At 37.4% G+C, this 144,179-nt stretch overlaps 5 protein-coding genes and 1 pseudogene across 7 annotated transcripts; 2 read left to right on the top strand and 4 right to left on the bottom strand.

Annotated features, from left to right (window-relative positions):
• Positions 1-5,111: 5,111 nt before the first annotated feature.
• LOC114293672 (putative pumilio homolog 7, chloroplastic) lies at positions 5,112-13,709 on the bottom strand. Its single transcript, XM_082914315.1, has 5 exons — positions 11,603-13,709; positions 11,360-11,522; positions 7,612-7,775; positions 6,493-6,751; positions 5,112-5,695 (listed from the first exon to the last, which is right to left on the bottom strand). The coding sequence occupies exons 1-5, from the start codon at positions 13,300-13,302 to the stop codon at positions 5,588-5,590; spliced, it is 2,394 nt and encodes a 797-aa protein (XP_082770441.1). The 5' UTR covers positions 13,303-13,709; the 3' UTR covers positions 5,112-5,587.
• A 35,651-nt stretch (positions 13,710-49,360) lies between these two features.
• On the top strand, positions 49,361-63,269 carry LOC114293673 (CD2-binding protein-like protein). 3 transcript variants are annotated; one of them, XM_028237783.2, is made up of 10 exons: positions 49,361-49,599; positions 50,448-50,667; positions 52,460-52,585; positions 52,663-52,815; positions 55,050-55,179; positions 55,416-55,457; positions 56,654-56,920; positions 56,997-57,039; positions 58,542-58,619; positions 63,024-63,269. In XM_028237783.2, exons 1-10 carry the CDS (start codon positions 49,526-49,528, stop codon positions 63,094-63,096), a joined length of 1,206 nt encoding a protein of 401 aa, XP_028093584.2. In that variant the 5' UTR covers positions 49,361-49,525; the 3' UTR covers positions 63,097-63,269. The 3 variants fall into 3 exon arrangements, 2 of the variants coding, with proteins under 2 accessions (XP_028093584.2, XP_028093585.2); XR_014360923.1 differs by having other exon boundaries at positions 49,388-49,599; positions 58,542-59,200; positions 62,620-63,269; XM_028237784.2 differs by having other exon boundaries at positions 49,388-49,599; positions 56,654-56,905.
• Positions 63,270-66,192: 2,923 nt separating this feature from the next.
• LOC114293690 (potassium transporter 7) lies at positions 66,193-80,229 on the top strand. Its single transcript, XM_028237804.2, has 10 exons — positions 66,193-66,766; positions 68,761-68,989; positions 71,067-71,315; positions 71,511-71,561; positions 76,308-76,568; positions 76,722-76,774; positions 76,917-77,031; positions 77,299-77,553; positions 78,332-78,857; positions 79,198-80,229. Exons 1-10 carry the CDS (start codon positions 66,506-66,508, stop codon positions 79,733-79,735), a joined length of 2,538 nt encoding a protein of 845 aa, XP_028093605.2. The 5' UTR covers positions 66,193-66,505; the 3' UTR covers positions 79,736-80,229.
• A 261-nt stretch (positions 80,230-80,490) lies between these two features.
• Positions 80,491-122,473, bottom strand: PAA1 (P-type ATP-ase 1). The gene is made up of 17 exons (XM_082914314.1): positions 121,803-122,473; positions 121,488-121,541; positions 120,362-120,515; positions 113,336-113,410; positions 112,895-113,172; positions 110,971-111,204; positions 110,572-110,670; positions 109,176-109,325; positions 107,770-107,916; positions 107,475-107,525; positions 107,204-107,376; positions 94,063-94,195; positions 85,688-85,785; positions 85,211-85,451; positions 84,248-84,451; positions 82,263-82,343; positions 80,491-81,112 (listed from the first exon to the last, which is right to left on the bottom strand). Exons 1-17 carry the CDS (start codon positions 122,238-122,240, stop codon positions 80,885-80,887), a joined length of 2,838 nt encoding a protein of 945 aa, XP_082770440.1. The 5' UTR covers positions 122,241-122,473; the 3' UTR covers positions 80,491-80,884.
• On the bottom strand, positions 114,082-120,200 carry LOC145820715 (uncharacterized; annotated as a pseudogene).
• A 9,811-nt stretch (positions 122,474-132,284) lies between the features above and the next one.
• LOC114293671 (ubiquinol oxidase, mitochondrial) lies at positions 132,285-138,896 on the bottom strand. The gene is made up of 4 exons (XM_028237781.2): positions 138,365-138,896; positions 135,510-135,638; positions 134,270-134,758; positions 132,285-132,606 (listed from the first exon to the last, which is right to left on the bottom strand). The coding sequence occupies exons 1-4, from the start codon at positions 138,713-138,715 to the stop codon at positions 132,547-132,549; spliced, it is 1,029 nt and encodes a 342-aa protein (XP_028093582.2). The 5' UTR covers positions 138,716-138,896; the 3' UTR covers positions 132,285-132,546.
• Between the last annotated feature and the right edge of the window lie 5,283 nt (positions 138,897-144,179).

Genomic DNA, 144,179 nt, shown 5'->3' with positions numbered 1-144,179 from the left:
AATAATTCATCAAACCACCGCTCCTTACTTACCTCGGCATAATGAAATTGCTGAAAGAAAAAATAAGACTTTAAAAGAAATGATAAATGTCATGTTAATAAGTTCTGGATTACCTCAGAACTTATGGCGAGAAGCAATACTTTCTACTAATTATATACTTAATAAAGTACCACAAAAGAAAGTGAATCAAACACCCTATGAAATATGGCATGAGAGAGTACCATCTTACAAATACTTTAAAGTGTGGGGGTATTTGGCTAAAGTGGCTATTCCTAGTCCTAAAAAGACTGAGATATGTCCTAAAACTGTTGATTGCATTTCATTGATTATGCCAAGAATAGTAATGCATATCGGTTTTTGATTTATAAATCAGAACATTCCGAAATGCATGTAAATACTATTATTGAATCTCGAAATGCGTCTTTCTTTGAACATGTATTCTCAAATAAAACTGGAGAAGAGACTAGTAATAATAAAAGATTTTTTGATGCTATTTCTAGTTATGATCAAGAACAAGAGCAAGAGCAAAAGCAAGAGATAGGTCAAATTGATGAAGATGAACCTAAGCATAGTAAACGTGCTAAAACCTCAAAATCTTTTGGTTCAGATTTTCTAACATTTCTGTTAGAAAATGAGCCTTTAACTTTTAAATAAGCTATGTCCAGTCTTGAGACTCCTTTATGGAAAGAAGCTGTAAACAGCAAAATTGAATCCATCCTGCAAAATCACACTTGGGAATTGGTGGATTTGCCACCAGGTTGTAAACCTCTTAGGTACAAGTGGATTTTCAAAAAAAAAAATGAAAGTAGATGGATCAATTGACAAATACAAGGCAAGACTTATGGTCAAAAGTTTTAGACAAAAAGAAGGTCTTGATTACTTTGACACATACTCACTGGTTACTAGAATAATATCCATTAGAATACTAATTGCTATTGCATCGTTGTACAATCTAGAAATTCATCAAATGGATATAAAAATCACTTTCTTAAATGGTGAGTTAGATGAAAAAATTTACATAGAACAACCAGAAAGATTTTCTGTTCTAGGAAAAGAAAAGAAAGTGTACAAATTGGTTAAATCATTATATGGTTTAAAACAAGCGCCAAAGAAATGACATGAGAAATTTGACAAAGCAATGATGTCAAATGGATTTAAAATTAATGAATGTGACAAATGTGTTTACATTAAAAACATAAACAAAGGTTATGTGATTGTATATCTTTATGTTGATGGTATGCTCATCATATGTAGTAATAATGACATGATTAAAACTACCAAGAAAATGTTGAATAAATATTTTGACATGAAGGACATGGGAATTGTTGATGTAATTCTTGGTATGAAAATTACCAAAACATCAGAAGGTTATGCTTTGTCACAATCACATTACATTGAGAAAATACTTGACAAATTTAGTAAAGATGATAATCATCTTGCTAAAACACCTGTGGATGTTAATTTGTTTCTTTCTAAAAATGTACCGGAAAGTGTTTCTCAATTAGAGTATACCCAAATTATTGTAAGCTTAATGTACTTGATGAACTACACTCGCCCAAATATAGCTTATGCAGTAAGTGAATTAAGTAGATATACGAGTAATCCAGAAGTAGAACACTGGAAAGCTATTGTAAGGATTCTAAGATATCTCTGATTTACTCGTAACATTGGGCTGAATTATACTAAATATCCAACAGTATTTAAAGGATACTGTGATGCAAACTGGATATCAGATACTAGAGACTCAAAATCCACCAATGGATATGTCTTTACTCTTGGTGGGGCAGCTGTATCTTGGAAATCTTCCAAACAGACTTACATTGCTAGGTCCACTATGGAATCAGAATTCATACCCTTAGATAAAGCTGGGAAAGAGACAGAATGGCTTTGCCACTTCCTTGAAGATATTCCAATGTGGCCAAAATCGGTGTCTGCTATATGCATACATTGTGATAGTCAATTAACAATAGGTAGAGCACAAAGTCATATGTATAACAGTAAGTCACGACACATTCGTCGTCAACATAATACCGTGAGATAACTACTCTCTGATGGAATTATTTCCATTGAATATGTGAAGTCTAAAGACAACATAGCGGATCTACTAACCAAAAGGTTAGCAAGAGAGTTAGTTGAGAATTCATAGAGGGGAATGGGACTTAAGCCTATTAAATAAGAGTTACCACAACGGCAACCCAACCTAGTTAACTGGAGATCCCAAGATTTAGGTTCAAAGAGACAATCGAGTTGTGTATGACTCAAAAGGATCGCTGGGGAGTCAAGCTCCTACCCATTTCTATGATGAAATAGTGACGCCTGCAGCGATTTAGGTTAAGTAATACTTTTAATGATTCTTATATCTAGGAATACCTAGTGGAGTATGGCAGAATACTCTTCGTAAGAATCACCTATATGAGTGTAAACTGGACCGATTCTATGAGATTTGTGAAGGGCTAGAAGTCTTTAGAGCACTCATGAAAGATCAGGTTGTTCAGGGCCAAAATGAACACAATAGTGAGAACTAAATTGTATTTGGTAATATACTGTGTGAGTTCTATTGTCTTGGTTTACACAAACGGCTGAACAATTGAAGACATCATGTTCACTGGTTAGCTAATAAATCCAATAGTGTCTCACAAAAGAAGGTTCAAAGCCGATAGCTACCTATCATTTGCAGTATATTTTCAATTTTTGTACTCTCTGTAATTAGATTACGTTGCTGCATTTTCTCTCCGTCAAATTTCATTCATGTGGGGGATTGTTGAAAATTTGATTTTTATAGGCTTATTTTGGGCCAACTTTGAGCCCAATTTTGAGTGGGGTCTACACATCTTTTGAGGTGGGTCCAAAGAGGTGATGTGTTCTTTGTCGCGTGGCAAATTACACGATGAAGACGGTTCGTCAAAACCATTTATGAGTGAATGGAAACTTAACATCATTTTTGGGTTCGTGGAATGGACAATTAAAGAATTAAATATGGGTTTTCTTGAAATGGGTTGTCCCACATTGAAACTTTAAGAGAGTTTTTGTGAGTATATAAGCTATTGGTATACTAACTTGGGTTGGGCCCCAAGGGACACCTTAAGTTTGTAGAGTGAAGGAGTTATGGACAAAGCGAACCTTAGCCCAAACCACTACACAAGCCCGTGCCCGCCGCCGCCAGCTAGCCGGGCCATGTCGTGCTAGGTGCGGGTGTGGATTGTGGGTCGGGTCAGTTCTAACATTAATTTTTTAGACAAAATTTAATTGAATTTCAGAACGAAATTAATTTAATTTTGCGCCAAAAATTTTTTAGTCCAAACAAACCTCCACCGGTCCAATCTCAACTGGTTCAAACTGTTCAAACAGTTCAGGAAAACTGCCCAGCGATTTTTTATCTGCTGCAATTAACAGATTTGTTCAAAATTCGAAACTATCTATTCAATTTCATAACTGTACATGTTCGGCAGTTTGCATACCTATTCAGAATTTTTGAATAGCCACCATTGGCCCTATAAATACCATGGCATTCTAACAGATTTGGAAGATCCGAAAATACATTACTTTCCTTCTAGTTTTGCTCTCTTGCATAATATATTCATCATATTAGTTTAGAAAAAAAATTAAAGAGAGCATAGAACACAAGGTTTTTTGTTCACCGTATAAATTGTTTAGAGTGCTACTATAATTTGTAAAGATCATTGTATCCTGGGAGATAGACGTCATTTTTCTGTAAGTACCGTAACGGGACGAATCTATATTAAGGACAGAGTGTCACACACTCGACTTGATCTTTTAAATTTTTATTTGGTTTGGTAAAATAATTTGTAAGTTATTTATTTTATTTGTTTGATTTAGTTTCAATTTATTTATTTTACACAAAAGATTGTCTCAACATACTATTCTATCATTTAATTACAAGTTTAAGCTCTCTTTTTTTATTTCCTTATAACCAAAGCTAGTAATAATATTTACATGAAAAATATACCCAATGAAGGGCCACAACGATAGCAGCTGATACTGCATACAAATTAGGAAAAATATCAAATCAATGGTATTTCGTAAAAATAATTATAAAGCAGCGATAAACTTTATAAATATCAATAATTAAAATTATAAATTTATTCCACTAGACTGTAACTACTCCTATAAATTATGAACCACCACTTGCTTGAGCAAGGAGACAATAGACACACCACTGCAGAAAAGATCAACATGCTGAAACTTAAAGACTACAGCATGAATCCAAAAATAAAAAACAAAAGAGAGAGAGAGAGAGAGAGAGAGAGAGAGAGAGAGAGAGAGGAGAAGGAGGAGGAGGAGGATGGGAAACTTAAGTGAGAGTGGGAAGGTTAGGATGTAACAAAACAGGATGAGATGTGTGTGAAGGAAGAGAAAAAACTGTACTGTGGAGAATTGAGAGTTTGTGCCAAACTGTTTGATGCGATTTCTACATACAACAAAAAAATTTAAATAAATTGAAAAAAAATGATTATATTGAGATTAAGGGAGGGGTAGAGGTGCTTTTGGATGCTACTTTTAGATTATTAACTTACAAAAAGCTGCACCAAACAAGAATAGGAACCACATCCTTATCATGCTCAAACACAATCAAGTTTCTTGATTTCCAAATGGGGACTAGAGAAGAAACACTAGCTTGATCAATAGTGAACTTATTAGAATATGTTGGAGGAAAATTACTAACTCGGAAACCTAACCCAAAAAAAAGAGAGTAAAACTGAAAAGGGAGCATACAGACCAATACTAGAACCGAACCAAACCAAACCAAATACGATCAACAAATCACATAACCAAAAAACATGAAAGCTAGTTTCTAAGTGCTTATACAGGAAGGATTTTGACCACAACTCTCCTCCTACAATGGCAACCTATCTCCCTGGATTTTCTATGCCTACTATCTAGCTCAGTCTTCTCATATTTGCAAGATTTCTTTCTTCTGTCAAAGGCTAAAGGTTTTGCATCCTTCGCAGCTTCTTCCGAGTTCCATCTGTTAGTTCTGCCCTTTTTTTTTCTTTTTTCTTTTTTTTCTTTGGTTCCCCTTTTTATGTTATGTCTACCTTTCTCTTTGAACTCAATTGTCACAACAAGAAGAGATATAGAACATGCATCTCTTACAATAACTTAATAAGCATTGCCAAAGAATCTATAGCACATGACAAACGTTATTTTCAGATAGCATCCACATTGCAATTGTGCAGTAAGAAAGAAAACCCTAATTAATCTATACACTGTACAATAGCATACAGTGAAAAATCCAAAGAACAGAGATAATAGTAGCTAGAAGATACAAAACAACAAAATAATACATTGCATGTCCGGAATTAGGCAACAGGAAGCGACATCAGGTATTTTGTTTTTGTTTTTTTAACACTCTCTGGAGATCGCAGAAGCCATTTCCGCATAAGCACAACTAGTCAAAACTTGTAGAAGCAAAATTGTAAACAGATCGGATCACACCAGATCATTAGAGCATGCATTATTGTTAAATAACCAGTTTTCCATAGATAGTAATGGCAGTGGAAGAGAAAACAACATCATCAATTCTTACCAAAAGGTGAGAATCTTTTGGTAAGAATGAATCTGCATATCACTTCTTCAAAAGCTTCTGGGAGAAAATCCTCTTGGAATACGGGTTGTTCCGCGAGATTGCTTTTCGAGACTCAATTGCATCAACCAACAAATTGTGAAGAGAGCCCTGTTTTTAAAAACAAGATTAGAACATTGAGCTGGATATGTATGTATATATGCGCCAAGCCCATGCATCAAAGTACTCTAATTCTCGTATATGTAGCATACAATTAGAAAATCGAGACCCGAAATGTTGGGTCCCGCATTATTTGGGCTCTATTTGGTAATAGCTAAAAGAGCCACATTTTTTCCCAAGCATTGTCTTTAGTGAAAAATTTTTACATTTGTGTCGACAAATTTCACTTTTCAAGTCCTAGTCTAGAAGGCTCTTTTAAAAAAATGCACATAATAGTGAATTCTAAAAATTGAAGTTCTCAACTTCTTAATCTTTTTTGTCTTTAGTGAACTTTTTCAAAATATTTATTTACTTTACTTTTCAGGTCCATCTAGTCTAGTAGAATTTAAAAGTGTTTTTAAACCAAAAAAAATTCAAAAAAATCACTAAAAAAAACCAACAAAAAAGCAATTGCCAAATCCCAGGAGTTGGTTTTCACCACTGTTTAAGATAACAAATTTGTTATTACTGGGAAAAAAAAAAAAAAACAAAAGCAAAACAACAGGCAGAAAATCCAAAGGTCCAATTTATCTATGCATATCAATATTGGCATCATTAACCAGTTAAAGGTGTGGTTTTTATATGCCACCAATGATGGTCAAATCATGTGTCTTCAGTTAAAAATGCTTCAAAACCCATCCTTCCAAGAAAAGCCGAAACTCAAAAACATAGGAAATGTCATGGAGAACATAAAATGGAATTTGCAAAAAATTAACAAATGAGCCAGAAAAGGCGATTGATTCCCATACCTCTGAAACTCGAAGAGCGGTTTGAACAACATAGTTTGCATGTGGATCTTGCAGCAACTGCTCAAAGTGAGATGCAGATAGCAACTCATGGATGATTTTTGGGCGCGTTTCATCATCAAGCATCAGAAGACATTTTTCAACCACATGGCTGCTGAACTTCTGTGTCGAGAGGTGCACATAGTTCCCTTCAAATTGAGAAATCAAGCTGGATGTAGCCGACGGAATCTTTAGCTCCAAGATAAACTGAACAACATAATTTCTGCCAAATAGAATAAATATCTCCATCATCAGAAAATAAACTATAAATAAATATAAATGATCATCATCTTTCCAAGTTCTTGGAAAGTGAAAAAAAAAAATGATAACAGTGATACATTTACTAATGTAAATGGCTTGGAAAGAACTATGACTGAAAGCGACTGATAAAATAATCTAATGATGTCTATGTAGACTTCAAAAACAAGCTTTCACTATTACATCATTCTCCAATGGGAATGATTTGAAAGATCCAAAACCAAAGGTATATGCTAGCAACAACATAATAGAAGCAATCGATCAGTATAGATTGACCGAAATCTGATTCAAATCCTATATGGCACCTATGGGTACATAAGAAAGCAACTTCGAATATGGACTTCAAAGAGATCAAATAGGAAAGGATACTTTGAATCACACAACCCATTTATCGAATATGAAAGAGAGTTAGGAGAAATGGTTCGATCCTCTATTTTTATTTCTCGACTCTCTTCAAAAGCATTGTTGCATTACTAAAGGCCATTTTACTAAAATGCTTCCATCAAATGCCAATGTCTTTTTATCATTGTCAAACAACAGTCACTGGGTACATGTATCAAAGCTAAAATATGAAAACAAAGTTCAATGTGGTCCCTCAAGTCCTCAGGGGAAGAAAAGAGAATATTTAATTCCACAAAGACAGAAATCATCAACAAATCTTACCAACTTGAAGACTGAAAGCTCTTATGTATTTTTCTTATTTTATTGCCTTAGACTTTTCATTTGTTTTTAAAATTATAATAAGGTGTCGTTCCAACGTATATTATAAAGAGAAAATCAATAGTAAACCATGAGCCATAAATATAATCTCCTTCACTTAATTACCCAAATGCATCTTGTGCAAGTAGAAGTCCATTTGCAGAAATTTCGGTAACCAAGTTGTCCAGATGCTCCCCGGTGGAATGATTGATGCATCGTTGCAAAACACAACATCCATGCTGATGAGTCGCAATGTCAACACAATACTTTGCAGCAGCAACAAAAATGAACTGCCAATTGTTTACCAAAGGAGAAATATAAGTCAAATTTGTAAATGAGGAAATCATTGAAGATATGCAGCAACAGTTGTGATGAAATATAAGCATGTATCTCATACACATGACGAGCATTAACTACAACAAAGATTTAAATTGCTCCTCCAAAATAATGGGAATTCAAAAGAATACATGCTGGCAAAGGTTTGGTTAACCTAAATGAAAATGGGCGTTTCTAAGCTTATCAACCAAAATCCACTTAGAGTAAGCAATATGAATTTTATTAGTTTTCTTCCACTGTTTATTAGGAGATTTATATTTAAAAAAAGGGAGGAAGATTCATCACTTTACACTCAAGCTCTTTCCACAAAACCAAAGAACAAATGTAAAATGACTATATGACCAGTCGATGATAATCGATAACTAGATTTGAACGAAGTACAGTTATATTTCTCTCCAATTTTGACAGATAATGAAACATTTTTCGTGGTTCTTTTTTAAGAGACCAGAATGGCAGTATGATAAAGTATCTATCCCCTTTAAACAAAAACTACTGCTCACGTACTCCTCACACACCCACACTCCCTTCCTCCAAAAGAATATATATATATATATATATATATATAAATTAATTAAAAACAAATGAGGAACTTTATTTGGCATCATTTGGTCCATCTACTGCTATTAGCCAGGCCCATTCTATAACTGCCGGAGTTCAGTTGGTGTTGGTACCAACATAATACTTCAAGTTGAGGAAACCATTTAACATTCTGAAGTTCAGTTTTCCTTTATGTACTATTTAGTCACTGATAAAACAGAAATTTCAAATATATATATTCAAATGATCTTAATACAGCTTTAGAAAAGATAACAGAATGTGATCATGGAAATTCATGCAGAAAATCATAAAATAAAAGGAAAACCTCAGATTAGAGATAGCAGGGGCAATCTGAAACATAAACACATGCCCAATACACATTTCCATCCTTACATGTGTGTTTGTGTGTTTACAACATGTACCTTAGAGTTTTGCTAACATATCCATATTAAGGGTAGTTAGCAATGTCATTAAACCTACTGGCTAGGGGGGAAGAAAAAGGCCCTTTTATTTGTTTCTTTGAGCATCACAGCAATTTTAGTTTTTTGTAGCCTACCTCCACCAACCACCCCACCCTCCTCTTCCCTCCACATTTGATGAGATAACTGGTGTGTATGGTAAGCATACCTTCAACTCTAGGTTATGTAGACTTCAATATAATGCACTTTCCTGTAATTCTTACATGATAATGCCATATCTAGTGTCAGCAAATATATGCACGCATCCACTCATACAGATGTATACACATAAACATATATGTTGATGCTTGATAAAGATAGTTGATCACTAGAGGTTAACCAGGTGGTTGAACATGATAGGAGGCAATTCCTACCATGTACAACAACAATTGTTATTTAGCCACATTTTACTTTGGTAACACAATTGGAGCACCAGTTTAGTAAGCAGGCAGGTCTTGGGTTAACCTATCAGTGAAAGCAATTCTTCAAGGCATGCCTCACCAAGATTTGATGGATATATCAACAAAACTTCACTTTGATAAAGATTGGAATAAATTTGTTTCAAACTGTTGTAGATGTCAGCAGATTTATAATAGGCCACCATTTTTATTTTTATTCTTTTGAGCGTTTTAACAAACAAACAAACAAAAAAAACGAGAGAGAGAGAAAGAGAGAGCGAGATTACAATGAGCCCCAAAACGCATACCCCCGAAGGTATACACAACTCCGAGGGGCACACATACCTCTTCAAGAAAGAATCACGTAGAGAAGTGAAGACTAGAATAATATCCTCTCATAGCCCAAGATGCTATGCACAGAAAAAAATAAAAGTAAAATATAGAAAGCTAGCACTGAAATATTACGCTGGAAAGCAGCAACCAACAGTTCACTGCCACATGGCATAAATAAGAAAAGTCTAGCAGTTGAAAATATACAAAGAGCACTACATGCATATGCTACTCCACTATACCATCCTCATGAAAATCTCATTCCAGCCAACAAGACTGGACCCATTTTGGTTACAAGAGAAAAGTTAGGTACACATAATTCAATGAAGGCACCATTGGTTTGACACTCAAGGCCAATAAAGTTTAGATTTTCATAAAGGATTATGGCATAGTTAAGCAATTATCGTTAAACATGCTACACAGATTTTCTGCACCGTTAAACAACAGGCACAATATGATACAAATAAGATGTATACAACTAGCACCCTCCCCAGAAGGCAACCTCTTGAAGTAAAATGGCATGAATATTCATTCCTTACAAAAAACAAAATGGTAAGAGAATATTACCTTTGGAAAAAATTTCTAAGCCGGTGTTAATAGTCATGCCCCCCAATGTTGGTGGCTTTAGTCTTGTTTGGACAATGAGATTAGACAACATGACTCTTCGTTTGACCAAAAACAATTGAAAGTCATCAAGCTCTTTGTCATGTATTAAAAACACTTTCTCCATGCTAGTGTTACCATGATTTCAACCCAATCAAATGAATGATAGGGCTATAAGTCATCATGTCTAATGAATTCACCCATCAATTGGGGTCACATAACTGATCTCAACAGAGACCGGTTGTGAAAGAACAAAGTTTATCCCCTGGTATGTATAGTCTTAACCACAACTGTAGCATATGTCATAATTTTAAACGAAGTGTATTGTAAATGAGACAGTGACTATGATACGTTTAGGATTGCACCATCATATTTGTGAGAACTGTAAATGGAAGCAAGAGGAGTGATAGAGGGAAGGAAGAATAGAAGACAAAGATGCATAAACTTGCCAGTTACATTTTAGCTCTTATTAACTAAGCAGTAGGACAAGAAAATTAAATTACAATGTAGAAGCAAATACTTAAAATAATTAACAGTATATCCATCAATATCGCAATTGAGAAACACAAGGCAAGTGATTATCAGCACGACACCAAATCTCATGACCACAATTTCTTTAATTAGGACCAACCACACCAAAAGCTAGAAAAACTAAGAGAAAACTATAACATACCAACAATTTTGGTAAAGAGCCAACTAATGTCCTATCTCCTTCCTCAAATAAAAATAGAAGAAAGCCCAATGACATGCAACATACCATCCGAGAAAGCAAAAAATAATATGAAAAAAGGCCATTGATGTGCAACATCTCAAAACTTTGGTTTGTTAAAGAAGAATGGACACCAAATATAATCATTGGTAAAGAAAAATAGCAAATAAATGAGAATTGCTTGTAATTGTCAAGACCATCAGTAGCAATTGTTGTACACAAATTGCTACACCCCTATTCAAACCATTCCATTGCAATACTAATTGCATTTAAAGGAGGTAAATGATCATTCAAAGTGATGTAAAATAAAGACAAGAAGACCAATGTAAATCTTGTATGGTTCTTGTATACAATTCCAGTTCAGGCATGATGATTAACAGTCATGTAAAAATCCAAATAGTTGACCATAAAATTGACAAATTATGCAATACAAAATCAACTTATAAAAGTCAAAATTGACATATCTGATCGTGGTCAGTGAACTTTGACAAGAGAACTTATACCTTATTATCCTTGTCACTAAGGCATTGCAAGCACCGCTGCACAACATGATTACCATTCAGATCCTTGATAAGAGCAAGAAATCCTGGTTCAAGGGCTGAAATGACTAGTGAAATTTGCTGCCTGGTTTTGAGGGTTTCAATCAACTTCTGTACCACACGGGTGCTGATACAACAGCAATAAAGTTAATTCAACATGAACAAAATCAAATGGACAAAGCAATTTGTAGTTTGTATATGACTTACCCATGCGTGTTTAAAGAGATTCTAACAAGCTGGCCAGGTTCTTCAGTTATCACAAGCAGAATCTGCATGACTTGTTCTTCATTGCACACTATCAACAGCTTTTGCATAAGGTAATTCCCAAAAGGATTCATCATAAGCTCAACTACATGATCAATGATCTCATTAAATATAATCTGCACATCTTGTGGGGTTCCCTCATCAAACATCCTCTGCAAAAACCGACAGCCATGCTGATCCTTGGCCATCAAGTATATATAAGCTCGAGCTTCTGCCAAAGAGTTACACTTTGGTGGCAGAGCAAAAGAGCAATACAGCCTCCCACTCCGACCATTTTCACAAATGCCTGGAAATTGCTGGCCATGTAGCTGTGACATCTTTTGTTGAGGCTTTTCCACACCAATCACATGTGAGGAAACCTTACTATTACGTCCCCTTGGACGCCCAAATCCCGTGTTCATAACAAAATTTAAACCTTCATCTTGAATAATCAAGCTATCCTCACTTGTAAAACCACCTTGAGGGATTCTAATATTTGAAGGTGCTCTGGTCCTCCCATTTAGCATTGGGGGGCTACAATCTAACATAGTTTCCACTCCCAAATGAGGCCATGGATGAGTGGTATGAGGCATATTTACTGAACCCCTTTCTTCATTCAAATTCACCCCATTTTGCTGAGGATAGAATTGCTGGGGATAGAATAAAGCATCAGCAACAGAAGGTCGAGTTGCAGAACCGACCAAGTTTGATGAGGGAAATCCCATCGGGTAATAATTGTTTGCTTGCTTCATTCCGTGACACGGAAAACTAAGTGGGCTATTATTAGAACAATTCGGTTGAGAAAACAAACCATTATCTCGGCCACTAGGATACTGAAACCCCATTAAATTATCCGATCTATAATCACACTGCAATCCTGACAATGCTGAATTCATCTCCCCATCAAAACACATGGGGTTTCTTGGAACAGAGGAATGAGGTCCTCCATAACCAGAAAAACCTCTCATGTAATTATCAGGAGCCCCATATTTCCCCAAACCAGTTCGATTATTTGCACGTATAGAATGATCAAAAAGCCTAACCCCATTGGGGTCTACAGAGAAATTCTCTTGTTCACCACTAATATACATTCTACCAAATTTTCTTGACAAATTCAGTTCATCAATGAAGTTCTCATTGCCTGTCTTACCGATAGGCGAATCAGGTACTTTGAAATCCATCAATAATCCATTTGGGTGATGAGAATTACCATAAGGGAACTGGGGTTTGAGCTCTTCTAATGGAGGTGGAGTGGGTGATCCATTGTCAGAAGATGAATGCCCACCTGATAACAAGCCTGAGGAAGAGCCATCAGATTGAAGAGAGAAACCACTAACAGGAGAGGGACATGAATACTTGTAATAACTTGATGGGTCATCATCATATTTACCATAGATCATGCCATTCATTGGAGGTTTTACAAAACCATGAACATGATGAGCATTGCTTTGTGGATGATGAAGATTGAGTGATGTTGCATGAGGGATCTCACCCAACAACATTTCAAGCTCCTCATCATCCTTCATGTCCTCTCTAATTTTCTGATCAATCCCAACTCTCTCAAACATCAACAATAACAACAACAATAGCGAAAGAAACAGTTTCCCAACAACAACACAAACAAGAAAAACAAGAACAACAACAAAAGAAGGATTCAAAAGCATCAATAATCAAACACCAAACGCCAAATTCAAAAAGACCCACATCAGATACTGATTCAAAGAGGCTAAATATCAAATACCCACAAGAGATTACCACTTTTTGTCATCTGGGTTTTTGTCTCGGATATAAAACAATCCGATTGAGGTATGAAAAGGTGTGAAATTCAATTGCATTTCATTTCAAAATCATCTCATTTGGGTTTGGGCTTTCTTTAGAAAGAGTTGGTGAAGCATGCAAAGATGAGGGATTGTATACGGTTACGAATACCGTAGGAATACATACACACTGGTACAGTCCCACGCCATTAAAGCGGAAAAAAGGAGCAGACTCTCTCTCTCTCTCTACATGTATATATGAACACTCAAGAGAGCAGAGAGATATACAAAACAACACTACTTTGCGTAAAAACACTCTTTTTAAATGGTGGTAATCTGTATTTAAAAAAAAAAAAAAACATTTTTGACTATTTTTTTTATAATTTTGTGAAAATTAAAATATATTCAGGCAAATTATATTAAATCTCCTCAAATTATCAATCATTTACACTTCACTCTCTAATATTTTAAACCCAACAATTAACTTTTCAAACTATTTGAATTTGAACTAGTCTTTCTGCTAATCATCTATTAGATATTTAGATGAAAAATTGTCAAGTGTTGTGCTTATGATAATTATATAAATTTTTATAAAAGATAAAAATAGGAGAATTTAGGGGTTGTTTGGGATGACCTAAATAAGTGTACTTTTTGTCTTTTTATGAAAAGATATGCAGAAAAGTAGAGAGTTGATGTGATGTGATGAAAAAAAGATAAAAAAATGGATTATTTTTGAGTTACCAAACTTGGCCTTAGTCATAAAATATATAATTATCATGTGCACAATACTTGACAATTTTCATTCAAATATCTGACAAATGACTAATAAAAAGAATTTTAATGTTCAAATCTAAATAGTTTGGGGGTTGGTTTGGGAAGTGGGTTGACTTTTTGACTTTTTGACTTTTTTTTGCTATTTTAGTCTGAGCTAAAAAGCTTGGTTTGGGAATGATTTTTTGGCTTTTTAGTTTTTTTGACATTTTTTGTGAGAGAAGAGTGTAATGATTATTGGTTGGATGTGATGTTTTGTTTTTTATGACTAAAATAGTCTATTTTGTCTTTTGTGGCTAAAATAACTAAAAAAACCTCATATTCTTCTTCCCAAACGGTGCCTGAGAGGATAATTGTTAAGCTTAAAACATTGACGGATAAAGTGTAAATAATCAATAATTTGAAGGGGTTTAATGTAATTTGCCCTTCATAAAATTAAGAAATCTCGCTATACAGATCTTTTTCAACAGATTGTTGTTTGATTTTTTCTATTAGGTGAATCAACAACCCTTATTTGTTTCCGATTTTTGAGGGTTGAAGATATTTTTTAGGATTTTGATTTTATCTAAAACCTCCATCTTTATTTTTTTTATTTGAAAACATATTCACTATATAATGTAAAATTAAAAGAATTCAAAAAAAAAAATTGAATATATTTATATACATATACAACTAAAAAAAACCAAAAACAAAAAAGTGTTGCAGTGATAGTATAGTTTAACTCATCTTAAAAGGCAAAGAAAATATTTTTTAAGAAAATTAAAGAAAAGAGAGTAATGAATGGTTTTGAATGAATCCAAATGAATTTTAATAAAGAGAGGTAAAGGTTCAAAACTTGATATTTTGAATTCAAGAAGTTAAAATTAGAATTACTTATAATTTTGAGAAGAAGAAAAGAAACAAAAAAGAAAAACACATGGGGAATAAAGAATAAAGATATAAATATAAAGAATGAGTGATAAGAGTTAAAAATATATACGCTAATAGTTACGTGTTATAATTTTATTATATTTAATAAAATAAATTTTATATATGTACAATAATGTTTAAATAATATAATCGAATCATAATGAGATAAAATTGAATAAGGGAAAGCTTGTATAATATTACCGCGACATGTCAAGGTAAGACAAATTATGAGAGATGGTGAGAAAAGTATTTTCACCAAATTTATGTTTTGTTTTTTATCAAAAGTGATGAAAATTAGTTAGAAAGAAATAGCGTTTAATGAAAGTTTTTTAAAATATCAAAATTACTCTTATGAAAAAATATGACTTATTAATATGAAATGTTATTTTGGTAAAATAAAATACAACATTTCTCTTTCTTTTCCCTTATTTATTCAAATAATGCTATAAGCATCAATTAATGTATTAACTAGTGTACTAACAGATGATGTTACATAATTTTAGAGGTTTTGAATATTTATAATTTGTATAATAAGTTGAGTCAATAATAATATCATAATACTAGTTTATATACTAGTTAATACACTAATTGATACATGTAGCACTACCGTGTTTACTCTATCCAACAAGATAATGAAAAATCACATTCTCTTCTTTTTTATTTATCCAAACATAATGGTGAGAAACTATAATAATTTATTTTCTTTTTTCACCTAGGTGAAAGAACCCACAATTATTTCTTTTCTCATCTCACCTCTCGACACAAACAGAGTATAAATAGAGGTAAAGCTAGCGTAATATTAAAATTTCATGTGAATAGCAAAAATAAAAAAAATAACTAACAAGGTATAAATGAAAACAGTTTAATAGATTACTTAAATTTTACCCTAAAATATTATTAAAAAATTAATTCCCTATTTTAAGAATCACTTTTTCATCTACTTTAGACTCCTTATTCTTTCTATGTTCTATTAACAAACTTCTTATTTTTTCTCTATTTTATTAAAATATAATTTTTAATTATAAATTTTAAAAAAATGAAAATCATAAATGTGTACTGCAGTTCCTAAACAAAGCAAAGCAAAGCAAAATATATATATATAGGAAGCGATAGTAACTCCTTACAAATAAGAAGTCATTGTAGTAAAAACTAGTTTAGGAAATTATTTAAGAAAGTAAATGGAGATATATAAAGAAATTTCAACTCCTTAAAATAGGTAAAGGTGGATTTAGAAAGACCGCTAGAGATGCTCTTTCGGTGTCAAAACTCGAATTCAGTTATATAGATAGTAAGAAAATACCTTAGGATGTCCACTTAATTCTGAAATTCAAACTTTCATTGAGTGTTTTTTGAAGTTACCAAAACCCTCTTGAATATACATCAAAATATATAATTATTTATGGATACCTTTTATTAACATTGAAGATGAAAAAATATGCTATTTATGTTGTTGGATTTTATTAACGGGGGTTTTAAGAGTATTTATTAAATAAATAAAAAGAGGATTTGTAAGTATTTTGTAAACAAAATTTTAAACTCTATTCATTTTATCATTGCTTTTTACTAACATATACCCAAAGTGACGGCACACGTGATTAGTGCATCCATGATCGTTTATTTTAGAAAAAATAAGATTATAAACTGTATGATTGAATTTTCGTAAAGAAAATTATTTGATTGAATTTTAAAATTAAAAATTAAAATAAATTTAGAAAACTTTGAAGTTGAGAAATTTGAAAGGAAAAGAAAAAAAGAAAAAAAGCCCAACAAAATTAAGGTATAAGTGTTCATATAACTACTATAGAGATGTCCCTTGGAAGACATCCGAGAAAATTGATATAGGATATTTTGAATTTATTATAAAAATGGGACGTTAATACCACCTCTAACATCCGCATATATAATAGTACTACAGGCTGCTACACGCGATACTTGTACAATTTAAATAAATAAAAATAAAATTAAACACTTATCATATATTGTGTGCTAGTTAAGTGGTAAGAGTCTTATTCATTTGACATAAGTCTACGGTTCAAATCCCCTCCTCTCATCTATCTAATTTTTTTTTTATTTCAAATAAAAAAGTAGACACGTGGCAGCATAAGAAACAAAGGATTCAAAACACCATCAGATTTGTTAATCTATTCTGTATGTTAATCTGCTTCATCTGAGCTGCTCTGTTAGTCTGCTTCATCTGGGTTTTTTTTTTTCTTATTTCAAATAAAAAAGTAGACGAGTGGCAGTATAAGAAACAAAGGCTTCAAGACACCATCGGATTTGTTAATCTATTCTGTATGTTAATCTGCTTCATCTGAGCTGCTCCGTTAGTCTGCTTCATCTGAGCTGCTCCGTTAGTCTGCTTCATCTGAGCTGCTCCGTTAGTCTGCTTCATCTGGTCTGTTAATCCTAGTCTGCTCTGTTATTCTGTCTTGTTCATTCTGGTCTGTTAATCCTAGTCTGCTCTGTTATTCTGTCTTGTTCATTCTGGTAGAAGCTGGTATATTCAAGTCCCATGCAGAACAGAAGAATGTATTCAATGGTTTGATTGCTATCTAGATGTCTTGTTTTTTATTGTTCTATGGCTTCTCTGCTCTCAAAGGTTTTTGGGCTACGTAATCTGGTTTGATCTGTGATTGCTGTGTCATTGCTGTGTGAATGATCAGAGATGATGCTGATTGATAATGTTAATACCTGCAGTATTAATACTGCTGTTTGAATAGAGGTGATGCTGGAAGCTTGTTTCAGCTCCATAGTTGTCTTCGGGGCTGCATAGTCTTGGCTTCTGGTTTTGTTCTGTTGTTTTTTTTTCTTTGTTTGTTGGTTTCTCACCAACTAGGAGATTGGAGCTTATTCTAGCTCCAAGCTCCTCTTTATTGATGTCTTCCATTGTACTTTGTACGTGTATCATCAATAAAGTTTTCTTTGCTGATCAAAAAAAAAATAAGGGGTGTTCACTTTATAATAGTACTAGCGGTTGCCACATGCGATGCGTGTGCAATTCAAATAAATAAAAATAAAATAAAATATTTATCATATATTACGTGCTAGTAAAACGGTAGGAGTCTTATTCATTTGACATAAGTCTAAAGTTCAAATCCCTTCCTCTCATTTATCTAATTCTTTTTTTATTTCAAATAAAAAAGTAGACACATGGCAGCATAAGAAACAAAGGCTTCAAGACACCATAAGCGGTGTTCACTTTATAATAGTATAGATAGATAGATAGATAGTAGGCTAAAATTTTTGTATTTGGGAAGATGATTGGATTTTTTTGTGATTGAATGTGATGTTTGTGAGAGAAAAAGTGAAATGATTATGGGTTTGATATGATATTTTGTCTTATTAGCTATTTTAGCCTATTTTATCTTTTTGTAATTTTTAGCCTAAATTAGGCTATTTTTTTTTCTTCCCAAACGCCCCATTATTTTTTTAATTTTCCTTAATTGTAAAACATATACATCTCTTTATTTCCAAAGTTGATTACATTACAAGGACCAGTTATGAAATTGTATTTCATTTCAAGGACTTTTCAATAAATATATATAAATTCCATGAACAAGTGCAAATTTATTAGCAGTTCCTTAGCCACAAAGGGAGCATACATTTGGGCCCTCACTTGATACTCATAATATATGTCAGATATTTTTTAAATACTTTCAGCCAATCAATGACAGCCACGTGGAAATCAATGTACCTTCTATGCTAAGCTGACTGCGACATCATCGTAACATATGCTTTTTGATTTTGGGGTTGTGAATACAAATCACTAATTTTGATTTTTTAATTTTTTAAAATTTTTATTGGATATTTTTTAATATTTTAAGTATTTTTTTTTTATTTTTAAATACACTTAATATAAACAAAAAAGTATAACATTTATAAAAATATTTTTTAAAATTTCACTAAATATTAAATAAATAAAAATTCAGTACACTTTTCATATTTTTGTATATTTATTAATTTAAAAATATTTTTTTATAAATATTTTATTTTTTAGATACATCTAAGTAAGATTCATTTAACAAAAGTAAAAAAATTGCTTAAGATTTTTAAAATATTCACTAAAAACAAAAATACATGAAAAATAAAAAATTCAATTTTTAGAAAATTAAATTTAGAAAATTGAAATCAAATACACTTAATGGAATTACCATTCTATGTTTTTGCAAAAAAAATTAAAAAGTGGTGTTGTTTTCACTCTCTCTCTATATATATTTTTAAATGACATGTATCATAAATTTTTATTTTAAAATCTAAGATATATGGTTTAAATTTTAAAATTAGTGAGGTATGGGTCATAAGCACAATGAATGTAGTCAATTAATTTATTTTTCTGAGTAAATTTTTAAATATATAGTATTGTTATTTTTTTATTTGCCCAATATAGTGTTTGGCATTTTATCCCAACTAGTTTTCATGTATATATATAATCACAAATATAATGAGATTGTTGCTGGGCAAAAATCCTAGGGTATTCTCAAGAAAGAGTTGGGAATGTAATGTTCAATTATTATTGGTATCCTTCTTAATATTTGAGGTATCCTTCTTAATATTTGAATCCATAAATGGGACAAGTTTTAACCAACTGAGACCACCCAAAATCAAGTCCAAGATTGAATTGGCCCAAACTAGGAGACAAGGTAAGAGAAGGCTTAAATCCCATGAGAGTCTAGAATATGTTTGACTAGACCTCCTAACATGTTCATAATGACTTTTAGTCTTGATGTTCATGTTGTTTTGATAAAAAACTTGGCATAGTTGTAGCAATTAAATGACCTTGACTTGAGAAAAATAACCTAACGAAATTTAAAGAAATAATCAATGACAACATATATGTACTGACAAAGCCATGTGACACTACATGTAAATATTATTAATAATGCTTGAGACTATTAAAAGTGATGCTCTAAAAGTACCATTAGTGATGTGGCAGTGAACGGGACTTACTACTTGTGTCTTGTGTTTTTTTTTTTTTTTAGTTAAAGTGATTGTCAATTCATTAGTGGTGTTTTAGAGCACCACTTTTAGTGGAATATATCATTACCCAAATATTATAATCAAATCTTAAATATAAGAGATATCACCACGTGTAAATGTGTTGATCGTGTAATTTTTTTAGGGACCCGATCATCACGTGTGATGAGCACCTTATATAAATAAATGTGCTATGAAAACAGAAGATAAGTAATTCGCTCTAAAACCCTAAATCCTATATTGAGATTGTTTTATTCTCCTAATTTACTAACTTGAACGATAAATATCATTTGTCAACACCACTCCAGTGACCATTAAATGTTGGAAAAATGGATTTTTAGTGATTTTAATTAAATATTAAAGTGAGTCTCAACCATCTATTATGTTAGGTCCACGTGGATCTAAATACTTTGTAATGAAATTTTTACACCACAAAAAGAATGGCCAAAAACCATTGAGAATTGAATGAGAAAATTGTCTCATGAAATTAGCCTCATGAAAGAGGTAGTGGGATTAGTGTGTATAATATGTTTGTAACTCCTGCAATATTGCAAAGGATAATGGTGCACTAGTGACCAACCATGTATAATTGAGACCCTCCTATCTAGTCTCAAAACAGAAATTTTTGCTTCCATTTTACAAGTTAGTTTGCTAGAAAGTTCCTACAGTGAGAGAATGCTGTCACTGTTGTTGTTTGCTAAGCTAGACAGAGAGTGCTTCTGCCGTAGCTGGTTTTTTACTATCGTATCTTGGAAGACAGATGTCAGAATTTCTCAAGTACTCGACTTGTGAGGCGGCAAAAATCTGTTTTAAGGAAACTGCTACCATGCAGGCTTCAGTTTGCTTTCTTTACCATTTTAATCTATTGGGTATTTCTGTTGTAATTTAGTTATAATTCTCAGCATGTATTCTTAGTATATAATTTTGATTTATTCGTGAATCTATTTATTTAATTTCACAATTTGGACAACAAGCTTAAACAAATTTTTATACTTTCCCATGAAAGTGGCCGAATAGATTCACATGATAGATGTATCCAGTTTAATCATAATTAATATTTATGCTTGCTGCTGTGTTATTGTCAGTGTGTTTCAATTTCTTTCAATTCATATATTTAGTGTGCCAAACATATTATTGATTGAACATGTTGCCATGTTTTTCTTCCTTGAGGGTCAAATTTAGTCTACTACATAAGTTGGTGTACCCATGGTTTATATTGAAAACAAATAGAAAATATTTTTATGTACCCACTTTACATATTTTCAGTATCGACAATTTTTGGAAAATTAGTCCATTGTTTTTTTTCCTTTCCGGGATTACTAGATGTTACATTGACATTTGCACAGTTGTGTATTGATTATAGAAATAAGCTTACTGTTGGTTTGTAGAAAATAGATAAGCCCACTGTTTTCATGATTAGTTTTGTTTTGGTCTATTTTTATAAATCACATGTTTCCCTATATTAGAATAAACCATGGCCACAATTTTGGTTTGGTGTCTGTGTATTGGAAGATATATGGAACTTGTCCACTATTTGCATTTGAATTCATTTTCCTTCACACCTTTTTTTTCTGAGGCATGCCTACAATATTGAAAATAAAATAAAATAAAAAAATGAGGAATTACACGCTGCTAGTTATTGTTGCATATATGATTACATACTAGATTAATTCACATGTTTTATTTTCTAGATTTAAATCAATTTTTCATGCTTCTTATTCTAGAATTATTTACATGTTAATTACTATAGACTTATTTGCATATTAATTGCTAGAATAATTTACAAGTTTATTACATGTTTATTGTGATTTAAATTCTATGTAACTCTAACCTATTAACTTTTAATTTAAGGTTTTGGAATTATAGAGTTTTGTAACTTGTTAAATTTATGTACATGACTATTGTGTAATTTAATTGGGTGAATTAAATTTATTTATTTAGAGTTATGACTAATAAATTTTATTTTAAAATTGTAATTTAATTTGGAGTACAGATTTTATTTTAAAGTTCAATTTAATTTTGAAATTTTAGTTTTATTTTGTAACTCTTGCATATTAATTTAGTTTATTTATTTAGAGTTATAAGATTACATGATTATTGTTTTGTATAAATTGATATGTAACTCTTGAATATTAATTTAATTTATTAATTATTGTCAATTAAATTGATATGTAACTCATATGTAGACGTTTAATTATTTAAGAGGCATAAGGTTTTGTCACCTTTGTAATCATTTTATTTTTGTAGCTCGTCTAGCATGTTAATTGATTAGTTAATTTTTTTATTAATTAGTTTGCTAGATGGTTCAATTAATTTATTATATTTACTTTCTACCTAGATTATTTGGTTTGTATTTTTGTTTTGGTTTTTTTGCTAACTTTTTTACAGGAATACCTAAGCGTAGAAAAGAATTATTTGGACTATATTATTTAAGCAATTTTGCTTGAGATTTAGTAGTGGTTACTTACTAATTTTTTTTAAGCAAGGTTGTTTACTTGGCATATTAGAAGCTTTTTTTTTTTTTTTGCTTATCTTTGTTGTAACAATTTTTTATATTGCTTGTAATTGTTAACAATTTTATTTTAATTGTTTGTAAGTTTGGAACTTGATTGTTTTAACCTAGTTCATTCTTTGAAAAATTTAATTCTTAAAATTGTTTATCACGGACTAAGAGTCAACATTCTCTTGAAAGCTTTGTCAAAAGGTTAACTGGGTTTTAAGTGAGACCGGTGTGACCCCTTCAGTCTTCCTGGCAATATTTTTGACCATGTTCGATTCTAGGTTAAGTTGTGAGACTAGTTTTTGAATTAAATTTTTAACTGTGGGATTTTCTAAGGGTTAAATTTAATTTCTGGAAACACAAAGAGTAATATTTTGTTGTATTTTTCAGAAATGACAACTGTCACCAATGCTGCTGCTACTGCTAATGTTGTGGGGATTTGAACCTCGGGGCAACTAACTTGCCAACCCCAACTATGACTTCTGTAGTCAACCCTGGTGTTACTTCGGCTATTTCAGGAGAATCACTCAATCGCCATAAGCGCCTAGAGAAATTTGCTGGGGTGAACTTCAAGAGATTGCAGCAAAAGATATTGTTCTACTTGACCACGCTAAACCTTGCAAAGGTTTTGAACGAGGATCCTCCAGCCGTAGCAGAGAATGAACTAGACAGGCAGAAAGTCATGGCACTTGACACATGGAAGCAGACAGGCTATCTTTGCCGAAACTACGTGTTCAACAACTTGGCAGACTCACTTTACAGTGTGTTTTGTGCCTAGAGCTCAGCAAAAGAGTAATGGGAATCTCTAGACAAAAAGTACAGGACTGAGGTGTAACGCCCTCAAAATAATACATAAAATCCATCACTTTAGACATGCATTGATATAAAAGAAACCAACCATTTCTATTCATCAGAGTAGTTCTTACAACAGTATTATATGTTAACAACAAAAGCAAATGCCCTATGAGCTTACAGCTTTCCAAGTCAACACCTGATTACACAAAAGAATAGTACTAACTCTATACAAAATAAGCTCTTGGCTTGATGTACATGTAATACAAACAAAATAAACAAAAAGAGTCTTCAACTCTCATCATATCCAAGCTATGTCCTTGGAGGTGGCATACTAACTGTACTTGAAAATAATGTCCCATATAGGGTGAGCCAACGCCCAGTAGAGATATGCTAAACACAGTATGAGCAGTAACTAAGACATTAGCAATTGATAAATGTTCAATTTCCATAAATCAATTCATAACCCATTTCCATTTCATGACCACTGTGTTCATATTTCATTTCATTTTCCATTTTTTATCAATTTCACAATTTGGATCAACGGCTCAGAACCTGGCCAACTACTTATATGAGACAGTGACTCATATTAAACATTTCCCATTTTACAATAGATAAACATACTAGTTGTATTAACATCTCAACAGATAAGTATACAAGTTGTATCCACATTTCAACAGATAAGCATATTAGCTATATCAACGCTTCCAAAAATAAGCATAAGAACTGTATCAACACTTTCATAGATAAACATATAAGCTATATCAACACGTTAACTGACAAGCATATGAGCTGTATCAGTGGAGTCCATCCCCTATCTCCTCCTAAACAACATCCGATTTAGAGGTCCATCCCCTATCTTCCCCTAAACCGTGGAGTACATCCCCTATCTCCTCCCATACACACAACGTACATACACATAGGTCATATACACAATCAATCAATACATAACGTTAATGTATTCTATCAACCGTCATACTCTATGACATATCCAATTGATTAGTTTTAGTTTGCCTAATCATCATGCATTGTCTACAACAATCAAAACTACCCTCCACCGGTAACCCAAGCAATTATTTCTAAACAGATAATAAAAGCTCCAACAGATAAAATATCAATGTTTTCAAAAGTGAGCGATTAATAAATCCAACTCCACTATTCTACTATATAATGAGCCAATTTCATTATTTCCAACACAATTTCATATAACCACAATTTTTTCAAATTAATCATACTAATTAATTTATACAACCAATTAGGGTTTTCTACCTAATTTCCCAATATTGACCCAATGGTGTATATATCAACAACTAACAACAATTTCGTTATTTTGAAACCCAAAATACACATTTTAGAATCAAAATAGCAAAATCCCCTTTCAACATTTTCAAACCCTAACTTTCCAAAATCAACCATTTAACAAAATGTCCAAAAATCTAGGTTAAAACCCATAGTAGTGAGTATGAATCCCTAGCTCAAAAGTTGACACCCAACGAAGAAGACGAAGAAAATGGAAATGCTCCAAATCCCAAGATTCTTGGATCAAAAGATAGCCCTCGACGATCAACAACTTTTTTGTAAAGGCCAAAGGTGAGGAAACAACTCTTACTAGATCAATACCTAGAGAGAGGGCAAGGTTCTAGAGAGAGAGGCTCTCAAAAACGTTTTTGGGAAAGTAAGAGAAAGAGAGAGAGAGTAGAAAATGATTCAAAAATGCCCAACTGCCCTCTGTTATACGACATTCTCGCTCGAGCGGAAAACACAACGCTCGAGAGTCGAGAACAAAAAACTAGGTCCGCTCGAGCGCAAGAAGCCCCGCTCGAGCGCCAAGACCCAAGAATAAAGTACATTTGTTCGAGCGCGAAAACCAGTCCGCTCGAGCATATATTTTCATCTCCCAGAACTTTTCAGAAAAAGAACTACCCGCTCGAGCTCCAACAAGCCCGCTCGAGCGCGACCCGTTCGAGCGCAGTAAACCTGCTCGAGTGTAGAAAACACACCTGCAGAAGTTTTTGCAGGGACACGAAATACTGGAAGGGTGTAAACCATGCTCGAGCGCAGAATGACCCGCTCGAGCGGACCATACAAAAACTGGGCAACAACAATGGGAGCCAAAGCTCTACCAACCTGTAACAACCAAGCTCAACACAACCTATAACTCAAACAAATGGAATCAAAGGACGACAACAAGGTAGATACAACTACCAACTCCACAGAACCAAAGTCTGGAATACAACGGATACAGAAAGGGAGAACCGGGATCGCTATAACCCCGAGGCAAAGAAATTTGTGGTTGGTCGGTTCCTAGACTTTAAAATGATAGATTCAAATACTGTGATAAGCCAAGTCTAGGATTTCCAAGTGATCTTGCATGAAATTCATACTGAGGAGATGCATTTGAATGAGTCATTTCAAGTTGCTGTGATCATTAAGAAACTTCCTAATGGTTGGAAAGACTTCAAGAACTACTTGAAGCACAAGCATAAGGAAATATTAGTTGAAGACCTGATTGTTCGACTCTGAATTAAGGAGGATAATAGAAAGAAATGAGGGAGTACCTCATCAGTAAAGGCCAATGTCATTGAGCATGGCATATCTTTTGGGCTGAGGAATAAGCCCTATGTGGACAAGGGCTCAAAGCTAGGGCCAAGGAATGGTGTTGCAAAGAAGCCGGCATACAAGACGCAGGAACCTGGTTATCGGTTCTTAGGGAAGTGCTATAACTATGATAGCGAAAGGCATCGGGCTAGTGACTGCCACAAGCAGAAGAAGCCATACAAGACCAAACCTCGCGCTCACATGGCAGATATGCAAGAGCACTCCCATGATGAGGATGGCATGCACTTGTCTGCCATTGTTTCTGAGGTGAATTTGGTGGGTTCAAACCCAAGAGAATGGTGGATTAATACTGGAGCTACACGCCTCATCTGCTCCGAGAAGAAGCTGTTTACAACTTTCGAGCCGGTTACAAACGGTGATAAGTTATTTATGGAAAACTTTACTACCTCCATTGTTGAGGGGAAATGAAATGTGGTCCTGAAGTTGACCTCAAGAAATAAGCTAACCTTTAACAAAGTCCTGTATGTTCCGGACATTCGCAAGAATTTTGTCTCGGGGTCTCTTCTTAGTAAACATGGTTTTCGCATGGCCTTCGAATCCGACAAGGTCGTTCTGACCAAGAACGGAGTATATGTGGGTAAGGGATATATGTTAGGGGTAATGTTCAAACTCAATGTAATGACTATTGTCCCAAAGATGAATAAAATTGCATCTTCTTCTACTTACATGCTTAAGTCTTCCAATTTGTGGTATAGTAAACTAGGACATGTGAACTTTGAATCTTTACGTAGATTAATCAAGTTAAATCACATACCATCTTTTAAGAATAATCCAAAACACAAGTGTGAAACTTATGTTGAAACGAAGTTGACAAGATCTTCGTTTTATTCTATTGAAAGAAGTTCAGAGCCATTGGACTTAGTGCATAGTGATGTGTGTGACTTAAAAGTTTATATAATCACGTGGTGGCAATAAGTACTTCATCAATTTTTTTGATAAGTATTGTTAGGTCTATTTGCTCAAAAGCAAAGATGAGGCTATTGACAAATTTGTTCTTTATAAGAATGAAGTTAAGAATTAATTAGGCCGTAAGATTAAGGCTTTAAGAAGTGATCGTGGTGGTGAGAATGAATCATCGTTTATTGAGATTTGTGCTCAATCCGGAATTATTCACCAAACCACAACGCCTTATTCTCCTCAATCAAATGTGATTGCTAAACAGAAGAATATGATGCTAAAAGAAATGATGAATGCAATATTGATAAGTTCTGGATTGCCATAGAACATGTGGGAGGAAGCAATTCTCTCTACGAATTACATTTTGAATAAAATACCCCAAAAAAATGTGGGCAAGACCCCATATGAGTTATGGAAATGCGTTAAGCCTTCTTATAAATTCTTATGAATGTAGGGGTGTCTTGTAAAAGTGGCAATACTTACACCCAAACGGGTTAGGATAGGCCTGAAATCTGTAGATTGTATATTCATTGGTTATGCATATAATAGTAGTGCATATCGGGTTTTTATACATAAGTCTGAAATTTCAAACATACACAGGAATACCATCATGGAGTCAAAGAATGCATGTTTTTTTAAATACATTTTTCCTTGCCGAACCCAATAAGGGATTTTGAGTAATTTGATGAGCTTGTTAGTGATGATGATCATTTTGATGATCACAATCAAGGTGATGATCAAATTAAGGTTTTAGATGAGCTTAAAATGAGTAAAAGGGCTAGGATGTCCAAATCTTTTGGTCTAGATTTCTTGACTTATATGGTTGAGAACGAACTTTAAACTTTCCACGAAGTTGTTACTTCTCCTGAGAGTCCTTTGTGAAAAGAAGCGATTAAAAATGAGATTAATTCCGTCTTACAGAACCACACCTGGGAGTTGGTAGATTTACCTCTAGGTGGTAAGCCTTTAGGCTATAAGTGGATTTTTAAAAGAAAAATGAAAGTCAATGGGTCAATTGATAAGTATAAGGCTAGGCTTGTTATCAAAGGGTACAGGCAATGAGAAGGCTTTGATTACTTTGATACGTACTCACTTGTAACTAGGATATCATCCATTCACGTGGTGATTGCGAAAGCAGCTTTGCGCAATTTGAAGATACACCAGATGGATGTAAAGACAGCTTTCTTAAATGGGGATTTGAATGAAGAAATCTACATGGAGCAACTTGTAGGGTTTTTAGCTTTGGGGTAAAGCAAGAAAGTCTGTAAACTTGTCAAATCATTGTATGGTTTGAAGCAAGCGCCTAAATAATGGCTTGAGAAGTTTGACAACGTAATGTTGTCAAGTGGGTTTAGAATCAAGGAATGTGATAAGTGTGTTTATGTCTAAGACACTGACAGAGGTTATGTCCTTTTGTGTCTATATATTAATGATATGCTCATTATAGGTAGTAATGATGAAATGATCAAAACTACCAAGAAGTTGATAAACTCTAAGTTTGACATGAAAGATATGGGCGTTACAGATGTTATTATGGGAATTAACATTACCAGAACATCTGGCGGAATTGTACTTTCTCAGTCTCATTATGTTGATAAGATACTTAAGAAGTTTAGTAGATCAGATACAAGTGTATCACTGACACCTGTAGACTTAAGTCTACATTTTACTAAGAATAATAAAGAAAGTGTCTCTTATAATATTCTCGGGTAATTAGAAGTTTGATGTATCTGATGAGTTATACTAGGCCGAATATAGCCTACTCAGTTAGTAGGCTTAGTAGACACATGAGTAATTCCGATGCTACTCATTAGAAGGGCATTGTGCGGGTATTAAGGTATTTACGCTACACTCGGGATTATGGGCTGCATTATACTCGATATCCAGTGGTGTTAGAAGGCTATAGTGATGCAAATTGGATATTAGATATAAAGGACTCAAAGTCCATTAATGGATACGTGTTCACTCTTGGTGGGGGCAGCCGTGCCTTGGAAATCTTTCAAGCAAACGTGTATCTAGATCAACGATGGAATCAGAGTTTGTTACTTTAGATAAAACAACGGAAGAAGCTGAATGGCTTTGCCATTTCATTGAAGATATCCCACGTTGGTCTAAACATATGCCAACTATTTGTATTCATTGTGATAGTCAATCTGCAATTAGTAGGGCACAAAGTAATATGTATAATGAAAAGTCTAGACATATCCGTCGTAGATATAATTTCATGCGGCAACTACTCTCAAATGGAGTTGTTTCTATAGACTATGTAAAGTCTAAGGACAACATTATGGATCCATTAACCAAAGGGTTAAATTGAGTGTTAGTCGAGATGTCATCAAAAAGAATGAGGTTGAGGCCTTTGAAAGTTACCGGAATAGAAACCCAACATGATTGACTAGAGATCCCAATATCTAGGTTCAATGGGACAACCTAATTGTGTGTAGCAATGGTATGTCACTATGGGGGTAAAACCCTCCAGTCATTTTTTAAGCAGTGATACCTGAGGAGGTGAAGGTTAAGTAAGGCCTTTAATGACTCCTATGTGTTGAGGATTCAAACAGGGTATAACATGATACTTTAAGGAGTCATCTATGTGAATGTGAAGTGGGGTCGCTTCTAGAAAAATTGGGAAGGCCAAAATTCTTTGAAACCAATCGCTGAACCAGGCTAGTGCTCAAGGCCATACAAGGCACACCAATGAGAACAGAATAGTGGTAGTAGTAATTCCCATGTGAGATCTATTGTCTCAGTTTACATAAACGACAGAGCAGTTTGAGATGTCATATTCACTGATCAGCCAGTAAACTTGATAGGTTTTCACTGTGAGAGGTTCAAAGCCAAAAGTTACCTTTCTCTAATGTTGGGGTTAGTCCCTTGTACTCTCTCTCCTAGTCATTATTGTTGAACGGTGTCCGTTTGTTGAGTCATTTGATCAATTTTTATTCATATGGGGGATTGTTAGAAAAATTTTATTTTTTGTGACTTTAATTAAATATTAAAGTTCACCCCAATCATCTATTGTGTTGGGTCTAAGTAGGTCTAGATACTTTGCAATGAAATATTTACACCACAAAAAGAATGGCCAAAAACTATTAAGGATTGAATGAGAAATTGTCTTATGAAGTTAACTTCATGAAAGAGGTAGTGAGATTAGTGTGTATAACATGTTTGCAACTCCTGCAATATTGCAGAGGTTGATGGTGCATTAGTGATCAACCATAAAGACAGGTTAATGGTGCATTAGTGACCAGCCATAAAGGCTTGAGGCTCCTTATTTCTTCCCTTATACATGTATAAATTGAAACCCTCTTATCTAGTCTCAAAACAGAAATTTTTGCTTCCATTTTATAAGTCAGTTTGCTAGAAAGTTCCTACAGTAAGAGAGTGCTGCCATGGTTTTTGTTCGCTAAGTTAGACAGAGAGTGCTTCTGTCGTAGCTGGTTTTTGATCATTGTATCCTGAGAGACAGACATCGGAATTCCTCAAGCACTCGACCCGTGAGGCAACGAAAATCTATTTTAAGGAAACTGCTACCGTGTAGGCTTCGGTCTGCTTTCTTTACCATTTTATTGTATTTGGTATTTCTGTTGTAATTTAGTTGTAATTCTCAGCATGTGTTCTTAGTATATAATTTTGATTTATTCGTAAATCTATTTATTTAATTTCACAATTTGGACAACAGTAAAAACCCATATCATTTCTCTCATTACAAATCAATTAAAGCAAATGGAGTGTCATCTAATTCCTAACACCATTAACCATCATAGAGTTGCAATTTGAATAAGTTTAGTTGGGTCAATGGCCTATCCAATATCATTTTGAAAAGGGGCTATTTGTATGGAGATAGGGTTGTAGATGGTAGTTGGAGAAGAAAAAATGACGTGTTGGTGGTAAGTTTGGGTGTTGCAATGAAGGGTGGTGACGATGACAAATGTATTGGTGTCGATAGTGGGACGAGAAGCAAATTGTTAGGAGAGAATGTATGGATGGAAATTTTTTTTAAGATTTGTGTAGTTTTTGATAATTTTAAGTAAAAATATAACTATAATAAAAAAATACAAAATGATAAGGGTAATGCAATGTATTTTAATGTAATATATAGAATCACTCATTACAATTAATCTTACTTAGATTATGTTTGAAAATTGACTATTTTAGTTGATTTTTTTTATTTTATAAGAAGATATATAAAAATAAATAAAAATAAATGATACAATAATTTATAAAAAAAAATTGATTAAAATTGCAAGTCCCCAAACTGCCCCTTAATATAATTTTAGGTTTGTTTTGGCAACTTGATTAAAAGCAAATTTTTTAATTTTTTAATTTTTTTAGATCATTTCACGTCTTTATTTATTTTATATGTATTTAAATAAAATAGAATAAAAAACTTTTAACATACTTTCCAAAATAAACTTAAAACCTCTTTTGAAATGAAAAAAAAATCAACTTATTAACTTATTTGAGTGATATTGCTTCTTTACATTTTACAAATTTTTTCGTAATAAATTAAAAACATAACCCTAAGGTCTCGTTTGTTTGGAGAGTTAGAAGGGGGATTGCGATTGGTAGTTGAGAGGGTAATTTTTGGAAAAATTGGACCGAGCTGTGAGATGGACTTTATGGCCCAAAGTGTGAAGGACTCAGTAAAAGGCCGCAATGATATTCCGGTCCAGAAGAAGCATAGTTACTCCGGCCCAGGAGAGGTATGGTTACTCCGGCCTAGGAGAAGTGTAATTGCTTCGGCCCTAGATGGTATAAAGCTACTCCGGTCTGGAGGTAACTTGATGTTAGTCCGGCCTCACGGTTAGTTCCTAACTAGAGTTAGTCCGGTCTCGGAGTTAATCCGGTCGCGGTGTATTGTGGTCAGATCGGCCAGAGCTTGCTACTCAGAAGCTTGGTCTAAACGCATCATGGTTGAATGGGGGAAAGCCAAGATAAGGAGTTGGAGGAGAAAACCGAGCTAAGGATAGTTCGGTCTTCTCTGTGGCTCAGCATAGCCAGTGTTACTTCGGTCAAATGGTAATTCGGCCATGGAGAAAACCATCCCACTTGGTTTAAGCAGTGGGGGAGGGTGTAAAAGGATAAGCATTATCCTTAGGAGTATGAATCCTAGGAGGACTCTGCATGGAGAAATACAAGTCCTACTAGGATTGTGCCATGGGAAACTTATAAAAGCTCACAAACATCACCTTGGATGAGGTAATTGAACACAACCTTTCTGAAAACTTAGAACTTTGTCTACTTGTCAAGTTCTCTGACTTAGGCATCGGAGAGGTTTCCGGCACACACCCGCCGGCTAGCTCACGTTTGTGTTTTCAGGTGACAAAGCGACGTCGTACGGAGGAGCGTGGACTTGGTCAACAGGATTATACGAGGAGAATTATTTCCTCCCCGTACAATTGGCGCCGTCTGTGGGAAAAACAGACAAGAACAAAAACCTCTTGACTAAGCTTCTCCTTTTCTCAAATCAATGGCACACATTGAAGAACTACCGCAGTCCGCCGTCGACGGGCTAACTCCAGACGGGGGTGCAAGGCGAGAAGGATTACCCTCTGTCCCTCCTATGGCAGATCTGGAGCCCCGACAACATAACTCCAGGAGGAGTGGCAGGGGAAGGCGGAATAGCAGCCCTCGTCACTCTCAAAGTCCTGACAGGCAAAAGAGGAGGATTGATCCTCAAGCCTTGGAAGATCGCGTGAAGGAACAAGATGAACTAATTCGGAAGATGGCGGCGGACATGGAAGCATTAAAACACCAGATGAAGACTAAAGACGTGGCGACAGGGGAGGGCGCAAGCACAAGACGCCCCCTCGCCACTCAGAGAATCGTAGTAGGAATACTACACCCTCCCAAGGAGAGAGCAGAAGCCTCAGGACAGGCGACACTCATTCCTTATCTTCCAGAACTCGTCACTCCAGGTCTGAGAGGACGAGATCCGAAAGATCATACACTGAAGAAAGCACGTATTGGCCTTCACATTCACACCAAACCAGATCTAGACAAACAGAGCTGCCCAGGTCATCCGACTTACGAACCGTGCTCGAAGAAAAAGCACGTTACAAGGAGGATGCCAGGGCAAGGGATCCACACCGAGTCTCGGCCTTACAACGGTTGGCTCCTCGGACGCATGGAAGCGTCGAGGTTGGAATGCCAATACCGCAACCGGCCTACGAACCAACGGACAAAGCATTGGCAAGACTACAGACTTCGCCGTTTGTTCCCGCAATTAAAAACGCGCCCCTACCATCAGGCTTCCTTCAGCCGAAATTCACTACATATGAAGGGAAGACGGACCCGTACTCACACTTGAGTCACTTTTGCCAAGTCATGGCTGTGTACAGGCGAAACGAGGCCTTGATGTGTATACTCTTCCCGTCAAGCCTTGGCGACCTAGGCTTGACTTGGTTCGAAAAGCTCCCAGAGGGCAGCATAGCCTCCTGGGCCCAATTGGCAGAAGCGTTCGTAACAAGGTTTCGAACAAACACAAAAACACCGGTGGAGATAGACCAGTTACTCTCCATCGACATGGGTGAAAAAGAGACCCTCAGATCTTACAACAGTCGCTACTGGGAGACATTCAACTAGATTGGAGACTGCCCCACCAATCTAGCCATTGCACAATATAAAAGAGGCCCACCAGTAGGGAACAGACTAAGGGATTCGATTACCATGACGCCACCTCTCACCATGGAGGCCCTGATGGAAAGAGTGCATCAGCACATCAGGGTAGAAGAGGATGGCGCACGTGCAAAAGCAAAATCTAGTGCAACCACAGTACCAGAAAAGAAGACCTCAGCAAAGGTCAATACAGTAGATCGGCAGAATAAAAACGGGCGTGGCAGACGAGATAACGGAGAAGACCCAGACAAAAGATGGTTGAGAATCCGCACTGCCATAACAACGGTGTTCAAAAAACCAATATATCGGATTCTGAGCGAAATAAAAGATGAGCCTTTTGTCAAGTGGCCAGCCAAGCTAGGGGAAGCTCAGAAAAATTACGACGATAGATCACGGTGCACCTTCCACAAAGAAAAGGGGCACCGAACTGAGAATTGCACGCCACTGAGACAGCACTTGGAAGAATTGGTGGCAGCAGGCCACTTGGACAAATACATTGAAGGAGGGACGCAACCGGCCCCCCAAGATCATAATGACCATCCCAACAGAATGACAATCGATGCACCGCCTCAGGGTATCATCAATGTAATACATGGAGTCTTCGAACCTGAGCGTGTATGCGAGCTCAGGGGATCAATCAAGAAGGCTGAGCACTTTAGGGAAGTGTTAAGTACCCAACCTGCTACCAAGAAGGGGAAAACAGAGGCAACAAATGTCATGTCCTTTTCGGATAAGGACTTGGATCGAATATACTGTCCTCACAATGATGCGCTGGTCGTCACTCTCCGAGTCAAGGATTTTGACGTCAAGCGGATTCTGATTGACCAGGGTAGTTCATGTGAGATCATGTACTACGACACATTCAAGCAACTGAAGCTGCAAGACAAAGACTTGGCGCCTGCAGTTTCTCCCCTGATTGGATTCAACTCCATGCCAGAGTGGCCTGTCGGCAAAATAATCCTTCCAGTCAGAGCAGGGAGTGTAACAAAACAAGTGGAGTTCTGGGTATTGAAGGTCCCCTCCACATACAACATCATCTTGGGCAGAACATGGCTGCATGCCATGCGTTCGGTAGCGTCGTCTTACCATCAGGTAATGCGGTTCCCCAACGACACCGGCATAATTGAAGAAGTCTATGGTGATCAGATCATGTCAAAACAATGCTTCGCCACAGCGAATGGAAGCCGAGCTGCCAAAGGATACGTTCATTCGGTGGAAGAACCAGAAAGTAATGAACTATTCGCGGACGTCGGCAAAGAGGCTGATCAGAAAGCGGTGGAGGACTTGGTGGAGGTAAAAATAGATGAGAAGAACCCGGATAAGTTCTTCTTGCTTGGCTCATCATTGTCCAGCACTGAGAGATTAGAGGTCTTGGAATTCTTGACCTCTAATATCGAAGTGTTTGCCTGGACACCCTACGACATGCCAGGTATTGACCCAAACTTCATCAGTCACCAACTCAATGTCCACCCATCCGCCAGACCAGTCATTCAACGCACACGCAGATCGGCACTCCACCACGCCGAAATAGTGGCAGAAGAGGTAGGCAACCTGCTAGAGGCAGGACCAATAAGAGAAGTGCACTACCCAAGATGGATCTCCAACACAGTTGTAGTGCCAAAGAAGAATGGTAAATGGCGTGTCTGCGTCGACTACAAAACAGTCAACAAGGCGTGCCCTAAAGATAGCTTTCCTCTACCAAGGATAGATCAACTGGTGGACCTAACGGCAGGGCATAACCGACTTAGCTTTCTGGATGCATACAGAGGCTACCACCAGATCGCCATGCATGAACCAGACCAGGAGGTCACATCCTTCACGACACCAAGGGGATTATATTGCTACAGGGTCATGCCCTTTGGCCTAAAGAACGCAGGGGCGACATTCCAACGGATGGTCACCAAGATGTTTGAACCGTTGTTAGGCAGAACAATGGAGGCTTACATCGACGACATGGTGGTCAAAAGCAAGGATGAGAATGACCATCTTAAAGATCTAGACGAGATGTTCCAGATCCTGAAGAAACACAAGTTGCGCCTCAATGCGTCCAAATGCGCATTTGGAGTTGGATCTGGAAAATTCTTGGGCTTCCTGGTAACCAACCGAGGTATAGAAGCAGACCCATCTCAGATTAAAGCAATCCAGGAATTGGAGAGACCAAACTCAGTCAAAGAAGTCCAGCATCTCACTGGTATGGCAGCTGCGCTCAACCGGTTCATAAGCAGGTCATCAGACAGACTACGACCATTCTTCCAAGCTTTAAAAGCCAAGTTTGAATGGGATGAAGAATGCGACCGAGCTCTGGAAAGCTTGAAGGAGTACATGTCTTCCCCACCACTACTTGTTACTCCAGTACCTGGTGAAGAACTCTTTTTGTACCTGGCAGTCTCTCAGCACGCAGTCAGCGTAGTGTTGGTTCGTACAGAAGGAATACAACACTTGCCCATCTTTTATGTCAGCAAGACATTGTTGGGAGCCGAAACAAGATACTTGCCCTTGGAGAAACTAGCATTAGCATTAATGATGGCCTCCAGGAAATTGGCGCACTACTTTCATGCCCACACCATAGTCGTCCTCACAGCCTTTCCACTAAAAGCTCTGTTTGAAAGAGCAAACTTTAGTGGGTGAATTTTGAAGTGGGCAGTAGAGTTGGGACAATTCGACATCAAGTTCCAACCCAAGACCGCAATAAAAGCCCAGTCTTTGGCAGACTTCGTCGCAGAGTTTACTCCTGGAAGTCATCATATCTGCCCAGTCGACCTAACCGACACAACCGAACTAGGGACGGAAGTTGACGCTGGAATAGCGCAACCCCTAGTAGAAGGTAGTCAATCAAGCACCAAGGCAGACCATACTAAGGACAACAAGGAAGAGACAAACAAAGGCTCACCAACAGTTTAAACAGAGGACGAAGGGCAGACAGCCAACGTGGACCTTGAAGAAAACACCATTCTAGACCCCACGACATCATCTGATCCTTCCACTTGCTGGAAGTTATTCGTTGGAGAAATGTGGAAGCTCTTTGTCGATGGAGCATCCAACCGACATGGTGCAGGGCTTGGCATAGTCCTCATATCTCCAGACGGCCTGGTTGTAGAGCAAGCAATCAACCTTGGCTTCCCAGCATCCAACAATGAAGCGGAGTATGAGGTGCTTCTCGCAGGACTCAAGTCGGCATACTACATGAAGGCCACCGAACTAATGGTATACAGTGACTATCTGCTGGTGGTAAACCAAATTTCTGGCGAATACGAAGCAAAGGATGACAGAATGGCCAAGTACCAAGAGTTAGTCAGAACAGAGATCAAGAAGTTTGATGTAGTAAGAATAGAACAAATTGGCAGGGAGGAAAACAGCCGAGCGGACGAACTAGCAGGCCTTGCCTCAATGGCAGATACATCAATCCCTCATCCATTACTCATCGACTTCTTACCAAGACCAAGCATAGAAGACCCCGAAGCAGAAGAAGTATGTTGCGCAGAATTAGGCCCTTCTTGGACGGATCCCATCATCCTGTTCCTGAAAGACGGCATCCTACCAGAAGAGAAAAAAGAAGCCAACAAAATAAGGGCAAAGTCGCAGCGATTTTGGCTATCTCCATCTTTGGCATTATACAAGAAGTCATTCTCTGGACCTTACCTCAAGTGCGTTCATCCCAGCAAAGTAGAAGCATTCTTGTTCGAAATACACGAAGGGGTGTGTGGAAGTCATCAAGGGGGAAGGTCGCTCGCTTACAGAGCTATTTCGCAAGGATATTGGTGGCCATATATGCAAGCAGACTCAGAAAAATATGTGAAAAAGTGTGAGAAATGCCAAAAATTCGCGCACCAAATACGTCAACCAGCAAGAGAACTCCTATCATTAACTAGCCCATGACCTTTCGCAATGTGGGGCTTAGACATAGTAGGACCACTTCCAACAGCGCCCGGGGGCAGAAAATTCTTTCTCGCAGCAACAAACTACTTCACAAAGTGGGTGGAAGCAGAAGCATTGGCGTCAATCAAAGAAAAAGACGTGAAGAAGTTTGTTTGGCAGAATATCATCACTCGGTTTGGTATACCAAAAGCACTGATCTCAGACAATGAACTCAGTTCGACGGCAGAATCTTTAGAAGCTTTTGTGAAGAATACAAGATAGAGTTCTACAATTCTACACCGGCATATCCTCAAGCAAATGGGCAGGCTGAGGCATCAAATAAAGTCGTCTTGGATGGACTAAAGAAAAGGCTAGAGAAAGCAAAAGGCAAGTGGGCAGACGAACTTCCTCACGTCTTATGGGCTTACCGCACTACGCCTCGGCGATCAACTGGAGAAACACCATTCTCCTTGGCCTATGGAATAGAAGCAGTGATCCCACTAGAAGTCGGCCTCCTCACAATTCGAAGCGAAAATTTTGATCCAGACTTAAATGGAGAAACCATAGCCTTAGAACTCGACCTTGCAGAAGAAAGAAGAGAAAGAGCACTAGTCCACATCGCCTCATACCAACGAGAGTTAATCAGAAAATACAGCAAAAAGGTGCATCCAAGACAATTCAAGATTGGGGATTGGGTACTATGCAAAGTAATGGGAAACACCTTGATCCTAGGAGAAGGCAAGTTAGGCCCAAATTGGGAAGGTCCTTATAAGGTGGTTGGGTTAGCAGGCAAAGGGGCATACCACCTAGAAGACGAGGATGGCAAGGCAATCCCTAGGCCATGGAATACGGCCAATCTCAAGTTATTTTACTTTTAGCTTTTCTTTTTCAAACATATGTAATTTTTTCTTCCTTCAATAAAATAAGAAATTCTTTTAGCACAAGTTGTTCCTTGTAAAAGTTAGCTTTAGTAAAGATTAAGTATATTGCAAGCATTCTATTCTAAGTTAGCTGGAAAAACTAACTTAGAGGTTGGCGGGATTAAACCAACACCCTTCCTAAGCCCAGGATAAGGATCCAGGCTGCAGGACGTTTTGGTCGGAATAACCAAACATTGTTCTAAGTTAGCCGGAAAAACTAACTTAGAGGTTGGCTGGAATAAACCAACTCTTTTTTCTCTTCAGCCGAAGTAAGGGTATGGCTAAAGAGTGGTTGGCTGGAATAAACCAACACCCTTCCTAAGCCCAGGATAAGGATCCAGGCTGCAGGACATTTGGTCGGAATAACCAAATACTATAAGTTAGCTGAAAAAACTAACTTCAATGGTTGGCTGGAATAAACCAACACTTGTTACTCTTCAGCCGAAGTAAGTGCAAGGCTGAAGAGTGGTTGGCTGGAATAAACCAACACACTTTACTCTTCAGCCGAAGTAAGTGCATGGCTGAAGAGTGGTTGGCTGGAATAAACCAACACTTGTTACTCTTCAGCCGAAGTAAGTGCAAGGCTGAAGAGTGGTTGGCTGGAATAAACCAACACACTTTACTCTTCAGCCGAAGTAAGTGCATGGCTGAAGAGTGGTTGGCTGGAATAAACCGACTCTTGTTACTCTTCAGCCGAAGTAAGTGCAAGGCTGAAGAGTGGTTGGCTGGAATAAACCAACTCTTGTTACTCTTCAGCCATAGTAAGGGTATGGCTGAAATTGGATTGGCTGGATTAAACACTTTGTACTCCTCAGCCGAAGTGATTGTATCGGCTAAGGAGTGGTTGGCTAGTAAGCATAGTTTAACCAGATAAAACTGAAATAAAAGTTGGAGTAAATAGAAGACATTACAAATGCAGACATACATATCAGAACCGGAACAAGAGTTGAAGCAAAATTTTTCATTCATTGAAACTATTACAAAGGAGGTTCATAGTTCGGTTACAACGGCAAAAAGCAACAAAGAAAAGAAGAAAAAATCAGGAAAAAAGTTCTTCAATTTCGGCGTCAAAAGCCGCATCACCATTAACTTGAAGACCGGTCTCAAGAGGAAGTTCACTCTCGGTTGCCAGGATGGTTTCGGTTGGAACCACGGTTTCATTTGGCTGACCTACAGGTGGGTCCTCTACCATGGGCTCTAACCGAAGTGATGGGTCTGCACTAACAACCGGAATGTCTTCAGGAGCAGAGGAGTCATCAGAATCTGAGTCCTCCAGAAACTCTTGTTGCAAGGCGGCTGCATACTCCGCAAGGGACTTCGGTATAAAGTAAGCTGGAGGGTCGAAGACCTCGGTCTGTTGATCATGACCGAGCTTCTCCACAGCCGCCCTCCAGCCGCACTTGAAGAACAGCTCCTTGGCGGCGTCGCATTGTTTGACATAGGCGTCTTCTGCCTCCTTGTAACCTCGCTTGTACCCCTCCTTTTCGGCTTCCTCTGCGCTCTTTTTGAGTAAAGTTATTTCGGTGTCTTTTCTCTTCTCAAGCTTCACCAACTCCCGCAGATATTTGTCCTTCATAGCAATGGCCGCTTTCTGCCTTTCTGCGTCCGCCGAACTAACCAGATCGACAAGACGGCCGTTCTCCGCTTGTAGCTCGGCCATTTTCTTTTCGGCTTCTTCTAGCTCGGCTGCTTTTGCTTCGGCCTCAGCCATTGCCTGCCTTGAGGCTTTTCTGAGTTCTTGGACTTTCTTGTAAGTAATGTTGTTCTTCTGTAAGGCCTGACAAAATAAAGACTTCTCTTAAGCCGAAGTAAAAGTTGGAAATTAAACAAAAGAAACGGACAGAGCTACTTACCAAGATCATGGACTTCGATGTGGACCGAATTGACTTCATTTCGGTGTTTAATTGCTTTAAGTGGTGCTCCATGTCCTTGGGGAGGCACACACTTTTGGCCAGGTTAAAGGCCAATTGGTGATCTTTCTCAACCACAACCGAGTCAGTAGCTTTGATGTCTCGGTCATTGAAGGTCAGCGGCGGAGCCCATTTCGGAGATTCAGCTCGGTCAGTTCGCTCCGGTTGGAGGGCAGGTTGAGGACTTTGGGGGATGGATTCAACCTCATCGACAAGTTGTTGTTCGGTCGATGTAGATCGGGCACGTTTGGAAGGACGAGATGAAGAAGGCTGCTGTAACAGGGCCGCGGGGGACCTCGCTACAGCTCGGACTCGACTTTCGTCAGTCACGGTTCTAAGTCTGAACCAAAGAGTCCAAATCCGGCAAATCGTTTTTGAGAAAAACAGATTTTTGAAAGAAGTGCCAAACATGGACTGCTTTGCCAGATACAGAGTCGCCACCTAAATATTTTGTTTTGGGAAATTTAGGAAACCCTGACTCGGTGCCAAAAGGCCACGTGTCCGTCATCACCAAAGTTGCCTCGGCTCGGGAACTTGGGTACGATTGGGGAAGGTCACTTCGTGAGCACCCCCGCTCGCCCGGTCATAGACCGGCCTCTACTAACCATGATATCAATTTTTGAAAACATTGTGAGTTCTTGTACCGGTTATTAGCCTAGGTTACTATGTGATGCGCACAGCATATAAATATAGACCAGGTCGCCTGGATTGGAACAAAACACTTCTTGTTTGTTTTTGAAAACGGTTTGCTACCCGCAGGTAGGCTTAAAACATTTGATGATTTATTCCAATTCAGATAACCCGACCTTCACCCACAGGCATTCAGGCAGTTAAATCATGTAAGCACATAGCCTCATGGTAAGCATGCTATTCATGGCAACATTCACACGCATGCAAGGATGCTAAAGCATAAAACTTACCGGGTACTCCAAGCCAAAACAAAGAATTACATTAGAAATCATGCATGAATCCTAAGTATACAGAAATGCTTAATGCAACACATGCAAAAATGCAACTATGGCAGGCTCGGCTATTCTAAGATAGTATATGAAATGCTACAACTACCATGTATTCAATTTGGAATTGAAAGTACGATGCAGTTAGTATGGTGCGCCGAGCTCGGTGTATGCAATACAGATGAATGATGCAAACATGCTGTCATACTGTATGCTAATTTAAATATGCCCTAATCTAACCATCATAAGCGGATAAATAAAAGGGAGAAAGACGTGGGGTTGGAAGACATACATCACACACACGCACACTTATTACAGTTATGCCCTCACTCGGAGGGTCCAAATAAATATACAGTCCAAATGTTACAGTCCCGAATAAAAGAATATTACAGTCCGAAATATTACAAAGTTCTAATTAATTAATGAATTAACTAAGAAAGCAAATAAAACTGGCGTGCATGCCAGGGACTGCCTTGCTTTTGATGGATGATGCATGTCCGGATTGTCTTGCGCGGAAATCCACCGGAATGCCCCAATTAGCCTCTGTTTACACTTGCTCTTGAAATGCGTGCCAATTCCCAAAAAGTTGCTGATTCCTGATTTTGCTGCAACAGAGAGCAGGAAAGGGGCATAGCAATGTATTTGCACAAATATATGCATGTCTCGATCCTCGTGCCACCAATCACGCATACCGAGGCATGATGGTCGAGGAGTCGAAATGCACAACTCAATATAGGATGAATGCACATGAAACTACAGCTAAAACCTAACTCCATCATGGATAATCCGGAGTGTCGGTGACTGGGGGAATCGAGACACATTCCGTCACTCGGAGTACGAAATGTACCTCGTTTCCCGTGCCCGGGCTAATTCCTATTCCGGACATGATGCAATATGCATGATATGCATGAAATGCAACTAAGATATAATCCTAACATACAGAATGCTATGGAAGTGAGATGCCTCGAAATGCGTGCACACAGACACGCAAACCGAGAAAGTGACGGATACAATGAAAATGAGATGCCTCGAAGTGCGTGCACACGGGCACGCAAACCGAGGCGATGATAAAATGACAATGAGAATGAGATGCCTCGAAGTACGTGCACACGGGCACGCAAACCGAGGCGATGACAGATACAATGAAAATGAGATGCCTCGAAGTGCGTGCACACGGGCACGCAAATCGAGGCGATGATAAATGCGGTGAAAATGAGAAATGGGCTCATACCAACATGAGTGAGCCTCAGCCACACTCACATCGGATGCCGTCGGATAAAAATGGAGTGCCTCGAAATGCGTGCACACGGGCACGTAAACCGAGGCGATGCTAAAATGACATGGAAATGACAAATGGGCTTATACCAACATGAGTGAGCCTCAGCCACACTCACATCGGATGCCGTCGGATAAAAATGGAGTGCCTCGAAATGCGTGCACACGGGCACGCAAACCGAGGCGATGCTAAAATGACATGGAAATGACAAATGGGCTTATACCAACATGAGTGAGCCTCAGCCACACTCACATCGGATGCCGTCGAATAAAAAATAGAGTGCCTCGAAATGCGTGCACACGGGCACGCAAACCGAGGCGATGCTAAAATGACATGGAAATGGCAAATGGGCTTATACCAACATGAGTGAGCCTCAGCCACACTCACATCGGATGCCGTCGGATAAAAATAGAGTGCCTCGAAATGCGTGCACACGGGCACGCAAACCGAGGCGATGCTAAAATGACATGAAAATGACAAATGGGCTTATACCAACATGAGTGAGCCTCAGCCACACTCACATCGGATGCCGTCGGATAAAAAATGGAGTGCCTCGAAATGCGTGCACACGGGCACGCAAACCGAGGCGATGCTAAAATGACATGGAAATGACAAATGGGCTTATACCAACATGAGTGAGCCTTAGCCACACTCACATCGGATGCCGTCGGATAAAAATAGAGTGCCTCGAAATGCGTGCACACGGGCACGCAAACCGAGGCGATGCTAAAATGACATGAAAATGACAAATGGGCTTATACCAACATGAGTGAGCCTCAGCCACACTCACATCGGATGCCGTCGGATAAAAAAAGGAGTGCCTCGAAATGCGTGCACACGGGCACGCAAACCGAGGCGATGACGATATGCGATGCAACATGGCAAAAATGATATGCAAGCATACTAACAGAATTTCAGCAACAAAATATGGGGAAAAACAGTCCCGAAATGTAGCGAAATGATACCGAATGCATGAAATTGTCCCGAAATGCAACAATAGGCACCCGAAATGGCCTATAGCCATGCCAAACATGCACAATATGGACATGCAATGCAAAGACAGAAGCTAGACAGTCCCAAAATATGCACTTTCATAGTTATAAACATGGCCAAACAGCAAGTATAGGTATGGCAAAAATAGCATGCAAGAATAGGGGCCAAAAGAGGGGTAATGAAGCAAGTGGTATAAGCAAAACTCAAACTGAAAAATTTCCTTCTATAACATTGAAGATGAACCAAAAATATGAATATTTACAGTATATGGCAGACCTCAAATCAGTATACAAATATGCTAAAAATGTGATGCAAAACAAGGCTCAAAAGGTGCTATAACATGAAGTATATAAAATAATCACCAAACAGAAAAAAAGTGTGAATGAAACATGAAGTATAGGCCAAAATAAGACCACTCTCAGTTCGGACGAAGGTCCAAAAACAGAAGCAAAGAGGGCTACTAATTTATGCAAAAATTGGGCCAAATAGGAGATATAACTACAAGTGACATATGGAAACACCAAACAATGTTGAGCCCTTCTCCAATGTTGAAGAGGGGCTCAAAATATGCCTCATATCAGTTTACAACATGCTCGAAAATAAATTGCTCATGGGTCAAAAATAGCATGCAAAACTATGACATACAAGATGATCAATGAAGTAAGTGTATTATGGAGGGCTCAAACAGGGTTGAGCCCTTAATGAGAAGTGAAGATGAGCTCAAAATATGGCCCTTTTCAGTTAGGGCCGAAGCTTGAAACCAAAAAGAGATGAGGCTTAGAAATAGCTCAAGGAAAAGGGTCAAAAGGATCAAAGTGTAACTTACCCTTGAAGATCCAAGCTTTTGTTGCTTCTTGGGTTGATTTTCAGCTTCTTTAGCCTTCAAGAATCCCTCCTTGCTGCTGGAAATGAGATGGTGGTGGTAGAGCTTGGTGGTGTAGAAGGAATGAAGGTTATGGACTTAGGGTTTTTTGAAGAATTGAAGAAGAAGACAATGGAGTTTAGGGTTTGTGCTTGGAGAGGAAATTTTCTAACCCTAAAGAAGAAGACCCTCAGCTGGTTATAAGGTCAAGAAAGGGGTGTAAAAGGGGGGTGAAATGGAGAGCATAACTCTCTCCCAAAATATCCCCCAGATACAGAAAATATCTGGGGGATATTGCCCCACAGCTGGAAGGGGTACAGTGAGGGGAGCACGGCCGGCCGCTCACTTTTGCTGGAGGTGGCCGGCCGGCCACACCCCCTAGCCGGCCGGCTAGGGGTCAAAAGGGTCAACAAGCTTTTCTGGCCGGCCAGGTATTGGGGAGGTAGCCCTATGTGTGTACAACACAACTATGTAATTGAAATTCCAAGAAAGTGGGCCCAAGGGGTTCAACAATGGCTCGGAAAGAGGGGGTCAAAAGGGTCAAGTTGACTTACTGGCCGGCCATGAACTTTTAGGGGCCTCTCAGGTGTGTACATCACAGATATGTGGTTCAAAGTTCAAGAAAAAAGGTCCAAGGGGTTCAACATTAGCCCGGAAGAAAGGGGTCAAAAGGGTCAGGTGACCTTAATGGCCGACCACCAACTTTTAGTGGCCTCCCAGATGTGTAGATCACAGATATGTGGTTGAAAGTTGGCAACGCTAGCTCTAAGGTATTCAACATTAGCCCGGAAGTGCGAAAAACGGGCGCCGGGAGGCTCCGGAAGAGAAATAATTGGTTGCTGCAACAATTGCTGGCCTCCCACCCTTCAGTGACCTTCCCTGTGATAAAACAGAGGTACCTGCCAAAAATGAGCGAAAACCGTTGCAAAACGAATGTTCCGGAGCCAAAACACGCGGTTCGGGGTCCCGGAAATGGGCTGTTAAGCACCGAAAATTGTATTTGACCTCGAAGTGGGTTTCTCAGCCCCCAGTGTCCCCCAAAATGGATGAAATAAGATGTATGCCAAAAATCAGAGCAATAGGAGATGGTTAAGCGGTCCCGAACCGAGGCACACGGCCTGACGGCTCCGAAAACCGGGAACCGGACTCCGAAATGGGCAAAATGGCCTACGGCCACCAAATGTAGCCTACGGACATTGAGAGATGGTCTACGGAACCTCTCTCTCCCCTCAGGAAAAGAAACAGAGAAAACCGAGTCTGGTTCGCAAACCGAGACAAGGCACAGAAAAGGGTTCGGGAGTCCGGAGGCAGGGCTCACGGCCGCAACTCCGAAACTTCTGAACAAGCACATTATGCAACATCACCAAGCGCTCAATCGGTGACGTCTGAGTCTTAAGGTCGGTCAAAAATGGGGTGTCTACAGCTGCTGAGAAGGGAGGGCCACAACGGCAGGCTGCGTTTCTAAAAATGGTTGCACTTCGGCCCTGGTTGTTGCGGTCAGAAGGGCCCTCACTCTGCTTTTCTTCGCCATCTCTTCTTCAGCTGTTAATGGGACAAGTCGTATTTCGGGCAAGTTTGGGTCCGGTTCAGGTGCTTCCTCTAGAAGGAAATCGGTCACTCGAGCCTTTCGACGACCGCTATATCGGTAGGTCGGTTCAAAGTTTAGAAGCTTGGCCCAACTCCTTTCTTTACACCGTAGTGCGGCTCGCAAAATCGCAAGGTTGGGATAGCTATATAGGGAACGGAGGTGGGCGAAATCTGCAAAAAGAGAAGTGTTAGTTCGGTTAATAGACTAAAAAAAACCGAAATAACATACAAGGAAGAAGACCGAAGTTAAATTACCGGGCTCTCCCTTTTTCCAATTTATAGGTCGGCCAGGAATTTGGGCTTGAAAATCCTCAAAGTTCCCAGAGACCCAGAAAAAATCATCGTCGTTAAGATCTTTGTCCGGTGTGTGTTTAACTATCTTCTCTCGGCGGCGGCGAATCCTAAGGTAATAGACCCACCCAGCATCTTTTGAGCCGATAGAGTATTGATGGAAAATTTCGGCCAGGCCGAGGTTCAGTCCGGTTTGGTGGTTCAGTGCGGCTATTCCCATTATGATGCGATATGTATTGGTGGACAGTTGGGTGGGGCATAATCTAGTCTGCCTAAGAAATTCGCAGATCAACGGTTGGACAGGAAATCGTAGTCCAGTTTCTATTATGGATTGAAGGGTAAAAGGGACGAAGCCTTCTTTTTCCCAAGGAATAACATCTTTTTTTGCCAACATCAGATGGACGTCATCAGGAATTTGGTAGTCTTTCCTAAATTCGGCCATGCCACCAGGGGTCTCAGCTAGATACCTATACTTACCCATCTGATGTATAATTTACTTATAATTTATATCGGTGCAAAAATCGTGCTCAGTAGCTCGGTTGAGCGCACGCAGGAGTGCCTGGGTAACCTAAGTCTGCAAAGTAAAAAACAGAGGGGGTTAAAGCACTGATCAATGGACCGTGCTACAATTTAAAAGCAAGGTATAAGAGCCCTACTTCGGCCTCAAAAAACTGGTTCTATCTCGGTTCATTAAAAGGTTTGGTAGCTCGGTTTGAGCAGTTTGCTCGGTAGACCGGTTTAACGTCTAGGGGCAGCTTTCTGAGTTCGGCCTAAAAAACTAAGAAAGCTGGTTTAGCCCCAAGGCCTAAATCGGTTGTAGTGTGAATAAAGTTACTTCGGTTAAGCCTCTAGGGGCAGCTTTCTGAGTTCGGTTTAGGAATTAAGAAAGCTGGCTTGGCCCCAAAAGCTTAGTTCGGTTGAAAATCGATGTTCCAAATTTAATATGTTCAAAACTCGGTAATCTTATTTCGGCTAAAGTGAGTGAGGCTCTGGTGACTCTTTGAAACTTTCAAGTTCTAGTTCGGTTATGGACTACAGTGATCTACCTATATAGGCAAACAGTACCCTAGATCGGTCGCTACTCTATTTTGGATCTAAGACTGGTTTTCTACAAGAATAGTTCATACACACATGAAGCTCTACTGTTTTTTTTTCATAAGAATACAGAAGCAAAAGCAACAAATGGAAGAAAGTGTTTGCAAAAAGCATACAAAACAAAACTATACAAATGATGAAGCAGACAAAGAGAAAGAAGGATAGGCTTGCTTACCCGAATAAGAAGGAAGCCTGGAAATGAAGGCAGTAGCAGCGATGGAGGCACGAACACAGCAAGCTCAAAACTCAGGTGCTCAAGGAACAAGGGGGAGAAGAATGTGAATGTTCAAGAATGAGAAGAATGTTTTGTGGAATGAGAGAGAGGGAAAAGAAAAGGGAAGAAGCGGGAACTGTTCAAAAATTACGAAACACGAAGACGGCGTTGCCTTCTACGAATGGGAGCATGCCACGTGTATACGGAAAGGGAAGCGTTACAGTCGTGACTGAAGAGACGTTTTTGACCGAACAAAGTGAAGCCCAAAGTAAAGTTAGCTCGGCTGGAGAGGCTAAAGGTTTTTTTTTTTTTTTAGCTCGGTTGGAAAGGCTTGATAACTTTAGCTCGGTTGGAAAGGCTTGATAACTTCAGCTCGGTTGGACTGGTAATCCCAAATCATGCTGTGCAGATGGAATTAAGGGGCAATTGAGAGGGTAATTTTTGGAAAAATTGGACCGAGCTGTGAGATGGACTTTATGGCCCAAAGTGTGAAGGACTCAGTAAAAGGCCGCAATGATATTCCGGTCCAGAAGAAGCATAGTTACTCCGGCCCAGGAGAGGTATGGTTACTCCGGCCTAGGAGAAGTGTAATTGCTTCGGCCCTATATGGTATAAAGCTACTCCGGTCTGGAGGTAACTTGATGTTAGTCTGGCCTCACGGTTAGTTCCTAACTAGAGTTAGTCCGGTCTCGGAGTTAATCCGGTCGCGGTGTATTGTGGTCAGATCGGCCAGAGCTTGCTACTCAGAAGCTTGGTCTAAACGCATCATGGTTGAATGGGGGAAAGCCGAGATAAGGAGTTGGAGGAGAAAACCGAGCTAAGGATAGTTCGGTCTTCTCTATGGCTCAGCATAGCCAATGTTACTTCGGTCAAATGGTAATTCGGCCATGGAGAAAACCATCCCACTTGGTTTAAGCAGTGGGGGAGGGTGTAAAAGGATAAGCATTATCCTTAGGAGTATGAATCCTAGGAGGACTCTGCATGGAGAAATACAAGTCTTACTAGGATTGTGCCACGGGAAACTTATAAAAGCTCACAAACATCACCTTGGAGGAGGTAATTGAACACAACCTTTCTGAAAACTTAGAACTTTGTCTACTTGTCAAGTTCTCTGACTTAGGCATCGGAGAGGTTTCCGGCACACACCCGCCGGCTAGCTCACGTTTGTGTTTTCAGGTGACAAAGCGACGTCGTACGGAGGAGCGTGGACTTGGTCAACAGGATTATACGAGGAGAATTATTTCCTCCCCGTACAGTAGTGATGTGATACCTATTAATATTGTGTTTGTTTTGAGAGATGAGGAGGGGATTGATATTGAGCTCCGGATTAGGATGGCCTACCCAAGGGAATTCGAATGGACCTCCAGAACTTGGTATTAGAAAAATAGTCCGACGGACTAGAAATTTTTTATTTTATTTTTTACATGTCGGACATTTATTTTTGAACATTAAAGTTTAATTTTTTGTATTTTTTGTTAAGTAAAAATCACTATTTCATTTGTTTTATTTTTTCTTGAAATTTTTTTATTTTATATTTATTTTATAAATTTTTTTTACATGTTAGATATATTTTTTAAAATATTAATGTTTAATATTTTTATATTTTTTTATTTATTTTATTACTTTGTATAAAAATATTTTAACAATTTCTACACTAATAACTATTATCAAAATAAATATAATTTTATTTAATTATCTCACTATCAATTATTTTCGGTCCACTTATGAAAACAGACAGACACTAAGGCCAAGTTTGGAAAGACTAAATAAGTGTACTTTTTGACTTTTTTTGTATTATGTGTAGAAAAAGTAGAGAGGAGATGTTGATTGATATGACAAAAAAAGATAAAAAGATGAAATAAGTGCACTTTTTTAGTTTAGCCAAACTTCACTTAAAAATGTTTCGTTCGAGAGAGTGATATTGAACCGGTCGGCCCGAGTATATAAACCAAGCCGGACAAAACAACTTGTGTCGTGTCCGGCCCATTCGTCGCCTTCGCAGATAGGCTTGCGAAAAAACCCTTTCTCTGTCAGGCGTTCTCTCTCCCACTCTCTCTCTCTCTAGAAAGAAATCAGTGACGACGTTCCATGGAAGAGAAACCATCGCGAGCTCACCTCAAGCGCCCATTTCCCGAAGACGATGATTCAAACGAACCCCCTACGTAACTCTCTCTCTCTCTCTCTCTCTTTCCATATACCTGTATATATGTATTCATATGCTTAGCTTAAAACCCTAATCTCTATCTTCTTTCTACTCTCTCCAATTAGACTCTTGTGAGAGTTCATTTGTGTTTCCGATATTCAATTTCTTAAACTTTCTGTTTGGTTTCCAGGAAAACTGAGGAAAGGAAAGCAGAATAATTATCTTCTAGGATAGGGAAACTGAACAGTCATGTTCTTATTTGATTTTTGGTTTAAAAAAAACAAAACTTGATTCGATTATGATAATTAGTTGTAGTAGGCACAGTTCAGAGGAGTTTACCTCCAATTCCACTTTGTTCCCTGTTGCAATTGGGCTATAATGCTATTCCAAACAACACGTGATAGTATTAATTACATTTAACATCATTGTATTTGTTATCAAAATTTCACTACCATTACCAAAATCTCATTTTAGTCCTCCGTCCGTTTTTTAAATAACTTTACGCACGTGATGTTTGATTGAGGAATTTGGGAAGGAATTTGGAAAAGGAAAGGGAAAATGTATGTGAAAATATGTGAAAAGTAGGTATATTTTATTCATATTTCATCTACCTATTCCCTTTCTCTTCCCAAATCCCCCAGCCAAACACAGCCAAACACAGCGTAAAAGATCCGGAAAAATGGGATTAGGTGTAAAGTATAGGAGTGTGAAGTGAAATTTGGCCAAAGGTAAAAGGGTTTGTGCTTCTGGTTTTCGAACTCTACTAGTTTTCTTGACGGCTAAGCTGATGTACTTTCTGCAGTTTCCAAATCTTAAAACTATTCTTTTGGGATTTGCTTAGATTGTGATGATTTTGAATATGCACAGGCAAAAGAGAGTTAGGTTTCCTAAGGGTAAGAAGGTGAAACCTGGAAATGAAAAGGTGGATGTATGGAAGCCTTCCGAAGACCTTACAAGTGAGCAGGTTGATGCTCGTAATGCAGCAAAGGAGCGTGCAATGCAGAGGAATCAGATAACTGCCGAACTCCTCAGTGAAGAAAATAGAGGGATGCTTCATGATATATCAGCTGCAGAAGTGCGATATGAGGTTTGTTTATATATTTCTTCCCATGTTGATTGTTCTTTTTTGGTTGATCACGAGTTATTGTTGCTAGCTATTAAATGTCTTCACACCAGTGATTGTTATTTGGAACCATACTCGCAACATTTATGTGTGATTTAGTAATACAGACAAATGTTTCAGTGTAATGACAAGGTTGTTATAGCCTCAAGCGTTTAGCAAGATTGTTGCTGTTACTATCATATATTATTTTTAGCATGTACATGTTTACGAAAAAGAGTATCTGGGGAAATTTGTAGAATAAGTATTTTACATGTGGCTTTTGATACCCCATAATGTTTCTAACAAGATTGTTAGGATATTCACGATTTGATTCATACAATTCAATACGATTTTCAACCAATCCTTCCGTTGAATCCAAAATTGAGTGAATTATGTGACTCAATTTGCGATGCATTACAATTCATTGTGATTCAATTATGTTTTTGTTTTTGCTCACATAATGCATTAAATGTCATCTTTCTCGTTTCTGTATAAAGAAATATAAAAGAGATCAATTATTTATTTTGATAAATGTGGATATATACATATATACAATTTAGGGATTGTTTGGGATGTCCTAAATAAGTGTACTTTTTGTCTTTTTAGACTAAAAAGTTGAGGTTGAAAATATGAATGTTTGGGTTAATTTTTTGACTTTTTATGGAAAAATGTGTAATAAAAAATTGTAAAAATTGCTTTGTAGGGAAAAATTAAAATTGGGAGTTGTGCAGCCGTAATTGTTGACTTTTGGTGAATAGTGATAAATTTTTGACTTTTTGAGTAACTTTTTGACTTTTTTGAGCCTTCCCAAACTTGGCCTTAGTTATATTGACATTTATTTCATTTTTAACAATTTGCATGTATTTTTATATGTATATATAAATATATAAAATTATATATTATATTAAATAAAGTGAACCTTATGATCCACAATTTGATAAGATTCATGATTCACTATTTTAGTAAAACGATTTGAAAGGCAATTTGGGATTTGACAACAATGGTTTCTTATACCAAGTTTATGGCATATACAATTCTCTATTAAAAAAAATAAATAAAAAAATTCTAATATATAATTTAAAAAAAATTCTAATAATGTGTTTGGTTGATTCTTTTCATGGACTTAGTCATTTAGCAGACCTGAAAGTCATATAGTTTCTGCACTTCAGCTTTAAATCAATATCTAACACCAAATAGGCACCATGTTCTCATCAGTGCTTTTGATTGTCCATCTGTCAAGGAACTTCGATTTATTAAAATCTAGAAATTGTTTTTTCACTACCTCTGTCCCATATTATTGGTCCATTTTGTCAGTTTTTGATGTCCCAAAATGGTTGTCCATTTTGAAAATTCAAAACATAAAATTTTATATTATTCCAAAACTACCCTTTAAAAATGATTATAAATATATTTAATAATGGGAATAAAGGGGAAATATGGTAAATCAATATCTTTTGATTTGACTTTAAAGCAATAATTACATGTTCCCTCAAAAAGTTGGAACTCTCAAACAGGGACCAACATTGTGGGATGGAGGAAGTATCATTTTTGTTACTTCACTTTGTTTTCAGAAATGTTGATTGCTGTTGTTTATAATTATTTGTGACTTCATGCTTGTCTATGGCACAAAGAATGTTTCTAATCCATTTGAGTATATTTATAGTGATGTATACTTATTTTTTAAATGGCAGCTTTTTTTCTGGGCGAGGTAATTGCTTTCAATTTATTATTGGAACAAGGGAAAGGATAGCCAATGATAGGAAGTTACTTTTGGCAGGATAACGAGACGTTTGTTCATGATGGGGTTCAGATAGAACCTTTTAATCTGGAAAAAGAGAGGGAAGAAGGCTATTTTGATGAGCAGGGAAATTTTGTCGAGTACATCCATGAAAATGAAATCAAGGTGCTGTATTGAGTTGCATGCAATTATTGTGCCAACATAATGGAACATGTTTGTCATTTGTATACAATTGCCTGCAGGATGCATGGCTTGATAGTGTTGAGGTTGACCCTAAACTTGCTGCAAAAGGCTCTATGCTTACAAATATGGATGATGATATCCCTGACCTTTCGTCTCAAGAAATTGGACAAATGAAGAGGCGAATTGCTGATGTGCTTGAGCCTGGGGAAACGGTAAAGTTCAATGTTTTCTTCCCTCCTAGTTGTATTGAAGACTTGTATGAAATGTCATGTGTACGGTATATTCTCTTTTAAATTGACTGTTTTTGCCAAACATTGCATCGTTAACTGTGAAAACTTTTTTTTTTTTTCACTGATTAAAAAAGAAAATACAATACTTTTGTATGTGCACCCTCCATTTCAATGATTTATTGTAAAATGTGATTATGAAATTGCTAGATAGCTAAGTTTGTTTGGTTCAACTTGACATATACCTTGGAGCTATATGTATGGCCCCCCTGCACATTGATGTATTGTTATTCTGAGTTCTATGCCAAATTTTTGTTCTCATTGTTTATTTTAATTTACATGTTTAAAGTGCATTGTATCATATATCCTTGTTAGACTATCTACTTGTAACAACTATAATATATGATGTATCATATGATCAAGAAGAATGGTATAAACTAGTTGCTTTGATATATTATGCATTCAAAAATTTTCATTAAATAAAAGTTAATTTTTTTCTTTTAATTAAGAACATAATGGATTGTTACTGTTGTGGGTCCAACTTGAATCTGCATGATTCTGGTCATATCAAATATTGATTCAAGCCAGATGAGTTTTTGCTCCAGTATTGACTTTTATTTTGACCTCCACATACATGCACATTCGTGTGCATATTTGTATATTTGTACTGTAGGTATGCTTGGTGTATCGTGCAAATTAATTGTTGTAATTAGGCCATACCCCATTTCTGTCCTCTTAATAAGATATATTTAGTAATAACCTATTACCCCCTTACTATGGAGATTCTTAAAATATACCCAACCCCTTTGTTTTTCCCATTCATTTACAAATCTTAAGATCATGCTTCTAGATAATACCCTTTTATAGTCTTGGGGGGTGCCCTCTTGGCACCATTTTAATTTAATTTAATTTATCACTTATTAGAAAAAAGACCCTTTTAGCAATTATTGTTCATTCTCTTCTCATTTTATTTTTTATCAACAGGAAAAAGGTCTCAAGGAGAATTTTTTCCTCCATTTTATTCGTTATTTATATGTAGTGTAAAAGGTATTTTAATTCTTCATTTATAAATTTAGGGTAAATTACAAAAAAAATAAGTTTTTCCCCCCCATTAACAAATAAAATCCTAGGTTTTAATTTTGTCAATTAATCCTTCATCTTTCAACTTGATGTTAATATCAATCCTCCATCCAAATTTGTTGACTAACACAGAAGAGTGATAATTTTGTCAATTTGTTTATCTCCTCCTCCCCTCTTGGAAGCCATCATCATCACCACCTCCACAACCCACCCATCTCTCTTCCTCTCTTTCTTTCTTCTTTATCTCTCTTTCTTCCTCATTTATTAATCTTTTTTAATAGCACACGCTACACGTATACATACATATAGGACATACACCCGCTATCACATGGACATTCAAAATATATACATGTATATCATATGGTGCAAAGGGACTGTAGATTCCCACGTAACGGATGAAAGGGGTGAAGGGAGAGGGAGCAGTGGTGGAAGGGGATGGGAAGGGAGAGGGTGGTGGTGGTAGAAGGGAGGGAGGGAGGGAGGGAAAAAGTGAGGTTTTCCCTTTTGAATAAAATTTTCTGGGTTGTATGCCTGCATGAAATGAATGAGGGTCAATCAGTTTTGTTTTATGTAATTCTAATTTTGTCAAAAATGTTTTGTGGATATGCAATGTAAGATGTTGACAACAGATTTTTATTGTTTATTGAAGAGTTTTTTTTTACAATTAAGAAAGAAAGATAGAGGAAAGGAATGCGATTAAATCAGAAATGTGTGATTGTGGTGAAGAAAGATGTGTTGTTACGTTGAGGCTTGTCAGTAATGTGCAATATATATATATATCTTCACTCTTTTCTTTAGTCAGGCTTCTCTTTTTTATTTCGTTTTACTTCTTCTTCCTGACAAAAAGGAAAATTGACTTGTATATTGGGAAACTGTGAGTCACCATATTGTTTAGATTACTGAGAAAATTCCTGCTTTATATTTCAAATTGAAATTCTTCAGTGTGCAGAATGATTATCACTGTGTCTGTCCCATCTATCTGAAATTTATCATATATCAACTGCTATTTTGGTTGAATGGTCCATTATTGCTGTTGAACATTATTTTCTCTGTTATATGTTGGATGTCGGAGCCACCAGTCAATATTTTTGTATGATATTTTTATACTGCACATTAGAGGTTGACTTTACACTCCACAGGTTTTACGAGCTTTGAGAAGGCTGAAAGGAACTTCAAATAACAAAAAAGAAAAGATGCCTGCAGAAACAAAACAACTCTTTGACCAGCTGACTGAAGATGCCATGAAGCTGATGGAGAACGGTGATTACAGTTAAGTGACTTAGTTGTTTGTCATGTGCTAAAATAGCACACATTATCTTATTTGGGTCAAACTGCATGACGTGATTTGATTTGAATATAGGCATTCATGAAATGAGGTGTTGGCTGCCAAGTTCCTTATTTAGTGTGATGAGGAAGTTTTGCTTTCTTTCAGCTTTGTTCAAATATTTCCATTCTAAGCCTTTGGATATATGAATTTGATCCTTGGTTCAACTTTTGTTTTGCAGATGTATATGATGAAAAGCAGGAGGTGTTTCAGCGTGAGGCAGGTTAGTATATTGGGCTCTTGTCCAACTTCTTTCCTAACTAAATATCCCCTTAATGACCATGCCAAGTGGGAGGGGGAGCGGGAAGAATAAAAGAAATTTCTCGCCTATTGATCTGTTTATAAGAATCTTATCTTTAGTATTAGGAACTCCTAGAGGCTTAAACAAATTGCTGATATTCAATTGCCCTTGGAGGCTAAATTGGGGTTAGACTGTAGTTGTTGCTCTACAGGAAACTTGAGCCTTAAGGTTGTTCCATTGAGTTCCTTTTTAAGGGCAAATTTCATTTTACCCCCGTGTTAGGCCAAGTAGTTAATCTCTCTCTCTCTCAGCTCCCTGTAAAAGGACTGTCCATTAGATACTGCATAATTTGGGGTTTGGGGATAATGAGATCAGTGTTGGATAAGAATATAGACAAATGTGAGCCATGTGCCACACTACATTGAGATTGACATGCAAATTGCAATCAAGGCCCAAACAGGGAACTTTCGTAGTGTACTCTACTACTAAGTACTAACAGCTTTCTCTTTGGTCTATTGATATGGCTCATTTGCATTTGGTATCTTCTGCAGTGGGGGAGGGAGTGTGGCTTGTTGAGAAGGGTATTTTTGTCTTTTAAAAAATGGGGGCTTGTTGAGAAGGGTATTTTTGTCTTTTAAAAAATGGTTAAGCGTAGATGCCTGTGATGCACTTTTCATTAATTTGGATGGAAAAATTGACGGTGCACTTTAGTCCATATACTGCAGGGGGTTAATTGGTTTTTCCCAAATGACAGGGATATATACACATGGGGATACAGTGAAATTTTCCTTTATTTGTTTATTTATATATGCCGTCTTCTTTGCTTCGTTTTCATTTGTATTTAAATGGAAGACCTTGTTTAAGCACTCAACATCTATTAAATGCTGTTGCAGTTCATTGTTTGTTTGATTATGTTTAATCAGTCCCAATAAATCTATGATACCTACTTTTGTTACCTTGTAATGTATTGCTACAGGTTTACAAGGTAATGAATGGTCCTTCTTTTAGGAATTCCTTTATGTTTTTATATTCTTATTTTTCTAAATAATAGTTTTTCTTTTCTTATTCCCTCTGATATCAATATGCAAATGTACTCATTTGCCGTTATCTTAAGGCATTTAATTGTTAGTTTTGCAAATGTTTGGAGGATACTTTCTCATTGCCTTCTTTGTCTGCAGAAGGATATGAGAGGTTGGCAAGGGCAAGAGGGGAGGGTGACTCAATGGATACTGTGGTCAATGACTACAATGCTTCTGTACTCCTTGCTACAACTGTGGGTCCTTCAAATATGAATGTTTCTTCCGCAGAGATTTTACCCAGCAATGGTGATGATGCATTTGATATGTTTGCCGAAGATGATGAGAATGGTACTGCCAATCCAACTGCGGAAGGGAGTATCTTGGTTTCTGGTCCTACTCATGATAGAATTGGTCAGCCCTCTGAAAGTAAGCTTTAAATTATGCGTTTCACGAGTCCACTGGGTTGGATATTATTATAACTAGTAATTGCTTTGGCTGGCAGGTGGAGGTTCACAGAATGATTATGTATACGATGAGTCTTCTGGGTATATCTTCACTCTCTCTCTCTCTCTCTGTCTCTCCACACACACACACAGACAGTTGCACATGAGAAGTTATTGGTTGGTCTTGGGGCACCGCCATGTGGTGCTCTAATGATGTTGTGATTGGTGGAAATGGTGGGGCCCACGAATTTGTGTTGGGTGATTGGGGAACATGTGGGGGCATGGTGAATTGTGATTGGTGTGGGGCATGGCCTCGTGGCGCCCTAGGACCAATCAATAATTTTTGGTTGCAAACCCATATCCCCATCCCTTTTTTTTTTTTTTTAAATTTTAAAAGCGAATGTGTTCTATTAAAATATGGTGGAATTTTTTAAGCAGTTTCTAATCCTTGATGTGTTCTACTAATTGTTTGCTCATCTTTGAGCCTTTAAAATTATGAACATTGGACTGCAGTATGATGTAGAAGAAGTGAAGAGGGGTGATAGTTTTGTAATTACGAATACCATATCTACAAATACCATGTACCTTTCCAAGCTAGGTTTGTAATAACATATTTCAATCCAGAAAGAAGTGAAGAGGGGAGATAGAAGTTGGTAACTTGAATCCTGTTAGAAAGATTTTGCCTCATCGAATTAAGTACTAGTGATGTTCAGGATTTCCCTCTGGGAGTGATACAGCCACCTTCTTTCATGCCTCAACTCATGAGGAAGTGAGCACTAATGAGTTTATATCCTGACATTATTTTAGGTGGTGCTTTGGTCCTCCTAAAATGATAGACTTCAATTTATGTCGATAAATGCATGGGCGTACAGGTAGTAGCATTGAGGTGAAGGAATGTAGTTTTCGTTTGTTTTGCTTTGATAGACATCCTTTACACACATGTGATGACCCTTAGGCACTATTATATAGTTTTCTTTTACGTCTTAGAAAACGCTTCAAGTATGGTCCCATGATTGTGAATTGGCCAGATTAGCTATAGTTATTAGTGGTCAAATGACTTCTATTGGGCATGACTTCAAATTGACTTTTCATTCTGTCAAGAACTTGTTTCTCTTGCCAAACAAGAACAAATAATGCTGTGTGGCATGTGCAATGCATGTAGCCTGGATTGTCATGGTACTGTGATTTACATTCAATATGGAATTGAATAGCTTTTCTCCACTGAACATTGAAAGTCAAAATATTTTGATCATGGTTTGTTGTTTTAGAACTTCTGGAATAGTTTTGTTCCACTTCTATTAATGAGTATTTATTCTTTCCCATGTTTCATTTTTTACTAGAATACGCATGGATTCTTTTTAGGGAAAATGAACAAAAAAAGAAAAGAAAAAATGATAATGTGGGACCACTATGGCTGATTTGCTTATAATTATGTTGATTTACATTTGTGTTCTCATGGTCCCCCCCCATGTCATGTTAATTGTGAGATACCTATTGTGATTATGAGTTTCTGGTGATTAGTTCAGAATGTGAGGTATAAATTTGTAACAAATTCATTGAAATAATTTGTGTGACATTAGTTTATTCATCTTTTATTCCTTCAGGTACTACTACAGCAGTAGCTTGGGCTACTATTATGACCCATCTTCGGGATTGTATTGTTGTGCAGCATCAGGACAGTGGTAACTTGCTTGCATCCTTAATCTACAAGTTCTGGGTTGGCCTTTTTGATTTGTAATGTTGTAAACAATGAGATAACCATGTGATAAAAGAATGGAACTTCATTAAAAATTAAGAATACCATGTTATAGTGCCTAAGAAGCATGGACGCGGGACACACAAAATTTTCAAAAAAATTTTGACTTGGCAATAAATAAATAGAAATAACGAGACATGAATCTTTTTTCACCGTTCCGTTCTGTTAAAAGCTTTATGCTCAATTAAATTCAATAAATTCATATCCTTTTGTGAAATTTCTAAGTATGTCTGCCAGATACAAATGCTCCATTCTCCATTTAAACAGAATGATGATGAGGTCAGCCCAGTGGAATCCCTCTATGGGCTGCACTTTCTTTTGTACAATGAACTTCCAACTGCACATATATTGGCATGGCAGTTATGTCAAGCAGAAAAAAATGCAAAGAAAGTATTACTGAGAATCCAGGATGTGTCGTGCAGCACCCTTAATGATTTTAAGTTTCGTCCTAATGAAAAGATTCGAATGTAATGCTTTCTAGTAAATATCATAAGATGAAGGCATGATGTCACGACCCAAACCCGCCTTTATGGGTTTAGCACTGTAACCGGCCAGTAATCCAAAGATTACCGAAGGCCTGGTTAACAGTAATACAGTAATACATAGTACAGGGGCTGGCGGAAGCCAATACAGTAAATAAACAATAACCAATGAGCTGTGATAGTCTGTATGCAAAAAGACTTTTTATTTCAATATAGACAGTCAGACAAAACAGTATGTACATATATACAATCACTCAGTTCAGGGACCTAATCCCTATTAAACAGTATAGTAACAGTCTATACAGATATGCAAAACAGATACAGAGACAGACGGAGAAATTAAAAACACCCCTAAGCCGTAGCTCGACAGGCTCGGAACCTCGCATTGAGGCACATAGGTTGGCTCGACAAAACTGGAGTTTACCCCGACGCTTCTAGCTGCGGTCTGGTGCCTGTACACCTACATATATATATGAGTAGTGAGCTAAAGCCCAGTGAATAACACAATGCGTAAAGGGGTTAAGAATTAATGTCCTTACAGTAATGACAACAGTTCATTAGTTCAGTATATCAGTCATTCAATCATATGTGGTACATCCATTAGCATAACAGTATAGTAAACAGTAGGTCTTAAAAGACCGAACAGTAAATGATGGCTATCAGTCAGTAACAGTAGTGGTTCCAACGAGGGAACCAACAGAGATCTCTGTAACAGTAACAGTAAACAGTAGTTGCTAAGGATGCCACAGTACAATTCAGAATATAAGACATACATTCATTCAATTAACAGTAACGGTTCAGAAAGCAGTAGGAATGGCAACGGGGCGGGGCGGGGCGGGGCCGGGGATCACACTCCCCGTCCCTGATCCCCGATTGTAAAAATCTCCCCGGCCCCGGCCCCGATCCCCGACGGGGACCCTACCACCATCCCCATCCCCGCCCTCCAACGGGGACCGGGTTTCCCCGACCCCGAAAATTCCCCGCCCCCAAACTTGTTTCAACAGCAACACAATCAATAACAACACAATCAACAACAACAACAACAACAACATCATCATCATCCCCAATCAACAACATCCCAATCATCAACGGTTCATATAAAAAAAAAAAAAAAAAAATGGATAGATACAGACATACATGAATAAATACAAACAGATCTGAGATCGGCGTCGCGGATAGTGGACGAAGGAAGGAGGATCGGCGATGGTGGGTAAGCCATGGACGAAGGAGGACGATCCGCGTCGCGGAGCAGCCGACTGCGAGTGCGATGACAGAGGATGACGATCGGAAGAGGAGGAGGAGGAGGCGGCGGTAGCATGGAGGAGGAGGAGGCGGCAGTGGAGAAGGCGACGAGAGGGAGGGCAGCCGACTGGGTGCGGAGAGAAGAGAGAGAGAGAGATAGATCAGAGAGTGAGCTGAGGGTGAGACAGAAGAAGTGAGAGAAGAGACGGGCGAGAGAGAGAGTGTAAGACAGTGTAATAAACAAACATATAAACATATATATATATATAATATAATATTCAAAGTGGCAGCCTTTAACCAAACCAAACACACATATATATATATATATATATAATATAAATCGGGGGATGACCGGGGCGGGGAGCGGGGCCGGGGCCGGGCCGGGGCCGGGGATGAAATATGTATCACCGTCCCCGGCCCGAATGTCACCGGGGATTTATTTTTGAATACCATCCCCGGCCCGTCGGGGGTATTTTTCGGGGAAAAACCACTCTTATCGGGGACGGGGGGTCGGGTCCCCGTCGGGCCGGGTTGAAATTGCCATCCCTAGAAAGCAGTACAGTTCAGTTGTTCAGAAGATAATCATTTTGAACATATCTTTACACAATTGTTACTTACAGAGTTATGGGCTATAGTAAAACTAGAGCGCGTCCCCAGTCGCCAACCCTACACAGTTACAGATTGAACACACACTAAGCTACACAGTTGGAAAAGATAACAACTTAATCCCTAATTTACCTCGGTGTGGTTCTACATCTATATCCTCATTAAGATGCCCTAAATTAGGCCTAATAATGCCTAGGATGAGATGAGGATGCAAAGATGCACTTTAAAAACATTTTCAGAATTTTCAGAAAATAGGGGTCACGCTCGAGCGTAGGTTACTCCGCTTGAGCGGACATGCAGACAAAGGTTTCCGCTCGAGCGTATACTTATCCGCTCGAGCGTTCTGCAGAACAGTCAAAAGTGCTGGATAGGTGAAAATCACGCTCGATTGGGCGCTCGACACCCGCTCGAACATGAGACACAATGTCCCGCTCGAGCGTCAATTCTTCCGCTCGAGCGGACTTCAAAACAGAACAAGAATGCTGGGAGCACGATTTCCACGCTCGAGCGCCAGTCACCCCGCTCGAGCGTGAGTCCAAATTTTGGAAATTCCAGATTTGAACCTCAAGCTCAAAACCAAGTTTTAAACCATAAATTTCGATCCTCTTGGGCCAATTTTTCAGAAAACACATCAAAACTCATACTTTAACATGATTCAAAGCTCAATTTGTAAAATCAAAGCCCAAGGGTGTTTCAAATGAATCCAATTCAAACCAATTTCCATGAATATGGAGAACATGCAAACATGCATGAATTTAAATCATTTCAAAGCTTTAAATACAAGCTCAAATGAGCTAAATTTTACAAAAACAAGATGAAAACATGGTTTATGACCAGAACATGGACATGCATGTGGCAAATTCATGAAGAACAAGTTCTAAAATGCAAGAGTATGCCATGCATGCAAAGATTAAGCTTCAATTTAACACTTTCGAACCAATTCATGACTTAACTCTTTATTCTACCATGATCCATGCTAGAAGGAACTTAAATACACAATAAGGAGAATGAAATTCATACCTAGGTTCCTCAATTACAAGTCTAGAGGCTCAATTATGCACTTAAGCTCTCAATTCTTCAAGATTCAAGCCAAACTCTCAAGAACAACTCAACTCTCTCTCACTCTCTATCTTGGTCGGCTAGCAAGGACAAAGGGGCTGATGGAATGTTTTGATTCAATGTGTATACAAGGCTCAACAATAGTCCAAGTAGTGGGCCACTAGGTGGCACTTATGTAAATAAGGCCAACTATGCAATTTAACTCGTTTTAATCTAATTTAATCATACCTAATCAGTTTTCAGATAAATATGTCATAAAATCTTACAAATTCTAACTAACACATAACATTAATCAGTTTCAGATTCGGCCGCCGATAAGGCCTTCAATTCGCAATTTAACCATAAAAACACGAACAAATCAATTGACAATCAACAGATAGAAAATGCATTTAATCAGACACAGTCAATCAATCAGTTTCAGATTTCAGTCAGTCAGTTTAGTAGTTTATTCAGTTCACTTATCAGTCATAATCAGTTTCAGTTTAACGGTAATCAGTGGTTATTCGGTAAACAGTGACGAGAGTTGTTACACATGAGTATGAGGTTACAAGATCCCAAGTACATTAAGCTTAAGCATCGTGTTCCTCATCTTTCTAATGTGCTTAATGAAAGAATTAAGTATTATATAGGGGACATGTACTTATTCTATCAATACTGACCAGCAAGGTCGTATTTGGCGTATTGTTAAAATGCGATCCAAACCTATCATGGTGAGGTTATTTCCATTGACAAAATCATATTTAGAGCTCTGGACTATTGTTCTTCCAAAGCAGAAGGGAAGTCAATACGTCTTTCATTAAACTTTATCTTGCATTCATGATAGTCATCTTGTGCTCTTTACTTGATTTTTATTGTAGTTTTTATTCTCTCGAATCAAATCATAGTTCTGCAAGGGCATTCTTACTGCTGGTGAACCAATTTCTTACTGTTCTCCTTGACAGGTACTCGTATAATGAGGTGACGGGTGCATACGATGAAGTTCAGGAAGCTGCAACTGCAACCGACGTGAGCTGATGGATGGAGACACTAGGCTTGTATACTAACTACATATTGAGCAGTTTCTGTACAGACCAGAAAATTATGCTGTGTGAAATAGGGTTATGTAGACAGCGGGGCACCGCCTTTTCTTCTGTTATTTTCTTTTGAAACTTTTGATCTTGGTAATTGAGAAACCTTGCTTAATGTTCTATTGTGCACATGATGTGCTGCTTGCTAGATGCTTGCACAGGGGAGACTGGAGAAAGGGAGGCTGTGTTTGGCGGAGTTTTTAGAACAATTTTTTAAACATTGGTAGATGCTTGATTAGTTTATTGTTTGCAGAAACCGAGTTAAAAAAATTTGTTAGGGACATATTAGCCATACTGTCTATTTTTTATTGGAGTAGGTAAACAGTGAGATTATGGAAGAAATGCTACCTCAGAAATCGTTTACTACGAAATCATTCAAGGTGTTGCGGAGGGCAATTGAGAAATGATCCATTTAAACAAATTCACATATATGTTCATTTTTCCAATGATAACCAAACCCAAAAATAATGAATTTTCTCATAAATGCTTATTCATTTTTTATTTTCATGTTTTTTAGGAACCCAACCAAACAAATACAAGGAATCTAGCTCCTAACTGCTTCCATTTCATTTTTCTTGTTTTTTTCCTTCACTTTTGCTTTGACATGAACCAAAACCAAACAAAACATAAAAATAAAGACCATGACATAATTTAGGCACATCAAGGAAATCTTTTTTATGTTTTTGATTCAAAGGAAGGAACGTGAAGGAAATCTACCAAGTCGACAATAAAGAACACCAGTGTGAAAGAGCAAACTGATTAATATGTCTCACACATATAAGACTAAAAGTCAACACCAACCATTTTGAGCTAAAAAAGAGAAAAATGGCAATTTCTTACATCCAAAGTAGAGACTAACAAAAGTTTCCACCTAATTTTGTACTAAAATTATAAAAAAAAATTAAAATTAATATATTTTCAATAAATGAGCCGGTCAACTGGATCAGAGTTAAAATGTATCATTTCAAACACAATTCAAAAAATAAAATAAATGCAAAATATCAGTCCAACTCAATTATAAGAGGCCAAAAATTGATCTCAAATGCTAAAAATACCAAGGTTAAAATATCAGTTCAATTCAATTATACAAATCAAAAATTGATCTCAATCACTAAAAATATGGGATTGAATTGGTTGTAGTGCCAAGGGCTTTTATTCATATCATTATTTTTAATATTTTTTTTGTGGACCTCACTTTAAGATTATAATTATAATCCGAACTATTCATCTCATAAATGTCACAATGATGATGGTCAATACAAAAAATTAACTTAATCAAATATAAATAAATAAAATTTTGGAAAAATTACAAAAAAAAAATGGGTTTAACACATTTTTCAAATTAAACCCTAGGTTTTCAATTTTGACAATTTGTACCCCACCATTCCACCCGTGTTTCAATTCGATCCTCCCGTCCATCTCCGTCTCTATTAGTTAATGAAAGACTAATTTGGACGCCAAAATTGTCCTAATCTGCAATATAATCGACTTCTTCAATACCTCTGGTATTCCATTTTCAATCGCTATCTCCTTCTTCCCAAAGCAAACCATCAAATTTTCAAAAACAGTTCCAAAAAACAACCAAAACACATTTTAGCTTTTGTATTTCTCACCATTGTGTGAAAACAAGCTCCGAAATCATGAGAAGCGACGAAGACGTGGTCGGAGCCTCGGCTTCAATTCCATAATGGAAGTGCCGATGAGTGACTCAAACAGGGCACGAGAGGGTAAATGGTTTTAGAGAGAGAAGCGGTGGTGGTTTGAGAGAGAGAGGTGGGCGGAGGAATGGTGGGTGATGAGGGAGAATGTGAGGAAGTAGGAAGAGGAGACAGAAAACTACAGGACCCATTTGAGGTATCTGTAGCAATGGGTCTTTTTCTCTGTTTGTCTTCCATAATGCTTGGTAGTGTTGTGTAATTGTCTCATTCTTACATAGAATCCTCTATTTTTGGAAGCTCTATTGAGCTATGCCATGTTCTTCTCTCTTAACAGTGTAGTTGTTGAGATGGGGCTTTCGGTTTTGTTCTCAGAGATAAAGTGGAGATCAAGAAACAGAGATTGGAGAGCTCGACTATTCTTGAACTCAACCTTGATCTTCTCTGGCTGGAACGAATTCGAAGAGAGCTCAATGCTAGCATTGTAAGTTCTCCCAGTGTCCTTCATTCATTCCCCCTTTATCAACACACTATCATACTCCACCAAAAGCTTCATGTCTTCCTTCCTTCTCTATCCCTGACATCTCCATTCTTACGGACAAACTTTCCGATCCACTCTCTTCACCGATATTTGAAATAGATTTTCCATGTATTATTGATTGCAAGTACCTTTAAAACACAATAAATTCAAAAATTGAACCAAATCAATTTCAAAAAACAAGTTTGATTTGTGGAACAATAATACTTGAGACTACTAATTAGTGGTGACACTAATGATGCGGCAATAGGCCTCACCCACTGCCACAGTGTTGCTGTGTCTTGTTTTTTTTTTTTTTTTGATTTTTCACCTCATTAGTGGTGGTTTAATGGTACCAAATTAGTGATGCCAATCACTACTGTTTGTGAAAAGAGAGATGAGTATATGAATGGGGATTTCGGGTGAAAGAGCCACCATGGTGTTGATAATGCAATTTGCTTCAAGTCTCTATGTTGCTAAGTTATGGTTTTTCTTGCTCTCCAATCCAATCCATGTTTGTTTAGACAAAAGATCAGATTACGATCCCACAACCACAAATCGTGAAGATTAGGGTAATGGAGGGTTGTCTTTTGTCCTAAATTATGAAGATTAGGACAATTTTGGCGCCCAAATCAGTCTTCCATTAACTAATAGAGACGGAGATGGATGGAGAGTTGGATTGAAACGCGGGTGAAATAGTGGGTTACAAATTGTCAAAATTGAAAACCTGGATTTAATTTGAAAAAGACGCTAAATCCTGAGATTTTTTTTTGTAATTTTTTCATAAATTTTTATTTTAAATATAAAAATAAAAAATAATTTATTTGTAAATCTTAAAAAAATTATTAACACATTACGAGATAAATAATTTGGATGACAGTTGTCAGTCCAGAATGAGCCCGTTCCCCCAGTGCACCAGACTCCCAGTAGTTGTTATTACCAGCAGTAAGCGCGATAAGCAAAGCGAAGCCACCATCACAGGACAGATAGCGCGCACACACAAAGCACACCTCTCTTTTTAACTGACAAAAAACACTACTCCACCATTTCTAGGGTTCCAATCTCTGGAAACATTCTAGAGAGAGAATGGAGCATCAGTTGCTACGAATTCCATGAATTTGAAACGAACTTTGATCGATCTCGGCTGGGGAGTGGAATCTAGAGAGCGAAAGTGAGGTGGAGTCATGACGGATGAGGGATCGGAGAGGGAAAACGGAGGTATATCGTCGATGGATTCGGTGGAATCTCGGTGGGTGTTTCAGGATCAGGACGAGTCGGAGATCGAGAATGACGAAGACGATGAGGATTTGCCGCCGCGGATGGGCATGATGGATTCGGAGGATGAGGATAATGCCGAGCAGAGATTGATTCGGACTGGGCCGAGGATTGATTCCTTCGATGTTGAAGCACTCGAGGTCCCTGGTGCACAAAGGAACGACTTCGAGGTACTTTTTCTGGTTCAGTTAGCTTATTTAGAATTTTATCGGATTAAAGATGTAAAATTGTTAGTATCATTAACTCCAATCTGTATTTACTTGCATTTACTTGCTGTTTGTTGCATGGAGAAAAAGGAAAGTGAATTATATCATATATTAGGCCAAAATGTTGTGATGTTATGTACTAAGACTAAAAAGCAAAACTCACCTAAAATTAGTTCTCTTCTTGTATGAGCTTAATTGGGGTAAATCTTTTCGCACACCATACTTTATCTCGGCACACAACACTTGTCCGGTTCAGATATTAACTTCTGAATAAATAAATAAATAAATTTGAATACCAATTTCCGAACAAAAACCAATTGTTTGAACAAAAATCCCGTTCGATAGTTGTTATCCAAACATTTGTATTTTCTTCAGAAGTTGATTTCAAAAGACACAAATTGTGTGTGCTGAGACAGTGTAGTGTGCAAATAGAATGGGAATGGTCCATAAGGACTAATTTGGACTTTTATTTGTTCTCCTTGATTTTTCTTTCTGATTGAATGGATTATGGATAGGAAATAGAATCAACCCTATTTGGTTATACTTAGTGTTCATGTAATAGAAAGTAGAAAAAAAAAAAAAAAATTTTACTATGAGCTTTAATAACATTATATTTTGGGATAATTACATGGACTTCACTTGAGGCTTCCATGTAGATTTTGAAATACATTATTCTGTGCTGTTTATTTTGACAATATATGGGGATTTCTTCTATGTTGAATCACCATTAGAGCAGTTAACAGAATTTCCCAATGTCAGTAACTTTAATAACAATAGAAGTAGATATAATAAAAAAGTGAAAATTAAAAATCAGAAGTGAACATTCGTAGAAATAAAATGGAATATGTGGAATTTAAATTTAGTAATAATAGAAGTAAAAATAATGGAGAAATGAAAATTGAAAACCAAGAGTGAACTTTTTTGTTACTTAGGTTCAGTTATTAATAAGGATTGAGAGGTTGGAGATGATCTGATCCATAGAATCAAACTAATTTGTCCAAGTGGAGAAGTGTCTGACGTATTATATGATCGACGAACACCAACAAAATTGAAAGAAAAATTGGAAAGCTCCATTTTAACATAAACACTTTCTAGCTTTTAAAGTTGTTGAGTTATACTTGTCAATGGGGCCACCATCATTGCTAGAGGTAGAGATGTAAGAAAAATCAATGGAATTGAGGCGACCAGTTGAAACTAACTGAAAATTCAATTTTGGTCTGTTTTTCGTAACATATGCCCTGTTTTGGTTTTGAAAATTATTATATTGATGCAAATTATTTAAATACTTTTATATTATAATTTCTTGAACATTATATGATAAATTATATGGTAAGTAATTAATATAATACATTTCTATGATAAAAACTAGGGAAAAAAACGTTTATAGAGCAATTTTCATACATTTATTTCAATGTAAAATTCTATTATCTACTATAAAACCCTTTAACACCTCATGCAAATTTTTCTTCTACAACAAACTGACAAAACCAAATCATAGCATACGGTCTGTATCGGTTTCTCAATCATGAAAACCGATAGGATCAATTCGGTGCTAAATATGCCCTCAACCCCGACTGAACCAAACTGTTTACACCCCTAGACAAAGGCTTGTGGAAGATATATCCCCTTTGATCACAAGAAGAAGTTATTTTGCTCTTCTGATTAGTTGGCAGTTGTTACTTGCCCACCAGGTCGTCCAATGTGGACGTGCTAGTAAAGGGAGGAGCCTTGACTCGTTGTCTTGTAGACTTTCATCTATCAATATTTTGCTTGCTGCTTCTTCTTTGCTCCCACTTTATCTAAGGAGTGTTTTCTTTGTACATTTTCTTCCTTCTTAATAGTTTTTGTTGCATGAGATAACTTGTTTAGGAATTTGAGACAAGATTTGAGTAAATCTAATGTAGGGCGCAGATTAACACGCAAGGAGTAGTTGATTAAATTTTAAAATATGATTGCAGGATATCAATGTGGGAAGGAGAATAATACTGGCTTTTCAGACACTTGGGGTTGTTTTTGGTGATGTTGGAACGAGTCCATTATATACCTTCGGCGTGATGTTCAGCAAGGCCCCTATCAATGGAAATGAAGATGTTATTGGAGCATTGTCACTGGTTTTATACACCTTAATTTTGATCTCTTTAGTCAAGTATGTCCTTATAGTTCTGTGGGCCAACGATGATGGTGAAGGTATGCTGGATGTTGGAAGTCAAACCTTCTGTTTTATGTCAATTTGAATAGATTCATCTCCAAAGTAATCTTCTATAGGTGCTTCTCTTTATGGTGCATATAAATAAGTACTTTTTTTGGTTTTTTTGGAAAAGTAAGAAGTCTTATTATAAACAAAACGCCAAATAGGGGGAACTCTACACATTCAAAAAGCCTATTTACTATATGTACATCCACGGTTATGTGTTCATGTTTCTAATAACTTGGATAAAAGATAAAATGGAGAATGGACCGGAGCAAAATTCATTTTAGATTATGGGTAACTCAATACTATCGAAAGTCTTTTTATTTTGTTTCTTTTGTGCACTCCACAACACACCCAATGGTGCAGCGTCAGCCTGCCATGCCGTCCTAATAATCTTCTGTGGACATCCAACATACCATCTAGTAAGCAATTTCCCACTGAAGATGGCATCACTCCAGCAAGACAAAAAAACTAATACACTATTCTATAACTCACTTGCCATTGGATGATGAAGCAAAAGCTAAGGTGCACTTTCCTCTACACCCTTGCTCACGCAACCCCAATCACTAATCACCTTGTATTCATAAGATTGTCTTTAGTGAGGATGGCCTTATGGATAACTGCCTATGTATAAATAAAAAAAATTAAAATAAAATAAAAATTAAAAAATAGAAAACCTTAGGAGGGATCTCTCATTTCTAAATATCTATCCAAGGAAGGAAAATGCATCTCATACCCTACAAATCTTGATAGAAGGATTGAATTGGTTACACCACTTTCTTTGAGCTGGGCCACAACAAGAAACTTTAATTATCCTCTCTAACTCTAGAGTCCTAAAAAATAAAAAAAATGTCTCCATGGACTGTATCTCCAGTCTTCTAAGGCCCTTCTAAATTGTGGATTCCACACTTCTCTGCCAGACACCTCCAAGTAATCTTGAACTCAAGCATTTCTGTCCACCACCAAAGAGAACAAGTCAGGGAACACCTCCCTCAGTGGTACTGTTTGGAACAACAATCCCTTCGTGTAAAAAACCACTGGCCAACCTGCCTGTGAAAATTCAATACGTCAAAAGTTTAATGCAGAGAGTAAAAGACTCAACTAAATGACTTGCTAAGTTACTACTCAACATTAGATTCGTTAACCATAATGTCTTCCCCTTAAGTGGCTCTAACTCTGCTGTCAGCCTTGTCTAAATCTGGGCTCCTTGCAACTTTGATCATGATCGGCTAGTTGACAGGAATAACCAATGATGTAAGAGTGATTGAAGCGCATATGATGTGAGTGATATTTGCAAAACAATCAAAGAAGAGTTTTTCTCAATTCAGTTCTTAAGCATAAGTAAAAACAAATCTTCTTCTCTGAATCAATATGAATTAGGTCTCCTAGGTATTGGAGGGCTTTGGAGAGGCTAGGTTTGCTCATTATTGTTTCTTTTGTGTATTAAAAGTTTAGAACTGAAAACCACTAGCTCTATTTATAGTTTGTAAAAAAATAAAAAATTCAGGTTCAAATTCAAAAAATTGTCAGCTCGCTCGAGCACATGTCAAGTAGTGCGCTAGCTTGAGGATTTTTTTACGATAAAGAAAAGACAACTCCGCTTGAGCATACTTTGAGTGTGTGATTCGCCTCTCTGGTGCTATCTTGCACACAGACACCACACTTTTCATGCCTCTTCATCGCTAGCCTGCTTGAGCGGGCTTCAAGCTAGCTTCACACCAAGCACATTATTCTTGATCAAATAGCCCCGTTTTGAAATGTTTTCAACAACAAAGTGCACATGACTAAGCATAGGTCACTCTGGGCTGATTTTGTGATATAAAAAGCACTTTTGTCCTAGACTAATGCAACATGCTCATGTTGTTATGCCTGAGATCGAATCAGAGCACACTTTGCATTGTCTCTGAGCATTTTTAATCTTGTACACTCAACACATATATATATTCTTAACCTAGACATCAACAAGCGTTTTGTTTATTGAAATTGCCAACACACTAAATGCTAAATCATGTACTATTCACCATGATGAAAACCAGTACCATTTTTTGATTTCTTGATTTTTAATCATTACAGGTGGTACATTTGCTTTGTACTCGTTAATTTGTCGTCATGCTAAGGTCAGTCTTCTCCCCAATCAACTACCATCTGATGCACATTTTTCAAGCTTCAGACTAAAGGTGCCATCTCCAGAACTTGAGCGGTCATTAAAAATAAAGGAACGACTTGAAACTTCTTCGACACTGAAAAAGCTGCTCTTGATGTTAGTTCTTGCCGGTACTTCTATGGTGATAGCAGATGGGGTTGTTACACCAGCGATGTCAGGTTGTTTTATGAACAGTTTTTTTTTTTAAAAAAAATTTATTATGGTTTTGTAGCAATAAAATGATAAAAATGGAAGGAAAAAAGGAAAAGGAAAGTTGTTATATATATAATTTTTTGGAAAAATGTGTTTGCACCATCATTTAAAGGTGATGTTATTATTGGATTTTTATTTGTTCTTGTGGTTTCTTGCTGCAGTGATGTCCGCTGTTGGTGGTTTAAAAGTTGGAGTATCTTGGATTAATCAAGGTGACATGAAATATTAGGATATGTGAACCTAACCTACAATGACCTTTAGTTTTATTTTCTTTAATTATTTAATTTACTATTCTTAATATATAGTTGTCCACGTGACGTGATAATAGTATTATTTGATGTCTGGCATATTTCTAATTCTTGATTCTGTCAGTAACCTCTTGATCTTTTCTTGGTAGTAAATGTCGCTCTTGCAAGATAAAAGGGAGTTGGTTATTGGCAAATTTGTCATGTGAGGCCCTTGCAGTTTGGTAAATAAAGGTTGTTGCCAAAAGTGTGATACCAAAAAGTTATGGAAGTAACTGGTCACACTGTAATTCTCTGAATAGTAGTACCAACTTAAGATTGTTGCCGAAGGGGTGGGGAGGCTTCATGACAGGAACCTGGCAAAACTTTTTTTAGTTATCAGAGGAATTTTTTTTCTGAATTAAATAATTAATATGACAAGCAAATTTATTAAAAGAAAATAAAGTGTAAGGCCTAGTATATGTGGGTTTGTTAAAAAAACTGTATTATTGATTGATTTATTGATGATTACAAGATTGTTGTTTGATATATTACAAATCAGAGTAGCTCATTATATAGGAGAGGGTTTGGGTAGTAGGTGAGGAGTAGGTGAGGGTAAATTGGTGGTAGGTGTAGTAGGTATGGTAGTAGGTGGTGGTAGGTGTAGGTAAATTCTAACAGCCCCCCGCAAACTCAAGGAGGATAGAAACTAACCAACTTGAGTTTGAAGAGAGGAACAAAACAAGAAAATACATAAAAATAAAAAAAAGGATAGGAGACACTGTATGGTCGTGTCAGACCATTGGTGAAGACACTGAATGGTGGTGTCATAACGTTGTAGAGGACACTGTATGGTGGTGTCATAACGTTGTAGAGGACACTGTATGGGGGTGTCATAACGGTGTAGAGGACACTGGATGGCGGTGTCAGACCGATGTAGAAGACAGTTTATGGGGTCATGTCGGACCGTTGTAGAAGACAGTTTATGGGGTCATGTCGGACCGTTGTAGAAGACAGTTTATGGGGTCATGTCGGACCGTTGTAGCAGACAATGCTGTGACAGTTGTGGTGACAGTTTACAGAGTCTTGCTGGACCCTTGTAGAAACTAACCGGAATCAATGTCGGGACAGTTTACAGAGTCTTGTCGGACCCTTGTAGAAACTAACCGGAATCTATGTCGGGACAGTTTACAGAGTCTTGTCGGACCCTTGTAGAAACTAACCGGAATCTATGTCGGGACAGTTTACAGAGTCTTGTCGGACCCATAAAGGAGCTAACCGGAATCAATGTCGGGACAGTTTACAGAGTCTTGTCGGACCCATGAAGGAGCTAACCAGAATCAAAGTCGGGACAGTTTACAGAGTCTTGTCGGACCCTTGTAGAAACTAACCGGAATCTATGTCGGGACAGTTTACAGAGTCTTGTCGGACCCTTGGAAAAGCTAACCGGAATCAAATGTCGGGACAGTTTACAGAGTCTTGTCGGACCCTTAAAAAGTCGCACCCTCAAAAGGTGTGCCCAATTTTGTCAAAAGGCGTGCCATCAAAAGGCGTGCCCAATTCATCAAAAGGCGTGCCATCAAAAGGCGAGTCCACTTTATCAAAAGATGTGCCATGAAAAGGCGTGCCAGTTTGTCGGGCGGCAAGAGGCGCGCGATACGCGTGGCTGCCTCGGCTATTTAACCAAGACGAAGGCTGAGGCTGAGGCATACCATTCTGAAACCTCTGAAACCAACCCTTCACTGAAAAACTCTGCCTCTGCGGAGAGAGAAACTGTGGAACACTTTGTTGCCATTCTGTCACCAACCCTTCCGAACATTACCAGTCTGAAATTGCTATTTCGCTGAAACACTTAGCAACCCAAAAACATGGCCTCTTCTTCCCGTCCAGCTACCCAGAACCTGCTCACGCTCTTTCCAGAACTGAACGAGCCCACAAGAGAAATAACTGGTGCGGTGGCCAGTGAACCTCAACCAAACACCTCTGGTTTTGCTCCATTGAACTTTCCGATGCGGTCGGTGGAGCAAAAAATGGCGGTGCAAACTGATATTGAGGCTAATCAGTATACTCTGAAGTCATGCGTGGAAACCATGACGGCGGTCACAAATTTGTCGAACCGGCTGCAGAGTAGGACTAATGAGGTGCAACATTTAAACTCCCAGCTGGCTCTGCTCCAACGCATGTATAAGGATGCACGAGCAGAGATAAGCGTGCTAAGGGCAGAAAACAAGGAGCTGAAGCGGAAGGCCACCGTGATGTTCCGATTTGGAGGGCCACCATATGCGGCAGTGGAGGAGTATGGGGGAGTGAACGTGCTCGGGGGCGTGGAAAACACAGAGGCAGCACCGGCAAGGGCTGGCCAAGACGGAGGCAAGAAGAAGAGACCTGCAGCAGAGTAAAGAAGAAAAAATGCCACTGTTTTGTTTTTTTTTTTTTTTTTTTTTTTTTTTTTTGGTGTAAAATTGTGATCGGGGTGATCCCTGAGATGAATAAAATATGGGTTTGTTGTGCAAATTTGAAATGGTTTTTTTTTGTTTTTTTTGTTTTTTTTTTTTTTTAATGGGAAGAATAAGAAGAATAATAAAAAAAAAGAATAAGAAAAAAATATTAATGGAAAAGCATGCGCTGGTGGGTGGAATAAAAAAAAAATAGGTGGAATAAGGAATCATAAAGTGCATGTGGGGCGGTGGGTTGGAAAGTAAAAACAAAAAAAGAGAGAGAGAAAGTGTTGGGTTTGCAGATGAGCATGGTTTGGGTTAAAAATAAAAAATAAAAAAGGGAGATGGATGTGCAAAAGGTGGTGGAGGGATGGGTTGGAAAGGTAGACATATCGTGGATGGAGCATACTCGGTCTGACCCAACTCAAGTGCATTTTGCAGTGATTGGAGCATATACTTAGTGCAGTCCACCATGTGTCCCATAATTCTTGTACAGTAGATTACTCAATTCGGGTAGCATATTTTGGCCTCTGAGCCTGTGTCGTCATATCCCATTTTGTTCTCGGCGGCGGCGGCGTGCTCGGCCTGGCGGAGGGTGGAGCAGTAATTGGGGCTCTCGAAGGTCTCCCCATTGAAGTTGACGCTGGCTTTGAACCGAGGCGCGTGGCTGGACCTTCCCGTATGCAGCTGTACGAGGGTAGGTTGAAGCAGCTCCGCTGCGCCAGCTCTTGAAGCTGGTTCTTGTACATCTCTCTCTCTCCCTCTCTCTCTCTATATATATATCAAGAAATATGTATGTTTGTATAATTTGTAGAGAGAGAAAGCTTTCTGCAATGGAAGATTGAAGTATGCAGAGGAGAGAGGAGGTGGGTGTGTGTGTGTGAGCTGCTGGGCTGTGGTCTTGGCTTGCTTCAAGCCAACTGAGTTCTCCATTGCTATACATTCTGATGTTGTCGGTAATGATCTTGGTTCCGATATCAGTCTTGATGTGAATGGATATTTCTGCGGAGAAAAGAGCTATGAGGCCCTTGGCAAGGGAGGGTCTATTGTTTACCACAGACGCAAGGAAGGCCGGTGTCGCGACGGAGCTTCGGCAAAGGGACATCGACGTGCAAGCGGCGGTGGTCTCCGGCGACTGAACAGTGGTGCACTCAGCAGATTGAAGAAAGGAAATTTCAAGGTGTGTATAGAAAATTCGAGCGGACTAGGTTGAGGTCCGGCGGGCGGCTAAGGTGAGGTAGGTGAGGTTGCCGCCCGCCGGGGAAGCGAAAATATTAGGTTCTAAACCTGCTCTGATACCATGTTAAAAAAACTGTATTATTGATTGATTTATTGATGATTACAAGATTGTTGTTTGATATATTACAAATCAGAGTAGCTCATTATATAGGAGAGGGTTTGGGTAGTAGGTGAGGAGTAGGTGAGGGTAAATTGGTGGTAGGTGTAGTAGGTGTGGTAGTAGGTGGTGGTAGGTGTAGGTAAATTCTAACAGGGTTGTACAAAGACCTCAAGGGTCAACCTAAAAAATGACCTTATAAATTCTATAAAAAGATTCTTCTTGAGTTATAGGAAGGGGAGTATTAGGTTAATATGTTGATGACTTGCTTAAAACCCTCCATTACACTGCCCTTGTAGGAAAGTAATGATAAAGGAAAATTATAATGAGAGCTCGAAACTTTTAACCTAATAAGAGAATGAAATTTACCAGTTAAAAATGGGTAATTTGGTTTTTTGTAACAAATAAAATAGTTCATATAAAGCTCGAAAAGGAGTGCACCCTGAGCTTTAAATTGGTTTTAAACTTGTCACATACATTCTAGCTTGACCTTTAAACTTCTGCGCCCCATGTAATGTTAATGATAACTGGGTTGCTTTTAGAAGAGTTCTTTGCAATGTTTTGAGGGCTTTGCAATTTGTATGTTGAATGGAATTCTCTTAGTTATTGACATGTGTGGGACAAACATTTAGGCCAGTCCTCCAGAATTTTTATGAACTACTGATCTATTGCTTCCTTTTACTGAATACATATGTATATATATATATTGTGTGAAACTAGATTTAAATTTTTCTTAATTTTTTGTCATATCCCTAATTATAGATTTATGAACTTGCAAAATCTTATTTTTGGATTTTTGAACTTAATTAACTCTATCATTGCAACTTGGGTTGCTCCCTCATCTTATTCTTGGTTTATTTGTGTAGTTATTTATATATTTTTTTTCCATCAGCCTAATTGCAATGAGAATTCCAACTTCTTGCACTGCCATTGTACTAAAAGGCATGCCTTGTATCACAGATGAAGTGGTGATGATTTCGGTTGCGTTTCTAGTGATTTTGTTCAGTGTGCAGAGGTATGGGACAAGCAAAGTTGGTCTTGCAGTTGGCCCAGCTTTATTTATATGGTTTTGTTGTCTTGGGGTTATTGGCATCTACAACCTTATAAAATATGACAGCAGTGTCTTGAAGGCATTTAATCCTGTTCACATCTATTACTTTTTCAAGAGGAACTCAACTAAGGGTTGGTATGCCCTTGGGGGCTGTCTTCTGTGTGCAACAGGTAAACAAGGATTCAGGAAGCTCAGATCTTTGGGAACTTAATAACCACAATTTGTACAGAAAAAGAAATCAAAAGATGGAAAATAGAGAATAATGGATTTAGTTGTGTTATTTATGTTTTCTTTTTGCATTCTGATGGATGATTCAAATTTAGGTTCCGAGGCAATGTTTGCAGATCTTTGCTACTTTTCTGTGAGATCAGTTCAGGTAAAGTAGTAACAAAGAAAATTTACTGGATCACCTTTACAATATGTTTAAAAATGACAATTATGGGTGCCAGTTCTCTTCTCCATCACTGTTCCGTGGTGTTCAGATTGGCTACTTAGCATACAATATTGGTTGTTTGCAGCTTACATTTGTTTGTCTTGTACTGCCTTGCCTTCTTTTGGGATACCTGGGTCAAGCTGCATTCCTTATGGACAATCATGACAGTACTGCACACCCTTTCTTTACTTCTATTCCAAGTAAGCTTCATTCCTTTATTTCTTTCAATTTGTAAGGTCCATGCATTTATTTTTTCACTTTTGGGCTCCGATTTTTATTTGGAAGACCTATTTATGATAAAATTCCCTGATTCCTAGATGCAGTTTGTATTTGGACAGAACAGTTTTCCATCTCTCTTTTACATTTTGGGAAGTTGCTTTTGTATTCATGTAGGGGCATTGTATTTTCATGCCTATATTGTAAACTAAACAATTACTAAGCTGAGAAATTGTACATTGTGTCTGCAGGTGTTGCTTTCTGGCCAGTCTTTCTCATTGCTAACATTGCTGCATTAATTGCTAGCCGAGCAATGACAACAGCAACATTTTCTTGTATTAAGCAATCAACATCACTTGGTTGTTTCCCTCGCCTTAAAATCATTCATACATCTCGGAAATTCATGGGTCAGATTTATATACCAGTCATAAACTGGTTTCTGCTGGTATTTGCCATAGTGTTTGTCTGCTCTATCTCAAGCATTAATGAGATGGGAAATGCATATGGTAGTACTTATTCTCTCTTTTCTCTGAGTTTCATAAATATGTTGTACATATTTTGTTGTGGTCTTTAGTTTCTCTCTCTCTCTCTCTCTCTCTCTCTCTCTCTCTCCTTGGGCTAAAAATAAAACTGAACGAGAATTATTTAAAAAAACAGAGAATCTAATAGTTGAAAAGCAAATCTGAATTCAAGATCTCCACTTCACATATTCATAAGCATCCTCTCTGTACAGCTTACCAATAATCTCTATTTTGAATCCACTATTTTGGCAGTTACCGTAACGGCATCAAGAATTTTCCTTCCACCCATATATGCATTTTGTGAGTTTGATACTACATTGCTAAAAAAGGGACAAGTTTTATGTCTCATTTTGTTAGGAAACATATCTCCATATCCTTTCATCGCAAGATCTAATGATGCATTTTTATCTACCACTAAATGGAAGAAGCAAGTTACCATTTGGCATTAGCTTTCAAGCAATTTTAGTTTAGCTACCACAAGAGCAATATCTCCAACTAAAGCAGTAACTACTAAAAGCCATGTGGAACAGACTAGCATATCCACTTACTGCAAGGTGCTGGTAACATGGAAACATTTTTTAGCTTTTGTTTTTCAAATTTCTATTTTTACAAGTATTTGCTAAGCCACCGTGTATGACTTGTATTGATGATTTAAGTAGGAGGTGATTGCAAGTTTCTATTTCTACATAATAAAATGTCTTATCTCTTTCTATAAGCATGTATGCAAGCTATTGTCTTGTCTAATGGTGATTCTGCTTTACAGGCATTGCTGAGCTCGGAGTTATGATGATGACTACTGTCTTAGTTACCCTTGTTATGCTTCTTATATGGCAGATAAACATTATTATTGTGCTGAGTTTTGCTGTTATTTTCTTGGGGATGGAATTGACATTCTTATCATCAGTTTTGTGGAGCAGCGTGGCAGATGGAAGTTGGATCATATTGGTTTTTGCCGCAGTTACGTTTCTTATAATGTACATCTGGAATTATGGCAGCAAGCTTAAGTATGAAACTGAAGTAAGGCAAAAATTGTCAATGAATTTGATGCGTGAACTGGGTTGTAATCTTGGAACAATTAGGGCTCCTGGAATTGGCTTGCTTTACAATGAGCTGGTGAAGGGCATACCAGCAATATTTGGGCATTTCCTAACCACTCTTCCAGCTGTCCATTCCATGATCATTTTTGTGTCCATAAAGTATGTTCCTATTCCTGTAGTGCCTCAGAGTGAAAGGTTTCTGTTCCGGCGTGTCTGTCCAAAAAGCTACCACATATTTCGTTGCATTGCCAGGTGACTATTTCAGTTTCTGCAAATAATTTTTTTTCCCCATTAGATTTGTGGATCCCATAAGATCCCTTGTTTTGGACCTCTCTCTCTCTCTCTTTTTTTTTTTTTCTCCCTCTTTTATCTACTAGTTATTCACTTATATTTTTTCTTTGTTTTTTTTAATGACTTACTAGTTAAAGGGGATTCATGCTCGTGGGCATGATCCCAACTGGGTATTATCATAAACTAGTCTCTATGACAGTACACAAATATGTATTATATATATATATATATATATTCATGCGGTTATCTTTTTGCCCAATATTTACAACTTGCAAATCAACCCCACCACTATTACTTACAGGTATGGCTACAAGGATGCTCGCAAAGAGAATCACCAAACATTTGAGCAGCTTTTGATTGAGAGCCTAGAAAAATTCATTCGCAGGGAAGCCCAAGAACGGTCATTGGAGAGTGATGGAGATGATGATTTGGATTCTGAAGATGATCACTCTTCCTCCAGAGTTCTTATTGCTCCCAATGGTAGTCTTTATTCACTTGGTGCCCCTCTCCTGGCTGAATTCATGGACACAAGCAAACCCATCTCAGAAGCAAGCACTTCAGGAGAGGTGAGGGGTGAGCTGTCCACAGACCCAACTATACATGATACAGAGGATAGTCTTGAAAGAGAGTTGTTTTTCATTAGACAGGCCAAGGAATCGGGAGTGGTTTATCTTCTTGGTCATGGAGATATTAGGGCAAGGAAGGATTCTTGGTTCATTAAGAAGCTAGTCATAAATTATTTTTACGCTTTCTTGAGAAAGAACTGTAGGAGGGGGGCTGCGAATTTGAGTGTTCCCCGCTCACATCTGATTCAGGTTGGCATGACTTACATGGTTTGAAACTGCAATCAACATGAGGAAAACTTTATTTACTTTTGGCTTCAAGTTTGACTGAAAGTGAGTTCGTTCCATGAAAAGGCTGACATGGGTTCCACGAAAAGGCTGACATGGGTGACTGGCATGTCCTCACAGTGATACAGGTTACATAAACGAATTTGAGCAAATGTTTGCAAATGTTCTTCACTGCTTATGTCCTCCACAATTAAAAATCTGGCAATTTTGTAGCTGCTGGTCTTATTGATTGGAAATCTTTCTGTGCTTACATTTTTGTGGGGTTGTGCATTCAATTGTGCATTTTATATTGTTGATGTTATTTGAATGCAATTTTGTAGCTGCTGGTCTTATTTGATGTTATATTGTTGATGTTATTTGGTTTGCTGTCAATACAACAGCAGAATCTGTGATAAAGCAAGGTTGTGTATTTTTACCTGTAGAGACATGAAAATATTGGACTTGTTGAGAAACAGGTGTTTTATGTTGTTTCCATTGTAGGATGTCTGCCTGGCTGCAGCAGTGAGCAAGCTCGCTTTCTCTCTCTCTCTCTCAACTGTACCTATGCTTTGAATGTTCTTTGACATGCGTATAGACGTTCAAAGATAAGCTTTAACTAACTGAAACTACTATTCAAACATTCAATTTTTGGAGTAGCTGAAATTGAATGTAAAATATTTTCAGCTGAAAACTATTTGGAGTAGCTGAAACTATTTTACATTCAATTTTTTCAATGTCTAGTACTTACCATTTCCATCGAAATATAAGCTTTAACTATCTACAAGTAACAATGAAATTAATGAAATCAAACAGGTTAACAAACAAATGGGAAGATCCAGCAAAATACACCTAGTAGAGAAAAACTTTCATTCTCGTGTGCTTAGATCTATACTCTTTGGGGAGGGACACACTTCATTGTCATCCCAGAAAAACATTCGCTTTATTTACATAGCAGAAAAATTACTCAAAATTTTGTCTATAGAATTGTAAAATTTAATTGATCAATACAAAAAAATATGGAATGCTCTCTCTCTCTCTCTCCATTGTTGCGTATCTTTGTTTAGTTGCAGTTATTGTCAATGTCAGAGTCTGGGCAGCACCTGGGTTCTAGAAATGATCCATCTTGATTATTGTGAATTTTCTTATCTACCAGCAGTATTATGGGTTCTTCAATTTGTATTTTTGGTCCACAAAGTCAAAGTTTGAACGGTCTTTGATCTTCAGCAGATCCGCACTATTCTGTTTTGTATTGAATTTAAACCTAAGAAGCAATGAATTTGTCATCACACCAATCGAGCTCAAACCCATAAGGGCTCCGGCAATTGATGGAGTCAACATGGTCCCTGTCACTGGCAGCAACATTCCAGCTGCAATTGGAATTCCAACCTGTTATGTTTTTTTGAAAAAAAAAAAAAAAGAAAAAAAAAAGAGAAGGATAGAAAGAAAAAGAAGGGTAAGAGAGCATCAAAATGTGGTTTAGAGGGTGGCAAAGCGAACAGAACTCTGCCATATAACTAAGAACATAAAATAGCGGTAAAAATCAACATCCCAACTAACAAGCATTTTTACCCAGAGAGAAAAAAAATGTAACTTAGAAAACAAATCAAAATACAGAAGAATAAAAAAATGGAAAGAAAAGCAAAACTTGATAAATTGTTGAACTGTTATCAAGACAAAATAGTTATGTTTTTCATCATTCATTATTCATTACAATCATGTTCTAGAAAATAAACTTCTGCAACCATGATGGTAGAAGAACACAGAATAACACTGCACAATAAGCCAGGTATTTTAGTTTTAACCTGGAAAAGTTTCTAGAATAGAATGATTTATTGTGTGTCTATCTGTAAAAAGGTTTAAAATAGATATATATTATAAAAAAAAAAACCCCAAAAAAACATAAAAAAATAAAAAATAGAATGGCCAAAAAGGGTTCTCAAGGCCCAACGATGCCAAACTTTTTATGGTAAAACCCATAAACATGTGGCTCCCAGTTTGCAATGTGAATGGCTTAAAAAGTGAGATAAAAGTAAAATTCAAGGAACAAGGTACTGAAAACAGAATTTCAATTTGAGGCACCTAGTCAAGAGTTCATGCTACTGTGGGAAAGGAATTGTAAAATTTCAAGCAAAAAATACAGTAAAGTCGTACCACATTATCAAGGGAACCCATGCCACAATCAACCAATTAACTACTTGGATGATAAACTGCAGATTTTATTTATTAAATTATTTTGGAGAGGTCTCTCTCTCGTCTTAGAAAGAATCCACAACAAAGTAGACACAGTATTATCAAGAGCAATTAGTGTTTTAAGAGTTTGGACCCTTTGAGTCTGCCAGTGACTCTGTAACCAAGTTTGGCAAAATCAATTCAAACAGTATTAGTCTACGGAATCAAGACTGAAAAAAGCTTTAGCATTTGTTCAATAATTCTATGTCGTCTTTTTTTTATCAAGAATGAGAATCAACCGAAGACACAGTCCTAAACCTAAAACACTACATAAGTTTGTAAAATTGCAAAAGAACTTGGAAATTACCATGTTATATGCAAAGGCCCACCAGAGATTTTGCTTCACAGTCTTCATAGTTAATCTACTAAGCTCCAGGGCGTCAAGCAACTGCATGGAGGTGATTTACATTAAAAATATCATACTGTAATCAAATCGTCATAACAAGATGAAGAATGCTGAAGCAGTAATACAACAAAGCATATACATTGATAAGCAACAGTATTTGACCCTACTTTTCTACCCAAACCCATATCTAGGCCTGTACACGGGTCAAGTCAGATCGGTTTTACCATCCATTCGACACTTGACCTGACCAGATCAGCTTGAAAGAAAACCCATCCGGTTCCGACCGTTATGTTGTTCGAAACTGCACAAATCGGATTTCTCGGTTTGCCAGTCGGATCGAGTGAAACCGTGTAGCAAGCATGTGCATCATACTCAGCCAAAAAAACAGAAAACAAATACAGAGGTAACAAACCTATATCAAATATCTCACAAAAATGCAATTTCAAAAATCATCTCATTTGGGTTAGTGTCTAATTACATCTCATCAAAAAGTGATTTAAAAAAAAACAAGGGTGAATTTTAGGAGTGAATCAGTGATAAAATGATGAGATAGATGAAGAGGGAGATACAAGAGCAGAACTGGTTCATCACCATATACACCATCACCGCTCTCATCACAAATCTGAGCACCATCGTTAGTCTTTCAAATCTCAGTACCATCGTTAGTCTTTCGAATCTTGGCACCTTTGTCATCGTCTCAAATCAGAACACCATCGTCAGAGAGAGATTAAAAGGAAAAGGGGCTTCTGTGAGGAAGATGAGAGGGTGAGAGTATGGGCTTCTGTAATAGAGGGTGAGAAGGTGGGAGTATGAGAGTATGTGAGGGAGATTAAAGGGTGAGAGAGATAATGTGAAAGTATGAAGAATGCAGGTGATATGGCTTAGAGTCTTGGGAAGATAAAAGACTCAGATTTTTGAAAAGATAGATGTAATCAATGAGTCAAATACGTGTAAAAATAGTTTACCAAAAAAATAAAAATAAAAAAATACGTGTAAAAGTATGAGGGATGGAAGAGATAAATGCTTGGAGTCTTTGGGAAGATAAAAGCTCAGAGATAGGACTCAGCTTTTTGGAAATATAAGATGCAATCAATGCATCAATACATGGCAACCTCAGCACCATGTATAATTGTCGGTTCGGTTTGGGTTAGACGGATTCTCCACTGCAACACCCGTGACTCGACCATTCAAGTCACGGATTTGTTGATTCCAACTCGATTCTGACTGTGGAGGATTCGAAACTGCCTGTGAAACCTTTGGATCGGTCGGTTTGGTTTGGTTTTTTTGCGTGGTTTGGTTATTTGAACAGCCCTACCCATATCTACTAATTTACCAAGCATTGGTAAACGCACTTATGGTTAACCCTAACCCATTCTTGACTAATGTGTGCTGAACTTATAAAGTTCTATATCATAGGAAATGTATGGCCATTCATGATATGAAGGCTAGACTTGCAAAAATGACCCGAGTATGCAGTTCAGACAAAATACAGACACAAACAAAACTAATAAATTTTCAATTTAGTCATCAAATCTGTCCTACCATAAGCTAATCAAATCAACAACCTAAAGTCAATCAAATCAAACTTGATGCTAAACAAAATCAACTCACTGGCAGAAACTCCTTAAAACAGAATTAACAAAACAAGTCTTGTCATCTGATGCTTCCTAGCATTTCTTGGGTAAAGACAAGTTTGATAAATTGCCACATTGCATATACATGTCGAATTTGTCAGCTATTTGGGTGGGTGTTTAATTTTGCTCTGAATCTTATGCATGAGAATCCAGAATCAATTGGCACTATTCCCAAAAATCTGATTGGAAATCAGCAGACAAAATCCAAGCAATTCGATTCCACACTAATCTGACAAATAAAACAAGTGATAAAGAATGAAAAAGTGACACATCTCAACAAGGCTACGAAGTTGGAAATGACGAAGTATATACCTGGGACAGCCTGTTGCCCATCAACACGATAGAAGACACCTCACTAGCAGCTCCAACGCCTCCACCCATGGCAACTCCTACATGTGCAGAAGCTAATGCAGCAGCATCATTGATTCCATCACCAACCATAGCCACTATGTTCTGATCCTTTTGAAGTTGTCTTATGAACTTTGTCTTTTCATCTGGTTTGACTCCAGATAGTACCTGCAATCCCCAGCATCTTTTTTATGCAAATATTCTAATATTCTGACATGTCATTCATACTACAAAGCATTCAAGCATGCCTTATGCTATTGTTCTAGAAGCTTAAGCTCTCACATACTCAGACACATACTACTTCCACCAAATGGAGTTAATTGTAGAGCATATGGTTGATCAAATTACCAACTCAGTTATTCAGAGTTGAACCAAACACAAAAAGTTGTGCTAACTTCTGTACCTAATATAGGATACATCCATCATGGAGAAAGATTGAGAAATCCCAGAATAGACACTCCAACCAGAAGCCACTATTGAGGGCTCCTAATGGAGTAATGGTAAGCCAAAAATGTGGAGTATTAAATAAATAATTACAGCCCATGATTCTCTCATGTATTGAGAAAGTAAACAAACAATGAAATTCCACAATAATTTAACAGTGAAGGAAAAGAAGAATTTTATTTTCAACTAAAAACCATGATCCTTCAAATTAAGCAATTTGAGGTTATATAAGCTGGCTCTTTCCCATCTTCAGCAGTAGTTTCTACCTTAGCTGGTCTCACTGTGTTTCATTCTAATTTTTCTTCCTTTATCTAATACAGAACTCATAAACACTGTCTTCATAGTAGGGTCTCTAAGTCCCACTCTGCTCTTGAATTTAACAATTATATTTATAAAGGTCAGATTTCCTCAACCCTGAGATTCAGGTGTTTACTCATAAAGAAGTGGCCTAAATAGGAACGAATGAAAAAATAAAATTCTTACCTTTTCCCTTGGAATTCCAACTTTAGATGCAACATATTCAGCAGTACTCCTTTTGTCCCCAGAAAGCATATATAGGCTGACACCTTGCTTATGCAAGGATTCAACAACATGTCTAGCATCTTCTCTGATTTGATCCTCAACATAAATAAGACCCGCTAGAGTACCATCTACTCCCACATAGACAACTGATTGATTCTTAAGTTCCTCCACTTCTTGAGATAAATACTGACCAACTCCATGCCTGCAGGGTTGAAAATAAGAATATAATGACAGTGGATCTAAATAAAACGAACTCTATACGTTATTTTAAAAAATAAATTGTTGCTTCTTCATTCACAGGAAAGTAATTTATGCTCAAAAGAAATCACAAAACAAAGAACATTTTCCTCCATCAAAAGAAATTCCCAATGCACAGTAAAGTATTCCCAAGTAAAACTGCCATGCCAGCTAAAATGAGGAAATCAATGACTTACATACCTTCGAACCCAATCCACTGTCCCGACAGACACCTTTTTATTCTCAATAGTTGCTACAGCACCAGACCCAGGCTCCTCCATGAATGATCCATCTACCACCTGCAAATTCAATTCCCTTCATAGTCAGACATCCATGATCTCATTGCCACAAAATGATGATGACTGAAAGACACTGCAATGACTTTCTTTTTTCTTCAAAGATGCAATGCTACAACCGAATGTATTATGGAAACACAGTAAAATGAAAATAGAAATTTTTGTGTTGCGCGTTCATCATCTCACTATGACAACAATTAACTGGGGAAGCAGAGGAGATGAGCAAAACAATATATAAATGTAGTTGTGGGCATACTAAAACATGCAATGCTACTCTTCAACCAGATATTTTGGCTGACATAGTTTTTGAAAACATAAAAAGTCTGGTGGTCCAATTTTGGAGAGTATTTGCTTGTCTGACATATTTGCTCGAAGCTGTTTGTTAGCTGTGGTTACACATGTTCAAACCTCCTATGGATGCCACAAGATCTTCATGAACTTGAGATCCACATGTCAGCTTGGTGAGGTCACGTGAATCACTCAGATATCTCCACATGCTCCCTTCATGTTGAGGTTAACATACGTGATGCCTTAGCTTTGAGTCAAGGAGTTGGGGGACAAAAACTAAAGCACTTCCTAGTCTGCTAACTCTACTTAGATGCATTCAATATGATCCCTTTTGCCTAGTGTCACAGGCCGACTCCTTTAGAGGCGTAGCGGATCAATTTTTCGCCCGTGTGGTGCTCAAACTCCACCAAGTTTAAGCCCGCCATAAACTTGTTGACAAATCGAGTGTTAATGATCTCACCCGTTTGAACATTAGGGCCCAATACTTTGTCAAGCAAAACAACTTCACAAGGAGCTCCGTCTTCACCTGGATGCCACAAGTAAGCCTAACGCCTCAAGTGCACTAAGCACGGCATAAGTCGCTTCATAGCGCCAAGCTTACCCCAAGCAAGGTGCTCGCCCAACTTAGGTTTATGTCACCAAGGTGCCTAGCCACACAACAATGTGTTAACGAAGGCCCTCGACTTAGCCGACAAGCCAACATTGCACATTGGGTCTTTAAAAACATCTCGAAGAGTTGTAGGGTCAAGCATGCCTCAATAGATGCATATTGGATGGCCACTTGGTCATGCAAGGCTCACAAGCCACCAAGGGTCAATCTCTTGCCCACGGCGTAGTTCTCGTGCCAACATGTGTGTTAGATTCCGCCTAAGGCCATTGCGCACCTTAGCGTTGCACCAACGTGTAGCATGAGTAAGGCAACATCTCAATCCATAGCTTGCTTGTAGCATTATGTAGTCCCTCAATGGACTTAGTCAATGTATAGCTTGGTGCCTTCATTCGATAGCCCACATATGCGGTGTTGCCGTCCAACCACTTAGCTTAAGCCACGGGATCCCCTCGTGCAAGGTTGAACCCAAACCAAGCACTTGAGTTAGCACACGAGGCCTTTAGTGGTGCCTTGATAGCCCATTCGGTCCAAAACGAGTCCCAAAGATGCCATATTGCTTGGCATAATGGAAGCAACGTAGTGAACCTCTCCCTTGGGAGGACACGCGCAGTGCTTACATTATTGCACCGTCCATGGGGCTCCCAAACCCACATTGAGACTCTAGGCACCCCTCTGGATGCCTAAAGCCCGCCCTTGAGTTGCCCCAAGGTTGCTCACTTGAAGCCCAGTTTGGGCGGGGAGGTAGGTAGGTAGGTAGCACACCTTGCCCCCTTGTATATGCTTGTTAAGGAATTTGGCTTCTGGTAGGAGGAAACATCAATATGTCCGAGGAGTCATAATGATTTTTCATAAATTCCACAAATTGAGAAAAATCACGAAACTTGGTCGGGAAAACATTTCCCCCAAGACCTATTTCTAGTAAAAATTTCAACTCGAAACTCCTTCATTTGGATGCCTAACCAACGTGCCAAAATTCTGCACTGCATGCTGCTGTTGCTGCCTGCTGGCAGCAGTGGTTGCTGCTGCTGGCAGCGCTGGTTGGCTACTAGCATGGGCTGCGGCTTTGCCGTTTGCTGGCTATTAGTGGCCTACATGCCTTGGGCTGCTTGGGGCCAATGTTAGGCCACGTTGGGGCACTTCCAACGGCCACTCTTGAGCACTCAAATGCCACACCACCGCGAGCGAAACATCACGGAGTTAGCCTTGCAAGGCAACCTGTGACACCTGGGCAGGTGAATCTCTGTTTGAGCACGTTGTCTATCCCGCTCGAACGCTACCCTTAGGTCAGTTGAGAGTCCCTGTACTATAATCTCTTATCTCCTGAGCTATCTCTAAAAGGTAACTAATGCTCACACGCCATTCTAAGTCAGGAATAGGGCCTAGAGACCCAATTAGGGGTAATGACACAATCATGGGGCACCAAAAAACCATATGACCATCATGTGGGGCGTACGGGGTATATGTGGCTCAAAGGCTAGAGTTGTGGCTTGAAGACCATCCATTTTTGGCATCATCTTTGGCATGGGAAGGATAGGTTTTCCGGCCCTTTCCAGGATTGTGGTTGATTGGGGGACTGCAATTAGTGATTTTTTCAGAAAATCAGGAGAACATGTTTTTTTGGACATCTCATTTCATAGGGAGTTGAATGACTGAGATGTGGAAGACGGGTCGAGGCTTCTTGAGATGCTTTATCAGATGTTGGTTCCCGGCCAAGGGGAAGATAGTATGTTCTACTTAGAAAATATGAAGAAGAAGAACTCCGAAAATATGAAGAAGAACTCCGAAAATATGAGGAAGAAGGAATATATTTCTGTTATATTCAAAACTTCTTATCTTACAAGACCAAATGACACTCCTTATATAGGAGATATTACAAACATCATCATAACCCATTATATGCCACTTACATATTATATATTACCACTATCTACCACTATCATATTATATACATGCCACTATCTACCACCAACACCACTATCATATTCTATACATGCCACTATCTACAACCAACACCACTATCATATTCTATACATACCACTATCTACCACCAACACCACTATCATATTCTATACATGCCACTATCTACCACCAACACCACTATCATATTATATGCATGAACACAATTTCCAGCACTCCCCCTCAAGCTGGTTTGAAGATATCTTCCATAGCCAGCTTGCTAGTCAGCTTATCAAATTGCTTCTTGTGTAGTCCCTTCGTTAGCACATCAGCTAATTGTTCACCTGTTGGAAGGTAGGTCATACAGATTATGCCAGCATTGATTTTCTCCTTGATGAAATGTTTATCCACTTCTATATGTTTTGTGCGATCATGTAGAACTGGATTATGAGCTATAGATATAGCTGCTTTGTTGTCACAATAGACCTTCATAGGTGTCGGGTGAGAAAGCTTTAATTCTTCAAGAATTCTTTTAATCCACATTACTTCACAGATTCCATGGGCAACAGCTCTGAACTCTGCTTCTGCACTACTTCTAGCTACCACATTCTGTTTTTTACTCCGCCATGTAACTAGGTTCCCACCTACAAAGGAGCAGTATCCGGATGTTGATCTCCTGTCTGTAACACTTCCTGCCCAGTCTGCATCTGTGTATACTTCAACTTGAAGATGTCCATGTTTCTTGAACAGTAAGCCTCTCCCTGGAGTTCCTTTCAAATATCTTAAGATCTTATAAACGGCCTCAAAGTGCTCTGCCCCTGGTGAGTGCATGAACTGACTTACCATGCTGACTGCAAAGGCAATATCAGGCCGTGTATGAGACAAGTAAATCAATTTCCCTACAAGTCGCTGATATTGTTCTCTCTCTTTGACTTCTTCAGCCTTAGCAGCTTGTAACTTCAAGTTAGGCTCGATCGGAGTCTCCGCCATCTTACAACCAAGCATACCTGTTTCTCCAAGGAGATCAAGAACATATTTTCTCTGATTAACGAATATACCTTCCTTGGATCTTGCAAATTCCATTCCGAGGAAATACTTGAGGGCTCCCAGATCCTTAATGTGAAATTCTTTTGCGAGTTTCTCTTTGAGGGCTGCTAACTCTGCTTCATCATTACCAGTTAAAATGATGTCATCAACATAAACAATCAAAATTGCAATTTTACTGTTTTTTGAATGTTTATAAAATATTGTGTGATCTGCTTGACTCTGCGAGAAGCCACAACTGATAACTGCCTTCCCAAAGCGTTCAAACCACGCTCTTGGTGATTGTTTGAGTCCGTATAATGACTTGTTCAATCTGCATACTCTGTCACTTCCAAGTCTCTGCTCAAATCCCGGCGGTAGGCTCATGAACACCTCCTCTTCAAGATCACCATTGAGAAATGCATTTTTAATGTCAAGTTGATGTAGAGGCCAATCTGAATTTACTGCAAGAGATAACAGTACTCTGATGGAATTTATTTTAGCAACAGGAGCAAACGTCTCCTGATAGTCAATCCCATAAGTTTGAGTGAAGCCTTTAGCTACCAGTCTCGCCTTGTATCTCTCAACGCTTCCATCTGCGTTACATTTTATCGTAAACACCCATTTACACCCAACTGTTTTCTTGTCTTTGGGTAGATCAACTATCTCCCAAGTACCACTTCTCCTTAAAGCATTCATCTCCTCCATGACTGCTAATTTCCAATTCGGATCATCCAATGCTTCCTGTATATTCCTTGGAACAAACAAGTGTGAAATCCTAGATGTGAAAGCTCTATGGTTTTTAGACAGTCTTTGATAGGAGAGGTAATTTGCAATAGGATGTTTAATGCAATTTCGGACACCTTTCCTAATTGCTATAGGTACATCAAGGTCGGAAATAGAAGGAATAGGATTACCTAAAATTTCGATGCCAGAACTCGGGTGGACATTCGGGTCATTAGGATGGACGTTCGGGTCATTATTCCTCAGATGAAATCGCTTCCTAGTATAAACCTGAAGCTCAGGATTTAGATCATTTTGTAGTACTTCTCCCCCTAAACAAGAATCTTCTTGACTAGGCACCATAGAACTTGGTTCTCCTAAGTGATCATTATCAGACAGATGTGGTTTTTGTGTAGGATAAATGACATTGGGGAGCGGGATAGAAATATCCCAAAAACGGTCTTCTACTCCACTTGTCTCCCCCTGAAGAGAAGTGTTGGGGAAATAGGATTTTGTTTCCACAAATGACACATCCATACTCACATGAAATTTCTTGTTTTGAGGATCGAAGCACTTATACCCCTTTTTGTTTGAGGAATAACCCAAAAAAACACATTTTATAGCACGGGGGTCAAGTTTTGAACGAAATTGACTGGGAACATGAACATAGGCAGTACATCCAAAAACTTTGGCGGGTAAATCAGAAAACAACCTCGTGTCAGGAAAAAAAGTTTTGAGACAATCAAAAGGTGTTTTGTATGTTAACACCTTTGTAGGCATCCTGTTTATCAAATAAGAGACTGTTAAAATTGCTTCACCCCATAAATATTTAGGAACATGCATGTAAAACATTATAGCACGTGCTACTTCAAGTAGATGTTTATTTTTTCGTTCTGCAATGCCATTTTGTTGAGGGGTATCCCGACATGTAGATTGATGAAAAATCCCCTTTTTTTTCAAAAACTCACCCAACTGCTCATTGAAATATTCTGTTCCATTATCAGAATGTAAAATACCAATTTTGGTTTGAAATTGGTTTTCAATCATATTGTAAAAATTTGTGAATAAATTTTTCACGTCAGATTTTTTATTCATCAAATAAATCCAACATAAGCGGGTATGGTCATCAATAAATGTAACAAACCATCTTTTACCAGAAAGAGTAGTGATTTTAGAAGGGCCCCAAACATCACTATGAATCAAATAAAAAGGTTTTGAAGCCTGGTAAGGTTTTGGCAAATAAGTAGAGCGATGAAATTTTGCAAAAATGCAACTTTCACAATGAAAAGAAGAACAATCAATCCCTTTAAATAATTCTGGAAATAAATGTTTCAGATAAAGAAAACTAGGATGTCCTAGCCTATAGTGCCATAGCATTATTTTTTCTCGAACAGAGATTGAACTGGTACTATTAAAGCTCTGAGCTTTTTTATTACTAACAGGTACTTCATCAAAGTAGTAAAGACCTTCAAGCATCCTAGCACGCCCAATCATCATCCCCGAGTTCTGGTCCTGAAATTCACAATGGGATTCAAAAAATGTAACACGACAATTAGAATCCTTAGATAGTTTACTGACAGACAAAAGGTTACAGGCTAAGTTGGGGACGTGAAGAACAGCATTGAGATTAATTTTCTCAGTTAGTTTAATAAATCCTTTTCCTGCAATAGGTGAAAAACTACCATCGGCTATTCTGATTTTGTCATGACCAGAACAAGGGAAATAGGTACTAAATAAATGGGAAAAACTAGTCATGTGATCGGAGGCACCGGAATCTATGATCCACGGAGAGAAGTTTAGGCAAGAGAAGGCTTTAGGATTTCTACCTGTTTGTGCCAACAAAACACTAGGAGTACCGGTTGAGGAGTTGGATTTTATCAGCTTTAAGAGTTGATCAATCTGCTCTTTGTTGAAGGGACCTGAATCGGCTTCATTAGCGGCAGGAAAGCCACGATTCTTCTCTCCTTGTTTGCTGCTTTTCCAGTTGACAGGTTTGCCATGAATCTTCCAACACGTTTCGCGTGTATGGCGAGGCTTGTTGCAAAAATCACACCAGACCCGTGGCTTATCATCAAACCTGCGCTGGTAATTTGCAGCCTTGTTGGCCGCAGCATCGCTAATTAAAGCAGAAATTTCAATTGATTCACCATTACCTTTTTTCTTAAGCATGACGCTCCTTCGGCTCTCTTCCCTTCTGACTTCGGCAAATACTTCGCCAATGGATGGGAGAGGAGGTCTGCCAATAATTCTTCCTCGCACTTCATCGAACTCAATGTTGAGGCCGGCAAGAAACTTGTAAATACGGCTGTCTTCCACAGTTTTCTTGTGGTGGTTACAGTCGTCAACCGATTTCCATTCGTATGTGTTGAAGATGTCAAGATCCTGCCACAACCTTTTCAACGAATTGAAATATTTGGTGACGGAATCATCTCCTTGACGAATCTCTCCCAACTTCAAAGTTAATTCGAAAACTTGAGATTGATTTCCTAGGTCAGAATACATCTGACTAACATTATCCCACAATTCTTGTGCAGTAGTATAGCACATGTAATTAGAGCTTATATCCTCCTCCATGGAATTGACCAACCATGTCATAACCATGGAGTTTTCAGCGTCCCAATTGTCGAACAGCGGATCATTAACAGCAGGAGCCTTCTTGTCACCAGTGATGTAACCGATCTTTCCTTGCCCACGGATATACATCCGGACAGATTGTGACCAGCGGAGAAAATTATCACCATTTAGGCGGATGGTGGTGATTTGGACAGAGTGAGAGTTGGACGTTTTCACCGGAATGGCAGCGGCAGGGGTTGAAGTGGTTCCGGACGTGACTTCCGACATGGCTATGACGGTTTTAGGGCTGCTGTGTTTTTTGTTGCTTTGATACCAACTTAGAAAATATGAAGAAGAAGAACTCCGAAAATATGAAGAAGAACTCCGAAAATATGAGGAAGAAGGAATATATTTCTGTTATATTCAAAACTTCTTATCTTACAAGACCAAATGACACTCCTTATATAGGAGATATTACAAACATCATCATAACCCATTATATGCCACTTACATATTATATATTACCACTATCTACCACTATCATATTATATACATGCCACTATCTACCACCAACACCACTATCATATTCTATACATGCCACTATCTACAACCAACACCACTATCATATTCTATACATACCACTATCTACCACCAACACCACTATCATATTCTATACATGCCACTATCTACCACCAACACCACTATCATATTATATGCATGAACACAATTTCCAGCAGTTCTGGATGGCATCAAAGTTTGGGAAGCTTGTGGTAAAGGCTTATTATTATGGTGTTCTGTTGGGCTGGGGGAATGTTACCTTTCCTTGGATGGCCATTTGAGGGACTAAAACCCCATCCAAGGTGGCCTTTTTTGTTTGGATTTAGCACACGGAAAGATTCTTACAATTAATAATTTGATTTGAAGAAGGAAAATTCATATGAATTGGAGTTGTTTATTTAAGAAAGATGACAAGTGGACCATCTTATTTATTGTGCATTGGCCTGGGAGTTCTGGTCCTTTTTCCTTGCTCTGTTTAACATGTCTGGACTCTCTAGTGGTCAAAATATTTTCACAATTCAATGGAATCAACATTCAGTGTGTTCCTTTGTAGACTACAAAATTGACAAATGGATAATTGGGAGATAACCTTGCTGAAAAGAGAACAAGGGTCAAGCTAGAGAACATACTGTTACATTCCAACAGTTTGCAGCCCGAGCAGCTTCCACAATTGCTTTCCCAATTGGATGAAGTGTATTTGATTCAACTCCAGCTGCCAACTTCAGAACCTCCACTTTTGACCATGTACAATTTGAATTTGGTCTGCAGAAAAATCAGGTTTTACTCTATTACCACCTTGATGTCAAAATTTGGCGATCAATGGAAATTAAATACTCAAACAGGTCTACATTTACCAAAGTACATTAGCGACTCAACGTGTCTCAGATTTCAATGCTTACTGATTATAATCATGTGCAATGCTATATGATCCACAGAAACCATGCAACTTCAATTGAAAAGTTTCATGTCTGAAGGCTTTGAATTCTAATTTTTAAACAGAAAATTATTAAAGAGCAAAGAAGGGTGAGAGTAAGAATACATACAATTCTAGGCCTACAACCTAACCATCCAGTTTGCTCAAAATATGAAATTGGATTCTGTAGGCACATGAAGTTTCCACTTCACTTCAGAACATGATACTGATTGATGTAAGACATTTCTCATAATGCTATTGCTATAAGCTAAGAAGCACAGACAGTTCTATGAAGGAAGCGTGGTGTGTCCGGCGCCCATGTTGGACACCAACAATCTTCGGGCATTTCTAAAAGTGTGTCCGACACTTCTTTGATGTGTTTTAATTAGAAAATCAAATTCATAATATTGAACAGTTTACCAACACTTCATGGACATTTTGCCGTTAAACCCTCGGAACACGTTCTATGTGATGAATCTCTTTATAAATTATTCACATATATATATATATATATATTAAACATGTATAAATATAAAATTTTAATGTATCTCAAGCATGTCGTGTCCTATAGTTTTTGAAAATCGACATGTCAGTGTGTCCATCATGTCGCATGTCCGTGTCTATACTACTTAGGTTATAAGACATTTCACAGTATGAAAATCTACCTAAAATAGCAATTGTGATCGGTAAATTATGATTAGTGGGGAATGAAAATGTTCATTAACAAATTGTTAAAATTCTAACATAATTGAACCCAACTCAAAGCTAAACATCAACAAGAAGAGCAACTTCAACATAGTTCTCCGTTAAAATAATTCAAATAAAAAATATTAGAATATTTCCTTATTTAGATTAGATTGTGATTGATTGATTGTAATTAATCAATCAATCAATATAAAAGGTGATTCTTTAATCAGTGCCTTAGGGCTTCCATCTGTAAAAGTTTATTGATTAATATAAAAGGTGATGATATCATAATCATTACCCAAGCTTTATATTCTCTTAAATTACATGGTATCAGAGTCAAAACCTTAAAAACCGTCACCCACACAGCCGCTGCCAACAACCAACCATCACCTATCACTACCCATCCTCCACCGCTGGTTCTTGAGTCTCTATCGGAACTAGCCAAGGTCCCGTAGAACTGTTTTGACTTCAGTCGAAGCTTCTGTAGATGAGTGTTTGAGGGCTGTCCATCTTCTGTTGTCCCAAGTTTCTTTCCCTCTACTTTCTTGAATACAGTTCAACACTTGTTTTGATTGAAGGTTCGTTTTCCCGTATTTAATTTATTTTTTGGGTCCATAGATGACCCATTAATCTAATTCTTATGCTCCCATAATGGTTTGTATGTGATTTTGCTTGTTCCAGCTCATTCCATTCCTCTTTCCATTCTTGTGATTCGTGCAAGGTTTTTTGGGTTGAAATTGTAGAGTTCTTATGGCTGACTTAACTAGTGAATCCACCACTACTTCTCACCCATCTAAAGGGGAGAGCCTCAGGCCAGTTATGACTACTACATCTGAGAACCTGACCCCTAGCCTAGGGATGGCAATTTGAAACCGGCCCGACGGGAAACCGACCCCCCGACCCCGAATTGTGCGGGTTTTTTCCAAAAAAAACCCCCGACGAGACGGGGATGATATTTAAAAATCAATCCCCGAACAGATTCGGGCCAGGGACGGGGATAAGTGTCCCAGCCTCGTACCCGGCCCGGCCCCGTCCCCGTTCCCGTTCCCCGGCCCGGTTTGTCCTCGAATTTACCCCTAGATATATATACACACACATAGTAACCTAACCAGACCAAACCCTCATCTCATCCTCTCCAGTTCTGTCTCTTTCTCTCTCTCTCTTTCCTCTACTCTCTCTCGATGCCGATCATCACGTCGATCATCGATCATCACTGTAACCAAACTAGATTTGGTGGAGTTCGTGACGTCAATCATCACTGTCCGCGACGCCAGAGGAGTCCTTCCGTCGTCCATCGCCACTGTCGCGACGCAGTCACAGTCACAGCCACAGCCACAGCCACCCATCGCGACGCCGATGCTGCTCTCAGATCGCCCATTGCCACCGATCGTCCTCCTCCATGAACTCCACTAGATCTAGTTTCTCTCTCTCTCCGCCGTGCTCTCAGATCTGTGTTGATGATGCACGCAACATACTCAGTTGATCTCCTCTGTGTTGATGATGCTCTCAGATCTTTTTGTCAAATTATTTATTTATTTTTTATTTATTCTGTTGTTAATGATTCTGTGTTGATGATGCCTTCTTGATCTTTCTGTGTATGTGGTTGAAAATGTATGTGTGATGTTGTTAATGTTGAAACAAATTTAGGCGGGGAATTTTCGGGGTCGGGGAAATCGGATCCCCGATCGAGGGCGGGGGTAGGGAGAGGGAAAGGTTCCCCGTCAGGGATCGGGGCCGGGGACGGGGCCATGTTCACCATCGGGGATCGAGGACGGGGAGTGTGATCCCCGGCCCCGTCCCGCCCCGTTGCCACTCCTACCCTAGCCTCAAAATCACCACTGCTCTGTTTAATGGTCAGAATTACCTTTCATGATCTCAGTGTCTGACACTTTTTCTGAAGAGTAAGGAGAAGATGAGATATGTTAATGGGTGAGTTCAAGTACCAGGTATTACGGATCTTGACTCTGACCAATGGGAGATTACCAACTCTTTAATCATGGAATGGCTCATTCATTTCATGGTTCCTAAGATTGGTGAAGGCTACTTATCCATGGACTCTACTCAGGATATTTGGGAAGCAGTAGCTGTTACATATGCTCGAAAAGGGAATTTTTCTCAGTTTTTTGAGTTGCGCCTGTCTATTGAGCGCTCAGTATAGCGGGAGCAGACAGTTTTTTAGTATTACACCTCTCTAACTAATGGTTGGAAACGCCTAGATCATCTCTCGGATTACAAGCTTGTCTGTACAGTTGACTCAGTTGGTTACCATAAATTTCTTACATAGGAGAGGGTCTTTAAGTTTCTAGAATGCCTTAATGTGGAGTTTAATCCAGTCCGGAGTCGTGTCATTGGCATAGATGTTCTTCCATCTCTTCAAAAGGCCTTTGCGTATGTACAAAATGAAGAGAGTCGTTGTTCTGCTATGTTACCACTAGCTATGTTTCACGGACTCGGCACTTTGGGGTGAAGTACCTGTGTCGACATGACACGACATGAGACAGGTGTGGGCAATGTTTACAAACCCAGATTGGACTGGCCCAGCCGGTTGAACCGGTAACCGAGCTTTGTTCCGGTCCGAAAAAACCTCTAAACCCATACTAGGATATAAACCGGTGTAAAATGCAAGAACCGGATGGACCACCAGTTGAACCGGCAAAACCGACGACCCTAACTGGGTTATTATGAACCAACCGGGTTTGACTATAGTGTTTTTATTTGACTATGTCAGTGTTTTTATTTGACAAATTGGTAATATTAATTGCTTTTAGTATAATACTTTTATTACTTTCATTATTATTATTGTATTATTATTGCAAATTACAATTTCATTGTGAGTGATATTTGAAAATTCTATTATTTTGTTGAATTTAATTATTTTTTTGCATTTTTACACTTACATTTTTAATATATTTATGATATAATTATGACGTCACGGTTCGACAGCTTCGGCCTGACGACTGAACCGATGACCCGTTCACCCGATCCCTTTTTGGTTCGCTCACCGGTCTGGTTTTCAAAACATTGGGTATGGGTGGGATCTATGTCGGATTCGCCTCTTCTCTCTCAGACACGGCTAATCAAAAAGGAAGAAGGTTGAGATACTTACATTGATGTATAGGTTCAAGATCTTGATCGTGTCTTTCGATCTTCTTCTCTGTCTTGATCTCCTTTTCTCTTTATCACGATCTCCTTCTCTCCTTTGATATCTCTCTCTTTCGTGCTGTGCGAGTGTGAGAGAAGAGAAGAGACAGACTCCATCGTGTTGCTGTGCGTGTGAGAGAGAAGCGAAGAGAAGGACAAACTCCATCGTGCTGCTACTGTGTCTTTCGATCTACTTGTTTGGGTCAAAGCTACTACTACTGCTACTGCTACTGTTTGTATCAAACCCTGATGGGCTGAATCAAATAAATAAATAAGGGTTGGACCAAATAAATAAATAAAAAGCTTGAGCCTATTGGCTAGTTAATATTATAAATCCTAATGGCCTAGACCCAAATACATAAATAGAAAGTTTGGACACTGGTTTGTATCATAATAATTAATATTATAAACTATAATGGGCTGGACCCAAAAAAATTAAGCAAAAATTTGGACCTATTGGCTAGTTTGTATCATAATAAACCCTAGCGGGTTGGATCCAAATAAATAAATAAAATATTTAGGCCTATTTACAAACTCTATTCAACAATAACATGGGTTATTCTATGACTTATCTATATGTTTGATCCTATTTATAAAAAAAATTGTTGGGTCAACTTTTTTTAACTCATCTTCATATAATCAATATATTTAAAAAATAACTATTTAACTCATCTTTATATAATAAATATATTTTAAAAATAACTATTTAACGTATCCCTGTATCCATATCAACATTTGGATCCATATCCACGTATTCTTAATTTTTAGTTTTGAAGTGTCCGACCCCCACACCCGCACCCGCACCCGCACCCGATACCCACACCCAAGTTCGTGTAACATAGACCACTAGCTACTAGAAACTGTTTAGCATTACTTTTTATTCCTTCTCGAGATGGAACTAGTTTGTCACTACCTCTTTCCCATCCTTTAGGGAAAGATACTGTGTTTTGTGATTACTGCCGCAAGCCGCGGCATACTCGTGAGACGTGTTGGAAGTTCCATGAGGCTCCATCAAGGAGCCGAGGTGATCGGTCTGGTACTAGAGATGGTTGATTAGGCCAGTCTAGAGGACGTGGCTCTAATCCACAAGCCCATCAATCTAGTACATTGACACCCTTGATTCTACTTCCACTTCAGTTGGTCCAACTTCTGATAGTTTATCTAGCATGACTTCTCCTGAACTTGAGGATGTTCTGTGTCGCTTGTTGGCCAGTCAGTCTTCTATTTCCAGTGCATCTTCTTCATCGTTTACCCGCTCAGGTAACTTAGTCTCTTCTCCTAGTGCTTTTCTTTCTCATAAGTTTTTGCCATAGATTATTGATTCTGGTGCCCCAAATAATATATCTAGGTCTTTTGAGCTTTTCTCAGCATATAAACCCTTTTCAGGTCAAGACAAAGTTAGAATTGCAGATAGTACTGTTTCTTCTACCTTTAGGAAAGGTTTAATTCATGTCACCCCTACCTTACCTTTGTCTTTAGTGCTCCACATTCTCAATTTTTCTGTTAATCTTCTATCCTTGAGTCGTATTACTAATGATTTGAACTGTAGTATGACATTTTTTCCTAATCATTGTCTTTTTTAAGACCTTGTCATGAGGAGGACAATGGTAGTGCAGAAAATGGTCTCTATTTCTTGGATCAACCGAACAAACTTGCTCAATATTCCATCCAGTTCCTAAACACCAAGGGCAGCCATCCCTTCAAGGGTAGCCTTGGTGTGAAGAGATTTATGTTGTCCCTGTTGCTCCTATGGTGGAGCCAATTGTTCTTGCACCACCTATTAGTGGGACTACAAAATCCAATGCCACCAAGGACAAGGAAAGACAAGTTTATGTTAGGGACAAAGACAGACAGAAAGTTACTTGGATAGAAGAAACCACTTCTGCTCACCCACTACCATCTCCTGCTTCTGATAAGAGTCCAGGTAACTTCGAACCTCTTGTTTCTCTTGAGTCCACTGATATTACTATTCCTGACACTACTGATTTTGATATTCCTATTGTCAAGAGAAATGGTGTGAGATCTTGTACTCAACATCCTATCTCAAACTTTGTATCCTACTCTCATTTCTCTTCCTCTTATAGAGCCTTTATGTCAAACATTTCCTTTGTTAGTATTCCTAACTATTTTCAGGATGCTCTTGCTACCTCTAAATAGAAACTTGCTATAATTGAGAAAATGAAAGCACTTTGTAAGAATGGCACTTAAAAATTAACTGAGTTACCTAAAGAAAAACGATTGGTGGGATGCAAATGGGTATATGTTGTGAAGCACAAAACAGATGGTTCTATTGAGCGTTACAAGGTTCAACTTGTGACGAAAGGCGTCACTCAAAGTTATGGAGTAGACTATTAAAAGACTTTTGCACCAATGGCAAAGATGAATTTAATCAGAATACTTCTCTCTAGCAGCTAATTTAGATTGGTCACTTAATCAATTTGATGTAAAGAATGCTTTCTTACATGGTGATCTAGAAGAAGAGGTATATATGAACATTTCTCCTGATTTTAAGGATCATCAGACAGAGGGTAAAATATGCAGGCTTCGAAAGTCGTTATATGGTCTCAAACAGTCTCCAAGGGCTTGATTTGAGAGATTCACTTAGGCTATGCTTAAATATAGTTTCAAACAGAGTCAGACATATCACACTTTGTTTGTGAAACATTTCTCGCGTAATAAGATGCTGGAAATTTGTGTTAATACATATAATATGATAGTGGTGTTGGTGGTAGATAGTGGCATGTATAGAATATGATAGTGGTGTTGGTGGTAGATAGTGGCATGTATAGAATATGATAGTGGTGTTGGTGGTAGATAGTGGCATGTATAGAATATGATAGTGGTAGATAGTGGTAATATATAATATGTAAGTGGCATATAATGGGTTATAATGATGTTTGTAATATCTCCTATATAAGGAGTGTCATTTGGTCTTGTAAAATAAGAAGTTTTGAATATAACAGAAATATATTCCTTCTTCCTCATATTTTCGGAGTTCTTCTTCCTCATATTTTCTAAGTTAGGAGTTCTTCTTCCTCATATTTTCTAAGTTGGTATCAGAGCAACAAAAAACGCAGCAGCCCTAAAACCGTCATAGCCATGTCGGAAGTCACGTCCGAAACCACTTCAACCCCTGCCGCTGCCATTCCGGTGAAAACGTCCAACTCTCACTCTGTCCAAATCACCACCATCCGCCTAAATGGTGATAATTTTCTCCGCTGGTCACAATCTGTCCGGATGTATATCCGTGGGCAAGGAAAGATCGGTTACATCACTGGTGACAAGAAGGCTCCTGCTGTTAATGATCCGCTGTTCGACAGTTGGGACGCTGAAAACTCCATGGTTATGACATGGTTGGTCAATTCTATGGAGGAGGATATAAGCTCTAATTACATGTGCTATCCTACTGCACAAGAATTGTGGGATAATGTTAGTCAGATGTATTCTGACCTAGGAAATCAATCTCAAGTTTTCGAATTAACTTTGAAGTTGGGAGAGATTCGTCAAGGAGATGATTCCGTCACCAAATATTTCAATTCGTTGAAAAGGTTGTGGCAGGATCTTGACATCTTCAACACATACGAATGGAAATCGGTTGACGACTGCAACCACCACAAGAAAACTGTGGAAGACAGCCGTATTTACAAGTTTCTTGCCGGCCTCAACATTGAGTTCGATGAAGTGCGAGGAAGAATTATTGGCAGACCTCCTCTCCCATCCATTGGCGAAGTATTTGCCGAAGTCAGAAGGGAAGAGAGCCGAAGGAGCGTCATGCTTAAGAAAAAAGGTACTGGTGAATCAATTGAAATTTCTGCTTTAATTAGCGATGCTGCGGCCAACAAGGCTGCAAATTACCAGCGCAGGTTTGATGATAAGCCACGGGTCTGGTGTGATTTTTGCAACAAGCCTCGCCATACACGCGAAACGTGTTGGAAGATCCATGGCAAACCTGTCAACTGGAAAAGCAGCAAACAAGGAGAGAAGAATCGTGGCTTTCCTACTGCTAATGAAGCCGATTCAGGTCCCTTCAACAAAGAGCAGATTGATCAACTCTTAAAGCTGATAAAATCCAACTCCTCATCCGGTACTCCTAGTGTTTTGTTGGCACAAACAGGTAGAAATCCTAAAGCCTTCTCTTGCCTAAACTTCTCTCCGTGGATCATAGATTCCGGTGCCTCCGATCACATGACTAGTTTTTCCCATTTATTTAATACCTATTTCCCTTGTTCTGGTCATGACAAAATCAGAATAGCCGATGGTAGTTTTTCACCTATTGCAGGAAAAGGATTTATTAAACTAACTGAGAAAATTAATCTCAATGCTGTTCTTCACGTCCCCAACTTAGCCTGTAACCTTTTGTCTGTTAGTAAACTATCTAAGGATTCTAATTGTCGTGTTACATTTTTTGAATCCCATTGTGAATTTCAGGACCAGAACTCGGGGATGATGATTGGGCGTGCTAGGATGCTTGAAGGTCTTTACTACTTTGATGAAGTACCTGTTAGTAATAAAAAAGCTCAGAGCTTTAATAGTACTAGTTCAATCTCTGTTCGAGAAAAAATAATGCTATGGCACTATAGGCTAGGACATCCTAGTTTTCTTTATCTGAAACATTTATTTCCAGAATTATTTCAAGGGATTGATTGTTCTTCTTTTCATTGTGAAAGTTGCATTTTTGCAAAATTTCATCGCTCTACTTATTTGCCAAAACCTTACCAGACTTCCAAACCTTTTTATTTGATTCATAGTGATGTTTGGGGCCCTTCTAAAATCACTACTCTTTCTGGTAAAAGATGGTTTGTTACATTTATTGATGACCATACCCGCTTATGTTGGATTTATTTGATGAATAAAAAATCTGACGTGAAAAATTTATTCACAAATTTTTACAATATGATTGAAAACCAATTTCAAACCAAAATTGGTATTTTACATTCTGATAATGGAACAGAATATTTCAATGAGCAGTTGGGTGAGTTTTTGGAAAAAAAGGGAATTTTTCATAAATCTACATGTCGGGATACCCCTCAACAAAATGGCATTGCAGAACGAAAAAATAAACATCTACTTGAAGTTGCACGTGCTATAATGTTTTACATGCATGTTCCTAAATATTTATGGGGTGAAGCAATTTTAACAGCCTCTTATTTGATAAACAGGATGCCTACAAAGGTGTTAACATACAAAACACCTTTCGATTGTCTCAAAGCTTTTTTTCCTGACACGAGGTTGTTTTCTGATTTACCCGCCAAAGTTTTTGGATGTACTGCCTATGTTCATGTTCCTAGTCAATTTCGTTCAAAACTTGACCCCCGTGCTATAAAATGTGTTTTTTTGGGTTATTCCTCAAACAAAAAGGGGTATAAGTGTTTCGATCCTCAAACCAAGAAATTTCATGTGAGTATGGATGTGTCATTTGTGGAAACAAAATCCTATTTCCCCAACACTTCTCTTCAGGGGGAGACAAGTGGAGTAGAAAACCGTTTTTGGGATATTTCTATCCCGCTCCCCAATGTCATTTATTCTACACAAAAACCACATCTGTCTGATAATGATCACTTAGGAGAACCAAGTTCTATGGTGCCTAGTCAAGAAGATTCTTGTTTAGGGGGAGAAGTACTACAAAATGATCTAAATCCTGAGCTTCAGGTTTATACTAGGAAGCGATTTCATCTGAAGAATAATGACCTGAATGTCCATCCTAATGACCCGAATGTCCACCCGAGTTCTGGCATCGAAATTTTAGGTAATCCTATTCCTTCTATTTCCGACCTTGATGTTCCTATAGCAATTAGGAAAGGTGTCCGAAATTGCATTAAACATCCTATTGCAAATTACCTCTCCTATCAAAGACTGTCTAAAAACCATAGAGCTTTCACATCTAGGATTTCACACTTGTTTGTTCCAAGAAATATACAGGAAGCATTGGATGATCCGAATTGGAAATTAGCAGTCATGGAGGAGATGAATGCTTTAAGGAGAAGTGGTACTTGGGAGATAGTTGATCTACCCAAAGACAAGAAAACAGTTGGGTGTAAATGGGTGTTTACGATAAAATGTAACGCAGATGGAAGCGTTGAGAGATACAAGGCGAGACTGGTGGCTAAAGGCTTCACTCAAACTTATGGGATCGACTATCAGGAGACGTTTGCTCCTGTTGCTAAAATAAATTCCATCAGAGTACTGTTATCTCTTGCAGTAAATTCAGATTGGCCTCTACATCAACTTGACATTAAGAATGCATTTCTCAATGGTGATCTTGAAGAGGAGGTGTTCATGAGCCTACCGCCGGGATTTGAGCAGAGACTTGGAAGCGACAGAGTATGCAGATTGAACAAGTCATTATACGGACTCAAACAATCACCAAGAGCGTGGTTTGAACGCTTTGGGAAGGCAGTTATCAGTTGTGGCTTCTCGCAGAGTCAAGCAGATCACACAATATTTTATAAACATTCAAAAAACAGTAAAATTGCAATTTTGATTGTTTATGTTGATGACATCATTTTAACTGGTAATGATGAAGCAGAGTTAGCAGCCCTCAAAGAGAAACTCGCAAAAGAATTTCACATTAAGGATCTGGGAGCTCTCAAGTATTTCCTCGGAATGGAATTTGCAAGATCCAAGGAAGGTATATTCGTTAATCAGAGAAAATATGTTTTTGATCTCCTTGGAGAAACAGGTATGCTTGGTTGTAAGATGGTGGAGACTCCGATCGAGCCTAACTTGAAGTTACAAGCTGCTAAGGCTGAAGAAGTCAAAGAGAGGGAACAATATCAGCGACTTGTCGGGAAATTGATTTACTTGTCTCATACGCGGCCTGATATTGCCTTTGCAGTCAGCATGGTAAGTCAGTTCATGCACTCACCAGGGGCAGAGCACTTTGAGGCCGTTTATAAGATCTTAAGATATTTGAAAGGAACTCCAGGGAGAGGCTTACTGTTCAAGAAACATGGACATCTTCAAGTTGAAGTATACACAGATGCAGACTGGGCAGGAAGTGTTACAGACAGGAGATCAACATCCGGATACTGCTCCTTTGTAGGTGGGAACCTAGTTACATGGCGGAGTAAAAAACAGAATGTGGTAGCTAGAAGTAGTGCAGAAGCAGAGTTCAGAGCTGTTGCCCATGGAATCTGTGAAGTAATGTGGATTAAAAGAATTCTTGAAGAATTAAAACTTTCTCACCCGACACCTATGAAGGTCTATTGTGACAACAAAGCAGCTATATCTATAGCTCATAATCCAGTTCTACATGATCGCACAAAACATATAGAAGTGGATAAACATTTCATCAAGGAGAAAATCAATGCTGGCATAATCTGTATGATCTACCTTCCAACAGGTGAACAATTAGCTGATGTGCTAACGAAGGGACTACACAAGAAGCAATTTGATAAGCTGACTAGCAAGCTGGCTATGGAAGATATCTTCAAACCAGCTTGAGGGGGAGTGCTGGAAATTTGTGTTAATACATATAATATGATAGTGGTGTTGGTGGTAGATAGTGGCATGTATAGAATATGATAGTGGTGTTGGTGGTAGATAGTGGCATGTATAGAATATGATAGTGGTGTTGGTGGTAGATAGTGGCATGTATAGAATATGATAGTGGTAGATAGTGGTAATATATAATATGTAAGTGGCATATAATGGGTTATAATGATGTTTGTAATATCTCCTATATAAGGAGTGTCATTTGGTCTTGTAAAATAAGAAGTTTTGAATATAACAGAAATATATTCCTTCTTCCTCATATTTTCGGAGTTCTTCTTCCTCATATTTTCTAAGTTAGGAGTTCTTCTTCCTCATATTTTCTAAGTTAAGACTACAGCTCTCATTGTTTATGTCGATGACACAGTGCTTACAGACGATGATAGTAAGGAAATACCCTTATTGAAGAAATATTTAGCTAATGAGTTTGAAATCAAAGACTTGGGAAACTTGAAGTATTTTTTAGGAATCGAAGTTGCTTGCTCCAATGATGGGATTTTCATCTCACAAAGGAATATGTTCTTGACCTTTTGAAGGAAACATGGATGCTTGGATGCAAGGCCTATGATACCCCACTGGAACCTAATCAGAAACTTGGTGATGATGAAGGAGGAGCAGCTGTTGATAGGGAAAGTTATCAATAAGCTCATTTACTTATCTCACTCTCATCCTGATATTACTATTGTTGTCAGTATAGTTAGCCAGTTTATGCATGCTCCTCATCAAATTCACTTACAGGCTATTATGAGAATTCTGAAGTACTTGAAATCTTCTCCTAGAAAGGGCCTTTACTTTTCCAAACATGATCACCTCATAATGGAAACCCATACAGATTCTTATTGGGCAGGGTCAATAATTGATAGGAGATCTACATTAGGATAATGTATCTTTGTGGGCAGCAATCTTGTTACTTGGAGGAGTAAGAAATAGAATATGGTGGCTAGATCGAGTGCAAAAACTGAGTTTAGAGCTATAACACAAGGTGTGTGTGAACTTTTGTGGATCAAATTGTTGTTAAGTGATCTGGGGATGGGCCAAACAGACTCTATGCAGCTGTATTGTAATAATAAGGCTGCCATCAACATAGCTCACAATCCTGTTCAACATGACAGGACAAAACATGTTGAGATTGATCGCCACTTCATCAAGGAGAAACTCACTAGTGGCATGATATGTATTCCTTTTGTGAAGTCAGGTGAACAACTTGCAAACATTCTCACCAAAGGAGTTGGGAGTAAACCATTTCATGACATTCTAGGTAAGCTGGGCATGCAAGATATCTTCACACCAGCTTGAGGCGAAGAGTTAGAATATTTTTTTTATTTCCTTATTTAGATTAGATTGTGATTGATTGATTGGCTGACAATCAATCAATCAATATAAAAGGTGATTCATTAATCAATGTCTTACGGCTTCCTTTTGTAACAGCTGATTGATTAATATTGATTAATATAAAAGGTGATGATATCATAATCATCACCCAAGCTTTTGTGTTCTCTTAAATTACAAAAAAGCATGTATTTATGTCTCTACTCAACTGTGAATCTTTATTGTTCTCATGTCCCAATGTCACCACCTTTGTCACAACAGGTCTGCCAATTGTCAATGTCCCTGTTTTGTCGAATACTATTGTGTTCACCATTGAAAATTTCTCTAAGACATTTCCACCACGCAAAAGCAATCCTCTTGTAGCCCCTAGAGAAGTTCCAACCTGTGAATATGCTAATATTAATTACATGAAGTATTAAGGGCAAACAAAACAGTACCAATCGTTTTACAAAGATGAGATTTCTGTTCAAAATGAAGTACCAGCACTGCAGTAGGTGTTGCTAGCCCAAGTGCACACGGACAAGCAACAACCTGCAATCAGAAATTAAAGTTTAACTACTGCCTCGAAAATAGTGGGATAGACTTATAAGGACAGCATTGGAGCATAATGATAAGAACACAAAAAATGAGAGATACAAAATAGCATGGTCTTCAATCTTGAACAATAAATCAAATCTCAACCAAACTCAAAACAGTGCTCATATCTAAACTAAATTTACATTGTGTTGGACACACTGATTATCATGAGTTCTAATATAACTTCTGATTATCATACCAGAACACTGCAAGACAGCTGCAGTGCCAATGAAACAGGATTTCCTTGATGAAGAGCTACTGGTAAAATTTGTGCACCAAAAAGGTTCCAGAACAAAAATGTGGCTGCAGAGAGTGCCATTACTCCATAAGTGAAGTGCCCAGCCACCTAATAAACCAAAAGCAATGTCATTAAAAGGTAAATGGACATTCTAGAAAAAAGTAATGACATGACGAAAAATATATTTAGTAATTAACAGAGAAGGAAACTGATTCTTATAACACTTCTTCATTTTGATTTTATTTGGTCGGTCAGATTAAGAGTGTTCCTTAAACCTTCTATAGAAAGCAGACAACGAATTGAAGATATAACATCGAACAAACTTATGCTGTTCTGAGGCAAAAGAGTATATAGATTGAGTAACATAAAAGGATGGATCTAGGATTAACTCTAAAAAGCTAAGGGTAAGTAAGGTTCTATGGCATGATTGGTTGGAACTATTTCCAGTAACACCAATTTTATGAGCACCAGAAGAATACTATTGTAATTTCTAATAAACATTACTGGACTTGGTCTGACTTCTAAAGAATAACAAAAGTTTTCCAAATTATATATCAGGCTTAGATTTTGAGTTATATATGGTGCCATCTGATTATTTCATCATTACTGGACTTGGTCTGACTTCTAAAGATGAACAAAAGTTTTTCAAATTATATATCAGGCTTAGATTTTGGGTTATATATGGTGCCATCTGATTATTTCATCATGTGCTGGTTATGTATGACCCATCACCGCTGTTAAGATCATTGGTAAGTAGAAGAGACAAAAAGGGCAGTTGGAATGAATGTAGCAGGTTTTGGCAGCTGGTGGTATGGTTGGTCAAAGAGATGGAGGTTCAAAGCTGCCTACAATAGGAATTGTGGTGGATTCTTATTTTATTTTTTATTTCCAAAACAGAGTTTCTGGTGGAAGCTATGGACATCAGTGATTTAAGGAGGTTTGGTGTTAATTCAAAGACCAAAGGGTAGGGCAATAGGTTAGGGTTTGTTTTGGCTTGATTCAGCAGTGTTTGGAATTAAAAAAGAGACTGCTCTTGGGTTGTTAACAGTAACCTGACAATAGTGTCTGAGAAACAGTAGGGATTGTACCCAGGCTTCCCTAGGAATTGCCCCCTAAGGTATGGCTACACAAAGCATCACACAGCCACAAAAACCTCTCACAATTTCTCAAAATGTTCTCTCTCTAATGAATTACAAGATTATATATGTATTTTTAGGATATTGGCTTTAATTCTACTAAGCCCGATTCCAAATTTAGGACATTGTTCTAATTCTGCTCACTGTAATTCACCCATTGCATTTTCATAGATAAAATAATAGGCAACGGATAAAAAATATTACAAAAACCAATAATAACAATAAATAAACCTTGTCAGCTAACCGCTGTACAGGAGCTTCCCTACTCTGAGCAGCTTCTACTAAACGAACAATGTCTCCCATGGTAGTCTCACCACCTGGTCTTCGTACTTCGACAGTAAGCGTTCCATTAAGGTTTATTGTTCCCGCTGCAACTTCAGCCTAGTATAGACATGCAATACACTATAATACGATAAGATGGTGGGGAAAAATCTTTAATTAATGAAGTGAAATGCAGCTCCCGTCCCTCCCTTAGCCCCAAAAAAGGTTCATTTTCAAGAAGTATAACCATGCAATCAGGTTCTTCCACCTCTTGAAAGGACCTTTTGAGGAGTGAAAGAACCTTTTTTTTTTAAATTGAGAAGCAGAACCTTATCATGTTTTATATATATTTTTTATGTTCAGGTGGAATTGATCCATCCTTGAACCAATTTTTTGTTTTTGAGAATCTTTCGATCCTTAGAAGTGCCTAAGAGTGAACACTTTCGTTATCTAGGGTCGATTATCACAACAGCGGAAGAGATTGATGCAGATGTGGCCCATAAAGAATTGCCTAAGAGTGAACACTTTCGTTATCTAGGGTGGATTATCACAACAGCGGGAGAGATTGATGCAGATGTGGCCCATAGGATTAAGGCGGGATGGTGTAAGTGGAGAAGTGCGTCTGGGGTATTGTGCGATAAACGAATACCCACTAGACTGAAAGGTAAGTTTTATAGAACGGCAATTAGACCAGCTATGTTGTATGGGACGGAGTGTTGGGCAACCAAGAAACAACATGTAGATAAGATGAGTGTGGCTGAGATGAGGATGCTAAGGTGGATGTGTGATAAGACTAGACAAGACAGGATTAGGAATGAGTGTATTCGGGAATGGGTAGGAGTAGCACCGATAGAAGATAAGTTGAGAGAGAATCGTTTGAGATGGTTTGATCATATTCAATGGAGACCAACAGAGGCAGTAGTGAAGAGATGCGATGCTGTAACGGTAGATGAAAGTGTTAAGGGACGGGGTAGGCCTAGATTAACGTTGACTAGTGTTTTAAATAGAGATATGAATCTACTTAATTTGACTAATGAAATGACATTTGATAGGGCCGCGTAGAGAAGAAGGATTCATATAGCCGACCCCATTTGATGGGACTTAAGTCTTGGCTTGGTTTGGTTTGGTTTGGAGAATCTATTGAGTAGAGATTGTTTGTTCAGTTGTTTTTATTCCCTCATCTCATGTACATGGGTGGCACACCCCCCCCCCCCCCCCCCCCCCCCCCCCCCCCCAATTGCTTTATTTAGTTATAATGTCTTTTACTTATTAAAAACAGCATGCAATCAGAAACAATTTCCTTGTTTCTTACTAGATTAAATTAAGCGGTGAACTAAACTAAAGTATGAGAGGATCATATTATTACCCCAGGTAGTTTGGTCACAGGCAGAGGCTCCCCTGTGAAACTTGACTCGTCAACTGCACTTCTACCAGCTCTAACAATTCCATCAGCTGGAACACGGTCCTAAACAATGGAACAATGTGTGTCAGGCAATATACAGACTACACCACAAAATAAATCATGATTCCATGTCACTGCAATATTTTCAACCAGAACATGCTAGAATTAGCAGCAGCTAGAACCTTTGTGCTGCATCCAAAGTGGCAACAGAACAAAAAAAACTAATAGCATGAAAAATTAAGATAATTACAAAGTCAACCTTCAATAACCCACAAGAGCATAAAACTTAGTGCAGATTCCATTAAAGCAGAAAAAAAAAGGGAGGACTGACGTTAAATGGGAAAACAATGAGACTTTACTCACTCCAGGTAATATAACAATTTGATCTCCAACAGAGAGACTATTACAAGGAACTTCAACAGTTGAGCTCAACTCTTCCGCATCACCCTTGACCACAAGACGAGCTTTAGATGGCAAAATACTTAACAGGCCTGTCATGTCACTGGTGGCTTTAATTTTAGCTCTCTGCTCAAGATTCCTTCCCAGCAAGACAAATGCTATCAACATGATTGGCTCCTCAAAGAATGATTTCCAGCCCTGCATGAAAACAAGTTTATTAAAGAGAATCCAACATCAACCAATCATGTCATTCACATGCCTTGTGCTGAGTGTCACGCTACCAAATGCCCTTTATTGCAACATCTTCAAAAGTAAACTGAAGAGTATGCATGATATGTCAAACACCAAGGAATATTAACTAGAGTGAGATCCAATCACATAGCAAAAGTCACTAATTTGCATCATAGTTTTTACAAACCATCATACTTTATAGCATGTCTTTATTATGGCCAAAAACAATATACTAAGATGGTAAGACTTCTTAAACTCAAGATAAGTAACACAAGCTTGTGGGATTCAACCTTAAATTGCCAATTTCTGTTGGAGCATGAAAAGAGTATACATTACCGGATGCCAACTTGTCAAAGCTCTATGAATGTCAATACATTAATAAGTTAAAAAATTTTACATAATCCAACATATTGTGATGTCAGAATCATCATGAATGTAAATGCGGTAATAAGTTCAAATTTTAACATAATCCAACATCTTGTAATGTCATAATCAACATGGCAAAGCATTTCACATCAACATAACCAAACCAAACCAAACCAAACCAAGCCTTAAGTCCCATAAAAAATGGTCAGTTACATGAATCATTCTTCTCCACATGGCCCTATCAAAGGCCATTTCGTTAGTCAAATTAAGTAGATCCATATCTCTATTTACCACACTAACCAACGTCAATCTAAGCCTACCCCGTCCCCTAACACTCCCATCTACCGTTACAGCATCGTATCTCTTCACTACTGCCTCTATTGGTCTCCGTGCATTTCACATCAATATACCAACGAGAAATTTGTTCATTTTCTTTCTCTTTTTTTTGTTTTGTTTTGGGATAAGTCAAACAGAGATTTGTTCTTCTGGAACTCCAGAACCATTTCCCAATAAGTACATTCCTCAAAACTAGATTACTCAACCCTAGTTGACTTTTCCTTCTCAGGCCTACAAGATATCTTCCTTCCAGATAATAAAAAAAAATTCCCTTTCCTCCCAAAATGCTAGGCACAAGAAGTCCCACCGGCTTCATTATAGTTTATTACCTGCAACTGAAGGCAATCTAAAATGTCAGGCAAGAATGTTTCACTAACTAAGGTTATAAACCAAAGCCATCCTAGCTCTGAACAAAAAATAAGTTTTTCCTCAATGATCTTGACCCATCCCAAGCACAAGATCCCCGAAGCTACACAACCTAATGAGCAAATTAACCATTTTAAAAAGGCTTTTCAAACCTTAATGCATGTGATGGAACTTTAATCCAACCATTGCTTCATAAGGCCAAATATACTTCAAGAAGTGTAAGAGTGAGGTTAAGATTAAGATCTTTGCTCCGAAAGAAGTTTTTTGCAGTGATCTTGAAAATTTCCAAGCCACCTTCCATTAATATCTTCCAGTAATACAGCATCCAGTGTGTCTGATAGGCAGGCAATAACATATGCATAAAATAAGATACATAATATATGCAAAAAACACTAGAACTTAGAAGTATTAAAAAGAAGAACAAGAACAAGAACAAGAATAAAAAGAGAAAGAAATAAAATGAAAAATAAACATAAAACCAAACCCGAAATCTAAATAAAAATAATGTTTATACAATATACAATGCAATTGTTCATAGAATGGAAATAAAAACATATAAAAGTATGTATTACTAGAACCATTTTAATACCAGTTTTGGAATTAAAGCAGCTAAAGAGCTGACTCCGAAAGATGACAAAGCGCCAAGACCAACTAAAGTATTCATGTTTGGAGTCCCCCTAATAAGGCTTTTCAGACCATCAACAATGAGTTGCTGTCCAGGACCAAGCAATGTAAACAATGACAAAGAAAGATGGAATCCTGTCGAATGGAAGGCATGAATCCATGAAGCATTCGCTCCAAAAAAATGAGAGAGATGGCCAAAGAGGCATACAGCACACAAAGCCCAAGAGACAGCAAGCCCACGACCTGTAAAAAATTTCAGCTATAAGTCCCAGTACATGAGCAAAAGTGTAGTCAGCACATTTGTATTACACGTTCAAAATACTATAATGAAAGTGTTATAAAGATTTATGAGAAAATGAACAAACATTTTAAATATTTGGTAGTAAAGGAAAAATGAGTTGGTTACCACTTTCTTTCAGCTGCTTACGCTTTTCATCCATCTTCCTTTCAAATATTTCAAAGAAGTTATCCTTCACAGAATCTGTAAACAAGCAAACACCCAAGCCACTGCTATTAAGAGGACAAACATCTAGAGATCTTAAATCCACTCGCAACATAAAGCAGTAAAAGATTCATAGTTACACTCCAATCAAGATTAAAAGCTTTAGCTTAACAATGAATTACAGATGTTCAAACATGGAATTAATAAGTGGAAGTTCAAGTAAGTTAAAAACATGATGCAGAAACAAACAGTTACCAAATTGTGTAAAATTAATTTGCAGATATGTAGTTTTGGGAAGTGTTTTCATTTCAAAAACTCGGAATACACTAGAAAAAACAAATTCCAACTTCCAAGTGTTCTTATATGAGACATAAGCTTATAAGGACGGCAAATTTTCATGATATATGCACAAGCATGTAAGCCTAACTGCAGATATTGCTGATGAGTATATGGATATTGCCGATGAGTAGAATAGAAACAATGTCACAAAATAGAGATTGGATGAAAAAAATCAAAAGAGATGAAATAATCTGAGCATCAAAGGCAAGATAAAACAAAGAATGAAGTGCATTAAATTCTGATGTTCTTGCTAAAGTAGATTTTGCTCTATGAAGGTTTTTGTTAGAATTTACCATCACCTACCACCACTACCACCTCACCTACTCCTCACCTACTACCCAAATCCTCTTCTATATAATAGGAATCCTTGTAATATCAATATAACACCACCACCTACTACCACACCTACTACACCTACCACCAATTTACCCTCACCTACTCCTCACCTACTACCCAAATCCTCTTCTATATAATAGGAATCCTTGTAATATCAATAAAACACAACAATAAGATATCAATCAATAATACATAAATTTTAACATGGTATCAGAGCTATAGGTTAAAGATCTTGGTGTTCTTCGCCTTCCGGCGGGCGGCAACCTTGCCTTGACCGCCCGCCGGATCTCAACCAATTCAAACCTCCCTCTCCTTTTTTTTTTTGTAGCCTCTCTTTCTTTTTTCTTGTGCTCGGACAGAATGTCCTTATCGGTACGCTTTGTTGCTGTAGACTTGATTTGTTTGTCTATCCAAGAAATGCGATTCTTTAATTCATCGATTTCTTCAGTTCCTCTCGTTCAGCAGGAAGTTCATTCTCCTACAGAAAATTATATCTCTTCTTGAACCCATCCTCATCAAAATTGTCGCATAATGATTCAAAGGGGGGATCACGTACCACCTTCTTAGGAACTTGAATGACCTCTCTAAATCTGCCAACTGGCTTCTTGGCACTGACCTCCATTGGCCTGTTCTTGTTAGCCCGGCCTCCCTTTTTCTCAGAATTCGGCTTCTTGTACACTGCATGCGACCCATTAGAGCGTGCCTTCTGCAGATCCTCAAATGTAACATCCGCAAGCTCTCGCTCTATCTCCCTCTCATCTTCGGAAGAAGATTCGTGTTCGCCACTCTCAGCGAGCTCCGATCTGATTTCTATCCTCACTTTTTCATTTCTTGTTCCTCAGTTGGTTCTGTGAGAGCTATCTGTAAGGATGCCAAGGCAGTTTGTGCTGGTTTTCTTCTTGTTGTTAGTTGCATTCACTTCTCATTTTGGTTGGACTGAACGAATTGTGAATGAAGTTCAAGCGAGCCCCAGCATTTCTCAAAAGCAGCGACACATTTCAAAGAGGGAAGAATCTGTGCAAAATTCACCTTAGAGGCGGTCTTGGTGTTGGTGCTTTTCAGAGGAGTGGAGCCATTGCACGACACATCCTTCAGCAATTGCAGAACATGTGTGCTGCTAACCCACACCACCCACCTTTCTTTTTATTATTTTATTTCATCTTTCAATTCACGCTTTACACACCACACCACCCAACTTTCTTTCCACACCACCCAACTTTCTTTTTCTTATTTTATCACACAAGGAGACAGCCCCATGTGAACCATTCACACGGTTTCACACATTCACTATCCATTTTTATTTTATTTTATACCAAACCCTTTCTATCATTTATTTTATGTTATTTTTTTATTTTTTATGTATAAAATAAAATAAAAATAAAATAAAATAAATGATAGAAAGGGTTTGGTATAAAATAAAATAAAAATGGATAGTGAATGTGTGAAACCGTGTGAATGGTTCACATGGGGCTGTCTCCTTCGGTTAGTTCCTTTAAGGGTCCGACAAGACTCTGTAAACTGTCCCGACATTGATTCCGGTTAGCTCCTTCATGGGTCCGACAAGACTCAGTAAACTGTCCCGACATTGATTCCGGTTAGCTCCTTTATGGGTCCGACAAGACTCTGTAAACTGTCCCGACATAGATTCCGGTTAGTTTCTACAAGGGTCCGACAAGACTCTGTAAACTGTCCCGACATTGATTCCGGTTAGTTTCTACAAGGGTCCAGCAAGACTCCGTAAACTGTCACAACAACTGTCACAACATTGTCTGCTACAACGGTCCGACATGACCCCATAAACTATCTTCTACAACGGTCCGACATGACCCCATAAACTGTCTTCTACATCGGTCTGACACCGCCATCCAGTGTCCTCTACACCGTTATGACACCACCATACAGTGTCCTCTACAACGTTATGACACCACCATCCAGTGTCTTCACCAATGGTCTGACACCACCATACAGTGTCTCCTATCCTCTTTTATTTTTATGTATTTTCTTGTTTTGTTACTCTCTCCAAACTCAAGTTGGTTAGTTTCTATCCTCCTTGAGCTTGCGGGGGGCTGTTAGAATTTACCATCACCTACCACCACTACCACCTCACCTACTCCTCACCTACTACCCAAATCCTCTTCTATATAATAGGAATCCTTGTAATATCAATATAACACCACCACCTACTACCACACCTACTACACCTACCACCAATTTACCCTCACCTACTCCTCACCTACTACCCAAATCCTCTTCTATATAATAGGAATCCTTGTAATATCAATAAAACACAACAATAAGATATCAATCAATAATACATAAATTTTAACAGTTTTCCAGAGGACCCTCCTTTGTGTTGTTTTGATAGTAGGCTTTTTCCCTGCTTCTTGCACTTTTCCTATAAATTTGGCACCGAGAAGAATGAAATGGCTGGATCCAATATCCAATATTTCATCTAGATATTTAAACATTCCATGTTATACTCTTACGAAATATCTTTCCTTAAAAAAAATAAAGCGAACGAAAGGAACCCACATCCCACTTTTCCTTTACCCTGCCCCATTGCTGGACGGGCCTCTATGCCAAGATCCAACATCTACAAACATAATGTTTCAACTTCAATTCTAACAATCAAACAAGACTAACAAAATACTACAAAAACCTATCAGGTCTTCCTCAACATTGAGTACATATATAGCCAAAAACCTTGCAAATGAAACTATATACTGTCTTCCAAACAATAGAATTCACACAAACTACAACAAACATGAGTTGATATCAATAAGCATAAGTGCTACATTTTTTAACACTAGAATGACATTGACTGACCCATAAATAAAGGGACCATGCTGCTACATATTCATTTTGATAGTGCACATGAGTGAAAGTTACGTGACCAAGAAAAATAACAATTTTGAGCCTGATATGTTCTCCATGACAAAATTAAACCAATCATTTCATCTACAAAATGACCCAAAGAAAACCAAAACGAAAAATTAGATGTTAGCAATGACCAATTTTTAGAGCATTGTGGCACTAAAATTAAGAAAAACACATCAGCCCAGATGCAATAAACTGATAGAAGAACCTAAATGATGATTGAAATTTACTCTATTGCAGCTTCCCTCTTCCACTGAGAGCAGGTTATCAAATATAAACTATTACAGAATCTTTTCAAGGGCTCCTCAAAGGCCACCATGACTAACACAAAGCATATGCATAAAAGTTGTCATAAGAACCCGATGGCAACGGCTTCACCGCCACAGCAACAAATTGAGGTGACATTGTCATCACATGGACAAGTCAGTGTGCTGTGGAACACTAAAAGATCAAAAAAATTTGAACACCAACACAATTGTGTTGCATACTGAAAGTCCTAGATTGATCAAATCCCTCAAATTCCAAAAATAGACAGCAAATGGTCTCATAAAGTGTTTCCATTTGTGTAACTACATTCAATGAATATAAATAAGTTCTGCTAAAAGATCCATCTTTATAACTACAAACATACATCAGTATCTGTACAAGAAACCTTTCCACAAACAAGTAATCCAAAATAATATATCAAATTATTGAATATAATAGTTAAAAAATAAATAAAATAAAAACTAGTAGGCATTTGGTATTAATTGATGAAGGCAAGTCATATGAAATGTTAACATTATAAAAATAAATTAAAAAATGTATACAAACAATGATCATTAAACAGAAGGATGCCCAGCATGTCTGTAAGAAAAACTCCAAACAGTTGCAAGAGCGTACACATGCAGATAACAATCTTGCCAAACTTGATGGCTCACAACAAAATTAGGATGGTTACCGTTACACAAATCATTACAATCAGCAGACAACAAGGCCTTCACTGAATTATGCTGGATACAAATCTCCAAAAGAAGATAACAAACACAAAATACCCCTTCAAGAATGGGAGAGGGTAACAAGGGGACAAAGGTGAAATCAAAGCAAAACAAAACAAAATCAAATGAGCATTGTTCAACTGATACACAATCATTGTTCCTGTTAAGTGCGAACTACCATTACACATGAAATCTGACATATAAACTTTCTGAAGAATGCATAGACTCAATTTGACCAATGATAATGAACAAATTGCTTGAATTCAGATCGTGGAAGAGTAAAGTATCCAAAACAACTAGGCTCCGTGGATACAGAATTGCCTCCCTCCAACAAATCCACCACTAGTAGCCGAAGGGACTCACCTATTGATGGAAAAGTATTTCGTTAACTTAATTTTGAATCTATTCTTTCAAATCTAAAATAGTGGAAACATGATTTATAAGCAGCAGAACAAGTCTCACTGAAATTGAAAGCCCAGTGTAACAGGGACATACCATAAAGGACTAGTTGCACTTACAAGAAATCTTTTGGATTTCTACAATGGAACATCTCCTTGAATGACTCCCTGACCTGCCAATTACCCACCAAGCTTTCAGTAAGTTACATGAAAGCCTGAATGTATTGTAGTGTCTACTCCCATCTAGAATTTAGAGTTGCTTAACTGATCGCAGATAGATACATAATTCTCTTTCGGAGACTAGGTACACTGCTTGTCTTATTTCCTATTTCTAATTTAATAAAGGCAACTCTTATACTAAAGATGACTTTTTTTATTTGCATTACTTTTTCATTTCATATTTCCATCCAGAGAGTATGTATCTTTTACATTCTCTTTTTGTTTCAATAAAGCCATGATCTTTCAAACTATGAATTATACTTCTCAATCCAATTCAAATGAGAAAGCATGATTATCTACGGGGCTCTCAAATTCTTTTATGAATCTGTCCTCCCTGTTTTCATACCCTGTCTTAGTTTTGTTTATTATTAATGCTCTTTCAGCCCCGTTTTTTCTTTTTCTTTTCTTTTTCTTCCTTTTTTGTGTGGGAAACGTCATGCGCCAAATATGCTTTACCTTCAAAGTCATAAATCATGCTTTATTGCATTCAAATGGGCCCTAAATGACTTTACTTTAAGTTTCTTGAGTTAACTACATTTACACTTCAAGAATGACCAGAGTTCATCCCAAAGTGTAATCCAAACCTTTACACAAAACTTGTATCCATAAATAAAACCTAAGTCACAAATGTTTGTGAAAATTGTAATGAGTTCATCCACTGGAAAAAGCGAGTTGGGAAGTTACATATAGAATATAAGAAGGAAGGGGGGGAAAAGACAAAAAAAAAAAGCGATGTGTTTTATAATTTTTATTAAAAAAAAAATGATCAAACCTTAGGTAAATGAAAATGCAAAACAAGCATACCTTCCTAGGTCCTGATATATGTAGATAGCAAGTTATTCTAAGAATCCAATATATGAATGGTTTAGAGGACCGAATATTTTATGGTTCTAACACAATTCCACCTAAACATAGCTGCTAAAATCCTCTGACTTGTAATTGAACTCTTATCAAATTGTCCCAACTCGCCATTCTTTCACACTAATTTAATTCCCAAACCCTATCCCTCCAATCTTAAAATTCCATCCTTAAATGGCTTGGCATATTCCACCCATCAAACCTTGTTTATCCTTGTTATCCCAAAATTCAACAAGTTCACTCCTTTAATTTCTAACCAAGAAACCTAGGCCAATTCAAGCCTATATTTGACTTTCAACCCAAACCTTACACTATCAATTTACAAATCCCAATAATGGAAGGCCTAGCCCATCATTTGTTTGCTGGGCAGCCATTGGGCCCCATCGTACATCATACACCTACCATTTCTAATACATGTTTTAAATTGTAGACAGTATTCTGATTGACAATTTTAGATAAATGAGATGTCAAACAGCGATACGAGTCTCAATTCAACCAATGTGTCTACCCAGTACCCTTCAAAGCAAATTGACATTGACAAATCCAGGAGAGCACATTATGTATATATTCTTGTAAGTCAACTATTTATAGATCAAATGCTAAATGATAGTCATCAAAGAACCTTAGAATCAATCCCCTACTTATGGACTCTCACTGCAAGAATGAATAATATAAGTCATAGAATCTTATCATCATATAAACATTTCCCCACTAAGAACAACCACCACTCTTTTCTCGTAGTTAAGTGAATTGTCTCCCAAAAACATATAATAGTTACATCAACAAACCAGTTCTATACTCTTCCTTGACATATTCATGACACATTACCAACATTCAGATAATTTCAGTCTTCGCTTTCATTATTGATGAGTATAAAGCAAAACCACAGAGGCAAGCACTCAAATTAAGCATATCATTTTAGCTATGATGATGTGGCAAGAAGCTTGAGCATTCAAAAGTATTACACCCAGAATATGTCACCTCACCTCGAAGATTAGACTTGAACCCACAACTTGTCAAATGCTTCGCAAGGGTATCTCCTAATTGCTTTTGCCAATTCGGTATAACCTTGGCCTCAGACACAGGCCATACAATTGCTGTCTCTGTTGTGAGATTGACACTAGCAGAAGACACTTGTGGCTGTCAGACAAAAAAAAAAATATACATAGTGAACAGTGGATTTTACCTAAGAATGAAAGCTTCTTCCATAAATCACAATGAAATATTTAAAGGGCATAATCCTTAGTTACAAAGATTTCACCCTTAGTTACAACTTACAAAGATTTCATTCATATCTCGTAGTACTAAACATGGGGATTCAAGCTTCACAAAAATTACAATCTCCCAATAAATTGATATATTTGTCAATATGTTAGAAATTTAAAGAGGTGTCAAAATGCCGTAAACTTTTGTCATATGATATGGGAAACGAAGTAAACTAAACAGAAGACGTCCTTACCATCTATTCATGATTTAAGAACAAACAAAGAGTAGATGAATCTGTATCTTGATTTGATCTCGAAATCATAAAATCCTCAAGCTTCAACTAAGCCAAATTACTATAAAATGATTAAAGTAATGTGGATTGTAACAAAATCTGGTTTCTTTTTCTTATTTTTCAACACTTGTTTCCATTTTTTGTCACCATTTTTGTTTTATTAACCAATAAGTAAGTTTAGTTTGTTTAGTCAAAGATTACCACATATACATTTCCAATTGGGAGGGTCTATTCACACACCATAGAAATTCTCAGTTCACACGATTTTACCGTTTGGATGTTATCTTCTAAACAAAAATGAATAGTCGGATATTAACTTCCGAATAAATAAAAAATTTGTTTAGATATAAACCCTATTCGGTTATTGATATTCAAACATCTAATTTTTGTTTGGAAGTTGATATTTGAACATTTGATTTTGATTTTGGTTTTTGTTCAAAAGTTGATATACAAATGACACAAATGATGTAAACTGAGACAATGAGTGTGGTGCAAAAATAGTAGTTCCCTTCCCAAATTTTAGCTTTCAAATATACATATTAACATCTATTCAGCCACCAAGCATATACTATAAACTATACAGTAAGGATGGCAATATCACATATACCACTCACCTGGCTTTCCAAAATTCTCTTCACACTCGCTGCACATCCCCCACATGTCATACCCTGGAGAGAGGGACAAATTAAGAGCAAGAAACACAAGACACAACAATAAGTCTACGGATACATAATCGAGCACACAGAACTAACAACATAAAATAATCTATTTCACTCAGATTGGTTGAAGACATAAAACATACATCCCATTTCATAAATAACATGAACATATTATATACCAGTGAGTCTCTAAAACCTACATTTCATAGAACATTTTGACCTAATGAGTCTCTAGAATCGAAATGCAACGAAGATCAAGAGAAAGTTTACCCCAACATCAAGAATTATCACATCAGGAGACAGAGCCGAAACATCTTCGGACCCTCCGACAACCGAGTTCGACTTGGCTTCCCCACTATCCGACGCACCATCGCCCCCGCCGCCTCCGCCACTCCCACGAATCCCTCCGCCGCCGCCGCCAGCAGCGGAGGCGAAGGAAGCAGCAGAACTGTCAACACACTGCAAGCGACACCTAATTGGAGGCACAGACACCGCAGCACACAAACATCTGAGCGAATTGGAGGAATAAGAGATCGAATTGAATGGCTTGGGACTCTGAAACTCGGCGTTGAATAGTCGTCTGAGTTGAATATGGAGGCGTTGAGTTGGGTGAGTTGAGGAGAAATGGCAGTGGAGGCGAGAAATGCAAGTCGAATTCAGGGTTTTAGACATGGTTAAGAGCGTTGTTGTCGTTGCAGATAACTCCATTGGTGATAGTTTCAACAAGATTATCAACACTCTCTCTCTCTATCTATCTCTATCTCTCTCTCTCTCTCTCTCTCTCTCTATATATATATATATATGTATGTGAATGTGTAATATATCTATAGATCTCTTCTCATCTTTATGAGTTCTCTACGCCTCTCAATTTTCAGCAGCTTAGATTAACTGAAGCGGGAGCGTGGATGATGAACGTGGACTGCCTTTAAATACTTTCCAAAATTACAAATACATCTATGATGTTATTTATAAATACATTTTTGGTCCAAAAAAAATTCTAAAATACTATTTCAGTTTTGAAAAAATATTAAAATAAAACGTTGAGGCTTTTTTAAGTTTAAATCTCAATTTGAGATAATTTAAAAGGCGTGTGGTATTTATCATAAGTCATGTATAAATAATTCAAACCGTTGTGTTGTTATTTGTTAACGTTTACACTTGATACTTTTAATTTTTAAACATGTTTATATTTATTTTTTTGTAAAAATAAAAAAATATTTTTAACGGATGCTTGAATTTTATTTTATTTTTTGAACTGACAATGCTTGTATTTTAAAAATAATGAGATTGTCAATGGTTAAAGATTGTGACCGAAGATGATTGTTCATACATGAAGGAAGTTAGTGATCGCAGTGGTAATAGTCGAAAGAGGTGAGATAGGAAAAAAAATGAAAACTACTTTTCAAAAAGTACAAAATAATTTTTTGCTACAAACTTAATGAAATTATTTTGAAAATGAAAATAAAAACCAAATAAAAATTTTATTTACAATTTTTAAAATTTTGTAAATATATAAACATAAAACTGTGAACATATGGCCTTATTTGATTAATATGACTAATAATGAAAAGATTAATAATTTTATGAATTAATGTAGGATTAGTTATCCAAATAAGTTAGTGAGATAATCATTTATTATGTATTCATTTTGTTTTTATTTTTTTTTTCTTTCATGCTTGAAATTATAATCTCAAACTCTCCCAATATTAAAAATTTGTCAATTTTATCAGATTAAAATTTACAGTTATAATCCAATTAATAAAATTTACAGTCAATTATGAAATTCTAAGTCTATGGACTAACAATCCTCACATAATCCTTGTCACTAGGGGTGTGCGAGGTGCGGTTCGGACAATTTAGGAGTAAAATTATAAGTCGAATATCGGGTTAGCGGATTGACAAATTGCGGTTTTGGCAGTTTTTGGCGGATTGACGGATTGAAGAATATTCTAACTAATTATCATACATTTGCATAATATATAACACTAATTTGTATAATATTTTTTAGATATATAACACAAAGTAATTTTACATAATATGTTTCATAGATATAACTACTAATTTGTAATAAATTTCATATCTTAAATCTCTCTCACACTCATTTTTACATTGATATTTCATTGGAAGTTAAAAATATATGCGTATTAACTATAGCGGAGCGGAGCGGTTCGATTGGCGGATTATAAATTTTAATGTTTAAACCACGGTTAGCGGTTAGAGCGGTGCAAATTGATACGAATCAGTACGATTTTAACGGATTAGGTGACAGCCCTACTTGCCACACTGACCTTCTATTTCACGTCTTTGTTTGGGGCAAACAATTTCTATTTTTAGTAGATATCTTGGAGAAACCATAGCCCTTCAAATTTGTATTGGTAGACAACAGTAACTGCCAGTTTTCCTTTTCACCATCTGTAATAATAAAAACCAGTACACTAATCAATCATTCACCCAATTTTTTGCTCCTAATAGACAGGAAAGCATATGGTGCTGAAAACCCACAAAGCAAACTTCTTTTTTTTTTCATTCATGAGAGCGAGAAAGAGAGAGAGAGAGAGGTTTTGAATTTTGATCAATCGCAGAAGGAAGGTTGACGAGTACAGCTGTAATCGTTTGCATAATTGCATCCTCTGCTGGGTTAATGTTTGGCTATGATGTTGGTGTCTCTGGTTGGTTTTACTATCTCTTCCCATGCATGTAGTTCTAAATTATATCATTAGTCCATGTGTTTGGACGAGAGTTTATTTTGGTACTCATAATTTCAATTGCATAAATTTCAATCTTACACTTTTATTTTGTTTCAATTTACTTCATCTGTTAAAAATGTTGACGGAAAATGTCCACATGACTAGAATGGATTTTTTGGTTAAAGTTTTCAACATTTTTTATAGAAAGGATTATATTAAAACATAAACGAACTTATATAGTTAAAATTGATACAATTGAAATTATAGGAATCAAAATGAATGATAGTGTAATTTACTTAAAAAACATTTAGGGGTGAGCATAGTAGAAATAATATTAAAATATAATATATAATTAATTTTTCACAAATGAGTTACTTGTGTTAACTTCATATTATACATGTTCGGCACTTATTTTTCATATTATCATGTCATGTCGTGTTATAATTATATTCGTGTCAAAAAATGACCAATCCAATATCTGGCACACAACAATTTTACTAAAAAAATAGAAATTAATCATAGAATATATATAGAAAATTATCTATGCCTACAAAAAATTTCCCAGGGCTTATCGCTAGTGTAAGGCTATGTTTGACATGTGGTTCTGGGGCAATTTTAGTCACAAAAATATAAAAATAAATTAAAAAATTAATAAAATAAAATATTATATTTAAATCATAATCATTTTATTTTTTCTCTCACAAAAGGTAAAAATGCTAAAAAAATTCATTCCAAATGAAACATTTTAACCTTAGAGTAAAATAATTAAAAAATTAGCCCACATCCCACATGAAAGCTAAGTGAATAGACTCTTCCATGTGAGAACCTGTGAAAAAATGCTTTTATAAAAGATTTTTATAAGATGTAACGCAACAACTATATATATATATATGGGTCCAGCTTGTCTCAAGTTGAGATCAATATTAGACCCGTCCAGTTCGGCCTATGGGGCCTATTTTTGGGCCCGTTTTGATAATCCGAACCGCTTAATGTGTAGAACTCGTTGAGTACTACATGCTTGTAAAAAATCACGTTGATCGGATATCAATAGCTATGTGATCAATTCAGTTTTGTATAAAAAAATAGACGATGAAACAATTAACGGTTGATAAAAAACTATTTGTTCACATAGCTATCGATATCCGATCAACGTGATTTTTTACAGACATATGATACTCGACGAGTTCTACACATTGAACGGTTCGGATTATCAAAACGGGACCTGTGGTAGGCCTCCGCAGACCTAACAGTACGGTGCAGTCCGATCTTGATCTGGACCAAAGCCACAGCTTATATATATATATATACAGACGGACAAAATTTGTTAAGAAGTTCATTTTTAAAGATGGACAAAATGTCCATGGTGTGATCAATTGTCAGCAGCACCTATGAATCATGTACGCAGGAGGCATAACGACAATGGAACCATTTCTAAAGAAATTTTTGTTAGAAATGGTTTTGAAAAAAAATCTGGAAATAACATAATTTTTTTTTAAAAATTTTGGCTTAATTTTTAGATGGGACCCGTGCGTTAAAGTTGGCGGATTTAAGTGGCAACGCGTTTTATGCCGCGTTGTAATTCACGTATTATATTTGGTTACTTAAAACCATTATCAAGTGAATGAGAAATTGAAGTCAAAGTGAGCTCCATGAAAATAGATTTTTTTGTGAAAATTTCTTAAGGTTTTAATAATTGTTTGTCCTACATTGATTTTGTGGGAAACTTTGAGTGAGTTTATAAGGTTTAGAGTTAGAACTTGGGGTAGGCCCCAAGGGGTACCCAAGTTTTGTAGAGAGGGAGGTTATGGGCAAAGTGGGATAGACCCATTAGACCCAAAATAAACACACGCACCGTCGCCCGTCCAGTCAGCTGGGCTGGACAGGGCACGGGTGCATGGTGTGTGGTTGGGTTGGGCTTGTCCGGCCCAATACCTATCTTTTTGGGCCAAAAATATTTGAATTTAATTTATGTTTTGGTAAAATAAAATCAAATCGTTTAAATTCAAAAATGTCCGAACCTTTTGTACAGATTTCAAAATCTGTCTGAACAATTTAGTTCAAGGAAAACCCTTACCTGTTTGAATTTAAATTCAAATAGATTTAAATTTGTGCAAATTAAATCGAACAAATTCAGTTATCTATTGAACAGTGCCGAACAGGTCTTGCACCTATTCAAACAGGTTTGGTAATTCAAATCTGTACAACCACCACTCCATCTATAAATAGGCAGCTCTCATTTGATGTTTTGGTTCACAATTTTCATACTTCTCCTCTGCAAATAATCTCCGCATTTTGCTGCATTAAATTTCTGTGAGAAAGAGTGTATACACTTAGGGTGCGTTTGTTTGGACGGACCGGATAAGGGGGGATTGTAATCCATCGGACTATTAGCCCTGGGATATATTGTCCTGGAACTATTTGGTTGGACTAAATTTGTATCCTATGTTTGTTTAGTCATGGGATTAGATGTTTAGATTGGACTATTTTTAATTATCCAATGTTTGTTTGGGATATCATGGAGAAAGATAAATGCTCAAATGACTATTTCATTCTTTTCAATTATTTATTAAGTAATAGCAATATTAAACATAGCTTTAATAATTTAATTATTTTTAGCTATATTAAATAAAAATTTGTTTTATTTTATTTTTTGCACAATATTTTAATTTATTATCTTCAATTAAATTAAATTTATAATTTATATTTTTTATTTAATATATAATTTTAAATTAACGACAATTAAAAATAATTTTATTTAATATATAAATTAAATTTTCAACAACACTAAAAAAAATTAATTTATAAGGCCATAATTTATTATTTATTATTTTTAAATAAATTTAATTTATAATTTATATTTTTTATTTAATATATGATTTTAAATTAACAATACTAAAAAAATAATTTAATTTAATATGTAAATTTAATTTTTTAACAACACTAAAAAAAATTAATTTATAAGGCCATAATTTATAATTTATTATTTTTAATTAAATTTAATTTATAATTTATAGTTTATAATTTATAATTAAATTTTTTTATTTAATATATAATTTTAAATTAACAATACTAAAAAAATAATTTATAAATGTTCAAAAGACTATTTTATCATTTTCTAATTGTTTGCTAAGTAATAGCATGGAGGGTAAAATGGACATTTCATAAAATAATCTCATGGGATACCAATCTCATGGTTTCTATCCCACCCCCCATGGGATAGGATAGTTTCATATTTGTGGGACTAATCGTCCGGGGGGACTATTAGTCCGAAGCAAAAAAAATGAAACAAACAATGGATTATTAGTTCGGTGGGACTAATAGTCCAATCCCACCCCCTAATCCTTCAAAACAAACACACCCTTAGTGTGTTTCTTGTGCAAATAAATTATAATGCTGCATTTATTTGTTATTGATCATTTCATCCAGAGAGATAGAAGTTTGAAAATCTGAAAGCAACGTGGAGAGGACGAATCTGTTTTAAGAACACAGTATCTAATACTGGACTTGATTAGAATATGGTTCAAGAAATTAATCAAGTAAGTTGTTAATTTATTTTCTGATTTATTATTTATTTAAATCAGATTTTGATTTTATTTTTGTAACAAAATAAAAATATATTATTTATTTATTTATTGGTTTAATTTTTGTAATCAAACAATCTCTCTCATTTCCTATTTTTCTTTTGTATTTTGTTTGAATTTAGTACACAAACATAATTTATTTATTTAAATACAATGAAAATTGTCCAACAATTTTTTTCGTCAATCCTAAAAAAGGTGGTCGACTCGACCACCGAGAAAAATGTGTATTGCATGTTTGAAAGCCAATCTGTGACGGCATTTACCTCATCGTTGTACATAGCAGGTCTTGGGTCGTCCCAAGTAGCTGGCCTTTTTGTGATGACTAAAATAGACCGAAAAGTCACTTGATTATCTTTGGCATCATCTTTTTACTCAGTGCTGCCATTAATGCTTTCACGATCACGGTGGAGGTAATCATTGTTGGTCGCCTCATAGGATTCAGAATTGGCTTCGCGAATTAGGTATTATTTTGACTTATTTACTCTTATCATCATTTGTTTGGACGGACATATTTGTTATAGAATTTTTTTTTTTTCCAGAAAATATTTTTTAGTAATTTTTTGTTTTTATATTTGGAGGTGGTAGAGGAGATAGGACGAAGTGGAAGTGGAGGTGGTGACATGGTGGTGGGGTGGTGGGGTGGTGGGGCTGGTGATGGCAATGGCGGTGCTGATGGTGGTAATGATGGTGGCGTGATGGTAGAAGTGAGAGTGATGGTGGAAATGAAAGTGACGGTGATAATAAGATGATATTGATAAAATTTTAGTTCGGAAAATATTTTTTACTTTTTAAAGATGTGAAATATTTTCTATTTAAATATTTTTGTTTTGAGTTAACCATAAAAAATATATTCTATTGACTTTCGCTAATATAGAAAATATTTTTCCCCCGAAGCAAACAAAACATGGTGAATTTTGTAACATACTCTTCCCTACTTTATTTTTATTTTTGTTTTCAAAATTACAAATATATTTTTTTAGAAATTAATATTTTCATAGCCTTCATGCATTCTTTCACATGTGGAGCTATAGGCGGCTCCAGTCTCTCTCTCAGAAATGGCTCCACCAAAATGGCGCAGAGCGTTGACCACAGCGTTCCAATTCTACCTCACTTTCGGCAAACGTAATAGCCACTCTAATAAACTTCTTCGCGACTCGGCTCAACAAAATCGGCTGGCGAGTCTCACTGGGCTTCGCTACAGTACCCGCCACCATCTTGACAGTTGGTGCACTCTTCATCCCGGACACTAGGAGGTGGACAGCGGTTCATCCGATCCGCGAAAACCGTCTAGCCCGTTCAATTCGCATATAAATAGGCGATTTTATCAATATAGTATAGACGGATACGGTTTAAAATATGACATGTTTGCGGGTTGCGAGCGGATTGCGGGTTTAACCCGCACCCGCATGCCCGCACTTTTATTTTTTTATCTTAACCGTTGATTTCATTCATATATCTCACTTAGATATTTTTATCCAAAACAAAACACCATTTATTCTTTAAACTTACTCTAGCATTACATTTGCTAATAGTATTATATCAACTGAAAATAAATACTGATCATATTATTATTGTTACATAATTGAACTTGTCTCAGATGAAGTGTGATTTTGAATTTTAAATTCCTTAATGAATATGCAATTATAGTTTAGGATTTTGAAATATATACTTGTGTTAGTTTATGATTTGATTTAAGATTTTGAATGATTTGTTTGTGTTACGAATTGATTTTGTTATGTTTTTAATTTTATAAGTTTTAATTCATTAATTATTAATATTGGAGCATTTTAAAAAATGGGGAGAAGGAGAAAATGGTCCAAAATAAATATTTACAAAATGGTAAAAAAATAAGGCTCAAAAATAAAATTTTGAAGAAAAATGTCAAATCTGTAACCCACCAGCAACCGCCCACACATCCGCGAACTCTATCTGTGCAAACCACAAACCACATTACGGACGGTTGCGAGTTGTCTTTTTCCTAAATCGTATAGATGCGGACAGGTTCAAATCGATCCGCAAACCGTCTAAATCCGAACCGCGAACACCCATACGGGACACATCTAGTAGTCTAATCCAACAGGAGAAGGTTAATCAAGCTCAGGGATCATTGAGTAAAGTTCGAGCCATTGGCTTCAACACTGAAGCCGAACTGAACGATCTCATTCGACTGAACGAGGAGGCCAAAGCTGCCCAACAGGATTTGTACAGGTGGATATTTCGTCAGGGATATCAAGCCCACCTAGTTTTGACGGTAGCGATTGCGTTGTTTCAACAGCTCTCGGGGATCAACTTGATTGCATTCTATGCACCTGTGCTGTTTAGTAGGGGTGAAAGAATAACCAGAAGGACCGACCGAATCGACCGAACCGAATGGTTTTCGGTCGGTGTTTTAAGTTTTCAAGTGTTCGGTTCGGTTCAGTTTTTGCTTTTCTGCACATTCGATTCGGTTTTCGATTTTTGATTTTTTTAACCGAACCGCACCGCACCGAACCGACTTATATAATATTAATAAGCCCAAAATGTAAGGCCGCAAACATATGTAGGAATTACATGGCCTGAGCCCAATTTTTATGCAAAATGGATTGAAATATAGGCCCAAAATGTGAGGCCCAACTAGGGGGGAAAAAAGGCTAAAAAATCGAAAAACCGAAAAATTGCACCGCACCGTAATAAACCGAACCGCGTCGGTTTATGTCATTTTTCTGGGCGGTTCGGTTCACAAATATAAAAAATCGAAATGATCGGTTCGGTGCAAAAATAGTGAACAAACCGACCGAACTGAACTGATTTCACCTTTACTGTTTAGGGCCTTCGGCTTGGGTAATGAGTCGGCTTTGCTTGGAGCCGTTATGCTTGGAGCCGTTATACTTGGCGTGGTTAATTGTGGCGCGACGCTTGTTTCAACGGTTTTGGTTGATAGAGTTGGTCGAAGGTTTCTTTGATTGGAAGGTAGGATCCAAACTTGCATATGCCAGGTTAGTTTTTTTTTTTTTAATTTTTTTTTTTTATTTTAAGAATTTTATTTTATTTATTTTCATTTATTTTTGTAATGTCTTTTGTTTTTAGCCTTCATTTGAGATGTACGTTAACTTTTTAATTTTTTGACTTTTTAGCTTGGGGCTAAAAAGTCTCGTTTATGGTAAGTTTTTTTAATTTTTTTGACTTTTGTGAGAGAAAAAATAAAATGATTATGATTTGAATGTGATATTTTGTCCTGTAAGACTAAATTAGCCCAAATAAGCATGCCAAAAGGAAATTTAGTAATAGTTGTTGGGTATTGCAAACTTTAAATATTATAAAAAAGATAGGAGCCTGGTTGTAATGTAATTAAAATAAATTGAGAATATGTCAAAAAAATAAAAAAGGTGCAGAAGAGGAGTGTTAAAATAATTACTTTTTTATTTTTATTTTATCATAACAGTTAGGAAACTTTGGTTCTTTGTCAAGCCAGTTTTTGTAAATTGCAATTCAATAAATAAATAAATAAATAAATTGCAAACCAAAAAAAATTATTGTGTCAAAGTAATTGCAAAGTGCACAAATTTGTCCATAATATTATTTTTGGGTGACTGAGAACTCCAACTAATCTATCATCTCATCCAGTATAATGCCTTACAAATGAATTCTAAATATGTACAATCACCAATAAATTCAGGTCATTTGTGCGCTTGAACGGAGAAAAGAATCATCCAATAATTTTGCAAAACACCTGAATTTCTGAGAAGAAAGTTTACCGTTCGAGCGGTGAAAATTGCACTCGAGCAATCTGCCTATATGTTTCGCACTGCCTTTACTCATTCCGCTTGAGCGCTGAAGTGTGTGCTCGAACGGTATTCGCGATCTAGTTTGCAATAAAGTGCGCTGGTTACTCGTTTTAGAGTTTAAGCCATTTAGATTTTCAAAAAGGAAGAAAAAACAAAGTGTTTTATATTAGAGTGTGCTTTATGAATGTTTCCTTAATGATTCAAGAATTATCAATGGATCCATGAACTTTATATCAACATCATCAAGGGGTTTGTTTGTTTTTTCTTTTATTCACAAAAGAGAGAGTTATTCTTCAATAAACTCTGGAGAATTTGAGCCTGAAACTTTGGTGAATTCCGGAGTGGCTTATTGTCATAGATTCGATATTAGTGTTATGGATTCAACGTTAAGCAAGACAATTCCGAGGTGAAGACGGTTGTGGAAAAGGCATATCAGGATCGGTTCAATTCAGACTTTAATTCACTAGGTAATTAAGAGTATAATTATGTATTTTTTTTTTTTAATCTTCTTAACAGATTATTTTGTGATTTTGATCCGTGATTTTTTTATCACAATTGTAGGTGCTCCAATTGTATTTTTTTCACGTTAAATCGTTATGTTAATTTGTTTTAATTATTTAATTGAGATTATTATTTATTATTTTAAATTAAAATATAATTACAAATTAATATCTCGAGAATTTTAGATTCTTCAGCGAAACCTTACTATCTTAAGTCACATGACACAAGAATCAACTTGGTATTAAAATCGAAGTGCATGTATAGCTGTCCGTTCTTGGGTTCATTAGTAATAAGAAAGACAGTAGTGAGAAATCATACAATGGATTGTGGAGCAGAAGGCCTCCACCGGCTTGTAGAAATCTAGTGTAGATCACATAATCTTTTACTGCTGACTCATCACTTCTATAATACATAGACATTGATCAATTCAAACAACTGCATCTCCATAAAGCTCTACATGGAAAACGGAGCAAGCAACATGTTAATGATAACCAATAGGAGCTGGAGCCTCCCTCAATTCCTTCCCCTGGTAATGAACATCCTGCAAGGCAAGGGCTCCATCATATGCAAAAACTACGTCTAAACAGAAAAGGCAACTTCAAAATAGAAGCATAAAACATGTAAAATATGTATTCTCACAACAACAATCATAGAGTAGCAGCGATTCTCAACACTACACAATAGACTTGGGTTACTTAAATGTGTGAATCCTAGTATACAAAAATGTAAATTAGTAAAATTTCAAGTTCTCTGTCCTGATCTTCCATCTTGTTACCCAATCTAAAAAATTGTGACAGTAAGACATCATCTCTCGCGATTTCTGAAAATGACAGAAGTAGGTAGAACATTGACAAGCAAGCACACACAGAATTTAGCCTTTTCATCTTTCAACAAAATATATTCTAGTCCTCTACGTCTTTCGTCCTTGCAACCTATTCTATACCCTGCCTTATATGGAGAGAGACTTCATGCATCCACAAGTTATTTCAAAGTATTTCAAGTGCAGACAAAACATGGATTATAATTAATAGTTTCTGATATTGTCAATGAAATTATAACACTCATAATAATCCCAACTCATGAACGGTCCACCTAATCTAAATGCAAAATTACAACTTTAAAGGTTAATCTACATTTAAGCTGAAATACTATCGGGTCATACACTTGTAGGATATGATGTTACGTCCAACAAAACACGCTATAATTATAAAATTTTATAGTGCTTAAGAGTAATTGAACCAGACTCAACTTGGTTACATGCAAACTAACATTTTGAAAAGTTTAATGCATATTTTAGCTGATCTTTGTTTAGGGCCATTTGTCACGTCCCGCCAACTTACCTAGATAGAATTGCCTACCATGAGGAAATCTCAAGGAAGGGAGGCTAATAGAATATTCTGGAAGCTCTTGGAAGACTTGAGAAAATATGAGAGTTTGGGAGCATAAAGGTCAATGGAAGGATAACTTCCTAACTCATTCCAACACTTGAGAAAACATAGTGAATTCTAAAACATCCTTGAATATTCAAGACACTTAGACTTGTAAATATCTCGTAGAGATATTTCTATAACATTCTAGAATATTCTTGTAGCTTGTAAGCCTCTCCATGTATTTCCTAGTGGCTTCTACAGTGTTCTATGAGAGGCCAAGAGTGCCTATAGATAGGGGAGGAGCTCATTTGCTCCAAACCATCCAAGAATTGTAAAGCTTTCGCATAGTGAATACAAGGCATTCTCTCAAACTCTCTTGTGTTTTTCTTACTTGTCTTTCTTCTAAGTTTGTGAGTTAGGCTGACTTAGCATATCATCAAGTGAGACTTGAGATTGTCTAAGTGCCACACAGATAGTTTGGAAACAACCAAGGCCGTGACACATTGCTCTAGCACGACATGATAGACCATCCTACGGACTGATATTCTATAAATAACACATGAAGTGATGTTTTCCTTGAGCTAAAATTAGTCTATTGTTCTGTTTGCCAAGGACTATAATGCACTAAATTTGGTGAAACTGAAATTCTATGTATTTCCCCAACTTTGACATGTTGTCATGGACCCATTATTCTCCGTAATAATGACATTGCACTAGTTGATCCCATGCTCACAAAATTAAGGACACAAGAGAATATCGAATATAAAATGACCGAGTCAAAATTATTTTCCATAGCACAAAAACAAGAAAATGATGAAGCCAAGTATTACTTACAGAAGCAAAATGGTTGACATCTCGATGGTGAGCTTCATCAGCACGGATGACAGTTATAACATCTTTCAGCGTTGAATCTTTTGGTAGCCTCCAATAGTCTATGGCGATAGCAGGAGCCGCTACATTTTCAATTTTTCCACTTCCAATATCCTTCAAATACTCTGTATAAGAATGTATAGCCTCTTCCTCCAGATATCCAACAACCCTATGTGCCAGTTTGGGAGAGAGCAGATAAAGCACAAAGAATGCATTGAAAAAGACTCCCTGCACAGTGAGAACCAGTAGTCTCTCGTACCATTTTGGCTTAACAAGCTCCACCATGGTCATTAGGTGCATCCTCTCATTTTCTGCTTCTTCAAGCAATGCTTTAACCCAACCACCAGAATGCTCAAATTTGCGCAGAGACCTTAGGTGTAGTAGCATTCCTCCCACCATACCTGGAACAGCTGCTACAGTTTCCAACATCATTGCACGACAGCCATACCGTCTCTACAAGCAATTGCATGGATTTGACACATTTGTAATTAATTCAGTAACCAAGAAAACTGGCAGCTAGAATAGTCTATTGAGATGATCCAGAAGAAACATCTTATTACAATTCCCATGAAATGCTAAAAGACCTACATTGACCCAAACGAGAGTAATAATGACTTACAGTTGTGATCAGAGTGGACTGCATACAGTTGTTAAATCATCTATATATATGTCTCACTTCATCACATCAGACAGAAAATCCTAATAATGACACAGAAAAATTCACAATAGCATCGAACATGGCACCCAATGAAATGTTAACACCTCCCATTACATGTTGTTGCCACATTAACTGCCTGGGTGTGTGACTAGGAGGTAAAAACTGGAGTGGTAAATAGCATTTATCATAGAAAAATCCATCCATTAACATGCAGCAATATTCAGACATTGGTAGAAGACATGTTTTCCACATTGTAAAGAAATCCTTCTTATCAAAAAAGAATTGAACATGAGACAAAATGATGTATCCTGGATCCATTTTTGTAATTCATCTCAAAATTATATTTCATGAAGCTTAACAATGCAAATAAGCCAATATATCAGGTATTTGACTGGCTTCATCCCTTATTCTAACCCTGATTATGGTAGCATATGTATGACCTCAAGACAAACTTTAAGCTTTTCCATCCCGAAACGATGTGTCATCATTTGTCAACAAAGAAATCCATTGGCATGAAGAAGGAAAACAAGAAAAAAGATAAACCACCTGGAAAAATATATCCGTTGGAATTCTAAGGATCTTCACAGTCCTGTAAGCAACTTTATCCAGAAACGTTTTTGGAACATGATGCTTGGAGAGATCTATTGTCAAGTCTGATTGGTAAGTCTCCCATGGCTACAAGCAAGAGGGGGGGGGGGGGGGGGGGGGAGGAGAGAACAAAAACAAAAACAAAAAATTAGAACACAAAATTGGAAAATGAAGATATATATTTAAAGCTTTTTCAAGCTAGAAAAAGAAAATAGGCATAAGTAAAAGAAAAAAGTAAAGATGTTTCCAGGTAAAGATTTTTAAGAAAAGGAGTCCATGCTAAGTATTAAGCCACTTCATCCTTCAAATAATATAATTCTCCACACACTTAAGAGATTGTGAACAACCAAGCAAAAATAAGAATCTCCAAAGTTCTAGCATGACATCCAACCAACAGGCAGTTCACCTTTACAGGCACCTTAGGGCAAATCGAGGCTATTGAAGGTCATTCTTCAAACTTCTGGGTTCTATTAGAAACTCCAATACTGCCAAAAGGGTTCAGACTTGATTTATTAAGTTAAAACCCAGAGCAGCAAAAATGGAGTTCATGATTAATTTAAACTATCACATATAATTAAATATATTGCTTAAATAGTAGGAACAAAATGCATATTGGGCTCATCAACAACAAATAGTGGCAAACTACAGAAGCACATCATTTTTATATGACAGTAGGAATGTAAGATTCTAGTAAACAACTTACCTAACCCTTCAAGCTACGGCAGACCACACACCTTTAAAATAATATAAAATTATGGGAATGAAAATCATCCCAGTATATCAAGATTTCTCTTATCTTCTTAATCTCATGCAAGTATTCTAACTAACATATAATTTATGAAAAAAAAATTACATAAACGCTTCAAGACACAAATCTATCATTTAAAATTGGAGCATTTACAAAACCCTTGAAATGTGACCATTAAAATTTTCCTGTCATTGTGATAATGGCTGCCACATTGTAAGAATCTCATCCAAAATATGGACTCTAACATAATATTATGCATATAACATGGTAAGCCACCCCTTTAACATATGTAGGAACGCCATTTTCTTCAAACAAATTTGGTTTGAAAATATGTTAAATGGACATGGATATAAGTATTGGGTGAGGGTGCGTGTCCAAGCATCAAATCTTTCTAAGCCTAAGTTTAAAGAAAATTAGAATACACATCGAAAAGTTAAATACAGATACAGGAACGCTTCTTAAATATTTATTTTTATTTTTCATAGTGTATAATATTCTTACATTAAATACTGTTAATTATTTTTAAAATGTATTTTAAATCAACTGAAAGTTAGAATATATATATATATATATTGATGAATTTTTACATGTCCATTCGTGAGAAGCTAAAAATGTCTCTTTACTAGCAAATGTGAGCATTTTTTCTTAAAACATCATATAAAATACGAGGGTCCAACTGTTTAATTAGGTACAATTGTCCAACATATATCTCACATCTTTACCCTCATCATATCCGATAAGCATAGCTACAGTGAGGGAAGTAAAAGAGTCATGTAACACAGGTCCAAAATAAAATGCCACCCCCTGACCCCAACAGTGAGTTTCAACAGAGTTTTACACTTTGTATACCACACATACCCACAGGTGTCTAGTTAATTCCAACTATTTTGAAGGAAATTCTCCTATTCCAGTAAACAAGTTTTTTCTCCTTAATTGCCTGTTGATTGCATCTATGGTGCTCATTTTGTGGGCTAGCGACATGATTTTACACACCAAAAAAAAAAAAAAAATTACATGGCAATAGGGCAAAATTGTAGAAGACTATTTATACAAATATAAACTCTCGTAATAAATAGTTATTAGTTTTGAACTGTACTATGCACTTAATGTCCAAAAAGTCATTTTAAAAATCAGTCACTTGAAGCAAGAGGGCTTAAGTGTCAGTTTAGATTAGGACTCAAAAAGTTGACATGGGTGAATTGTTAGAATATAAGTGTAGTTCACGTTTCCAATTTGAACTGAATCAGCGATACAGAATGTCAAGCCAAAAATACATATGCTATAAAACAAAGACACAACAGCATTACAGGATATCAAGCCAAAGTGTATATGCACACATCTTATAAAACAAAGGCTACAAATGTGTCTTTTTCAACATTAGAACAATTCATTTAAATTTTTTTTTTTAAAGAAAGAAAGAAAAAAGCACGGGTTTGAAGTTTAGATAAACCACTAGCATAAAATATTAGAATTATCCTATCAAAAATTAAATATATATCATGTGGTTAACATGGTAAGAGAAAATTAAGGCATGGGTTGGAAATTTATATAGAAGCACAAAAAATAGGTAGGATTTCATATTCTCCGCACTTCATTTCAGTCAGCTAATTAGAATATAAAAGATAAAATCCAGGGTGCCCAAACAAAACAGAGTAAGCCATAATTTTAGGAAAGCACAAAAAGTGGATTCAGATCAAACTGAGGAGTAAAATTTCAATGCAACTTGCATGATAATAACATAAGGATCAGTATTCATTCTGAGAAGAACCAGTCCAAAATTCTCATTCCTAAATCCTAACCCAATTCACCTGCCAACAAAGTCCAAAGATCCTGGAAAATCAATTATCCAGTGATGCTATATGCAAGCATGTGTATGAATGTAGGTATGCATTTGTAAAAATGTATGGGTCGGAAAATTCTCTAGATCACAAAAAAAACAGCAAATCGAATTACTCCTACACAGTAATTCACAAAAAAAGCGACTAAAATTGCAAGGAAAGACCATTAAATTCAAACTCAGAACAACTAAATTTTCAACAACAACAAAGAATCAGATTCATATTACCATGAAACAATTCCAAGGCCACTCGGTCCCATCCTCCCTGGTGATCTTCGGCCTCGAAATGCCCCAATAACTCGCAACCATCACTTCACCGCCCTCCTTCTTCTTCTCCGTCGCCGCCGCCAGCGTACTCTCCTTCTCATCCTTCTCCGTCACCGCCGTCGCCTTCTCCGCCGCCGTGCTCATAGCCCTCCGCCACTGTCCCAAACCCTGCGCCCGCCACATCACCACCGCCTCATCAAACGGCCTGACAACCGCCGCCGCCGCCGCGGCCGACGGCGGCGACACATACCGTTTACAGCTTCGGCCGCCGATCAAGCCCCTCAACACAGCCCTCGCCACCAACTGATTCATCTTCAAAATTTCGAGTTTAGTCTTCAGAGAATTTCGAGTTTTCGATTCAAGTTGTACATGTGGATTCCATGAAAGTGGTAATAAAAAAAGGACTTTTGTCTGTGACAGAGAGGAGAGGAGAGGAGAGAAGGGGGTGAATATGATTGCCTGTATCTCGATCTATTATTTTAATTTACTTCCTAGTGATAATAAAGAGTTGACTATAGGAGTGAAAACGACTTAAAAATATTTTAAGGTCAAGTTTGGCAACTCAAAATAAGTACATATTTTTTATCTTTTTATATTTTTTTCATCACATCATCTCTCTATTTTTCTGTACATTTTTTCATAAAAAGACAAAAAATACACTTATTTAGGTCATCTCAAACAACCCCTAAGTTTGATTTAAAAAAATTTATGACTTTTTAAAATTTATTCAATTTTAATTCATTAAACGTTTAAGCTGATCTCAAATAATTTTTTGCCAAATTAAGTTTGAGTTTAGTATTTGTATATAATTTTAATTTAGTTTGAAAATTTTAATCAGTTCTAAAAATATGTTTTACAATTGATTTATTTAATTAACTATCTGAGTCAAACATAAGTTAAGTTTTAAATGTTTGGTTTGTTTAACATAAGGCCAATTTAATAAAATGATTAAAAGTTAAATTTTGACTTTTAATCTATTTTTAATCATATGACTTCTTTATTTTTTTAACATATTTTTTTTAAAAAATTAAAAAATCAAAAAATAAACTTCTAAACAACTCCTCAAAACATCCCATAACGGTTTGGACGGTGGAGATTGTGGAGGTTTTTGTGAAGTATGGTGGGGTGGTGAAGTAGGGGAATCAGTTTTTTGGTAATAGAAAATGACTGATTTCACCTTGAATTTTGTGGAGATTTACGTACTTTTGTCCTTTTCTTTTGCTCCAAGCTCACCGGGCAAACACAACACAACACCATATAGTACGCCTTCCGGATTGTGCGGCCATTTAATATTACACGTGGCTTTGCCTGAAAGTCTTTTCCTAAAGGCGGCTGCAGTGCAGCAGTGGAGCAATTATTTGAGAAAATTTTACTTCATCAATTACTCTCCCAAATTTGGAGTAATTTAAATTTTAAGAAAATCACTTAGAGTTCGAAATTGGAAGGCTTGAAACGGCTTGAATTTTTTTTTCTAAGAAAAGGAGTTCTGCACAAACAGAGAGAAGAGGAGAGGAGAAAGAGGAAGAGAAGAGAGGAGAAGAGAAAGAGGAGGAGGCAGCACCACCGCCGCCGATCGTCACAGCACCACCTCTTCGCCGATCGTCGCAGTCGCAGCACCACCGCCTCGCCGATCACAGCTTGTCGTAGCACCACCGCCTCCGTCACTCCTCCGCTGCTCCTCCGCCATTGGTTGAGGCCCCTTCCTGTCCAGTTCTCCCTTCTCCCTTCTCCCTTCTCTTCTTCTTCTTCTCTCTCTTCTTCTTCTCCTCTCTTCGTTTCCGATTGAACAAAAACACAGGGGAAAACAAAAAAAAGACACCAAAACGACGTCGTTTTGGTGTCAAGCCAAATTCGAGCCAAAGAATTTCGAACTACGTAGCACTGCCGTAAATTTTATCTCTAAATTTTTTTAATCGTATTAATTTGTCCTTTATTATCAAATTTAAAAGGAAAAAAATAAAAAAAATTATATTTTAACTCCAAATTTTAAAACAAAAATACAAACTCACCCTCTTTCTTCACCTCTTCGACTTCTTCCTTCGACAGCCCTCATTTCCCACGCATTTCCCACTTGGACCACTCCTTAAATTACCCAAATTCCTCCACCACCTTCCTCTTCCCTTGTTTGCTATTATTTTCCACAAACTTCTTTACAACAATGTGAGACTGGGTTTGGTTTTATCCCTATATTAATCATCAATTTAAACATATCCAATGGTTCTCAATTATTATGTCTATAAGAAAAACTAGTAATGATTACATTCCAAAAAAATTTGGCATAAATCCAGACCTTGATTTTATCCCTTACAACAATTCAAGTGATTCAACATGGCATCCATTAGTCGAAACCACCCCGATAATGGTGTTCCACAACACAATGTCTCTTTTATATATTTCATCAAACACCTTCTTTGCATTACTCAAATAACCACAACCACTATAAAACAGCAGAATGGTATTTTCCACAAACAAATCCGAATCAAAACCCAATTTGAACAACAATTTGTGAACCTTCTTATTGTTCTAAACCTCCAAATAGTCCGCACAAACCTTGAGAATAATAGAAAACGTATAGTCATCAGGTTTAACTCTATTTTGAACCATCTTGTTATAAATTTAAAAGCCATCGTGAATTCCAGTAATAGAGAAAGCTTGGATGAGAGTGTTCCACAAGATGGCAGTGAGAGAATACGACACCGAACGTTGAAATAGAAAGCGTGAAGTTGATGGGTCTCCAAAAGTGACGTAGCAAATAATGAGAGAGGTAGAAAGAGAGACATTGTTGGGAAGTAATCCTTTAAAAAGAGCAATATCATGGGCTTGTTTGGTTTGTTGGAGAAATTATGTGGAGGAGCAGAGTGGGTTTGGGTAGTGAATAAAGGGTTGGTCCATTGTATAGTGGTGGCGGTAGTTGTGAGTGTTAGGAATTGACCCTTCTTAACTAAAATCGGTGAGACACAAAATAACAAACAAGAAATAAATTAACAAATCAAACAAATCACACACACAAGAACACAAGGATTTACGTGGTTCACCCCAAAATAGGGCTACGTCCACGACTGCTGCGGTTTTCACTATGATTAGAAAAATACAACTCTCTCTTGACCTAAAAGAGACCCTGTCATCTATTTATAATTATAAAATTAGGGTTACACGGAAGCACATGGGATTACGAAAGTACCCATTGGATCTAATATTTGAGTGAACAATAGGGTTGAGTGAACAGTACTTATCAAGGTCCACTGACCCGACAATCTCCCGCTTGGAACTTGATAACACAAGCTCTCCATTATCTTTATCACATAAAGGAACGCTGCAACAACTCGATCTTTCTTCATCAATCTTGGTGACTATCTTGGTCAACATATCTGCTAGATTCTTACTGACTTGGATCTTCTTAAGAGACAAGACTCCATCATCTACAAGTGAACGAATGAAATGGTATCGTAGCTGAATGTGTTTCATCCTAGAATGAAAAGCCAAATTCTTTGCAAGATGAATAGCACTGTGACTGTCATTATGCAAAATACTCATCTTTTACGTCTTACCCAACTCTGCTAGGAAATTCTGTAACCAAGTCATCTCTTTCCCAGCTTCAGTAATAGCAATATACTCAGCCTCTGTTGTAGAAAGGGCTACAATCTCCTGTAACTGTGAAATCTAACTCACTGTTGTACCATCCAATGTGTAAACATAACCAGCAGTACTCTTTCTGTTATCCATATCACCAGCCAAGTCTGTATCAACATAACCATGTAACCCAATGCCGGTTTGTCTGAGACAAAGTGCCATGTCTGTAGTACCACTCAAATATCTAAGGATCCATTTCACTATCTTCTAATGTTGTTTGCCTGGATTACTCATGTACCTACTAACCACTCCCACTACATGTGCAATGTCTGGTCTAGTACAAATTATAGCATACATTATGTTGTCGATAACTGAAGCATATGAACATGTTCCATATAAGCCTGCTCTTCTTCGGTCTTCGAAGACTGCTCTTCGATAAGTCTGAAGTGGCTAGCCAATGGAGTGCTCACTGATTTTGCACTGTCCATGCTAAACCTCTTGAGAAATTTCTTGACGTACTTAGCCTGTGACAACGTGCCATTTGCCTTGTCCCTGTGAATCTTCATACCAAAGATTTTATTTGCAACTCCAAGATCCTTCATCTCAAATTGGTTGGACAAAAGTTTTTTCAATCTTTTTGTCTCTTCAATGCTAGATCCTACGATAAGCATATCATCAACATATAAGAGCAAAATAATATAACTTTTGTCAAACCTCTTGAAATAACAATAATGATCTGCTTGACATCTTGTAAAATCGCTGCTACATTTAAACCCATCAAACTTCTTGTACTACTGCCTTGAGGCCTGTTTCAAACCATACAAGCTTTTTCAAAGTTTGCATACAAACTCCTCTTTGCCACATGCCAAGAAACCTTGTGGTTGCTTCATGTAAATTTCCTCCTCCAAATCACCATGGAGAAAAGCCATCTTCACATCCATTTGCTCAATATGCAAATCTTCAACAGTCACAATTCCCAGCACCAATCTGATAGTGGTCAACTTCACAATTGAATGGAAAATTTCAGTGTAGTCAACCCCTTCTTTTTGTTGAAATCCCTTTGTAACCAATCTGGCCTTGCAGCGTTTATTCTTATCATGTTCCTGTTTGACCCTGTAAACCCACTTATTGTGCAAAGCTTTCTTACCCACTGGTAATTCAGTCAACTCCCATGTCTAGTTTGCCATGAGTGAATCCATTTCATCCTGCATAACTGACTCCCACTTAATTGAATCATCAACCTACAAAGCCTCATCATAAATTTCAGGTTCACCCCCATCAGACAACAACAAATAATGTAAAAATAGAGACCAAGGCTGTATAGGTAGGAATGGCAACGGGGTGGGGCGGGGCCGGGGATCACACTCCTCGTCCCCGATCCCGATGGTGGAAATTTCCCCGTCCCCGGCCCCGATCCCCGACGGGGAACCTATAGCCGCCCCCACCCCCGCCCCCGGCAGGGATCGGGTTTTCCCGACCCCAAAATTCCCCGGCCAAAAAAAATAAATAAAATTTCAAATCTGAGCTCCAGATCTACAAGAATTCATCAACAATCAGATTTAACATCATCATCATCAATAGCACAACCATACACCAGATTTAACATATACATTCAATAACAGATCTGAGCTCAAATGTAAAACATAAAAAATCAAAAATCAAAAATAGATCTGAGCTCAACAAATCATCATTTTCTTTATCTTCATCCACAACAGATCTGAGCTCAACTAGGATCTTGGCATCGGTGGTGGCCAAAACATCCAGATTTGAAGAACAAAATCGAAAACCAAAGAGAGAGAGAGAGAGAGAAAGAAAGAGAGAGGTCTCTTATCGTTCTGTGTTATCCGCGACAGCGAGCAGGCCGTTATCTCCGTCGCCGATCTATCTCTAGACTTCTCCGTGGCTTGAATCTGGAAGCAGTTCGTTCATCTCTCTCACAGAGTCACAGAGAGTAAAAGGAGAAAAGAGAGAGAGAGTTGAGAAATGAATTCAAATATATATATAATATATAATATAAAGCAGCCTAACATATATATATGGGATTGTTCGGGGTGTTCGGGGCGGGGCCGGGGCGGGGTCTGGGAGGCTATCACCGTCCCCGGCCCGAAAATTACCAGGGATTAAATTTTTAATACCATCCCTGACCCTATGGGGATAATTTTCGGGGAAAACCCATTCTAATCAGGGTCGGGGGATCGAGTCCTCG

The sequence above is a fragment of the Camellia sinensis genome, chromosome 2 (assembly GCF_055761805.1).
Source record: "Camellia sinensis isolate YWXY chromosome 2, ASM5576180v1, whole genome shotgun sequence".
Lineage (NCBI taxonomy): Eukaryota > Viridiplantae > Streptophyta > Magnoliopsida > Ericales > Theaceae > Camellia > Camellia sinensis.
Note: the sequence above shows the minus strand (reverse complement) of the source record. Positions and strands in the feature narration are given on the sequence as shown.

Coding starts and splice junctions, on each gene's coding strand:
- LOC114293672 (XM_082914315.1), bottom strand. CDS start 13,302: ATGCTTTTGAATCCTTCTTTTGTTGTTGTTCTTGTTTTTCTTGTTTGT. Junction 11,523..11,602: donor ATCTCTTTAAACACGCATGG/GTAAGTCATATA, acceptor CTGTTGTATCAG/CACCCGTGTGGTACAGAAGT. Junction 7,776..11,359: donor TTAGTGACAAGGATAATAAG/GTATAAGTTCTC, acceptor AACAATTGGCAG/TTCATTTTTGTTGCTGCTGC.
- LOC114293673 (XM_028237783.2), top strand. CDS start 49,526: ATGGAAGAGAAACCATCGCGAGCTCACCTCAAGCGCCCATTTCCCGAA. Junction 50,668..52,459: donor CTGCAGAAGTGCGATATGAG/GTTTGTTTATAT, acceptor TACTTTTGGCAG/GATAACGAGACGTTTGTTCA. Junction 58,620..63,023: donor TGTGCAGCATCAGGACAGTG/GTAACTTGCTTG, acceptor TCTCCTTGACAG/GTACTCGTATAATGAGGTGA.
- LOC114293690 (XM_028237804.2), top strand. CDS start 66,506: ATGACGGATGAGGGATCGGAGAGGGAAAACGGAGGTATATCGTCGATG. Junction 71,562..76,307: donor AGTATCTTGGATTAATCAAG/GTGACATGAAAT, acceptor CTTGTATCACAG/ATGAAGTGGTGATGATTTCG. Junction 77,032..77,298: donor TTTCTTTACTTCTATTCCAA/GTAAGCTTCATT, acceptor TTGTGTCTGCAG/GTGTTGCTTTCTGGCCAGTC.
- PAA1 (XM_082914314.1), bottom strand. CDS start 122,240: ATGGAGTTATCTGCAACGACAACAACGCTCTTAACCATGTCTAAAACC. Junction 113,173..113,335: donor TAAGCAGCTGAAAGAAAGTG/GTAACCAACTCA, acceptor AATTTTTTACAG/GTCGTGGGCTTGCTGTCTCT. Junction 85,452..85,687: donor ACAGTGGATTGGGTTCGAAG/GTATGTAAGTCA, acceptor TCAACCCTGCAG/GCATGGAGTTGGTCAGTATT.
- LOC114293671 (XM_028237781.2), bottom strand. CDS start 138,715: ATGAATCAGTTGGTGGCGAGGGCTGTGTTGAGGGGCTTGATCGGCGGC. Junction 135,639..138,364: donor GGCCTTGGAATTGTTTCATG/GTAATATGAATC, acceptor TCTTGCTTGTAG/CCATGGGAGACTTACCAATC. Junction 134,759..135,509: donor CAACGGATATATTTTTCCAG/GTGGTTTATCTT, acceptor AATTGCTTGTAG/AGACGGTATGGCTGTCGTGC.